Source organism: Leptodactylus fuscus, chromosome 1 (assembly GCF_031893055.1).
Source record: "Leptodactylus fuscus isolate aLepFus1 chromosome 1, aLepFus1.hap2, whole genome shotgun sequence".
Lineage (NCBI taxonomy): Eukaryota > Metazoa > Chordata > Amphibia > Anura > Leptodactylidae > Leptodactylus > Leptodactylus fuscus.
In genome coordinates, this window is record NC_134265.1 from 262,429,116 (window position 1) to 262,573,294 (window position 144,179).

A 144,179-nucleotide genomic window follows, 5' to 3' on the forward strand; every position below is an offset into this window, starting at 1 on the left:
CGATATTCGAACGAATACTACTCGCTCATCTCTAGTTCCATTGCTTATGTTGTCTTTACTTCTGACATGCTAGACATGTCTGAGCACTGTACCTTTAGCAATTTACCTTAAAGGAATTAACCCACAAAAACATATATAATAATTCTCACCACTAGGACACTCACCGATCACTAGAATAGTGGTCTGGCCACTCCATTATATAATGGAACAGTAGTCACGCATCTGGTCATGCAACAGAAGTCAGAACTGAAGACCCAGGGGTGCGGGAAAATCTCTTTTATACAAGAGTCTTTGTCAACTAATGTAACTACAAGGCATCAGGTCATAGCGTATGTATGTCTAGTGATGGCAAAGGGACACCACCTGCTGAATAGCCAATGGGCGCAACCAGCTTTTGCAGTGACATTTTGGAAAGACATCACACCACCTTTCCGGAAAGTACCAGACTGAGGTAGACCTGATGCTGGTTTCATTATAAAATCAGAGGAAACCCAGCAGACCCTATTATGGTCTATGTAACCGCTCTTTAAGCGGACATGGTTTTTGTTTTTTGGGTCCCATGTGGACCCGAAGAACGGAAACCAGAGTGCTATCGTAAACCTATTGAAAGATGCCTAACACACATGCAAAAACACATAAACAAGTCACTTTTGGGCAAGGACCTAAACTAGACTTCCAGTGAATATAGTATAACAAAATGGGTTTTATATGCTAGACAACCCACTTAGCTAAATGCCCTTTTACAATTGGCCAAACCCACTTATTTCAGTGCAACTAGCCAATTATGTTATGTGTTTGAGACCCTCTTGACTTTCCTGAAATATGATGGGGGGAGGGGTAAAGAGGATCAGGCATGTTGAATCTCATCACCTGATACTTCGTTCCCCTGGAAAACGGAATCTTATTCTCTCTATACTGAAAACCAAACTAAACATTTATCTGTATGAGGAAATTTGTAGGAAAAACTGTCTTGACAACTACTGAATATTGTTGCTACCTTAAAGGGGTTACATATCCTTAGATTGGTGAATAGCTGACAGCTGGCTCCCATACAGATCACCTATTCAGGATTACTTCCAACACACAGGCTATACAGGGCACAAAGCAGGAGCCGATAGATCCGTACACTGCACATAGGGGGTGTGACATAAGAGATAGAAGTGCTAATACAGCGAACCAGCCATTTTTATGAAAAAGGTTAGTATAATTATACAAATAAATAAAGCTGTATGAGACAGTCACCCACTGATACCCTTTTATGTGCATATCCAAAGTGCCTAGGCATAGAGATAAGGACATCATGTCCTGTGGGATAATGGAAGGGGAAAGGCATGAACAGATGTGAGTTAGTTTTAGGGATTGGAACTGCAGGAGTGTTAGATTAGGAAATGTGATAGGCCTGAAGAAATGTGTCTTTAGGATGTGCTTCAAGCTGTAGAAGTTGGGAGTTAATCTGATTGTCTGGAGTATTGCATTCCAGAGAAGAGGTGCAACTCTAGAGAAATCTTGGAGATGGGAGTGAAAGGTTCTGATAATATTTATGCAAGGAAAGGCCATAAAATTCCTGGAAACCCTTTAAACAGCAGAATGTAGACGTCTATAGCCATTTTGTCTGGTACAGTGCATCAGCGCTGGGATGTCAGGATTCTTGTACATGTAACGCAATAACATCTCATATTTATGTCATATTAGATGAAAGAAACAGGAATTTGTTTTCTCTTGAATCTCAGCAAAATATTCCTATATGCAGATTACAGACAGTCCTTATGTATTCACAATATTGGTAACACAAGAACAATAGGAACAATAATACTATCAGCTGTTTTTGTTCATAGGACTAGTTCACACGGGGCACGGTTAGGCGTATTTTGGTCCTGGTTTTGACGCGGGAAGCCACGTCAGAATAGGGCCAAAATGCGCCTGCCACGACTGACGTGGCTTCTGACAGTCGCAGCTTCCTGCTCCAGAGTATGCCAAAATGAATGGGCCTAGACCGGAGGGTGCTGCCGCGAGGTGGTCTGAACCAGCCGTGGAATCTGCCTGAAGGAAGGGCAGCTCACTTCTTTTTTCCATGAGTGGCAAAGTAAGCTAGCGGTCTACACAGACCTCTATTGTGAGGGGGCGGATTCTGACATGGATTCAGTGCCAAAATCCGCCCCCTCTTGCCCCGTGTGAACGATCCCTTAGACTACTTGGTGTACAGTACTGTAAGTTTATCAATCCTTCCATTCTATATAATGGTACTATAAGACTGATGATGGGTCATTCTATCTCTATTACAAAAATAATTTCAGAGAGAAGAGAGTTGTTCCAGGGATTGTGTAGCCTAGTCTTCATGAAATAAAACAAATGAGTTAGGATTTACTGCATTATGGCCGGTGTAATATTGCACAGCATTTTACATTGTCCATCAAGGGCACTATTATGGCAAAGCATGATGCATGAGGGATCTGCACTTAGTCTTGGGCTTTAATATTTCAACTATACAGACCGGTTTATTTCCGTGATTTAGAAAATTGCTGAATTTAATTCTTTGATTTCTTTTCTTGTGTGAAATCGTGATGTTAAATCAGAAGAGCCACAGCTAAAGTCAGCAGTATCATAAATTAAATACACAAAATCCATCCATTTCATAGTAAACATAGGCATGTAATAGGCTTCTTGTGCTCACTATATGAATGAAGTTTGTCCATCCAAGTATGTGACTTTTTTTTTTTTTAATAAAATGGCACTCCTACTTCTACGTTCATCAAAACTCAGATTACAATTAACATTAAGTGTCTGGTCCAAGGTTTTACACAATTTAACTTCTAAAGAAATCATTACTAATATTGTTATTATATTAAAGAATTGTTGGAAACACAATTACCTATTACAAGCTTTAAAACGAATAAAAGGTGGTGCTTTACTGCAGAGGGGATTTCTGACACGCTTTAGGTCTTCAGAGAACAAGGCTTCCAAGACTTAAGACACGTGCACATGATAGGGGTTTTGCCCTCCACCAGACTGCATGTGCCCCATGACCTTCCTGATCTCTAGGTCAATTCCTTACATTTGTAGCTGAATTACTGTTGTACTAAAGTTTTGTGGAGAAACTAGGAATGACTTGAAGGACTTTCATTGATCACAAAACCCGTCAACAATGAACATTACTCACTGTAAAATATACAACCCAGTACATACAACTATATAAAATACAATAATCTAAATATAATAATAGCTGAGGCTAAAGACTATGTTTAAGTCACACAGAACTAATACACAGATTCCACTAAATTATCACAGTTACTATGTGTCAGTGATATGATGTCTCTTTAAAATAAATTCATTATAAGGGTATTGTAAGCCGATGGCTGGTCAGGTAATGGGAGGGGTGTACATCTCACCCAGACTACTCAGGTGGGTGAATGCAAAACACAAAGCAAGATAGGAACAAGATATATGTATATCAAAAAATTCATGAGTTCCATTATTTGTTGCAAGCCCTATAGAAACATGTCCTTACCGAATAAACACAGATAGCAAACACAGAAAAGGTAAGTATGACATCTAATGTGTATATATCACAACAAAATAAATGCAATATACTGGTAAAAAATCTAAAAAAAAATAGGGGAGGATGAACCCGCCCTGAACTTGACAGGAAAGCAGGCTGTCAATCACAGGCAAGACAAAATTTAACTACTTCATTGACAGAGGCAGACAAAGGCAGAAGACGGGTGTGGTGCAAATTCAATTAAAGAACTAGAGCCGTGTTCACACAGTGCAACCAAAAACTCTAAGCAAGGAACTAAACTGCACACGCCTCCTGCATGCCGCATGCAAGCAGACGGTGGCGCAGTGTCCTGAACAGGCAGAGATGTTACACGAGCTTCAAGATTTCTTTGCTGCCTCCAAACGAGACCTGACAAAACACCTTCTTTCTGCAGCAAAGTTCCTCATTCCCCAAAAATGGCTGCAGACCACTGCGTCCTCCCACTCAGAGTGGGTAGCCAGAGTCAACCAAATTTGTAGGTTTGATTAGCTGTCGGGTTGGGCCTCAGGCAAGTGTAATAACTATCTCAAGATTTGGACTCTGTGGATACAATTTGCTAAACTTAAGTGATTCTACCGACCTTGCACAAGTCTCTCAGAGGGGTGTTCCATCTCCTTCCCTTCATACTGTACTGTATTCATAATGTACTCTGTTGATGTATCCTTTGTCTCTAGCGTTTCTCATCCCTTCCTTCCTTCCCCCCCTCCCCTCTCTTGTGTAATAAAACTGTACAAAACTTGTTGGCATGCTCTTGATGTCATCATCAAATGATGTCATCTGTTATTATGCTGCTATATTGTTAAATAAAGAATTGATTAAAAAAAACATGTGAAAAGAGTCTCCACCAAAACAAACATACCAAAACAGTGTTCTCCAATGATATTCAAAGGGACCATTTATCCAAAACAGTGTCAGCCTTTTGATCCTTATCGGGCTGGTATATGTTGGTATACCTGTTTTTTTTGGATTACCTAAGGCCTGACATGCAACAAATGTCTAGATACCTATACTATGCAAATATACGCCTACTGCTTTTTGTAGTTTAGGTCTTATTTCCCATTCATATATATTTTGAGCTATGCAGAAAATGTATCCTTAGGATAGGCCATCAATTTTAGATCTGGACATAGATTTCAATGGGACAGAACTGCAGTACCTACTACACTCGCAACTACAGTTTGTACAGCGATTGAACATTGCAGCTCTTGTTACTGGTGACCGGTGGGGTTTTGGGTGTCGGACCCCCGCAGATCTAATATGGATAACCTATTTTAAGGATAGACCAGCAATGTTAATAACCGAATAACCTCTTCAGGTTCAGTCAATATCCTGAGCATATTTAAAAACCTTGTTTTCACTGGATTATATTGAAAAAGATTGTGTTTTATTGGCCCAGACAGGCAAAAAAAAAAAGAAAAAAAAAATCTAAATTGAGTTAATAAAGGGAAGTAGAAAATTCTGCCACTTTTTGAAGTCTCTGAGAGATACTAAACATAATCCTTAATTAAGTTAAAGAAGCTTAAAGTAAGACGGCATCTTATCAGTATTAGCAGCTTAGAACACATGACCGCAAACGAAATATCGTTACTCACGCAGCAAATGGGACAAAACAAAAGCATAAGATACAATATATTTTTCAAGCACTAGAGTTTGTGGTGGTTACTGGTAAATCCCGATCCCAATCCTAACATTTACAGTTCTGGTAACTGTGAAGGGGTTAAGTCAAAACGGAAGCATGTACCCATGATGACTAAGGCGACGCTCACTAGAGAGTTCATTTGGGTGATTAGAAAAGGTTAAAGTTCCCCCATATGTAGGGGACAGACATATACCTTGTAATAGGTCATCCCAACCAAATGTTGCAAATTAACACTATTAGATACAACTGGAACGTGGGCGCATTCTGGATCAGGTGCTGGGAATTAAAATAAAGATATAGGGATAAAGGTTAATCCATAAAGAGAGAAGATCAGAGCTATGGGATTGGTCAGGAGGGCGCTGTCTTCCCCTCATTTCTTTCAGACAGCAGCATTTGGTCTTAAGTAAGAGTTCCCTCTCCACAAACCTCACAGATGAAGGTCTAAAGAAGGTATTAACTGGCCACTCAAAGGCTTTGTGATTATCCTTAAGGTCACACCACAATCTTTCTGCCTTTTGACCCACGAGGACATTATGTATGTCCAGGCAGCCCAAATGTACTAAAAGACAATAATGTAGTTTAGAGGTATTAACACATATGGCAAAGATAATCCCTGCTACATGGAAACGCAGGATGGACCAGACTTCTTTAAGTACATTAAGGCTGCTTGTACTGTTGATACTCAAACTATATCTATGTATATTGGATTTATTCCTTATTTCTTTCTTGGTAAAAGAAGAGAAGAGACAATGACCCAGAACCACTAGACATGATGCAGAACTGTCACTCCATTCACCAGTTCATTCATCTAGGAAGACTGTGGAGAAAACAACATTGTGCGGAATTTTTATTACAATATTATTTCTTATATTACATTTTTGGAGTAATAATACATTGTCAGTGTCATAAAGACACTGTTTATATCATGAGACACAAAGTCTGCTTAACTGGATAACATACATGTCGCTCAGTTTCACAAAAATAAAATCTATGTAATGTTTATGGTTTAGAGATATTTTACTAAAAACTGAATTCCCCAAAGTTGCAGAAAGATGTGTCCCCAAATCTGAAGTTACGCTTATACTCTGTGAATCTTCCTAAAGTCTCTGTTAGGTTGGAGTCCATATTCCATTATGTATCAATTCATGGGTTAATACTATATTGGTTGCCATTTAATTCATACTATATACTATTATATTATGTTAATGGGGAAATGCAAAACTTAAAGGGGTATTCCAGTTACGACAAGGTCCTCAGTATCCAAAGGATGGGGGGTAACTTGCTGATCAGTGATATATTAAGAGGATAGAGCCTCTTGGGAAGGCATGCTTTGTGTCAGTCTGGGGCTTTGTTAACCCCTTTCCTACCAAGGGCTTTTGACTCATTTCCTTCCAAACCCCATACCTTTTTTTTATTTTTCCATTCAGTCATTTTAGGAATTAATTTATGTGGGACAAATTGTACTTATTAATGATACCATTTAATATTTTGTGTGAAATACCGGGAGGCTGTAAAAAAATTCAGAATGGAGTGGATTCAGATCCTAGGTGTCTTGAATCTTTTTCAGTAACTCAATGCATTACAATGGTAATGTATGTCAAATTACCAGCACTTCTATTATAGGCTGCATAGTCTTCAATAGACTTCCAGCTGTCATGGCAACAAATCTCATGTGCCACTGGCAAAATAGTGCTGGGGTCTTAATACCCGCGATGAGTGCCTGTGTGGCTTTAGCATGGCATTTCTGCAGCCATAACTTTTCTGTTAAATGCCTGACTCCTCCACTGCCTCTCAGGTAGTCTTTTCCATATAGATTCCCTTGTCTCAAAGTGAGGACACGCAATACTTTCCCCAGTGTTATCAGCAGCACAGAAGTTTAAATGGAGCAGCAGTCAAAGGTGTTGTTCTGTTTAGTCGATCAGTCCCAGAGTCATTGTATGGAGTATCAGCATACATGCATGACCACCACACAGACACATGCGTGACCACCACACAGACACATGCGTGACCACCATTCAGACACATGCGTGACCACCACTCAGACACATGCGTGACCACCACACAGACACATGCGTGACCACCATTCAGACACATGCGTGACCACCACTCAGACACATGCGTGACCACCACACAGACACATGCATGACCACCACTCAGACACATGCGTGACCATCACACACACACGCGTGACCACCACTCAGACACATGCATGACCACCACTCAGACACATGCATGACCACCACTCAGACACATGCATGACCACCACTCAGACACATGCATGACCACCTCTCAGACACATGCATGACCACCACTTAGACACATGCGTGACCATACACTCAGACACATGTGTGACCACCAATCAAACACATGCGTGACCACCGCTCAGACACATGCGTGACCACCGCTCAGACACATGCGTGACCACCGCTCAGACACATGCGTGACCACCGCTCAGACACATGCGTGACCACCGCTCAGGCACATGTGTGACCACCACTCAGACACATGCGTGACCACCACTCAGGCACATGCGTGACCACCACTCAGACACATGCATGACCACCACTTAGACACAAGTGTCATCACCACTCAGACCTATGTTCTAGTGATCCCTGAATTCGGGCCCCTAGTGATCACACATTTATCATCTATTCTGTAGAGCCATTTTGTTCCTATGGCAGTTGGAAGCCTAGTGAAGGCTCCCAGGCTTGTCATTGGAATATAGTTATTGGGGCTGCAGTAGCTGAGTAGCGAATAAAGTCCCATAGAGAGCAATACCATATGAAGAAGCATTGCTGGTGACACTGTTGTGATTGTTTTCAAAAATTCAAGGTACACTTAAATAGGAACTATCACCAAGTAGAAAATGCTAAATAACTTACATCATTAGTTTTTTTCCATCCCCCTAAACAATAAGGTGTTTTTCATTTTAAACACAGCCTACCCATTAAAAAGATATGGCTCCTGAAAGAGTATATCAGAGCTAGTTCACTTATATCTTCCAAGGGACATATAATTTGAGTGGGTGGACGGTTCTAAAACGAAAAACACCAGATTGTTCAGCGGAACAGCAAGAATAAAAAGTATTTTATTTGGCATTTTCTATTTGGTGACAGGTCCTCTTTAAGCAGAATGTCTACCCCAGCTTTCTGCCGTGACATGCCATCCCATAAGGTATGGAGTACAGAACAGCGAACCTATGGAGGGCAGGATGAATGGGTAGCATTTGGAGGACCCTATGTTATAGCAAGCTAGCTTATGTGTCACTTACAGTACAATATAGAAAGTCTCTAGAAACTGGTCACCCTCTTTAACGGTCTTTCTTTGTGCACTCTCAGTCATCATCTTGAAAACATTCTGTTTTTTGTTTATTACAAAGAAACCTGACCAACCCATCAGACTGCAGTAGGGTTTTACTGCTCTTATTTCCAGAGGTGGATTTGGTTTATGTTATTGTATAGCCAATATCTACTGGATTCTCACTCACCAGTCAGTATCTGGATGTATTGTCTGTTGTCTCCTGGAGGCCAAAGCAGTGGTTGAGTAATAAATATTGCCTGTTACTTGCAATAACTTGTGTCTCTTTGAGGGGGCCAAAAAAGGGAGAAAATTTGTAGTGGCCAATAAAGGGAGCAGTCTACTGTGTAGAGGCCAAAAAAATGGGGGCAATATACTGTGAGGGAGCCAATAATGGGGATAATATACTGTGTGAGAGCTAAAAAAATGTTATACTGTGTGGAACAGTCGTGTAAAATATGGAGGGTTGCAGAATGCTACACTATTTTGTTCAGATTTTTTGACTGAAAATGGTGGTAGTTCTGATAAATGAAGGAGAGGGGGGGGGGGGGGGGTACATGGCCTAAAAATTTTGCACAGTCTATTTGGGCAACATGCAGCTCTTGTTCTTTTCTATTATGGCCACCATGAGGAAGGGTAACAGTATTGCTTTATCACCACAAGAGAATATCTCCACCAAAAGGAGGAGAGACGTATTTTGTTAGAATCCTGTGTATTTTGCTAATCTACCACCAGTGGCCGCTATTTTTCTCTCTCTGAAATACTGTTGCACTTCCACTCCTCACCACTGGAGGCTGCTGTGTTCATCCTAGGAATTGCCTTAACAAAGATGACTGATCTGTACCAATGTGAAGCTATCTGGTTTTCTGTTTGGCCTATTTATACCCATGAGGCAGTTCAGCCTTTGCTCGAGTATTGTGACTTGTTCCAGTCTTCTGCTCCTCAGAACTGTCTTTCCCAGGCTGAATCATCAGCAGTCTGTTAAAATTTCCATTCATTTCAATGGGATTTTATTTTGTGTCCGTTAATGTTTGTATGTGTCTTTTTACACCCAAGTACGTTTTTTTCCAGCGAACAAAAAAATCCTACATGCAGGACTTTTTGTCCGTTAGAAAAAAACAGACAGCAAGTGTCCGTTATTTTTTTAACATTGAAGTCTATGGGCAACGGACTTATAATGGACAGTCATATATTGCAAAGAACAAAGTAGTCAGCGGCTGTTTGTTTCTTTGCATCATTCCGTCTTCTGTACCCCGATGGTCAAGGTTTGACCTTTTTTTAAGAGGATGAAATAAAAACGAATGTTTTATGTATCCCGTGGCGGGTGAGTGCCCTGTTTTCTACATTTCACATTATAATGGACAGTAACTGATAGCCATCAGTTACTGTCCGTTTGAGTCCGTTATGATAGGTGTCCGTTTTTTTTTTTTGTTTTTTTTTAATGGACACCATCATAACGGAATCTATTGGTAGTGTGAACCTTAACTTACAGACAGGAGAGTGAGCCTTCTGTTTTTATTGTGGCTGCATAGGACCTGCACTATTGGTCTGCAATCTGCCTGTATTTCTTGGCTCTAGAGGGGCAGAAGCTTTTTCAATTGTTGAGATCGCACAATGTATTGAAGTTGAACATACATTGCTATTAGAACAAGTACTCCACATTTGCATGCCTTTTAGCCTAGTTCTGATCAGTAGTCTGAATAACATTCAAACACGCGGGGCAGAATTTATCATTCCACCTATGACAATTCCCTTGCATAAAAATAAAAAATAGTCACATTTTTTTGGACAAATAAAGTTGAAACTTTTTGCAACTTTATATAATTTTCTTTTAAAACAATAGGAGGGGCTTAGTGTCAGTGGTGGAGGCTCCAACAGTCTGACAGATTTACTAGAATTTATGCCAGAAAACAAGCAAATTAGGCCGGGTTCACACAATGTATTTTGGCACGTAATGTGGCACATAGACGCCGCGGGAGCTTTTGCGGGCGGTATACGCTCCCATTGTTTTCAATGGGAGCCAATACCATATACGCGGCACTATTTTGTGGCCGCCGCAAAATCACGGCCGCAAAATAGCGCCACGTATACGGTACTGGCTCCCATTGAAAACAATGGGAGCGTATACGGCCCGCAAAAGCTCCCGCGGCGTCTACGTGCCACATTACGTGCCAAAATACATTGTGTGAACCCGGCCTAATAGTGCAAATATTCAGCAGTTCATAGCTAGTATAGGTTTGATTTTCTGACATAGGCAGGGACAGGTAAGACTAATTTATTAAGAGGCCTGAAACTGAATTTGTCCTTGTACATCTTGGGCTAGGGCCAGTATATGACACACCAGTCTTAGTAAATTCCACCCATAGTGTTATGTTACAGCGCTATACCATTCATTTGCTAGCGCAGGACTTTACTGTACATACAAGTCCATAGCACAACTGAGGCTCTAGGAATTCGCTTGTGTTTTATAGGAGACAGCACTTGAGTGATTTAACTCCAAGCTTACCATGACAATGTTTACTCATAACCCGATTAAAGTTTATATGTGACAAGAGCGGAGTCTGGCCAGTAACCAAGGCTGTGCAATGTAAATTATTTCCATTCTCTTCCCCTGCCTCAGATGTAGGTAATCTGTTGATCATACCTTGGACTCACAGCTCTAAAGTAGGTTTAGATTTCTCTTCTTTCCGACGTGATATATGAGTTAGAGTTAAAATAACATAGAGGCAAATATTGATGTCTAATATTCCCAGCATCCATGTCATGCCTTCTCTACTACACTGAGGGACATGAAAGAACTCCCTAAAGATCCCGACATAAACAAGGGTTTAATCATCAAATAAAAATATCCACTCAATACGCAGTATGGAACGTCGGCACAGCATAACATTTGCTTTTGGCTATTAATAACACTAAATATGAGATTTCTATAAAAATAAATAATACTAATATTATATAATATAGACATTTCTTACAGAATACCAGTCATAACCTATCTACCTCAGCTATCCAGGGCCACTGACCTCTACCACATTTACAAAGAATTGAAATGAATGAGCTGTGTAGTTCTGTATATGTGATCCCAGCCACTTGGAAAAGGTGTATTATCTTGCTATCTTCAATATCCCCATTATTTACAGGGATCAAAGCTGTAGACAGCTAGTAACTAAATGTTTAACAAGGCTGCACACCTACTGAACTGTTATGTAAATAGGATTACTGCCTGTTGCTTGTAATGCCAACATGTTACACAGCACTATACACAAAACACAAATCAATCACGTAATATGACGTGGAGACACAAGCAAAGATTACATAATATGTTTTATGTGTAAGGCGCAGTTCACATCTGCATTTGGGAAGTCTATGGGGACCGCAAGTTTCCTTTAGGTAACCGCTTTTATAGGTTTCCATTCGGGGGGCCCCCAAGCAGACTCCCAGAACGGAAACCTGAATGAAGATGTGAACCGGGTCTAAGATGTGTATATGAGAGGAAGATCTTTGATTCAATAAAACATATTGACAAGAGATGTGATTTACTATGTAGTAAAATATAGTCCTTGATGCCATCGCAATCCACAGCACTTCTCCAGATAACATCACTGTCCCCAGTATAGCTTACAGTCTGACTTCCTTATCAGTATGTCTTCGAGGAAATCATGGTACCCAAAGGAAAACCATGTAAACATGCGGAGAACTTGCAACCTCCATACAGGTGTCATACTTGGTCAGATATGAATCCAGAACCACAGCGCTGTATGTCAACAGTACTAACCACTAAGCCACCATGTGCCCATTTTCAATAAGATTTCTGGATTACGTTAGGTTCACACTAGCGTTCTTCTTTCCGTTCTGTGCTTTCCGTCTTCTGCATGCCAGAAGACGGAAAGCACAGACCGGGTCCGGCCGTGAGCGGCGGTGAGCGTTTTATGCTCTCCGCCGCGAAACCGGATTTTTTAATCCGGACACAGAGTACTGCATGTCCGACTCTGTGTCCGGATTATAAAACCCGGTTTCGCGCCGGAGAGCATAAAACGCTCACCGCCGCTCACGGCCGGACATCTCTCTCACCCATTCAAATGAATGGGTGAGAAAGTCTCCTGCAGGCTTCCGTCTCCTGCCTCTAGGCAGGAAACGGAAACCTGGAGAACGGAGTTCACAACGCAGATGTGAACGAGCCCTTAAACAACTTATTTAGTTACTCAGTCATTTTAACTACTTTATTATTTTGTTAAAACTTCTGATATGGGCTAGTGAAGTTATGATAGGTGGGTTCCATATATTGAGACCTCGACTGATTCGGATTCATGATAGAAGCAGAATCACAGTGTATGGAGTCCGTAAACCACTATGCTAGGTATTCCGGGGAGAACTAAGCAGAACAAATCACAGCCAAGGAGACACAGCACTTAGCTGAGTGTTTCTCTCCCTTTTACTAGTTACCCTCCATTGAGCAAAACTTCAGTCACTGACATGTCAGGAAATTTAGAAAACAATATATGCTCTATAATAGCATAACATCTGTAATGTTCTCTTCTCACTCTCAAGGGACTCAAAGAGTAGAGAACGTTGAGGAACAGAGAGGTCAATGGCCATATAGATGCTCTGAACACTTTGGAAAAACATAAAAGTTATAAAACTTGTTGATCTCAGTCATTATTTTTATAATAGCCAGTTGCTTGTTCCCCAAGGCAATGGATCACCTTAATAGGGCTTGATAGGGGCTATAGTTTTACAAAAGCAAGAAAGCCATTGGTTTGGAGTCGGAAACCAAATCCGTGGCTCTCTTTTTGATATAGGATGAAGATACGAATGAAAAAACATTAACTATATATTTCCACCAATCCTAGGGGATATTACATTTATACACACAATATCCAAAGGGTATCGATTGGAGATTGGGTGTGTTGTATTTAGATTAATATTAATAGAAAATTGCATCATATATAAAAAATAGGTAATTAATTTCTTTGTGACGCAAGGGTTTATGTAATTGTAACAACTTATTGGGTTTTAACCTCATTGCAGTATTTTGTTTCAATGTACATGTATATTCGTTTACATGTGAATGGATTGGTATAAATATGTATAGGAAGGTAATGACATTGCATTAGGCCGCCTTACAATGCTGTGTGGGTTCTATCCTTGGGTGTGTATTTAATTACTATTGTTTCCAGCTTGTTTTTAAACTTTGGAATTGTGGGATATTTTTATTCTGTGTCCCAGAATGGAGGGTATTATAAATGGATGGATAGAGATCTTATCTGGAGCGCCAACCCAGCCTGTGTTTGTTTTGGTTTATACCATTCAAGAAACAAACTATAAGGTTCATACCCATATATGTGACAAATTTGGTGCATTTTAAACCTTAAAATGTCTATATTAAGATATTGTTTCTCCTAATTTACTAATGTAAGAAAAATCAAGTATATAGATGTGCTAACAATGCAGTAACAATAAAGTGTCCCTTTTGACAGTCCACAAAGTTGGGAGTTGTGAGTCACTTCATTTTATAGATCAGTATCTGCTATCAGCCAAGGAGAAATAGAAGAATGAGTGACTACTGTAAGACATCAAGTGGTAGGTAAGGAAGACAATCTATGACTATTGTTAAAAGATACAACAAAGCACTGAAGTGATGTAACATAAACTACTAAGTACAATAGCAGCCCGGATTCATGTCAGTCAATAGAGGGCAGTATTGTCAAAGGTTTATATACTGTATATATAGTGGACCAGACTGTTCTAGGATATTATATTTACACTTACAGTACATGACTATCCAGACACAATAAAAGAATAATCTTTCTTCATTTCATTGTTACTGTAAGATTAGTTATGGAGCAAATTTTTGGAGTTTTAAAATGAAATTTAAAAAATAAAACAAAAAAAGTCATCACTGGCAAAATGAAAAGGTTATAGCTCTCAGAATATGGAGACACAAAAACAAATTATTTTTTAAAAAAATGTTTTAGTACATAACGCTGTAATTGTACTAACCCATGGGAAATAGTTATTTATATCTTATGGTGAAAATTTATAATGTAGAAGGCATTGGTGAAGTGTTTTTTTTGTTTTTTTTAATTCCTCCCTAGAAAGGCCTAATAAAAGTTAAGCTACATGAATAAACTATATGTGCACTAAAATGGTGACAATGACACATACAACTGTTCCGTGTAGCGCGCATAACACATTGAAATCAATGGGTTAAAAAGCCTCCCATTGATTTCAATGTGTTACGCGCGCTAAACGGAAGCCATTGAAGTCAATGGGATTCTGTTTTGCAGCGTTGATTCTGACACGAGTTATCATGTCAGAATCAACACCGCGTTACATCGTGTGAATGCCCCCTAACAGCTAATAGAGCTAGGTCTAAGTAAAATAAAAAGATATTACTCTTGGAAGTTAATGACAACCCCCCCCCAAAAAAAACTTGTTTGTTAACGCAAAAACAGGCCCAGCTCTTCTGCTGACAATCAGCGACCAAAGGTTACCGCAGGTTAGCTCCCATGTAATGGAGCTTTCACACTTGTGTCGCTGTCCGCCCTTTGTGTATCCACCTAAATCCCTGGAAAAAACGCTTGCCGGTGGTCAGTTTAAAAACCCATTCATTTAAATGGATTTTTAAAGCAAACCACTGGTGTCCGTATGCAGCCTCTGCCGTAAAACCGTTTTTTTTTTTGTTTTTTGCACAGATACAAAGTTGGACATATGCAAAAAAACCATTTTCACTGCGGAGCGGCTGCATACAGACACCGGCGGTTTGTTTTAAAAACCCATTGAAATGAATGGGTTTTTAAACTGACCGCTAGCAAGCCATCCCCTATGCAGTTTTTCCGGGGATTTAGATAGAAACACAAAGGGTGGACAGCGGCGCAGGTGTGAATGCTGCATAAGTGTGAGATGAACTGCAGTACCTGCTCCATTTTCTGTGTATCAGCTACTCAGAACATTTGGGGGGGATGACTGACCCCCATCAATTTAATTATTGATGACCTATCAAGCAGGCACTGGCACATGCATAAGATAATTCAGCCACAATTAGATAATCATAGCTGGGTTTCTGACAGGTTCCAGACCATAGAAAGTTCCTGCCTTGATGGTCATATCCTTTGGCAACTAATAAAAACATAGACTGTCACCACTGACATGGTTAATTCCTTCCTGACATCCGCTGTACTATTACGGCAGATGATGGGTGTTTAAAGATGGCGGCCACCATAGCTGCCAGGTTTCTACTATTTTATACAGCAGACACCTAGCACCGATCGTGGGCATTAACCCCTCTGGCGCGTCGGTTAAGCCTGACCGAGGCACCATTTTACCAGCAGCGCATAGGTGCCCCAATTTTCCTGGTGATTGCCTTACTTTTATTTTTCCATGTTTTTTCTTCAACTTTTTCATGTTTTTTTTTAATAGTACAAAGTACAATTTTTTTTTTTTTATAATGGTTTATCTTCTCTATTACAGTCAATATTACATAGGTGACACTTATAGTTTTGTTACCAGGGGTGGGGCTAGAACCTGTGATGTTGGTGTAAGGACCGGAGTCAGGGTCAGGCAGTGCAAAGTGACACAGCTGGGAAAGCAACACTGTGCAACTAATGACAAAAGGGGTCATAGGCCCTGCAGCTATAACTATGCTGTAGATCTGAGATGAGGCAGACCAATGCACTTCCTAATTGAAGTGCGCCTGCCACGACTCCTATGCTACTGTCCAGGCGGCTAGGATAAGGGAAGAGGAGGCCCTGAAAGTGCTAGGGGCTGGAGTCACGGGGTCACACCTAAACAGAAAGCACAGTGTAACATGCAATGCAAAACAAAAGACAAAACAGCATGGAACAAGGGAGGACCACAAGTCCCAGCAAAAACACAGTAGAGAAAGCGAGGTCAGACGAGCAAGAGGTCAAGCCAGGAGATAAGAGTAAAGTACCGAATCAGAAGACAAGGAATAGTCAAAATACAAGCCAAGTATACAATAACCAAAACACAGACTGAAAGACTCTCAGACAGGAAAACTGACAGAGCAGGAGACCAGGAAAACACAAAGGGAATGGCTGGCAAGGATCCATGCCTGGGTGGAGTTTAAATAGCAGCAGAGAAAACCACCCACAACACCAGTGATGACTAATGGCATGGAGAACTGAGAGCAAGGAAAAGATTAACCCTTAATAACCTAAGCACAACCAATAGAACTCTTAATACGTCTCCCGGGGAGGCGGTGCGCAGCAAGGAGACCGCGGCGACTCCGTATCCTGACAGTACCCCCCTTTTGAGGAGGGGCCTCAAGAGGACCCCCTGGCTTAGTAGGGCAAGAATGATAAAACTTCTCCACCAATCTAGGAGCGTGAAGGTCTTTGGCTGCCACCCAAAGACGCTCCTCTGGTCCATACCCCTTCCAATGTATGAGGAACTGAAGGAATTCCGCACTCTGCGTGAATCAATGACCCGTTCCACCTCATGCTCTAGTTCCTCCTGAACGATCACTGGTTCGGGTGGGGAACGAGTAACCATCGCCGGAACATACTTTTTGAGTAAGGACTTATGAAAAACTGGGTGAATATGGAGGGACCTAGGAAGTGATAATTTGAATGACACAGGGTTGATTATTTCAGAGATGGGATATGGACCAATAAAACGAGGGGCAAATTTAGTAGATGGAACACAAAGTCAGAGATTCTTTGTGGATAACCAGACCTTGTCACGTACCACAAAGTCAGGTCCAGGGCGGTGCTTTCTGTTGGCGAAATTTACTTGACTAGCCTGGGCTTTTCTCAGCGATGCCAGGCTTTCAGCCCATACAGTACAGAGAGATTTAGCAACGTCCTCTACTGAGGAAAATGCAAATTCATTGCCTGTTCCTGAGGAGAATCTGGGGTGAAAACCATAGTTAATGTGAAAAGGAGACGACCGAGTCGAGGAGTTGACATGATTATTTAGTGCTCTGCGTGGTCTGGTCCTCCTGATCCATTGTAATCTCCCAGTGGATGTCCGCGCCACACGTAACCGCTGAGGCCAATCAGCAGCAGCGATCCAGGACGTCACAGCCGACAAGCAGTTTCACTTTGAGAAGACACTGGAGCAGCAGGACCGGAGCGCGCTGTGAGTACACCGGGGCATAAGGGACAGGGAAATATACTGTATAGGAAGCTCTAAGGGTGCATTCACATGGAGTAACGTGCCACGTGACCTGGCACGTATACGCCGTGTGAGATTTTGAGCGCCGTATACGCTCCCATTGATTTCAATGGGAGCCTGGATCGTATACGCTGCGTTATTTTGCGGCTGTGATTTTGTGGCCGCAAAATCAATGGGAGCGTATACGGCGCTCAAAATCTCACACGGCGTATACGTGCCAGGTCACGCGGCACGTTACTCCATGTGAATGCACCCTAATACTTCTACCTTATGTTCAATCCACTCCTGACTTTGGCTCATAAAACCACAAACAAAATCTGACATAAAAAAGCCACATTATTAATAGATGTTAACATCTAGAATTGGTGGAGGTGGTGAATGGTCCTCTGTATACTGCATGTCCACTAACAAGGTTGCCAACATTTATATAGCTCTGTCCTGAGTACCCTCTTCAAAACAACCACTTTTGGATAGAAACAGAAACTCCTCTATTCCCCTACAGCCACTCAGAATCACACAAAACAGTAAAGGATAATGTGGCCCATTTATTATTGGCCATTGGTACTTTTGTGGTATAAAAAAAAAAATCACAAAGAGGAGTGAATGGCCTGTTTTCGGCCTTTATGACATGACCAAACCATTTTTGCAATTTTTTTTCTTTTCACATATCTAGATCTATAGCTTTTTTTATTTTTCTGTCATAGTAATGTAATGAGGGTATGTTTTTTGCATTACAAGTGGTAGTGTTTAATGGTACTATCTTGGGGTAGACATATCTCATTGATTAACTTATTAACGCTTTCTGGGAAGGAATAGAAATTTTTTATTTTTGCTATTGCCTGTTTTGCGTAATTCACCATGCGGCTTAAATTACCTGATACATTTATTCACTGGGTTAAAACAATTAAATTGATACCAAATTTATATTTTTTTTTTCCTTTGAACATTTACAATTTTTGCTAAGTAAAAACCATTTTTGTATTATTTTTGTGTTGTAACTTTCCAAGACCCATAACTTAAATTATTCTTTAGTCAACAGAATTGTGTGTGGGCTTTATTTTTTTGGGAAGACCTGATATTTTTGTTGATATCAATTTGAGGAACATAACACTTTTTGCTAAGGGCCCATGTAGCGGGCCGCAGCAAAAAAGTGCTGTGGGAAAAACCACGACGGCAACGCTATGCGGTTTTTCCTGCAATACTTTTCACAGAAAGCCTGCAGAGGCTGCCTCTGCGGACTCTCTGCTTCAATTACGCCCATAGGGAAACCGCCAGCATTTCTGTAGGCATAATTGAGTTTCTGCAATTTCCAAAACCGCAACAGTTTTGGAAATCATGTGTCTGCTGCCTGTATTTTCCCTCAATGTGTGGATGGGATTTGATAGAGACTATTTACGTAACATAGGGGCCTGGCCTTTGACTGCTTTTTCTAGCAGAAACTATTAAGACCAGTGTAGAAATTGTCTTGATAAATTTTCCCCCTTGCAAAGTTGCTTCAATTACTTTAGATGCGCTAGTGTGATACAAAATGTATACATATCTTTCAAAGGGATACCCTTTTTTTCTGACTAACACGTCCTGGGTTTCAATCTTCTAGGCATGCACAGCCAGCTCTTGTGGCCGCTTACACAGTAAGCTGTGTAAGTGGCCATTTTCTTGTGGCTGTGGGCATGCGCAGTCGGCTCTGCCCGAGGCTCGATGGCAAAGCCGACTGCGCATACCAAGAAGATTGAGACTCAGGACGGAAGAAGATGCAGGGAGAGGGCATTCCAGAAGAAGATGGAGGCGGTGCTGGAGATTTCTCTTGCAGCATTGGGAACCGCCCCCAGTGCTGCGAGAGAACTCATTTGCATACTGAAGAAAACCGGGATTTCTACCGAACGGTGGTGTGGAGAAGACCTCTAAAGGTAGGAGAAGAATAGCCTTTCTTAAGGCTATTCCTATGTGTTAGTCAGAAAAAAAGGGTATCCAATGATAGAATCCCTTTAATTAGTGGGTTTACAAGTTCTATAACAGATACAAAAGTGAAGAAGTGCGAATGAGAAATAATTTCTGAAGCATATAAAACACTCACAAATGCTTTAACATAAATGTAAACTTTATTGTTTGTTACAATAGTGAACTTTAAGTTCTCCTCTTCTTTTTGTATAACCGTTCAGACAAAATGCATCATAACATTACGTCCTTAATTTATTTCCCCTAAATGAGACACTACCTCTCCTCTGCCATTTCTACTAGGAAACTGTTATTTAAAAAAAAAAAAAAAAAAAAAAGCAGCATGGATGGCAGCACCATTAAAGCTAAATAAAAAATATCAAATCAAATAAAAATCCCTTGTGTTGCACTTCTGGAAATGAAAGATGTGTTTGAAGTAGCTAGGAAATGTGCTTCTATATACCACAGGGTAGTACAATGACGACTGCATGTTTCCTACAGGTTTGCAGTTACAGTATAACATACTGTACTCTGATGCATGACTGCAGCCTCTAACCCTCCTTTTCTAATTTGCTAATATATTAAACTATCTAATACAATTAAGACTACATTAAAACATTTAACATCAAGTTACATTAAGTGCTTCCTTGAAATACTAGGAAATTGTACACATATTTGGCTTCTCTGGACTTCATAATAACAGACAGAACACTTTATGATCTGAAGAATATGGCTTTACAACAACATGAGCTCTCAGTTTCATACCCGGGTATACTGGTACCCTTTGCATGTTGGCCTGCTTTCAACGCACGTGGACATAGAAAAATACCAGAGACTGAAGGTAAGACAAGTCCCTTGGAATACGGTTTAAGATTGTTAAAAGGATTTGTTATTCCCCTTTGAGGGTTTAATTAAAAAAACATTAGCTTGTAGCAAAGATGTTGTGTGTGGTATTCTCTATGTGTACCAGAAGAGGGCACTTTAATCATTTCTGTACTGCTTCATAAGCAAATACAAAAGCACAGTGTTACCGAACTCACGCACACAGCCCTGCAGTAGTAATCTGACAGTTCAGACAAATAGAAAACACGACTGATTTCGGCTTTAGACATACCCATGTATAAACCAGGCTTTTACCACGTCACGCAGAGTGGAACGTTCGAATGACCTTTGTAAGCAGATTTTCTTTCCATCCCTCCTACCAGACATTTGTTATTTACTCCACAGGTAGTTCCACGGAGACGAATGAGGCTTTGATATGCGTACTCTTCATGCCAGCTGTCAATACATAGCAGCTGTACAAGTCCGATGTCAATATCGCCAGACGCAAGATCTAGCGGATATGTACAACAATTAAGAGTCTAGTATTAATACTGTAGCAACCATCTTGGGCAAGTGGTTTGTTTGCATATTAATAAGAACTGCAGCTGCACACGATACACAACATTGGGCAAGCATCCTAAGTGTTCAATTTAATGTTCAGATTTCTTTGAACTCGTCCACTTTATAACATTAAAACCAATATATTAATCCTTAACTGGAAAAACACAGTCTATTCTACATTACACAGCCTCTTGCTCACCCTCCCGTATCCTTGAAATAAATACCACGTCACGTGGATAACTAGTTTTGGGCAGTAGTAAAAACAGAGGTTATAATGGAAAACATAGTATTTCTCCCATATGACCTGTACAGACCAGTGAATTTTCCATGGTTCCTTGAAATACCTGTAGTGCAGGATGCACAGATCACCTTCATTTTTAAGACAATTATTAAATAGAATTTTAATAGATTATTTGTCTCTAGGATCTAAGTGCTCGAGATATGGTTTTCTTTGTGCCTTTAAATTATTTGCTTACGCCCAATTCTTTTTTGTTTGTGTTTTTTTTTTTCTTTAATTTTTGATGACCCTGAGGTATGACTTGGCATTAGGTTCCACGTTTAGTCAGCCTTGGCAGCTTTCCTGGTTTTGGTGATATATGCTTCAAAGAAGAAGTGACAGAAGAGCACAAAGTAGCTGAGGTACATGATGGAGGACCACACAATGTTTTGTACGTGGGATGGACACTGTCCTTGCTGCATCCATGAGAAGACCAGATAATTCACCACGCAGCCGATGAGCATTTGAGTAATCTGGGATAACGTGATCAGCATGGCAAATTTTCGTGATACCCTAAAGCCAGCTGCGCGCAAGGCGTAGTATGAATACATTACTGCATGCACTCCATAGTTCATGGTCATAAACCAACCTCCGCCAGCTACCATGTCCTTGTATGAGTACCATGAATAAAGTAATACTGTTATATGGTGATACCAATGAAGAAAAATGAGCTTCTGTTTTCTAAGGATAATGAAAATGGTATCTCCTGGAAAAAAACAGAAATGCGAGAGGTAGAATATTAGCATATAAACATTACAAGTGGATTTTAATATTTTCCAGACATGTATCAACCATAAATACTTGTAAAAAAAAGTTTCAAGAAGAAGAAATAAATTCAACGAAACATGAAATAACCAAAAATCATATTTTGGTAGCTTTTTGCATTAAAGTCCCATATTGTGCAAATGCAGCTTTTTTTGTTGCAGATGTTGCTGAAATTCTTCCAATATATTTCCCATTCCTTTTGTAACCACTCTTAACTTGGGATTTAAAAAAAATGCAAAATTTGCAGCAAAAAAAAAAGAAAAAAAAAGCAGTGTTTCCACAACGTGGGTCCTCAGCCTTAACCCCTTAACGACCGGCCCATAGGGAATCTACGTCGGCACTTGCAGGTCCTTCCTGACTGCCCTATAGGAAAACTACGTCGGGCAGTCAGGGAAGGATTCCCTGTAAGTGCCGACATAATTGGATGGGATTTTAGCTGTATTTAACAGCTAAGACCCCATTCCATAACCCCCCATCGGAGGGGTCTCCGATCGGGGGGTTTTAACCCCTTCAGTTCCGTGATCAAACATGATCACGGAACTGAAGCGGTTCCGTGACAGTGCCGGCGGTATCGGCACCCCCCGCGGCGAGATCGGAGGGTGCCGATATACAAAACATGCAGTCTGGGGTCTGGCCAGTGACCCCAGACTGCTAAAGACCCCCAATACCTGGTTGATCCTGCCCGGGGTCAGAGGAAGTCAGACGCAGGCAGCCCCTGCGTCTGACTTCCTCTAGACGCTGCAAGACACTGACAGCTGTGTCCTGCAGCGTCTAATAGAGAATTAGTGATGCTTTTATCAAAGCATCACTAATCCAAGTGTCCTAAAGGGACACATGAAAAAGTAAGAGAAAAAAAGTGAAAAATAAATAAAGTGTCTGATAAAAATGAATAAACTTATAAAGCCCCAAAATTCCCTTTTTTTCTATAGAAAATGAATTATATTAAAAAAAACCCCTAAAAGTTAATAAAAACAATGCATATTTGGTATCGTCGCGTCCATAACAATCTGAACAATAAAACTGCAACAATATTTAATGCATACGGTGATCGTCGGAAAAAAACCCCGGAAAAAACCCGCCGGAAGTAGTGATTTTTCGCCATCTCACCTTACAAAATATGCTATAAAAAGTGATCAAAAAGTCATAATCACCGCACAACAGTACCAATAAAAAGCGCACATTGTCCCGCAAAAAATAAGCCCTCAACCAACACTGTCAACCAAAAAATAAAAATGTTGCGCCTCTCAGAAGATGGTGATACAAAAAACATTGATTTATGTCCCTAAATGTGTTTTTATTCTACAGAATTAGTATCGCATTAAAAAATAACATAAATGAGGTATCGCTGTAACCGTACCGACCCGCAGAATAAAGGACACATGTTACTTATACTGTACGCTGCATGGCGAAAAATTTAAAAGGTAGAATGCAATGCCAGAATTGATTTTTCTTTAGAAAATCCAGCAAAAAAAGAGTTAATAAAATGTATTCAATAAGTTGTAGGCACCCAAAAATGGTGTCATTACAAAATGCATCTCATCCCGCAAACAACAAGCCCTTATATGGCCATGTCACCAGAAAAATAAAGAAAATATAGCATCTAGTAATGTGAAGACAAACAACCCCAAAATCGCCAAAATCATTAGAACACAACTGGCTGCGGCAGGAAGGGAATATATAAGCTGTGCGAGCGAATATCAGGGGACTCCCCAGATTTACAGCTTGTGAGGGAACAGACACCAGAAGTGACCCCCAAAGTGACCCCCAGTTTGACTCCCCCAATCATAGGAGCTACTGGGACATAGTAGGGAATTTGGTGTCCCCAATGTCCTCCGCACAGCTTATATATTCCCTCTTTGCCATCCGCTGTGCAGTCACGTCTGGGATACTAATACTCACTACACCCCCTGATAAATTCTTTGAGGGGTGCAGTTTTCAAAATGGGGTCACTCCTTTGGGGAATCCACTTTTCTGGTACCTTACAGGCTCTACAAACATGACATGGCGTCCAGATACCAAACATCTGAATCTGTGCTCCAAAAGCCGCATCGCGCTCCTTCCCTTCTGCGCCCTGCTGTGTACCCCAACTGCAGATTATGCCCCATGTATGACACATGTATGACACTGGTGTACCCAGGATAACGTACGTAATGTCATATGTGGGTATATACTGATATTAGGGCACAGCCGGACACAGAAGGGAAGAACGGTTATTGGGTTTTTGGAGCACAGACGGTTTGGTTTTTGGATGCCATGACACTTTTGCAGAGCTGAAGCGCCAGTAAAGTGGAATCCCCTGATATGAGACCTTATTTTGGAAACTACACCCCTGAAGGATTCATCCAGGGGTAGACAGCATTTTAACCCCCAAATGTTGCTATAACTTATTATCCATAAATGAATACGCGGCTGATTGTGAAAGGTGAAAATGACCATTTTTCCAGGAATCCGTCATTTCAGTGCATAATATGTTGTGCCCGCCTTGTATCAGAGATGAACGCTCTAAAAGCTGTTGTGCCTGGGATACCCGCTTAACAGTGTTTGGAGTGTCTCTGCTGACATAAGTCGGGCACAACATATCAGATACTGAAATGGCGAATCTCTGGAAAACTTCATTTTTAACTTCTCATTATCAGCCGCAATTTCATTTCTGGAAACCAAATAAATGCAACACTCAAGGGTTAAAAATTCTCGCTACACCACTTGATAAATCCCATCAGTGGGGTAGTGTCCAAAATGGCGTGACATGTCTGCGGATTCCACTTTATTGGCAATTCAGGGGCTTTGCAAAAGTGACGTCCAAAAACCAAACTGTGCGCCAAAAACCAAAATAGCGCTCCTTCCCTTCTGTGCCCGGCTGTACCCAAACAGCTGATTCTACCCACACATGGCATTAAGTCCGTTATCCAGGGTACACCAGTGTCATACATGTGGGCATACACCGCCATTTGGGTACACAGCAGGGCGCAGATGTGAAGGAGCGCTATGTGCTTTTGGAGTGCAGATTTAGATTGTTGGTGTTTGGACACCATGTCATATTTGCCGAGACCCTAAAATTTCCCCTACAAAATAGGGTCACTTCTTGGCGAATTCCAGTTTACTGTCACCTCCAGGGCTCTGAAAAAACAACATGGCGCCCCAAAAGTCCCTCTAACTCTGTATCCCAATAGCTAAAAAGCGCAGTGCTCCTTCCCTTCTGCTCCCTGCTGTGTGCCCAAGCAGCAGTTTACACCCACATATATAATTTTCTGCCCCTCGGGATGGCCCCTTAATAGTTTTAGGAGTGCAGGTCTCTGACAACACAAAGTGGGTGCAACGTATTGGGCACCGAGATGGCAGATTTCTTTAAAAATTTCAATTTTCATTCTGTACATTAATTTTTGGGAAGCATTTTTAGGCTCAAAATGATAATACCCCTTGATACATTCCTTGATGGGTGTAGTTTTTAAAATGGGGTCACATCTGAGGACTTTCCATTGTATTGGTACTTTAGGGGCTCTGCAGATACGACATGGCACCTGAAAACTATTCCAGCAATATCTGCCCTCCAAAAGCCAAATAGCGCTCTTCCCATTCTAAGCCCCACCATGTCCCCATACAGCAGATTATGGCCACATATGGGATATTGCCGTGTTCAGGAGAAATTGTGTAACAAACTGTGGGGGGCATTTTCTCTTTTAACCCCTTGTGAAAATGAAAACTTTGGGGATAAAGGGACATTTTAGTAATTTTTAACCTACACATCCCAAGGTTAGTAAAATCTGTGAAACGGCTATAGGGTCAAAATGCTCACTATACCCCTCAATGAATACCTTAAGGGGTCTAGTTTATAAAATGGGGTCATTTATGGGGGTTTTCAATTGTTTTGGTAACTCAAATCTTGTTTGAATGTGCAATGGGCCTGAAATATCTGCAAGCAAAATTTGTGTCTTGAAATCCAGTTGGTGCTCCCTTCTTTTTGGGCCCTGCCGTGCATCCGTACATAGGATTAAGGCCACAAAGTGTACATTTTTGAACACGGGAGAAATGGGGCCATCTATTTTGGGGTGTTTTTCTTAATTTTCATGCCTTGTGTGCAAAAAAACTGCCTTTAAAATGACTCTTTTGTGTAAAAAATATGAGAATTTTTTGTTTGATGCAAATTCTTTTAAAACCTATGGGGTCAAAATACTCACTATACCCCTCAATGAATACCTCAAGGGGTCTAGTTTATAAAATGGTGTCATTTATGGGGGTTTTCAATTATTTTGGTAACTCAAATCTTGTTTGAATGCGCAATGGGCCTGAAACATTTAGAAGCAAAAATTGTGTCTTGAAATCCAGTTGGTGCTCCCTTCTTTTTGGGCCCTACCGTGCGTCCGTACATAGGATTAAGGCCACAAAGTGTACATTTTTGAACACAGGAGAAATGGGGTCATCTATTTTGGGGTGTTTTTCTTCATTTTCATGTGTTATGTGCAAAAAAACTGCCTATAAAATGACACTTGTGTAAAAAATATGATTTTTTTTTTGTTTGACGCAAATTTTCTCAAAACTTATGGGGTCAAAGTACTCTCTATACCCCTCAATGAATACCCTAAGGGGTCTAGTTTATAAAATGGGGTCATTTATGGGGGTTTTCAATTGCTTTGGTAACTCAAATCTTGTTTGAATGTGCAATGGGCCTAAAATATCTGCAAGCAAAATTTGTGTTTTGAAATCCAATTGGCCCTCCTTACCTCTTAGGCCCTACTATATGTGCGTACATAGGACTAAGGCCACAAAATGGACATATTTTAACACGGGAGAAGTGGGGTGATATATTTTGGGGTGTGTTTCTTCTTTTTGATGTGTTGTGTGCAAAAAAACTGGCTTTAAAATGACATATATTTGAAGAAAATGAAAATGTCATTTTTTTCATCATTTATAATAATTCTTGCAAAACAATATTTATTTGATCAAAATACTCACTAAACCCCTCAAAGAATACCTGAAGGGGTCTAGTTTTCCAAATTGGGTCATTTAATGGGAGGTTCTGTCATTATTCCACCAATTCCTGTCTGCAAACAGAGCTTGGTACAGGAAAAAATGACAAACTCAAAATTTCCAAAATTTGCTTATAAACTTGATAAACTTGTAAATTGTCTAAGTTACTCAAATATGCTAAAATTATTTCAAATATGCTTGAAACACAAAAGGGACATTTGGAAGTATATAACTACTAACTTTTTTGCCCTGTATTATTGTGTATATGTGAGATATCGCAGCTAAAAATGGAAAACATTGAAAAATTTTCAAAATTTTCAGCATTTGCGAGTTTTTAAATAGATTTACGCAAGTTATATCAGTCTAATTTTACCTTCTCAGTAAAGTACAACATGTCACGAAAAAACAATATCAGAATCGCTTGGATGCGCTATACTGTTACAGAATTATTCACTGATAAAGTGACACAGGGCAAATTTCCAAAATTTGGCTTGGTCATTAAGGTCCAAAATAGGCTGGTCACTAAGGGGTTAAAAGGTTTTTTGGCCTCTAGTGCAAGTTTCATGCTGATCACTATCTGATACCCAGGCCCCGTACAGATCAGCTGCTCCAGCAGTGGACAGCAAGCGGGGATGCAACTCCTACTCAAATTGCTACTTGAATCCAAATTCAAGAAGACTGTTCTGAGGTCCAGGTGGCAGATCCCTACAGATCATATACTCTTGATATATTCTGTGGAATGAATTGTGAATAATGCACTAGGGGCCAAAAAACTCCTTTCAGGCCATTTCTGTGACCATTGTGGGTTTTTCTTTCATTAAATGAAGGGTACCTACAATTTTGTCCACGTGTGTATAATTGAAATGATGGTGTCCGAAACAGCACCGGTTTTGGAAGTTGTGGCGTGTCTGTCACGCGGTTTTTAACGTAAAGTTGGCATAAGATTAGCTAAAATCCCACCCACTTTGCTCTGCCTGTAAAAACTACGATTTTTTCTGTGGCGTTTATGGCTTGTGGGGCCCTGACCTAATTTTTTTCCCCCTCTAGACGGAGAACAGCTTTTCCCCATATTTGTTGTATGGGCCATTTATATAAATATTTACTGTATACAGGTTTATCATATCTCCTCTTAAAGTGGACCCTTCATCAGATTGGGCACAGGCAGTTCCATATACTGCTGGAAAGCCGACAGTGCGCTGAATTCAGCGCACTATCGGCTTTCCTGATCTGTGCCCTGGGTAAAGAGCTATCGGCCCCAGTACCGTAGCGCTTTATAGTCAGAAGGGCATTCCTGACAGTCAGTCACTCCTGATAATACTCGTCTATGGACGAACACTGTGAGCAGAGGGAGGGGGCGTTCCTCCCCGCTCACACTGTACAGTGCGATAGGCGCTGCTGTGGAGAAGGACGTTCCTGACTGACTGGCAGAAACGCCCTTCTGACTGTAAAGCCCTACGGTACCGGGACTCATAGTGCTTTACCCGGGGAACAGTACAGTGAATTCAGCGCACTGTCGGCTTTCCAGCAGTATATGGAACTGCCTGTGCCCAATCTGATGAAAGGTCCTCTTTAAACATCTCTTCTCAAAATTAAAGAAATTTACCTCCTTTATTCTCTCCTCATGTCTGAGGTCTTTCATGCCCCTTATCAGTTTTGTGGCCCTCCGTTGTACCTATTCCAACTCTAGTACATCCATTCTATGAACTGTTACGCAGAACTGAACTGCATATTCCAGAAGGCATGGCACCAATGACTTATAAAGTGGTTTTGTTGACGTCAGTTATTTGTTTTTATTACTTCATGAGGTTCCACCTGCAGTTTAGTTTGGACCAAACATGTCCAAATCTACACTGCTATTATATACCAGGGTCTTTTCAGACACCTGAGTATAATAAGTGGAGGATCAGTGTAACTCACATCTCCTGGGTTCTGGCACAACTTTCTCCACTGGTCTTCTGACCAATGTTCCTGACATCAGGCAGAAGCGACCAACATCAGCGAGTTATGTCAGGGCCCAGCAAAGGTGATTAATACAGTTTTTGTGTTATTTTTCAAATTTTGTTTGATCACCTCCCAGGAGCCTCCACTTATCATACTCCAGAGTCTGAAGAGACCCCAGAATATAGTAGTAATTTCACTTTGGACGTGATCGGTCCAAACAAAACCACTAGGCGAACCTCGCCGTAATAATATCACATCCCTACATACAATATCCTTCTGGCTTTAGAAGCAGCTGATTGACATTGCATGCTGTTGTTTAGTCTATGATCTACAAGTGCACCCAGGTCCTTCTCCACCAGTGACTCCTCCTCCTAGGGCATATGTTGCATTTGGACTATTTTTACCCAGTGATTGACAGCTATCTGTGTATGCGCTGAAGGGAAGATGTCAATCACTAGTAGAACACCCCCCTTGTCTTCTTTCAGCAGCGCTTTCAATGGATAAATCTGAATCTTTTCTCAAGAAACAATGTATCAATTTACTCAGTTTATCCTGCTCTGTATCATCCTTTAAGATTACACTGCATAAAATTTTAGGGTGACAAGTTCCCTTTAAATTCCCCACTCACTAGTTTTTAGACTTGAGCCCAAGGTATCCTACATAAACTATTTTTTTTTTGCCTGAAGCACAGACTGTTACCATCCACTGCAATGTATGGCAAACTTTCAGAGAATATAAAAGTGTGTAGGTATAATAAGCCAGACAACAGTCCAGACAACACTATTCTGTCACTACCCCTACGTAAAATAACACAAAGCTTTGCTATATGAAAAAAAAAACCACTTATTACATTACACCATGTATAGCTATGACATTGTTGTGTATGATCTGACCCAAGGTAGATAGACAGTCGAAGGTTTAAGCAGAGATTAAGTCATTTACAGCTTATAAAAGAACAGACTATGATTTGTCAGCATTATGCCGGACATAATACAACCTCTAAGTGTTCTTGTGACAGCCTATGGCAGTTGTCAGGCACTACACAGTTCAAAAGGCATACAACATTTGTTATATACTGGACCAAAGGGAAATGGATCTGCACAAGGTAGATTAGGAAAAGCATTGCATTACATTGAGCTTATTCACACTAACTGTAGTACTGACTTAAAGATCAGGAAGACTAATAGTCTGGTTACTGGAAGATGAGCAAGCTTTACAGGACATGCATGTGCTGCTTATTCCATTTCCAGTCTGTTAGAAAAGTAACTGTAAATGTATAGATTTTACTTGTAGTCAGAGGACGTCAGACCCGGTGAATGTTATTATGCAACAGATTAAGTATTCTATTACTACAATCTTATGTATTCCAAGTTACTGGCAATACATATCGTGTAAGCATTACTTTTAGCACTCCACAGACTTGGTTGGATGCTATAGAAACCTTGGGCTATCTGTGTTGCAATATACAGTCCTATGAAAAAGTTTGGGCACCCCTATTAATCTTAATCATTTTTAGTTCTAAATATTTTGGTGTTTATAACAGCCATTTCAGTTTGATATATCTAATAACTGATGGACACAGTAATATTTCAGGATTGAAATGAGGTTTATTGTACTAACAGAAAATGTGCAATATGCATTAAACCAAAATTTGACCGGTGCAAAAGTATGGGCACCTCAACAGAAAAGTGACATTAATATTTAGTAGATCCTCCTTTTGCAAAGATAACAGCCTCTAGTCGCTTCCTGTAGCTTTTAATCAGTTCCTGGATCCTGGATAAAGGTATTTTGGACAAACAATTCAAGTTCAGTTAAGTTAGATGGTCGCCGAGCATGGACAGCCCGCTTCAAATCATCCCACAGATGTTCAATGATATTCAGGTCTGGGGACTGGGATGGCCATTCCAGAACATTGCAATTGTTCCTCTGCATGAATGCCTGAGGATTTGGAGCGGTGTTTTGGATCATTGTCTTGCTGAAATATCCATCCCCGGTGTAACTTCAACTTCATCACTGATTCTTGAACATTATTCTCAAGAATCTGCTGATACTGAGTGGAATCCATGCGACTCTCAACTTTAACAAGATTCCCGATGCCGGCATTGGCCACACAGCCCCAAAGCATGATGGAACCTCCACCAAATTTTACAGTGGGTAGCATGTGTTTTTCTTGGAATGCTGTTTCTTTTTGGACGCCATGCATAACGCCTTTTTTTATAACCAAACAACTCAATTTTTGTTTCCAAAATGAAGCTGCCTTGTCCAAATGTGCTTTTTCATACCTCAGGCAACTCTATTTGTGGCGTACGTGCAGAAACGGCTTCTTTCTCATCACTCTCCCATACAGCTTCTCCTTGTGCAAAGTGCGCTGTATTGCTGACCGATGCACAGTGACACCATCTGCAGCAAGATGATGCTGCAGCTCTTTGGAGGTGGTCTGTGGATTGTCCTTGACTGTTCTCACTATTCTTCTTCTCTGCCTTTCTGATATTTTTCTTGGCCTGCCACTTCTGGGCTTAACAAGAACTGTCCCTGGGGTCTTCCATTTCCTTACTATGTTCCTCACAGTGGAAACTGACAGGTTAAATCTCTGAGACAACGTTTTGTATCCTTCCCCTGAACAACTATGTTGAACAATCTTTGTTTTCAGATCATTTGAGAGTGGGCTGTCCATGTTCGGCGACCATCAAACTTAACTGAACTTGAATTGTTTTGTAGAAAGAAATGGTCCAAAATACCTTCATCCAGGATCCAGGAACTGATTAAATGCTACAGGAAGCGACTAGAGGCTGTTATCTTTGCAAAAGGAGGATCTACTAAATATTAATGTCACTTTTCTGTTGAGGTGCCCATATTTTTGCACCGGTCAAATTTTGGTTTAATGCATATTGCACATTTTCTGTTAGTACAATAAACCTCATTTCAATCCTGAAATATTACTGTGTCCATCAGTTATTAGATATATCAAACTGAAATGGCTGTTGCAAACACCAAAATATTTAGAACTAAAAATGATTAAGATTAATTGGGGTGCCCAAACTTTTTCATAGGACTGTACATCAAAAGAAGACTTTTATCCCAGCATATGCTAGAAGTTGAAGAAACAACATTAGCCCCCAATCTAATGTATAGATCAGAAAAATATAGATATATTGTAATCTAATGTAGACAAACACTGTGCATATGCATAGCATACAGAAACTTAGAACTTTTGACAAAGACGACTTCCGCTCCTCTGAACTTGGCTAGCCATGAAATAAATAGATTTCTGTGATCCTTTTCATGTATATTAATGTGTGATCAGACAAAACTAGCCACACAAATGTCTGAAGTAAATCCCAAATGTTTATCTTGTGGCTATTTTTACTTGACTTCCATCATTGTCAGGAAAAAGAGCAATAAGTACTAGGGCAAAAAAATCTATGGTCACATGGGCAGAACGGTGTTGCACGTTGCACTATTTCAGAATTTTGGAAAAACCGTAAGATTTCAATGCAGAATAAAAGCATCAACTTCATTTTTTCCAAAAAGGAAACAAACAGAATAGAGGAACTAAAAATATTGTGTAGAACCTCCCCTTAGGAATTAGTGAAAATGAAAAGAATTAACATTTCTTACCCAACTCTGGAGCTTTACTGAGTACAAATGCGTAGGCCCAGAATTTGCTGACTGGTCCATAATAGAAACTCTGGTCACAAACTGATTGCTTAAGTCCTTTGGTCATCAAAATGTACAACATGTAAGCACCTGTCCGTACAGCACCAAATATACTGAAGAGGGAAAAAGAAAAAAAAATTACACCATTTGCATCAAAAGATATCCTACAAGACTTCCGGAATAAGAGCGCCATAGAATTCGACATCATACATGAAACTAGTCACTAGCATTAATTGTCACAAATATTTCAGTGGCTCCGACATTTGTGTACAATGTCTATATGAAAGACAGCGTTATATATTTTAAAGAAATTTAACAATAAAATACCGGCAAGTTAAATTGTAACACTCCATCCAAAATATGTTTTAGGTTCACACATTGCATTTGTTAGAAAAACACCTTGACAGTTTTTGAGTTCAAGCCACGTTTACGTCGTCCCTGAACCATCTAAAACGGTCATAAATAAAAGGGGGTGAAACAACTTTAAGACTCAGGGCCCGTTCACACGGAGTAAACGCGCGTGTATTTTGGCAAAATACACGTGTAAAAAATACATGTGTAAAAATAAGACTCCCATTGACTTCAATGACATTTTTTACACGTGTAAAAATACACGTCAAAATACACATCAAAATACATGTGTAAAATGTCATTGAAGTCAATGGGAGTCTTATTTTTGCACGTGTATGTTGCCAAAATACACAGGTGTTTACTCCGTGTGAATGGGCCCTAAGGCCCCACGTTGCAGAAATGCAGCTTTTTTTGTTGTAGATTCTGTTGCAATTTTTTGAGCCAAAGCCAAGAATGCAAGATATATAGAAAGTTATTATACTTCTCCCTTTTGCTCAATCCATTTCTGGATTTGGCTTGAAAAAATGCGACAAAATCTGCAACAACAAAAAAAAGCTGCGTTTCAAATAAATAAAAGTTCTAAATCACTCCTTTCCCTAGAATACATATAAAAGTAGAAAATTACATTAGGTATCGTTGTGTCCGAAAATGCCCGGTCTACTGAATCTAGGGTATCTACAGTGCTCCTATTCCGTCGGGAAGGGGTTAATAGGAGCACTGCAGATACCCTATATTCAGCATAGCATATCCTGCACCCAAAAACTCCGGCCATTTTAATTCTAGTAGCTGCTGCATCCCCTTCCCCGGCTTATACTAGAGTCAATAAGTTTTCCCAGTTTTTTTGTAGTACAACTTGGGGCCTCGGCTTATATTCAGGTCGGCTTATACTAAAGTGTATACGGCTAAGTTTCCTGCTTGCTTTTTGTACGTTTTTTTTGCAGTATTTCATTCTGGATTTCACTACAAGTGGCCTAAACCATACAATGGTTAATAAAATAACTCTGCATAATCTTTTCTTAGATCTCTATGTAGTGTTGTTCCTCTGTTATTGATTTAGTAAATTAAGAGGAAGTAAAGATTTAGAGGAAACCTATCAGAAAATTGCAAAAAGTAATAAAACATTTATGTACGGAGATATCCTAATTTCAAGTTATAGGCACAAACTCTGAGGCTGCACGTTCGGATGAATCACCATTCACATGCACCTACCCAACGTGACTTGAATCCACCAGGCCAAGCCTAGGCCAAGCCTAACAGAAATCAGGGAGGAGCATATTGTTATCCAAGCATGGAAATCGTACAACCTCAGACTTTGGGCCTACAGTGGCTTACAAAAGTATTCACACCGCTTTAACTTTTTCACATGTTGTAAACTTACAACCACAAATTTGAATGTATGTTACTGATATTTTAAGTGATAGACCAACACCAATTAGCAGATAATTGTGAAGTGGTATGAAAATGATACATGGTTTTCCAAATTTTAATCAAATAAAAATTGGAAAAGTGTGGCGTGCAAAAGTATTCAGCCCCCTGTACCTTGATACCCCTAAATAAATCCAGTTCAATCAATTGCCTTCAGATGTCAATTAATAGAGTCTAGCTGTGTGAAATTTAGTCTTAGGCCTAGCTCACATCTGTGTTCGGTAATCTGTTCGGGGAGTCCGCATGTGCACCCCCCAAACGGACTACCGAATGCATTGGCAAGCTGTGAGCACTGAAAGCACATGGACCCCATAGACTATAATGTGAAGGGAAAAGTACTTCATGTATGACTCGTGCTTAGACTGCACGGAAAGCACACAGACCCCATTCAGGTCTATGGAGTCCGTGTGCTTTCAGTGCTCACGGCTTGCCAATGCGTTCGGTATTTCATTCAGGTAGACTCCCAGAATGAATTACCGATGTGAACCAGGGGTCAGTATAAATACACGGGTTCTGTGAAGGTCTCAGTGGTTTGTTAGAGAACACTAGTGAACAAACAGCATCATGAAGACCAAGGAACGTGCCAGACAGGTCAGAAATGAAATTGTGGAGAAGTTTAAAACAAGGTAAGCTATAAACATCCCAAGCTTTGAGCATCCCAAGGAGTACTGTTCAATCCATCATCCAAAAGTGGAAAATGTATTCTACAACTGTAAACCTACCAAGACACGACTGTCAACCTAAAGTGACAAATCGAGCAAGGAAAGCACTGGTCAGAGTAGCAGCCAAGAGGCCCATGGTCACTCTGGAGGAGCTGCAGAATTCCATAGCTAGCTCAAGTAGGAGAATCCGTTCACAGGACTACTATAAGTTGTGTATTCCGCAAATCTGTACTTTAACCCCTTAAGGACGCAGGGTACTTTGGGCCTTAAGGCTCAGACCCTGTTTTTCAAATATGACTTCTTTTACTTTATGTGAGGATAGCTTCATAATGCATTTACCTATCCAGGTGATTCCAAGATTGTTTTTTCGTGACACATTGTAGTTTATGTTGGTGGTAAATTTTGGTCATTATACTTTGCGTTTGTTTGTTAAAAAACGGACAATGTACTGAAAATTTCATAAAATTATCAATTTTGAAAGTTTCTGTTATTCTCATGAAAACACAGACAATCATAACACACAAAATTCTTCCTAATTAACATTTCCCATATGTCTACTTTATATTGGCATTGTTTCTTCAATGTCTTTTTACTTTTCTAGGAAGTTAGAAGGCTTGTAACTTTAGTAGCAAATTGTCAGATTTTCAAGAAAATTTAAAGATTTTGTATTCTAGGGACCTATTTAGTTGTGAAGTGACTTTGAGGGGCCTATATAATAGAAAAGACCCATAAATGACCCCATTTTTGAAACGGTAGTCTTCAAACTATTCAAAATTGTATATAGGAACTTTATTAACCCTTTAGGTGTTCCACAGGAATTAATTCAAAATGAAGGTGAAATTTCCAAAAGTCACTTTTTTATGCACATTTTCCATTTCAAACCACATTTTTCCGTAACAATGAAGGGGTTAACAGCAAAACATACCATAATATTTATTTCTGTGATTCTGCAGTTTGTAGAAATATCCCATATGTGGCCCTACTGTGCAACGTGACACAATACGTGTCCTCAGAAATCAAAGAACACCTTTAGGGATTTCGGGTAGCAATTTCATTAGGATGGTTTTTAGATACCATGTTGCATTTACAGAGCCCTAGAAGTACCACAATAGTGGGAAACCTCCAAAAGTGACCCCATTTTGGAAACTGCACCCCTCAAAGAATTTATCAGGGGGTGTAGTGAGTATTAGTATCCCAGACGTGAATGCACAGCGGATGGTGAAGAGATAATATGTAAGCGGTGCGGAGGACATTGGGAGCACCAAATTCCCTACTATGTCAAAATAGCTCCTATGATTGGGGGGGTCACTTTGGGGGTCTCTTCTATTGTTTTTTCTCTTGTAAGCTGCAAAACTGGTCTGTACCCTGATATACGGTCGCACCGCTTATATATTCCCCTTCTGACGCATTTGGCGATTTTGGGTTTTTTTTGTCTTCACATTATTCAAGCTATATTTTTTTTATTTTGTGTTGATGTGGCCATATGAGTGCTTTTATTTTTCTAGGATATGATGCATTTTGTAATGACACCATTTTTGGGTGCCTATAGCTTATTGGCTATTTTTTATTAACTCTTTTTTTGCTGGATAAAAAGAAATCAATCAATTCTGGCATTGCATTTTACTTTTTAAATGTTTTTCCACATGGTGTACAGCATAAGTATCATGTGAACTTTATTCTGCGGGTCGGTACGGTTACGGCGATACCTCATTTATAGGTTTTTTTATGCATTAGTAATTTTGCCGAACAAAAACCCATTTGGGGACATAAATCAATGTTTTTTGCATCACCATCTTCTGAGATGCGTAACATTTTTATTTTTCGATTGACAGAGTTGGTTGAGGGCTTATTTTTTGCGAGACAACCTGTGCTTTTCATTGGTACTATTTTGGTGTACATACGACTTTTTGATCACTTTTTATAGCATATTTTTTAAGGTGAGATGGCAAAAAAAACATTATTTCCGGAGTTTTTTTTCCGTTTTTTTCCCGACATTTACCATATAGGTGAAATAATTTTAGTTTTATGGTACAGGTTGTTACGGACGCGGCGATACCAATATGCATTATTTTTATTATTTTTTAGGTGTTTTTTTTTAATAACTCATTTGCTATAGAAAAAGGGAATTTTGGGGCTTAATTAATTAATTAATTAATTTCACACACTTTATTTATTTATTTTTTACACTTTTTTCACATTTTTTATTTGTCCTATTAGTGTACTTGAACCAGCAATACTCTGATTGCTGGTCCAGTACTATAGCCTGCAATACACGTGTATTGCAGGCTATATAGGAAGTGTGTCTCTGCAGACGCAGAGACACACTTCTGGGCAGGACGGCACGACAGCAAGGATCCAGCAGGTAAGCAGGGGTCCTAGCAGCCCGGGGTCATTAACCAGACCCCGGGCTACATAAAATTCATCAGGGCACCCTCCGATCTCGCCGCGGGGGGTGCCGGGGGGGGGGGGGGTGATGTGACCGAAAACACTCCCGATCTCGCGGACATGCGTCCACGGCATCGGGAGGGTTAATACCGCCGATCGGAGCGGAGCTCCGACCGGCAATTCACTGGGGCAGCTCGTCCAGGCCCTCGGCTGTGTAATGCAGCCGAGTGCCGGGTGTAATGGCGCAGGCTCAGCTTCTGTGCCGGCACCATTACTGGTCAGTAATAGTACTGACCTGAGCGCGAACGTGCTACTTGCCAGGACGTACTATTACTGACCAGAGCGTTAAGGGGTTAAGGAAGAGTAGCAAGAAGAAAACCATTGTTGAAAGAAAGATATAAGAAGTGCAGTTTACAGTTTGCCACAAGCCATATAGAGGTCACAGTAAACATGTGGAGGAAGTTGCTCTGTTCAGATCAGACCAAAGTTGAACTTTTTGGCCTAAATGCAAACTGCTATATATCGTGGTAAAGTAACACTGCTCATCACCCTGAACACACCATCTCCACTGTGACACATGGTGGTGGCAGCATCAGTCTGGGGGGAGGCTTTTCTTCAGCAGGAACAGGGAAGTTGGTCAGAGTTGATGGGAAGATGGATGGAGCTAAATACAGGCCAATCCTGGAAGAAAACCTGTCGGAGGCCGCAAAAGACTTGAGACTGGGAAGGAGATTCACCTTCCAGCAAGACAATGACCCTAAACATACAGCCAGAGCTACAGTGGAATGGTTTAGATCAAAGAATATTCATGATAGAATGGCCCGGTCACAGTCCAGATCTAAATCGCATTGATCATCTGTGGCAAGACGTGAAAATTGCTGTTCACAGATGTTCTCCATCCAATCTGATTGAGCTATTTTACAAAGAAGAATGGTCGGAAATCTCAGTCTCTAGATTCACAAAGCTGGTAGAGATAATGTTATGTCAGTCCAGGTAGCTGCAACGGGGCTAAGGAATAGCAGTAGGAAATCTCGTCCTGCACTACTCCCACTAGCTATCCCGGTCCCTGCCTCACGGGTGTGGGTCGGCTGTTCTCAGGCTAAGCCTGACCCCGACAGCTCCTCTCTCACTGATACCGTAGGCCTAGAGGGAAGTGGGAGAAGGAATGCCCTATAAGATCTCTAGGGACTGGAGACTAGAAGGGGGTCACCCCTAACGAACAAGTGAAGCTGCTACTGACAGGGACTGACAAGGGTGTGCGCTGACTAACAACACAAGCAGCACACAGGAAAAATGTGGGAAAGGATTCCCCCAAACCAATATGGGAAGGAACCTTACACTAGGAAACAAACACAGGGAAACTGAGTAGAAATCAAAGGATAAGGCAATTCACTCACACAGTCAATTATACACAGAGGGAGGATTGGTGAACACAGAAGGGAAAACACACAAACCAACTAGTTCACCCAATCCTCCCAAAAACCAACCACGGAACTTCCTCTATCCCAGATCACCACCTACTCCTCCTGCTAAGGCCTAGCACTGTAAGGGAGCATTCACATGGCGTAACGTCCCGCGAGACTGGGCACGTGTACGCCGCGTGACCCTTTGCGTGCCGTACACGCTCCCATTCATTTCAATGGGAGCGGGGAGCGTATGCGCCGCGCTAGTTTGCGGCTGTGAATAAATGCATGGCCGCAAACTAGCGCGGCGCATACGCTCCCTGCTCCCATCGAAATGAATGGGAGCGTGTACGGCACGCAAAGGGTCACGCGGCGTACACGTGCCAAATCTCGCGGGACGTTACGCCGTGTGAATGCTCCCTAAAAGAGACACTCAGCACAGAACCATGGGAGGCATGGGTTTAAATACAGAGTAGAGACCACTCCTCCCAGGTGCAAATGGGAGGACAGACTAATCAACCAGGAGATAAAGCTGCCTACCAGCAGTGCGCACGTGCAAGTCAGAAGGTGTGCACCAATACCCACGACAGGACAACCCCGCAGCGCCAGGATGCCACCCCAGACACTGCGCAGCCAAAAACTCCCCAGGTAAGAAAAATAGAAAGCAATGAACCTAAATACTCCTAACAGATAAACCCCAAAAGACTTGTAGCTGTAACTGCAGAGTAAGGCCGGGTTCACATCTACGTCCCCGCCTCCATTCTGCAGGTTTCCGTTTCCTGCACAGACACAGAGTCGCATATGCAGAAGACAGAAACATCATAACGGAGACCAGACGTTGGTGTGAACCCAGTGTAAGGTGGCTCTACAAAGTATTGGTAAAGGGGATGAAAACTTCTGAATGTTACACTTAACAGATTTTTATTTGATTAAAATTGTGAAAACTACGGTATGTATCACAATTATTTGTTATCGCCGTGGTTTACAGTGTTGTCTATCACTTAAAATATCAATGAAATACCTTTAAGTTTCTGATTGTAAGGTGACAAAAGTTCAAGGGGTATGAATATTTTTGCCAGGCACTGTATAGCTTCAATATAGATGGTTTCTAATTTAGATTTAATTGGAATAGATTCAATTTAGATTCCCCTGGTATAGTGGATGTCTATACTATATTTACAGTACAGTACAATTGTCAAAAAATGTGTCTATAACATAGGCTATCCTACAAGAAGGCATTGGTAAATGTAAGCATACTGTCATTTCTTGTAGGATAGGAGGTAGGAATAAGAGCTACAGCCCAACTACTTAAAGAGCTCAGCAGATGTCTGGTGGGAAAACAAGAAGGAGACTCTCAGGTTGGTTTTAGTGACTGAGAACTCACACGGTGAATATATTTTCTTAGAAAGTCACTTTGATTCAAGCTTCATGACTACTACATGGTGCAATACAAGCTTCCACACAAAAGACACATGCTAAAACTCCTTTCTAAGCAATGGACCAATATCTTAAAATATTAAACGTGCCCAACATGTTTTGCTTTGGAGAGGAGTTGGTACTTTGGGCTGCATTCAGCACACTTCACAATAGTGTTAGGTAGATAACTCAGTTAGCCAGGTTTCAGGGTACATGATCTGGGCACAGATCTAAAGATGATGGTTGGTTTAGACTGAATCTGCGTCTGTTAATGTTAATGTCACTCTATGTGTTAACAATAGAGACTTCCGGAGCATATTAAGATGTCATAAATTCTTGTCTGTGTGCATGTGTACAATGTCTGCTGACTGATAGCACAGTTATGTTGCATGGATGAGGAGAGCAGAGATTTTATTGCCTACATGCAGTGTAATGCAATGGCTTGCATTAAGGCTAGGGCTCCACGCCGTGGTTTACAGTCACCATAAGGTGGATGGGATTCTAGCAAAAAAAAATATATATATATGCGCAGTGGACATGCTGCAATGTCCAAAACTGTAGCGGTTTTGGAAATATCAGCATGTCAATTATTCATACGGAAACGCCGGCGGATTTCCTACAAGTATAATTGAAGCAGAAAGTTTGCAGAGAGAAACCATTGCAAACTTTCAGTGAAAAGTGCTGGAGGAAAAACCGTGATGCATTGCTGCTGCTACAGCCATTATAAGCTTCTATGTATTATTGTGCAGGTCATGCTAAGCCTTGGCTGTTTACATTTACAGCAGTGCTTTCTGGTTTTTACGAAAGGATGGATAATCTATTTGAGCAAATCTTATTATCAAGAAGTCAATCTCTGGCAGTTAAATAATGATGACTTATCTGTATGATAGGTCATCAATATCTAATCGGTGGACCCTTACAGATCAGCTGATGTAAGAAAGAGCAGTTAGTTAGTTAATTTGTTACGTGCCCTGTTTGCAGCTCGCTCAGTCCCATTTAAAAGATAAGCACAGTCCCTATGCAATATACGCTACTGTACTTGGTACTCAGTGGAGAAGTCGCATAACTCACTTGAATGCTGTGGTCTCTTGAAACAGCAGATTAGTGGGGATCCTGGGCCAGACCCCCACTGATCTGATATGGATTGCTAATATGTCAATATTATAATCCCAGAAACCCTCCCTAATATTCAGAAAACTGAGAAAATAATAGTTTATGTAAATGTCATACCTAAAAACTGCAAGGCTGAGGGACCACACTACTAGAGGTTTCCTTAGCTCAAACTTCTCTCGTTGTTTCATTAGGTGCCGACCACCAAATATAAAGGCAGCATACAATGCTGAAAATAGAAAGGACTTCTTCCTGAAACAGAAAATAAACATAAAATGCATTATATTTAACTTGTCACATCTTTGAGAATTAAGAAATACAATTAATATTAATACACTTTTCCAAATAGTAAGAAGCAAATGTCCATGATAAGCCCTAGCTGGGGATCACAATAGCCAGCCTGATGGACATTGCTTAAACCAATATTAGTGGCAATCTTAAACCACGAACCAGATCAGATAATAAAGAGTCTCTTATTCTTGTCATTGCCTGGAGATGACTCTGTCAAACACAGATGATTCCCCTCCACCATCTCAGTGACATAAATTTGACACTGAGCTCTAAGTGCAAGCTCCAGGTGTCGTAGATCTGTAGCACATTATGCATAAGGGCTAAATAGTTGTACTGGAGTAGAAAACCAATAGTACTTTCTTTCAGAAAAACAGTGCCACTCTTTGAGCATGGGCTGCGTCTACAATTTCTGCTCAACTCCATTCAGATGGATGACCAGCAGTTGAAAATGCAGCCCATGCAGATGGGTGATCACGTCTAGATAAAGGAGAATGGCCGAAATGACTTGCATCAAAATTAGGAATATCTACATTTTTGGTGCAAAATATTGTAAGTGTGCAGCAACTATAAAAGAAAGGAGAGAACAGTAAAATGTATTGCAAATTGCAACCAATGTATTTCCTTGAGATATTTTTGTTGCACCATAAAGCAACACTCCAGTTCACCATAAACCTTTTCCAATAAATCCATACTGCATAGACAAAATAACTGGTGCCCTTCTCTTTTAAAGGGGTTACAAGGGAAAAACAAAACAAAACAAAAAACAGCTTATAAGATGGATAATACTCAATTACTAATCTATAGGTACCCTGTTTTCCCCAGCTTTGCAGAGTACAACAGGGGCTACAAAATATTTCCCTCGGCCTCTCCTGATGCTCCAAATCTGCACTACTCTATGTTCATAGAATGCACTGGTAAGTTTTTTTTTTTTTTTATATCTTTGCCTAACCCATTTACAGTAATCTTTCTGGTATGACTTTTCCACACTGCTTCAGTACTCCAAGACTCCCCTTACTCTTGACTCTTCCATACAAAAGAAGGAGAGAGTGTCTGAGAAATAAAATACAGCGTACATAGGCTAGTTTGGAAACTGGTGCCCATTTTACAGAAAAGAAGTGGGGACCTTTGGTTATTCTCATACACTTGATTCCACAGGAGGGCACTAGGGTATTTTAACTATGCATTAAGTAAAGACTGCAAACTGAAATAAGATCAATCATATTAGGACTTACATTATTCCATACAATAAAGATCATATTACATACTAGCATCAATATTGGAAACATTTCCTTCACAGAACATTAATTATCTAGATTAATGAATTTAAGAAAATTGAATTCTAAGAATATTAAATTTATTGTTATTTGGTTGAGTGAAAAGTGCTTGTACGGAAGGCTGGATGACATAATTTATAATTTAATACAGTAGGTCAACATGGCTAGATAACATGGATCATAGAAGAATGTGAGGACAACACAAAAACTAAAGCATAAACTAGCAGATAGATTCTTGGAGAATACGCTGGACAAAGAAAACTCTGAGATACAGTATAAGTCATTGGAAGGAAGCCGAAATGACCCACATGTCAAGATGTGAAGTTTAAGCCTCTTTACTAAATATTCGCAGTGTCAGTTTCTTGGCAGTTTTCCTTATGCAGTCGATTAGACACTTGGCAATAGGAGGAAGCCAAGTACACTGCCAATAATGGTGTTTGTTGAACTGATAACAGCTGTGCTCTCGGTTCATTAATAAAAGTGGTAATGGAGCTACCAAGCCACACAACATAATGCAAGATGCTAAAATCCTGCAAATACCAGGGCTAAAGCTTCCTAGGACAACCTGAAATATCATTAATCGCAGATCAATAATCAATACAAAACTAATACTTTACTCCCCTGTAGTGATCCATTCTACCTAATGGTTGTACGTGTCTTTGCAGCACATTATCCCCATTAAAAAAGTGAACTGCGTGAACTTTCATTGAGAAAGTTTTGACCATAGCCCAATTGAGGCTGAGTTCACATGGAGTTTTTTTGTCAGGATTTTGAGGCGGAATCAACCTCAAAATCCTCATCCAAAATAACACCTCACCATACAGTCCTATGTAATCCGCTTGTAATTGTTTTCTGCTAGCGGAAAAAAGAATCATCATGTCCATTCTTCAGGCGGATTCTGCCTGAAAAAATCAATGCAAGTCAATGGGAGGCGGAAAATCCGCCTTGTGTTTTTTGGATGCGTTTTTGACGGAATTGACAAAAACCGCCTCCAAAAACTGCGAGGCGTTTTTAAGAAGATAATGGCTGGCCATATTCAAAAAACGCCTCATAAAATGTGACAAAAAACGCCACACATTTTACTGAGCGGATTTTTCCTGACCAAAAAACTTTGTGTGAACTCATCCTGACTCCACCTCATGGGCCAACTCCAACTCCTCACTCATGGCGTAGTCAGACATAAGCTGCAATGTTCCTTTTGTTACAAAAAAGCAAGTGGCTGAATTCTTGTGAAAGTAATGAAGCAAACAATATACGACTTCGACTTCACAGCCCTGGTAATTTTTTTCCTGCCAATATTGCTCATACGCCCTGTTGACTTGCACACTGACGCTAGCTTCACATTAGCATTCGTCTCTCTGTTGTTTGGGTCCATAGAGCCAGTCCACTAAAAATGGGGTTACTAAAACCAGCAGAAAGAATAGTCCCCTGTGCAGATTTTAGACGGCGCATAGTACACTCTTACGCCTGGTTCACATCTGCGTTGGAGTCTTCGTATGAGACTCTTCCCGCCCCAGATGCTGTCTTAAATCTGCACAGAGGATTTTTGTCTCTGCCGGACTTTTCTCTCAATAGTTTCCCCACCATAAAAAGTCCAAAATTATAAATACGAATCATTCTTCTCCACATACAGTCCATAACAGATATCCATAGCATACTCCTCTAATTATAAAATACGCAATATTCTCTTGTTCACATAACAACTGAAACAATAAATTGGATTGGTTGGGTGAGAAGATGGTAAATCTGAGGAATCTGATAAGGTGTTTAAGCATTTTTATCAAAGTTAGTTTTCAAAAACAGGAAAACTGCCAAAAGAAAAACCGCAGCATTTGGATAATCTATCTCATTTACATCCTGATCTGAGCAATGGAATTGATTCAAGAACCACAGACTAGGAATTAACATTAGAAAAACCATTATCTCTCTGATGTGTTCCTAGAAAACGAACATTTGTTTCTATTAAAGGCTTTATTAGACATCTAACAAATATAATACATAAACCTATCAGGAATAAATATACAAAACACCAATTTTATCCAAAATTATGAAAAAGTTTATTCCTGAAGTAGTTATTTTTTAAAATATTTTAAAAACAAGAAAACAAGATGCAGGGTCACCGTGCTTCCCATGCAACAACATCCAATTATATTTCAATGGTTGGATATTAATATATGTCAGAGCACATACACATATAAATCGTATATTCCCCACACATATATGACTAAGGTCTGCGTTTGTAAACCGTTTAGGGGAGTCTACACGGGGACCCCTCCAAACGGAATAATAAACGCATTTGCAAGCGATGTGCATTGAAAGCACACAGATCCCATAGACTATAACGGGGTCCGTGTGCTTGCCGCGAGATCTCCACAGAGAACACGTGGACAGGAAAGTACTTCACAATCTACTTTCATGTCCGCATGTTCCGTGTGGAGATCTCGCAGCAAGCACACGGACCCCATTATCGTTTATGGGGTCTGTTTTTTTTTTACTACACACTGTTTGCAAAGGCGTTCGGTACTCTGTTCGGGCCCCCGAACAGAATACCAACACAGATGTGAAGGAAACCTTACACATATATGTGTGGGCAATCCAAATCGATTGCCAAAGGCAAATGTGAACCAAGGGTCCCAAACATATTGGAGTCAGGACCAATATTATTACGCCAATCAATTCAAACATATATTAGACGGCCAATTCAATAGGTGTTAACAAGTATAGCACCATAGAGAGTCACATAATATCCATGGTCCAGCACCCAAAGTCATTTCAATAACAGACAAATAACACAGGGAATACAAATAAATTCCTACCCCCACACATATACCATCAAACTTACATATAGAAGCACTGTGACTACACCTGCAGCCCCTACGCGCATTTTGCCCCGTTCATTAGGGGGCTGCATCCGCCTCTTGTTTTTAAAATAATTTAAAAAATGACTTCTTCATCAATAAACTTTTTCAGAATTTTGGATAAAATTGGTGGTTTGTATATTTATTTATGAATACGGCTGTGCCTGATAGGATTATATATGTTTGGTAGGATAGGGATGGTTTGTTAAATGCATGCCTTAGCTATTAGATTTGTAGGGTTAATAAACTCATATATAATACAGGCTACCTTCCACTTGTAGGAAGCAGATTTTTTTAAAAAACAAACTAATAAATTGCTCCTTTGTTTCTCTGGGATCCAGTAGCTCATGCAGTCATGTGACCACGGGATCAGAAATGAAGCCACATCATGGCGGCTCACACATCAATTGGGAAGGAGGGATGGTAATAACCTGACTGTAGTAACAGCCAGCTCCCAGTTTTTGCAGCTGTTTAACATTGAAAGGATGTATATGAAGGGTTAGGCCTAGTTCACACGTGAAAACCGCCTGGCTTATTTTGGTCTGGAAAAAAACGCTTCCTAATTAGGAAGCGGTTTTTGGACTTTGACGCGGTTTTTGGAGCGTTTTCTGAAGCGTTTTTTGGTCTATGGAATTGTGTTTTACAGTGGCAACTTTGACACATGCTTACGTGTCTGAATGAGTGGAGCGTAAACTCCGTGTGAAAGCTCCCTAAGGGCTAGTTCACACGCAATGAGGTAGATTTTAACAGCGGATTTCGCTTCAAAATCTGCCTCCATACAATGGTGGTCTATGGAGACTGCTAGCTTTCGTTTTTCTGCTAGCAGTTTTTTGCTGCTAGCAGAAAAAAGAAGCGACATGACCTTTCTTCAAGCGGATTCCACCTGAGGAAAGCAATAGAAGTGAATGGGAGGCGAAAAACGACTAGCGTTTTTTTGCAAAAACCACGACCGAAAACGCCTAGCGTTTTTTTACAGTCCATTCACTTTAGGGGAGGGGAAAACTGCCTGGCATTTTCTGAAGCAGTTTTTACCATAAACTGCTCCATTAAAAAAATGCTTCCTAATTAAGAATTAGGTTTTTTCGGGACAAAATAAGCCAGGCGGTTTTTACGTGTGAACTTGCCCTAAGGTTCTCCAGCATTCTGTCACATTGTTAGGGTGCATTCACACTGAGTAAACGCTAGCTTATTTTGTAGAGTAAAATTACACTTGTAAATTTTGCTATCCCATTGACTTCAATGACATTTTACAGGCGTATTTTTTACAGGCGTATTTTTACACTTGTAAAAAAATATCATTGAAGTCAATGGGATAGCAAAATTTACAAGTGTAATTTTACTCTACAAAATAAGCTAGTGTTTACTCAGTCTGAATGCACCCTTATAGTAGAAGTGTGGTGACTGCTCAGAAACTGAGCGGTCACCATGCAAAGCAGCTGTCAGTTGTTACATACAGATGATACCCCTGCTCTAGCACCTGCAGCAAGAGCAGAGCTTCGATTGCGGATGTTAACCTCTTGGCAGTGGTGTAATGATCATGGTTGCAGGGAGTGCGACCCCATCTGGACCACTGGGGTATGTGGCCCGCAGCCATCTGGAGATGACCTGGACCACTATGATAGCTGTCAGGGAAAGCCTGGTTCCCCAATCGCTATACATACTGTTATTGGAAAGGGACCTGGGCATATTGCCAGGCCCCTTTCCAATAGATGCTAGCCCAGGGAAGGTGACTGAAAATAATAATACTCACCTCTCCTGGGTCCGCAGTTTGGAACACCGTAAAAGGGATTTTCCTGCCACAAAGTTAGTATCACATAAGGTGACATGTCTGATTTGAAAAATGGAGCTGTGTCACGAAGCCTAAACCTGGCTACTGCAGGAACTTATTAAATAAATGTCTGACAGAAACTCTGATACCCATGTACAATTCTTTTCTGTAATTTCCTGTAGTGTACTGAGCTTGAGGGCACAAGGTAGAAAACCAGATATGCTGGTATGCAAATTTATTAGAGTTCTATTTGTAAAGTAAGAGTGGTTCATCTAAGGTAATCCATAAGAGTCAGACATATTTCCACTGCACCCTTGTAAAAGGAAACAAACATTGTAATCTAGGTAAAAGCTCCGAGCCAACTCCAGGTGCATGTGAGCCCTTGGGCTGCAAAGTCAAAGTGGGCCCGTCTGTAACACATTCTTGTATAGGCAAGTGTAGAACATGTACAGTATAAAGGGAATGTCACAGCAACGCTGAATTCACCAACAGCGAAACTCTTATTTGGCAGCCACAAGAGATGCTCTGGTGAACCTGGCTCTTACATACATGTATATGGCTACTAAGTAATACTATATTCTCTCTAGGGGGAAATTCTGGCCAGAAGTGGCTTCTCTTGGTGTTAGTCCACAAGATTTTGTCTCATGACAAGTTTTCTTTTCTGTAGAATTGTTAACTATTCTATTACACAAATTTAGGCAGGAGTTGTAACATATCGCATTATGCTATAATGCAGGGGTAGGCAACCTTCTTTGCTCAGCGTGCCGATTTAAATTAAAAAGTCAAAGATGAGGTTCTCGGAGTGCCGTGCAATAATTGTAAGGCTGATGACCCCTATATTAAACTCATATAGTGCAAACCACAGCATAGTGGTGCTGTCATACTGTGCTCCAAGCCACATGCGCTTATCACTATTTACCTTGATACACCTGTACCCATAAGAAGCAATGGAAGTACATGTGTAACTGACAAATAGTGGTAAATGTATGTGACTGGTAGCAGAGTGAGATAACACTATGTACCTGGATGCTGCATCCAGTCCCTGGCCGCCGGTACTCTTACTTTTTTGTAAGTGAAAAGCAGATTAATTTCAGCCATATATAATTCCTGGCGAAGTGGCAACAGAAAAACCACAGCCAGGAATTAATGGGTGTCACACTTACACCAAAGTGACAGCACTGACACCCGAGGACTGGATTTGGCTATAGCTGTATCTGGGTACACAGTGTATCACAACCTGAAAAGAAACACCGTAAGGGTCCATTCACACGTAGTAAACACGCGCTCATTTTGGCAAAATACACGTGTAAAAAATACACGTGTAAAAATAAGACTCCCATTGACTTCATTGTCCTCAATGTGCCTGCTGTCCCCAGGCCCTGTGCTGGCAACTATACTAGTAGATTGAAGGACCTGAGACATGACGTCATCAAAGGTCCTTTAATCTACTAACACAGACTCAGTGTCTTTTGTGGGCGCAGCTACCCAGATTGTACAGGTCAGTGTACAATGGGGGGAATGGGTTATAGGCTGTGAGGAAGAGGGGTACATGGGTGTGCAAGCTGTGTGTGAGAAAGTCTGCACCACCATTCCTTCCTTTCTCACATACAGACTGCACACCTATGTACCCCTCCTACTCATATTCTGCACCCCCCATTCTGTCCTATGTGAGTAAGAGGGGTACATGGGCATGCAGGCTGTGTGTGAGAAAGAAGGGGGAATGGGGGTGCAGGCTGTGGGTGAGCAAGAGTGTGGTGGAATGGGGGTTCCCCCCTCCAGATCACCTTCTTGCTCGCACACAGCTTGCACCCCCACTTCCCCTCTTGCTTATACACACCCTGCACCCCACGTCACCCTCTTATTCACAAACTGCCAGCACGTCCAAGTACTCCTCTTGTTAAAAGTTTGCCACGGGGCCCCGCCATTCCTAGTTACGCCACTGGCCTGACATTACTGGAAATAGTAACCCCAGCAGGTACCTGTGTTTATTTGATTTTACTGTATGGAGCTTCCTCTCCTCTTCTTCTTTGCAGGATGCCGACGGCAGGATCAGGGTCCAGGCAGGAACTCGTGCTGCACAGTGTGAGCTCAGCCTCCTGGGCATTCTTCTCTCTCTCTAGTAAGAGAGGAGGGAGTGTTCTGTATCATTATTATAGCAGAGCACTAAAGGACGCTCCCTCTTCTGTTAATATATGTAGGTCCTGTGCTAGCTACTGTGCCAGCAAGATATGACATTCTTGGCACAATCACACATTCAGTTTCTAGAAGGTTTTTTTAGCCACCAAGAAGAATATAAATCTTATTCTTTATAGTTCCTGTTCTTTTTGAAGCCTGTCCTGGCTATGCCTTCAAAAAAAAAGAAAAGAAAAAGAAAACTGATACAAAATGGCAGGTGCAACTAGGGCTGGGCGATGAATTGAAAAACAATTGAAACCAAAGATCAACCAGGATAAGCAATGTGATTTTTGTTCACGTAGATTATTTTGGTTCTGTTATTATTATACTTGTGAGGTTCCACGTGACGACCTGAAAGAAACTGCTATTATTATACACTGGGGCTCACAATATAATAAGCAGAGGCTCCAGGGAGGTGAGCAAACATAAAAAAAAGTTACTCACCTCTCTTGGGCTCCACAAGGCCTAATCACCATTAATCAAGGTATAATTCCCAATTAATTACAATTTTGAATTAAGTCATAATTGTCCAGCCCTAGGTGCAACTGCAAACTTCTAAGAGCTCAATTCTTTCTTTTAGCGAAGGGTGGGCCTACTCGGTACATGAGAGAATAGATGGGGTCCATTATTTTTATTAAAAAACGGCTGTATTTGAGTTACTTAACTCTGCTGTTCCAGAGTACCTTGCCTCCTCCCCCCTTGCCATACTGTATTGTACTCCCACTGTGCTGTTCTGCCTTCCCACCTGCCCTCCTGTTTCCCAACCCAGATATTCCTGTTTCTGATTGAACTTTACAACTTGAAAACATTAATAAAACATTTAATGGAAAAAAAAAAACTGCAAACAGATGCAAATCTGTTAGAATCCATCACACATAAAAAGCGGACAGAGATGCACAGGCTCTATAACTGATGCAAAGCTGATTGATTATCTTTTAGAAAACAGCTATAAAAAAGTATCAGTTGGACGGACTTAAATAGTTATGTGAATGGATCCCAAGTTTGTCAATTGTCAGCAATGTCTTTTCCACACAACTATGGAGGGGAAAAAAAACAACCCCCAAGACAAAAACTACAAAACATCTGGTTTACCAAAATATGAGATTAAGGAATAGAATATTTATATATAGATGTAGCTACTCCCAATGCAGAATGGGGATATTTCCCCAAGAGGAGAATCTCATCTTTTATAAAACATACAGTTTTGCATTTTAATGTGCCTGAGATAAGTGCATTAAGTGACCCCCTCCCTTCCAGCCTCAGAGTCTATGTATTACAACTGTACATCTTTGTATACACAGTCAGAATTATAGTTATGACTTGATGGTGTCTTTTTTCCCCTTTATTAACTATGTATGACGTTGTTATGTCTTCTGTTAAGTAATATAACAGGCTAGAGAGGAGGTGACACTCAATTCAGCATCTGTCAACTGGTTCGTTTTGATCACAGAAGCTTTTGGGAACATCCCTAATCTTATCAAAACAGGACCAATCTAGGATATATTCATACTACCATGATGTAGGACTGGATATCGTATTTTGTGTACTATAAGACCCACTTTTTTCCCCCAAAATTTGAGGGGAAGATGGAGGTGCATATTATAGTCCAAATGCCTGGTGTTGGGGGGAAAAGGGGAGGAGCGGGGTTGCAGCATCGTCCCACTCCAGCCGCCGCCGGCTTCCTGCAGCGGCAGGAGTGGGACAATGTGCGGGCCCTGAGCTTGAAGAAGAGGGTGGTCTTAGTGGTGTGAACCCATCCCAACATCAGCCATGCTATTATGGTGAATGCTGGGTCTGTAAAGATTATGGCGGCCACTCTACTGCAGAGTGGCCGCCATAGCTATCGGGTCTCTGCTGTAATGTACAGCAGAGACCTGGAGCTAATGTCCACAATCAGAGTCCACTCTGTTCGCGGGAATTACTACTTCAAAGCCCCCTCCCTAAAGTTAACCACTTCCGGACCGCCCATAGATTATAAATGTCCGGGAAGTGGTTGCCTAGTTCTGACAGGACGTATCGGTATGTCCAATCAGAACACAGCAGCTGCACGGAGATCGTGTAGCTGCTGAAGCTGTAAGCCGGCTGTAACTTCAGCCGGAGCACCCAGAGAGAAGACAGGGAAGGTTTATTCCCTTCCCTGCCTTCTCGATCGCTGTGTATAGAGCGCTGTATACACAGCTATGAGTGCCGCCATGATGCGGCCACCCTCTGACCCGGCGGTCACGTTTTCTGCCGGGATCAGTGTCTTACAAGAGCTGCTGGGTCCTACAGGACCCAGATCAGCTCTGTAAGCTGTATAAACAATGTGCAGGAGGCTGTATTCCTCCTGCAACTGAGGCTAAATGTACCAGCCTCAGTTAAAGGGGAAATCAGCCTCCCTAACAAAAAAAAGTGATCAGATGTCCCCAAAGGTCTCTTATGTCCTTATGGGGACACCATCTGAAAAAAAAATAAAAATAAAATATAATAAAAAAGTTTAAAAATTTAAATAAAATAATTAAAATAAATAAATAAAATAATATGCCAATAAAATGCCATTATTAAAGGTTATAGCCCCACCCCCGACAACACCATACAAAATAAAAATTACCGTAACGGAGAGGAAAAACTATTTTATAAAGTTTTTCAGTAGCACTTTGTGTTATTAAATAAAAAAAATAAAGTGAAAACCAGACACAATTTCCCTCCTATTATGTTTATATTTTCCCGGATATAAAAAAATTAAAAAACACTCGAAAATAAAAACAACATAAAAATAAAGCCCTATGTGTCCCCTAAAAAAGACATAAAAATTAGTGGAATGATACATACGAGAAAAATGTTACAGCCCTAAAAACCGCACATACAAAAAAAACCTAAAATGTGTCTGGTCCTGGACCACAAATTGGTCCAGTACTGAAGTGGTTAAAGAACAGCCCTTGCAGCCGGTTCCCACCATCCCCATAATTTTCAAGTTGCAGGCCAGCTCCCGCACAGCTAGAACGTGGGAGCCGTCCTGTTCCTGTGACAGCCGAGAGCTCTATGACCAGCCTCAATAGTAATGTACAGAATCTCCCAGCTGTACTGTACAGTCTATGGGACTTCCAATCAAATGACTGCAGGTTCAAGCCCCATACGGGGGCAAATAACATACTAAAAAAAAATGTTTTAAGAAATCTAAAAAAAAAAAAAAAAAAAAAGTTCAAAATCACCCCCTTTCCTTAGAATATATAAAAAAGTAGAATACTACTGTAAAACACATACATATTAGGTATCCCTGCGTCTGAAAATGCCCAGTCTACAAACTTTTTTTTTTTCACTGTTTCGCTCCTGATTTGAATAAAAAGTGATCTAAGCAAGAGACATTCCCCAGAATGGCAAAACTAAAAAGTACACCTGACCCCGTATAAAAGGATTCCCTATGCATCCCCGTACACCTGCAGGGTCACCTGTCAATGTGTCCTAGCAGCTGTTGCAAAACTACAACTCCCATATATTAAATATTTTACCATTTTTGCTTCAAATTGTTTTCCCTATTTTCCTCCTCTAAAACCTAGGTGCGTCTTATAGTCTGAAAATATGTTAATTAAGACCTAAATCAAAATAACGATTAATTGAATGTTTTACTTTAATTATAATTAATAAACAAGTTTAGGACACTCCCATTTGTAAATTCCACACCCCCTATTCATATACTACTGCCAAAAGTAACCAATCCTTTATGAGGACAAATCATTGATTATATTGATGGACATCCCCTTTGTAGTTCAGCCAATGTAGGATGTTACAACTGATGATTAGTATTGTGTGTGATACTCCATTTCTGGGTGGATAAATCAGGTTGCAGTTCAGAAGGTTATACATATGGAAGCCTGCTCATCCAGTTTGTTATCTAGAAATGTTGGGTGTGCACATTAGCATAACTTCACAACTTTACACTGAGTCTTTAGCACATTGGTATTAAGAGGACAAAGTTTCCCAACCTTGTTAACTGAACGCTCAAACATGACCTGAGAATATTAATGTGGCAGGCTGCTGACATTTCTATCAGGCAATCTAGATATTATTACATCTTGGTACTTGGTTTCTCATCCAGTATTACATAATAATTCATGAATATTTCATCTTTTGTATTAGCGTTGCATGCTCCTACGCCTTCTTTATAGCACGGTACAGATCTGAAGTGATTTTCAATTCAGTGATATGATTTTTTGATGGGAGTCTCCCATGCTCAGCTCCATCTGCTTACACAGCACTTTATGTCAGGAATATTTTTCACACTCATCGGTGGGAGATGGGGGACTTGGAGTTTATCCACTGCATTGGTTACTTTATTCCTTACCATAATTGTTCATCTCCTGACTTACTAATACACTATTAGATGACTGTTCTTCAGCAGTACATTTAGATTGGCCTTTCTGCCTATTGCTTGTAAAAAGGATCTTTCAGCAGCTTCTGCATCCATCAAATAGGTGCTGCTGTTCGGTTCTGACCCGGTAGGAACTTTTCTTCTCTAGCCCCCACTGTTCCTGAGCAATCAGTGCCAACAGTTTGGTGTCTCATACACTAACTAGGCTCTATATTGTCAAGTGGTTGGTCTTAAGCAGGAACAGGCAAGATGGCAATATTTAGAACTCCCGGACACTGTTCAATCAGAGACAGGCTGTCAAGGCATAGAATCACGCCGCCTTGTCTGCTCTGGCTGAAGATCACATCACTGTGTATGGGTGAAAATTTAATGGGCTTCAGTGCTTTAGCCCCTTTTGGATCCCTGATCTGTGGAGGTAGTTTAGGTAATCTGTGGACCCCATGCACCCACATTGATTGCCCACCCTAATGATAAACCAGCAGTGTATACTACCCATGCTTGATTTAAAATATAACTCAGATATGTGAATACCATCATGATTTGAGGTCATTCCTATGATACTTATACATAACTGCTCTGGCCTACAATAGGCTTCTTGAATCACAAATCCTGTATCACACTCATCCTGTATCACAAATGCCTATAATCCTACTGTACTGATGCAGAAGAAAGAAACTCATTAAGCAGATGCCAACTGATGCATATTAGAGGGGAAAAAAATCTTCCCAACTGCTAATATGAAGAATAAATCCCTGTATCAAAATCCTAACTCTATAGATTGGTACCCATAGCTTGTAATATTATATTTATATAAAAGGCATCCAGGCATTGACCACTTACAACACTGTGTGTCAGACATCTCCCTAATCTCATTGCTCTTGCAGTAAATTCATTTTCACCGGGGGCCACTTCAGCCTCACGGGGTACCTTCAAGGGCCAAGCTTATTTTAGACATGTATAAAAGTAACTTCTCTTTAACAGTTAAGCGAACTATTAAGGAGTAGTTACATTTCTACATTACTACTGTTACAATCAACCCTTCGAGGGCAACCAGGAAGAACATATTGTTAAAACCTAATACATTGGCATATTACATACTATCCTCATCCATTGAGCATTTTCTGAATATAACAAAAATTAAGCAAAATACAAGAAACAATTCAATTGTATAAAAAATTACGTTTTATGCTTACATATTTTTCAAGGGAAAGGGAATGGGGCAGCAGCTCCAGGTGTCACCGGTACAGCGTACAAATCTGTTTTCAGTGTGCGCTCCATAGGAGCTGAAACTACACTCCCATTCACTTAAATAGGAGCAGGGCTACTTCCAGCGGCCACATCAACTGATCACTGTGGGGTTCAGTTTAGGGACTGTCACCTGACCTTTCTGATACTGATAACTTTTTCTATGGAGAGGTCATCAATATCAAATATCTTCAGAACTAAACAACTCCTTTAAAAGTGAGCTGCATAAGATCAAGATCACACAAATACAGCATACTACACTTAGTATTGACCACTTTTGAAACTGCAGCCTGGCCTAGAAGGATCCTGATGTGGAGGACATAGCTGCAGAACGACCTGTTGCTGCTTCCTGCAGAATCAGTTAACACGTAGAGCACAGGCAGGGAACAGGGAGCGGAGTTTCGGCGTGCTGTGCGTCACGTGCCGACACTCTGCTCTAATTAGCTGCAGGGACCTTTCCCTGCTCAACCTCAGTCAGCCAGTAACAAGTGAGGCTGAGCAGGGTAAGTAAGCGCTGTGAAAGTCGGTGATGTGCGCTGCTCAACACTACAAATCTTGGACTGGTTCCTCACTCAGTTAATATGTAACAGTAACTACCGTAGAGGTAGCGGAGGCGGCTACCACAGGGCCCGGGCCATTAGGGGGCCTGGTGACAGCCGCTACCGCTGCGTTTTGGTTTTTTTTTTAATAGGCCGTTACGGGCCCTATTTACTTGCTGATCCTAGCAGGGCCGGGATCGGCAAGTGACACCGCGGGCCCCACAAATACTATCATTATACTCGGGGGTCTGCAAAGATAATGATCGGTGGACCGGGAGAGGTAAGGGAACGTAAAAAATACTGTTACTTACCTCTCCACGATCCTGCCAGGCCTCCTTCATACTTGTTTGACGTCACATGAACCTGGCCTGCTTCCCGGGTCATGTGATGTCCGACGTCATTAAAGAAGGACGAGAGCGGAGGCCGACAGCATAGGAGCCGGGGGACAGGTAAGCAACTGGTTTTTTTAAATGTTTTTATTCCCCTGGGTCTCCGATTATTATACTCTGGGGTCTGAAAAGACCCCAGAGTATAATAATTGTTTATGGGTGTCCACAGTGGGACATAATACTGTGTGCAGGGGCCACTATGGGGCATAATACTGTGTGGAGGGACACTATGGGGGATAATACTGTGTGCAGGGCTTACTAAGGGACATAATAGAGTGCAGAGGAGGGGGTCAGTCGAGGTCTTCGGCGTCAGTGTCGGTTGGGACCCCATGTCAAAAGTTCGCCACGGGGCCCCGCCATTCCTAGTTACGCCACTGTATGTATTCCTAAGCCAGAAGTAGCCAAGTGAGCAACGAGTCTAGGATGTGTAGCACTGAGTAGCTGATGTAGCTGTAAATCTTATGATCTACTGTTAGTGGGCCCTCACCTTCTCACTGGGCCCAGGCTGTCACCCCATCCGCTCCCCCCGCTAGCTACGCCTCTGGCAGCAGCCAATGAGCGCAAAATCTCAGTGACTGCTGCTTAGGGCTCGTTCACATCTGCGTTGTGAACTCCGTAGTTCAGGTTTCCGTTTCCTGCCTAAAACAGAGGCAGGAGACAGAAACCTGCAGGAGTCTCTCTCACCCATTCATTTGAATGGGTGAGAGAGATGTCCGGCCGTGAGCGGCGGTGAGTGTTTTAGGCTCTCCGCCGCGAAACCGGGTTTTATAATCCGGACACAGAGTCGGACATGCAGTACTCTGTGTCCGGATAAAAAAAATCCGGTTTCGCGGTGGAGAGCCTAAAACGCTCACCGCCGCTCACGGCCGGACCCGGTCTGAGCTTTCCGACTTCTGGCATGCAGAAGACGGAAAGCTCAGAACGGACAGATGAACGCAGGTGTGAACCTAGCGTTAGTTACCTTTTTCTGAGCAGCAGCCATTTCGGCTTGGCTCAAAAACAAGTGCCGGGCCAGATAACACAAGGAGGCAGGCCGGATTCGGCCCATGGGCCTTGTATTTGATACCCATGGTCTAGAGCAGACCTGGGCAAAGTCCGGCCCCTGGGCCATATCCGGCCCTCTGACTGATTCAGACCGGCCCGCACAGCTTGACTAGGGAGGCGTGTCTAGGGGGCGTGTCTTAGTGCCGGCAGGACAGTGCAGGAAGATGGAGACGTGGTGTGTGTCATAAGGTACTGGGGAATGTAACATGCAGGGGGGATTGTGTCTGTCTATATGTGTCTGTCTGTCTATATGTGTCTGTCTGTCTGTCTATATGTGTCTGTGTCTATCTGTGTGTGCGTCTCAGTAACCTAGGGGCAGAGATGGAAGGGGAATGTTATACTAGGTCAGAGATGGCAGATGGAGGGGGGGGACATGAAACTGGGGGAGAGATGGAGGGAGGACATGAAATGGGGCAAATGAAGGGAGATATGAAACTGAGGGAGACATGGAGGGGGAACATGAAACTGGGGGTAGATGAAGAGGGCACGTAGACTGGGGGGACATTAAAATGGGGACAACTGGCGGGGGCATTAAACCATGGAGGTAGGTGGAGGGGGACCTGTCTGCCTCTAGTTGCCCCCAGTTTAATGTCACCCTCCAGCTACCCCTACGGTTTTAATGTCTGCTTCCAGCTTCCTGATTTTAATGCCCCTCTCTAGTTGCGCTCAGTTTCATGTCCCGCTCCAGCTGCCAATTTATTACCCCCCTCCAACTACCCCCACTGTTTAATATCCCCCTCCAGCTGTCCCAGCTTCATGTCTCCTCTAGTTTCCACCAGTTTATCCTGGGGCATCAGGAGAGGGACTTAATACTGTGGGGCAGTTGGAAGGGAACATTATAATGTGGGGGCATATAGTGTACGGGTGACTGTAGGAGGATTATACTGTGTGGGGGCACATGGAAAGATGATTGGGAATGGGCGGAGTCAATGTAGAAGTGGGTGGAGCTAAATTTGCCATGGCGTGGCCCTCTAGCATATTTTCAATTCCTTATGCGGCCCCATGGGAAAATTAATTGCCCACCCCTGGTCTAGAGGGTGCCCCATTGTGACTGTTAAAGGCCTAGCTGTACAGAGATCATAACACAGACAAATTCATATATTTGTAGATTGTAATTCTGACACTCCTGAAACAATTTTTTGCCCACATTGAATACTGATAAGTTTGATAACTTGGATTAGTATTGCAACCCGTAGACTCGGTAAGTGGCTCTCCTCTTTACCCACGCATACATTAATTCATGTATTTCCTTCTCACACTGGCCCAACATTGCACACAATATTCCATAGGACTAGTCATTTGATAGTGTCAATCATCAATTTAATACACAAATGTTTCTAAAGATCATATTCAACTACACACATACATTGTACCATAATTACTGAAAGTCTATTTATCGTAAAAGTTTCAATTTATCATAGTCTCCAATAAATATTAACGTTAAAACATTAAAATCAGTTACAATGTACTGATCGAAGATATAATGCCAAGACGATGCACTGTAACTTCACCAGCAATTCTCAATGAGCATCTCCAACAGATATCCTTTCCAGTCATTAATAATAGATTTCAAGGGAGAACACTTCCTAAAACATTTAGTTCCAGTAAAATCCGATAAAGCTACAGCAGCAGCGGCTTTGCTCACGGACAAAGTTAACATGGCATTAACAAGCACAACTGTTGTCAGACTTTCTGTAAGGGATAGAATTTTACATATTATGTATGCTTAGTTTTAGGTGTAACTTTAATATGCAATAACCTTGCTTATCATCAAACAAAAATATATAGTTTTAGTCCACCAAATACAGTTACAAAATATTACTAATACTGAATAAATGTTTCCAAGATGTGATCTTAGGGGTCAAAATAAATGGGTTTCTGGCTCCAAATCGAGATTTTATACTGATGATCTAAACACAGGTTAGGTCAACAGCATGTGATATGTGGGGTCCGATATCCGCACAAGTCAGCAGTTGTAGCAACATCTGGGTGCTGGATGCTGCTAGTGGATGGGGAGTTTGCACAGTATTGCTGCTATTCAAGTAAAAGGAGCACTGCTGCAGTACCCTAGAACCACCACTATGCAGTTGACAGGGCTCCCCATTCACTAGCAGCTTCCAGCACCCAAAGGCTGCTGCAACAGTTCATCTGTACAGAGTCCAACAGATCACATACTGATGACCAATCTTGTGGTCATCAGTATGTGATGATCACAAGACCACAATCTGAAGACACCACAGAGTATAATAATTTACCGCAATGCATGCCGTGGCAGCCACTTTAGTCTGTGATGAATCCCAAATGTTTCGGTTTAATTAAAAACTGAACAATTTGGAATATTTAAGCTGAATTCGGTTTATTGCCCATCTCTAGTCATTAGCATGAAAACTCTATTTGGGATTGGAAAACCCGTTTAAAAAGGTTTCATAAGAAAAGGAAAGGGGAACAACATAGATTAAGCTGAAGGAGAGTTATATGGAAACAGTCAAGAACTCTATGTGATAGAGGTAAAGCCTCAGGCATTACTCGCAAATAACTCTATGGACCAGTCTTGGACATAAACAGTTACCCTATGGAGTAACAGTGAACTTGGAGCCAACAGGACAGATTTATCAGGAGTTTGTGCTCTTTTTAATTGCTAGGTGCACATTTATTTTTATTTTTGCTGTAAATGGGACATGGGGGGTGCAACTAGGCCAGGACCTGCAATTCACACCCGCTATGTGCTGACATAGAATTCATTCAAGGTGTGCGGATGACCAAAGGCCGCACTTAAATTTATAATGAGCATTTTCCCCAAGCATTGTGTACCTATTCCACAACTCTCTCTCTCTCTCTCTCTCTCTATATATATATTTTAAATATACCCTGTTTCCCCGAAAATAAGTCATCCTCTGAAAGTAAGACATAGCAGCGGTTTTGTTAAATTGCCTAATATAAGGCACCCCCAAAAGTAAGACATCCCCCAATAATAATAATCTTTCTGCGCAAAGATTTTACGAAGAAAAACATTGCAAACTGCTGAACACTGTGTGTTATGTTCCGTGTGCACAGGTATGCCGGCTGCTGATGCCGCTGCGATACGTTGTATCTACTGTTCCTGCTGCTGTAGGATGAGCTGGGAGATGCCCACTGTGCATAGTGTACATTAAGCATCATATGTTGCGGGGTCCGCTCTCCGAGTTCATCCCACAGCAGCAGGAACAGTGGATACAATGTACGGTATCACAGCAGCGACAGCAGCTGCCTTTCCTGTGCACACGGAGCACCGCACACAGCGTTCAGCCAGCTGCAATGTTTTTCCTCATACAGTCTTTGTGCAGCTTGCACATCTCAATGTAGCACAGTGGTGGCAGCAGCACACAAAAATAAAGTAAGACATCCTCTGAAAATAAGACATAGCATATCTTTAGGATCAAAATTTAATATAAGACACTGTCTTATTTTTGGGGAAACAGGGTATCTAGTGTTGGCCAAAAGTATTGGCACCCCTGCAATTCTGTCAGATAATACTCAGTTTCTTCCAGAAAATGATTGCAAGCACAAACTCTTTGGTATTAATATCTTCATTTATTTTGCTTGCAATGAAAAAACACAAAAGAGAATAAAAAAAAAAAAAGTCAAATCTTTGATCATTTTACACAAAACTCCAAAAATGGGTCGGGCAAAAGTATTGGCACCCTCAGCCTAATACTTGGTAGCACGACCTTTAGACAAAATAACTGCGAACAACCGCTTCCGGTAACCATCAATGAGTTTCTTACAATGCTCTGCTGGAATTTTAGACCATTCTTCTTTGGCAAACTGCTCCAGGTCCCTGAGATTTGAAGGAGGCCTTCACCAAACTGCCATTGAGATCTCTCCACAGGTGTTCTATGGGATTCAGGTCTGGACTCATTGCTGGCCACTTTAGAAGTCTCCAGTGCTTTCTCTCAAACCATTTTTCTAGTGCTTTTTGAAGTGTGTTTTGGGTCATTGTCCTGCTGGAAGACCCATGACCTCTGAGCAGTGGCGTAACTAGGAATGGCAGGGCCCCGTGGCGAACTTTTGACATGGGGCCCCCCCTCCCCAAACCGATGCCGAAGACCTCGACTGACCCCCTCCTCCGCACTCTATTATGTCCCTTAGTAAGCCCTGCACACAGTATTATCCCCAATAGTGTCCCCTGCACACACAGTATTAACCCCTATAGTGTCCCCTGCACACACAGTATTAACCCCTATAGTGTCCAATGCACACACAGTATTAACCCCTATAGTGTCCAATGCACACACAGTATTAACCCCTATAGTGTCCAATGCACACAGTATTATCCCCCATAGTGTCCCCTGCACACACAGTATTTACCCCTATAGTGTCCCCTGCACACACAGTATTATTAACCCCTATAGTGTCCAATGCACACACAGTATTATTAACCCCTATAGTGTCCCCTGCACACACAGTATTAACCCCTATAGTGTCCCCTGCACACACAGTATTAACCCCTATAGTGTCCAATGCACACACAGTATTAACCCCTATAGTGTCCAATGCACACACAGTATTAACCCCTATAGTGTCCAATGCACACAGTATTATCCCCCATAGTGTCCCCTGCACACACAGTATTTACCCCTATAGTGTCCCCTGCACACACAGTATTATTAACCCCTATAGTGTCCAATGCACACACAGTATTATTAACCCCTATAGTGTCCCCTGCACACACAGTATTATTAACCCCTATAGTGTCCAATGCACACACAGTATTATTAACCCCTATAGTGTCCAATGCACACAGTATTATTAACCCCTATAGTGTCCAATGCACACAGTATTATTAACCCCTATAGTGTCCAATGCACACAGTATTAACCCCTATAGTGTCCCCTGCACACACAGTATTATTAACCCCTATAGTGCCCCTGCACACACAGTATTATTAACCCCTATAGTGCCCCTGCACACACAGTATTAACCCCTATAGTGTCCAATGCACACACAGTATTATTAACCCCTATAGTGTCCCCTGCACACACAGTATTATTAACCCCTATAGTGTCCAATGCACACACAGTATTATTAACCCCTATAGTGTCCAATGCACACACAGTATTATTAACCCCTATAGTGTCCAATGCACACACAGTATTATTAACCCCTATAGTGTCCAATGCACACACAGTATTATTAACCCCTATAGTGTCCCCTGCACACACAGTATTATTAACCCCTATAGTGCCCCTGCACACACAGTATTATTAACCCCTATAGTGCCCCTGCACACACAGTATTATCCCCCATAGTGTCCCCATATGTCCCACTGTGGACACCTATAAACATTTATTATACTCTGGGGTCTGAAAAGACCCCAGAGTATAATAATCGGAGACCCGGGGGATTAAAACCATTAAAAGAACAGAGACAGTTGCTTACCTGTTCCTGTCGGCTGTCCTGTCCACTCTTGTCCAGCTTTAATTACGTCAGACGTCACATGACCCGGGAAGCTGGCCTGGGTCATGTGACGTCAGACACGAATGACGGAGGCCTGGCAGGATCGCGGAGAGGTAAGTAACACTGTTTTTTATGTTACCTTACCCCTCCCGGTGCGCCGATCATTATACTCGGGGGTCTGCAAAGACCCCCGAGTATAATGATAGCCTCTGTGGGCCCCGCGGTGTCACTTGCCGATCCCGGCCCAGCCAGGATCGGCAAATGAATGGGGCCCGTAACGGACTTTTAAAAAAAAAACAAAAAAAAAAAACCGCAGCGGTAGCGGCTGTCACCGGGCCCCCTAATGGCCCGGGCCCTGTGGCAGCTGCTACTGCTGCTACCACGGTAGTTACGCCCCTGCCTCTGAGGGAGACCCAGCTTTCTCACACTGGGCCCTACATTATGCTGCAAAATTTGTTGGTAATCTTCAGACTTCATAATGCCATGCACACGGTCAAGCAGTCCAGTGCCAGAGGCAGCAAAGCAACCCCAAAACATCAGGGAACCTCCACCATGTTTGACTGTAGGGACCGTATTCTTTTCTTTGAAGGCCTCTTTTTTTTCCCTGTAAACTCTATGTTGATGCCTTTTCCCAAAAAGCTCTACATTTTTCTCATCTGACCAGAGAACATTTTTCCAAAACGTTTTTGGCTTTCTCAGGTAAGTTTTGGCAAACTCCAGCCTGGCTTTTTTTACGTCTCTGGGTAAGGGAGCGTTCACACTACCGTCGGTGTCCGACATGCAGTGTCCGCTCCTAGTGTCCGCTCCAAATCTGGCACGGACATTAGGAGCGGACACTAGCTGTGTCCGTGACACCTGTCATTCATTTCAATGGGCATCGGGTGCGTTCTTTTGCACTCCGTGCCCGTCCTTTCCTGTCCGCAAGAGAAGATGTCCGACTTCTCAAGCGGACAGAAGAACCCTGCATGCAGGGTTTTTCTGTCCGCTTGAGAAGTCGGACATCTTCACTTGCGGACAGGAAAGGACGGGCACGGAGTGCAAAAGAACGCACCCGATGCCCATTCAAGTGAATGACAGGTGTCACGGACACAGCTAGTGTCCGCTCCTAGTGTCCGTGACAGATTTTGAGCGGACACTAGGAGCGGACACTGCATGCCGGACACCGACGGTAGTGTGAACGCCCCCTAAGAAGTGGGGTCTTCCTGGGTATCCTACCATACGGTCCTTTTTCATTCAGAAGCCGACGTATAGTACGGGTTGACACTGATGTACCCTCGGACTGTAGGGCAGCTTGAACTTGTTTGGATGTTAGTTGAGGTTCTTCATCCACCATCCGCACAATCTTGCATTGAAATCTCTCGTCAATTTTTCTTTTCCGTCCACATCTAGGGAGGTTAGCCACAGTGCCATAGGCTTTAAACTTCCTGATGACACTGCGCACGGTAGACACATGAACATTCAGGTCTTTGGAGATGGGCTTGAGATTGCTCATGCTTCCTCACAATTTTGCTTATCAAGTCCTCAGGCAGTTCTTTGGTCTTCTTTCTTTTCTCCATGCTCAATGTGGTACACACAAGGACACAGGACAGAGGTTGAGTCAACTTTAATCCATTTCAACTGGATGCAAGTGGGATTTAGTTATTGCCACCACCCGTTAGGTGCCTCAGGTAAGTAACAGGTGCTGTTAATTACACAAATTAGAGAAGCATCACATGATTTTTCAAACAGTGCCAATACTTTTGTCCACCCCCTTTTTTATGTTTGGTGCGGAATTATATCCAATTTGGCTTTTTGACAATTCTTTTTGTGGTTTTCCATTGAAGACAAATTAAATGAAGATAATAATACCAAAGAATTTGTGCATGCAATCATTTTCTGGAAGAAAATGAGTATTATCTGACAGAATTGCAGGGGTGCCAATACTTTTGGCCAACACTGTATATATATATATATATATATATATATATATATATATATATATATCCTTGTTTAGCTATTTTTTTCTATCTGAATCCTTCTCCTCATGAAGGTCATGTGCATTACCTCTCATTTAAAGGGGTTTTTCATGCAGAATTTTTTTTTTTTTTAGAAAGATCTGTTAGTGCTAGTAATGGGTTAAAAACTACACCCATATACCTTTCTCAGTGCTTGGAGTGATTTCTGGGTGTCTCTGGCAGCTGCTGGAATCCTCTGTGTTAGCTTATTTCGTGTTAGCTTCCTGGTGTGCAGCTTCTACACTAGTTCCCTATCACTCAGCTCCCCTCATCTCTCTCTCCCCCTTCCTATCTCCCTAGCCTAGCGATCCCATGCATTAATAGCCCCTCACACCATCCACCGTCTCCCTAGCCTAGCGATCCCACCCATTAATAGCCCCTCACACCATCCTCCATCTCCATAGCCTAACGATCCCACCATTAATAGCCCCTCACACCCTCCACCGTCTCCCTAGCCTAGAGATACTGCGTATTAGTAGTGTCTCTCCCCGTCTCCCTAGCTAACCTATTCCGCCCACTACTAGCATATAAGAAGAGGGGAGGAGCCGTTCCCAGACACAGGAATGCTTGGTAAGTATTGATGGGGATGTGGGTTGGGGAGTAATGGTGACGATTCCTTTCAGAAGCAGTGAAACGGAACATCACCGGATTATCACATGACCACTCCAGGGATATGGGTAATTATAGAGCCGCCCTAACTACATACTCATAGTGTCTTTGGTTGTTTTGGAGACTATAGAGAGAAGGATAATTACACTGCTCCACAACAGGTAGCTATAGTACGCATCTTTACTGCCATTGTGATACTGTGCTGATAGATCATGGGATTGATAGCAGAGCAAAGAAAATATTAAAGCAAAGATGGAGTCTGATCAGGAGCTGGATTGTAACAATATAAGTGAAGTACCCATGAAAGCAGCCTAGATAGACGTAACAAAATTTCAATTTATAGACCAGCGATAGCCAACCAATAATGAAATTGCCGCATGCCTCATTTTAACTACATCAGTATCTTTAGTATTTACATTGTCCTGCTCCTGTGATGAAACTATGTACAGCAGATCTGACCAGACCTTTTATCATATACCAGTTAGAAGGGTTGTTTAGAATTACTGTTTGTCTCAAAACCATTGCATTTTCCTAAACTACTCAAACCAGGCCACTGCCAGATCTCAATCTAATTTAGAATGAACATTATTTTTTATAAACAAGATTACAACTGCAACACTATCCTGTTCGTCATAATTGTCTGTCCATAACAGTGTATTCTAGGCAATGTTTACCAATTATCTTACAAAAATGGGGGAAAAAAGGTGGTATGAATAGAAGCTTGCTCTATACAAATGTTAATAAAAAGTTACATTACAAGTGTATCATTTTATAGTCAGTCTAGTCTGTAAACACAAAAAATAACATTTCGGCCATGAACGGCAAATTAGTCTTGTCAGTGTAAATGTCAAGATGCAGCAGAAGTAATAGGATTCCTCAATAAGTGTGATGCATACAATGTATTCCCGAGTAGGCAAAATAGTAGGCAGAATGAATGTATTACACAGGCAATGCTTAGAGTAAGGGCCTGTTCAAACGGAGTACGCGCGTGTATTTTGGCAAAATACATGTGTACAAATAAGCCTCCCATTGACTTCAATGACATTTTATACGTGTATTTTGACGTGTTTTTTTACACGTGTAAAAAAAAATGTCATTGAAGTCAATGGGAGTCTTATTTTTACACGTGTATTTTGCCAAAATACACGCACGTTTACTCTGTGTGAATGGGCCCTAACTTTGTTTCAGGCAGCATACTGATGTTATCCATGTGTCGTCCATGCCGATCAATCATGGCCCAGCTAAAGCTGCATTTACTTTGGGAAGATACAACTGGTTGAGCTTCATTTAATACATGGATAGTCTGGATTAAAATAAACAATAATCTATATTATCTAACTATATCAGTTGGGTACGACTGTGTGATAATACGCATTTTTTTTAAATCACAGTTAGGCTGGGGCCCCACGTGGCGTAAATGCTGCAAAAACACAGCAAATCCAACTCACACATTGGAGAAAAATACAGGCAGTGGAAACGCTAGCAGTTTCACCATAGGTATAATTGAAGCAGAAAGTCCGCAGAGTAAAACTCTGCGAACCTTCTGAGAATAGTGTTGCGGGAAAAACTGCCCGCTATGTAGGGGCTTAGCCTTAATAATTTTAGTTGGTGTAGAAAGCATATGAAATAGCAGATCTAGGGTCTTAACCCTTTGCTATCACATGGAGTTCCCCCAACATGGCTGTTTTGTTTACTTGTATAGTGGCATCATACTCCGCAGCACTTTACAGACATTATCAAGGGAGTGGGTTACCAAGCTGAGAATGCTAAATGCCACATATCATTTGATCGTTACTGTGCCCCTGATCAATTTGGTGTTTTTTGTTTTTTTTTAATCCATCCATGATACAAAAGATATGGCTCCTGGAAGTTTATATGTAAACTATCTGATTCTCTAAGAGAGTGGTAACCTTGTGTTTCAACACCCACTTGGAGAATCAGGCTTCGTTTACATATAACCTTCAGGGGCCCGTTCCTCTTGAAAGTGTGGATGCATTGTTCAGGGGCAAAGCAATAACAAATGATTTATGGCATTTAGCATCTTGTACATTTAAAAAGAAGTGTGAAAGATGGAAATTGTATCCACCTACATTTACAAACAATGCCCGATAATGTATTTCTAAGTTTCATTAAAGGATGCAATTATAATGCAGTATTGTAAGGCACATAAATAAAGCCTCAGATCAAGAAAAAATGTCATGTGGGGTCATCAAAATATTAAAAGTTAGAAAATAAAAGGAGCAGATCAGCAGCACTGTGTGAAGCAGCAATTTTCTTGTTCTTTTTTTCAGCAGCACTGCAGTTTTTAAATTGCTCGGGCCCTGACATCCTCTAACAGCATGTCCATTCTTCTAGCGGCTCATATCCTCAGCACAGCGGCATATAACAAGAACACCTATTCATCATACCTGGGCTTCAATAACAGCGCTGTCCATAGGGACTAATTAGAGAACCAAAAGGGGAGTCAAATCAGAAAAGTTTTCACTTGCAGAGTTTTAAAGGGCACGGTTACCAAGAAAATAATACATCAGATATTAATTTATATGCATGTTCATGGTAGGATATGTCCCATGTCAAATACTACATCACCAAGGACAAAATGTATGCAGTATTAACCCCTGCCTCACACAGCATTTTCACATTATTGGAGTGGAGAAAATAATCCCGATTCAAACTCCGATTCCCCTGGCTACAGCATTCACAGTATGGGATAAATGTATTTATATTTAGGGAGTCCAGGCTGTTTGTGACAGGAGGATGCCAAATGAGTTTTTTTTTGTTTTCTTTTTTTTTTTTTAGCTTCCCCTCAGGAGACTTTAATTGATCACCTTTAGTTTGCTTGTACCATAGTCTGCAGTACTACTGTGTTGAAGTCTATGGTAAAATCCCTGTATAACTATTGAAACCTGCTACAGGCAGATGTAAAATAGTTATATTGCTATGGCGGGGGCCTGGGAACCTTCAGAAGGCTCCTGTCATATCTTTGGAACATCTTGCTGTGTGAGAGTCATTCATAGGGGGAAAAAGTGAAACTAACAGAACCTCTTAGGTGCTCAGTGAAACAGCAGAGACCCCTCGGCTACGATACCCGCTCAGCACCTGAGCAGACAGCATATTTAAAGTCCTGCAATCCAACGTACGCAGGTGTTGGGTTAAAGAGGTTGTCCGGGATAAATTGATATCTAAGCTAAACAATCCCCCCACTGCCTACCTTCTAAATTACTTAGTGTACCAAAAATCTATATTGCCCCAGGCACATTTTCTGATGACATTTCCCCTTCAGGAAAAGTAACGTCACCTATATTAAACTCCCCTCCATCATACTTACCTGTCTTCTGGTCCGGCAGGAACTTCTAGGCACAAGACATCACTTCTTCGGGGTGGCCAGCACCTCCTCTTTATGATGCCTGCTGTTCGCTCACTACCCAGATATAGTGACGTCTGTACCAGATAGTCTGGACCGGAAGATAGGTAAGTATAATGGGGTGGGGAAAGTTGAGTTAGTTAGGAAAGGCTAGTAGTGGGTGGGCTAGCCAGGGAAACAGGGAGGTGGTGTGAGTGAGAAAGGAAGGGGAGGGGGGGAATAAGAGAGAGAAAGAGGTGGTGTGAGTCAGCCCAAGATATCATGGTAGTTGTAGGAAAACACAGAACAGGAACCCACAGAGAAACCCAAAAATCACTCAAATCACTGCTAAAGGTATTTAGGTGCACTTATTTGCCTCGAAAACCCCTTTAAAGTAACTGAAAAAATATATATTTAATTAGACGAGTCTTCTTAAAAACACCTTTTAGGCAAATTGATCATCCAGCCCTAAAACCAAAACCAAACTTAATAACTGTAAATACTGGATAACATTGTTTCTAATATAACTGCGGGTAAAAATGTATCTGAAATACTGCATCTGATACATGGCATTAATCTGCAACAAAAACTCTGTTTGCCTCTTAAACTGTAGGTATATGAAGATACAGTATGGGCCCACAGCATTACAGCTCTGTACAACCCTGTATACAAGTTAGTTTTTGTGATAGGTTAGGACGATCTTTTTCAGTGCAATCTTTTATATCAGTTTTAATAAACAGTACCAATGTGTGACCTTTAGGCAGAGTGTTGCTGTAGTTAGCATTACTTTTACCAAATAACATTATGTGCCCTTCTGCTCTAGAAATGACAAAAATAAATGCTGACTTTTCCATCTTTTGAAAAGTACATCATGCTCCAATAATGTCAGAGGCAGCCTCTGGGTCACCTACTGGTAGGAACAGAAATCTTAGCACTGTAATGAGACAATTCTTGTGGCTGTATATTCAGCAAGCAGTACAGAAAAAGCTTAAACAAACCCGTTGGAGAATACAATGCTCCTACATTCCAGTTCCTGCAAGCACAGCACAAGTTCTTCTTCTGCTATTTTAATTATTGTTTTGTTATTGTTGCCATATTCTTTTCAAGAGGGATTGTTATACTCAATATTTGTATCCCCTTAAATACCTGGGTCCATATAGTATAGGATGGTACAATCAAAGGGGGAATTTATCAAGTCAACTGTGCATTTTTTATTTTCCTGTAATCTGCGCCCTCTGAACCATATTCAAGTATTCACATTTTCTGTATTCATTAAAGGAATTAAGCTTTTATAGACCACTGTCTGTGCATTTGTGTTATTTAAAGAGTGTGTCACCAGAACCAAGCATATCAACCCAGTCTAGCTGATACATAGATAAGGATTACCTGAATCTTAGGATCCATTCACACGGAGTAAACGCGCGCTCATATTGGTAAAAATAAGACTCCCAATGACTTTAATAACATTTTACACGTGTATTTTGACGTTTTTTGATGTGTACTGTGACATGTTTTTTTACACGTGTAAAAAAATTTAATTGAAGTCAATGGGAGTCTTATTTTTACACGTGTATTTTGCCAAAATGAGCGTGCGTATACTCCGTGTGAATGAACCCTTTTGTTTTCCCCTTGTGAATTGGTGCCAACCTTGCCGTTTTTGTCAATATGTAAATGAGTTCTTTGGAGCAAGGAGTGTTTTGCTTTTGCTCCAAAGATGTAAGTCGAAACTACCTCATTGTTCCAAAGAGCTTCTTTTTTTTTTTTTTTTTTTTACAGTCCCTGCAAAGTGGGTGGTATCCGATCTACACATTGCAGAAAAATACATGCAGCGGAAACGCTGTGGCTTCTAAAACTGTCGCAGTTTTGAAAATCACCACCTTTCAATTATAATTAAGGAAATTGTTTCCCAGTTATTTTGCAAAATTTCCATATTGACAAAAACAGCAATATATCAGCAATGGAGGTACTGATTCACTAGTGGACAACACCAGACCCCCTTTAAATAGAGTTTTAGAGTTTCTAAAAAGGCAGCCCATTCATTTAACGAATAGGGACCTCCAAAGCACGGCCGCAAAACCGGACAGGAATAGGACCTGTTCTGAGTTTTGTAACCTGTACTGTCAGCCCGCACATGGGACCGTGTTATTCACGGTCATGTGCAAAGCCCCACAGAATTGAATGGGTTAGTGTGCTATCCAGGAAAAACCCGGACAGTACACTGACCTAGAACACGGTCATGTGCAAGGGGCTTTAGTCTGTGCCCGTTAACACTGACTGAACTGTAAAAAATACGAAGGACACTTTCCTCAGTCATGTTTGTATTCTCTTGAAGAAAAAGTCCTGCAGGCAGACGGAGATACTCCATCTGTATCTGTTGTTTAATGTCCGTTGTGCTCATCCTATGACTAATGAGAACAATGGACATTAAAATAATGGTATTATAACCCAATCTAAGAAATGTCAAAAAAGGGAGGAGGAGATCTCTGGAAGGACAACCAATTTGCACAAAATGTATCATTCACCTAATAAACGTTGCACAATTTCAGACATGGTTAAAAAGCTGCACATCATTAATCATTAGATAACATTTTGTGCAGTTGATAAATTCACCCTAGAAAGTTATTTCTATACATTTCTAGAGTAAATAGGACGATTAGACATGGACCCACAGGAACATGCAGCAAAAGTACACTTTTATTTACAGGTCTACTTTCATGCCTCTATCCCTTGACACTCAAGCCAGCTAACCCCCTCCTTCCCTTCCTTGTTCAGTGATAGTAGTCCTCTGTTCAGTGTCACACAAGCCTTAGCTATACCATGCTCCACAAAGTCTAATTCCCGCTTCTATCTCTATGGTACCAATGATTGTTAGACCGTTATTATTTTAAACTTCAAAGAAAGAGAATCGTATGCACCAAATATTTGTAGCATAGTATATTAATGCACTTCTGCATATGACATAACTATTACAAAGGTTCCCAAAACTTTATTTAGATATTCCTTCCGACAACGACTAGACCAGAGTAATACGAGACACGATCAACCCTGCCAAGCTGTATTCATGTTGTCGTACATTGCTTGAAAATGAAAATGTCCAATCAATAATGTAAACGAGCGTCTTGATGAACAAATTTGTCATGTTCACTCCAAGTACTGCGTACATCCGCGGAAACCTGAGCTACATCTCAACCACAGTACTTTATGTATCCAGTTTGGACAGCAATGGCTGTGGAACAGAAAGCAATATTTATATGGCACTACATACAGGATATATATATATATATATATATATATATATATATATATATACACACACTCACCGGCCACTTTATTAGGTACACCATGCTAGTAACGGGTTGGACCCCCTTTTGCCTTCAGAACTGCCTCAATTCTTCGTGGCATACATTCAACAAGGTGCTGGAAGCATTCCTCAGAGATTTTGGTCCATATTGACATGATGGCATCACACAGTTGCCGCAGATTTGTCGGCTGCACATCCATGATGCGAATCTCCCGTTCCACCACATCCCAAAGATGCTCTATTGGATTGAGATCTGGTGACTGTGGAGGCCATTGGAGTACAGTGAACTCATTGTCATGTTCAAGAAACCAGTCTGAGATGATTCCAGCTTTATGACATGGCGCATTATCCTGCTGAAAGTAGCCATCAGATGATGGGTACATTGTGGTCATAAAGGGATGGACATGGTCAGCAACAATACTCAGGTAGGCTTTGGCGTTGCAACGATGCTCAATTGGTACCAAGGGGCCCAAAGAGTGCCAAGAAAATATTCCCCACACCATGACACCACCACCAGCAGCCTGAACCATTGATACAAGGCAGGATGGATCCATGCTTTCATGTTGTTGACGCCAAATTCTGACCCTACCATCCGAATGTCGCAGCAGAAATCGAGACTCATCAGACCAGGCAACGTTTTTCCAATCTTCAATTGTCCAATTTCGATGAGCTTGTGCAAATTGTAGCCTCAGTTTCCTGTTCTTAGCTGAAAGGAGTGGCACCCGGTGTGGTCTTCTGCTGCTGTAGCCCATCTGCCTCAAAGTTCAATGTACTGTGCGTTCAGAGATGCTCTTCTGGCTACCTTGGTTGTAACGGGTGGCTATTTGAGTCACTGTTGCCTTTCTATCAGCTCGAACCAGTCTGGCCATTCTCCTCTGACCTCTGGCATCAACAACGCATTTCCGCCCACAGAACTGCCGCTCACTGGATGTTTTTTCTTTTTCGGCCCATTCTCTGTAAACCCTAGAGATGGTTGTGCGTGAAAATCCCAGTAGATCAGCAGTTTCTGAAATACTCAGACCAGCCCTTCTGGCACCAACAACCATGCCATGTTCAAAGGCACTCAAATCACCTTTCTTCCCCATACTGATGCTCGGTTTGAACTGCAGGAGATTGTCTTGACCATGTCTACATGCCTAAATGCACTGAGTTGCCGCCATGTGATTGGCTGATTAGAAATTAAGTGTTAACGAGCAGTTGGACAGGTGTACCTAATAAAGTGGCCAGTGAGTGTATATAAATATATATATAATATATATATATTTAAAAAACAAACAAACAACAATCCGGTCTGTCAGCAACTTATATGGATGGAAAATGTCATTTTATTGGAAAAAGCATTACACCACGTATCGGTCCACACAAGTGCTATACATATATATATATATATATATATATATATATATATATATATATATATATATACATATATATATATATATATATATATATATATGAGATATGAATTGATGGATTGCTAAATGTCTTTGGAAGCATGTATGTTGGGCTGTATGTATGGAAGGCATAGTGTAAGTTCTTTACTATAGATCTACTTCTTGCAGATAGAGACAATAAGTGTAGGGGCAACACTCAGTAATAAGTTAAAAAACATCCTTTATTTCTTAAATCACATAAAATAAAATCACAGAGTAGAGATGTCGGCATGAACTGAAACACCAGCCAACTGTTTGTGCGGTATCCCTACACTGCAATGATGTTTTACCATTTCATTCAATGTTAACAACAAATTTCCCTCAGGGTCGTGTGAATAAGTCATTAAAATTGTATGTAAAAAAAACACTATAGGTTTTGCACATAGATGTAGCACAAAGTCCAGTCACATCAACAAAAATAATCAGAAAATCAGATAAGGTGTAAAAAGGGAACCAACAATGATAGAGCTGGACATTGCGGTCTACATAGACCTTCCTTAGTGTATCTCTAGCATGGCTGAGTATGGAAAGACAAGCCTATGCCTGGAGCACCAAGCACAAAGAGAGATACACAAAAAGACAACTTTTTGATCTGTGAAAGTTGTGGGTTCTACACCCATCTAAAGAACAGGGCTCACCAAACCCCTGTCCATGTAGGTCTTCCTATCTCTATTCAAGTCTATTGGAGTTTCTAAAAAAACCTTGCAAGCAGCCCCAGCTATTTTCAGACTTCCGACAAACATAAGGGTAAGTTCACACGATGTAACGTTGAGCGTGATCTGGCACGTGTACACGTGCCGGCAGATGACACGCTCAAAATGCTCCCATTCATTTCAATGGGAGTTAGGAGCGTATATGCCGCGTTATTTTGCGTCCGTGGTCCTGCGGGTCCTGCATCAATCCTATAGAAATGCCATAAATATACCTTGTGCGAATACCCCTTTTGGAGGGCTGTGCCGATTAATTGTGACACTTTTTTCCTTTTTTACATCAATGTTTTATCACAGTTCAGCTACAGCGGGTTGTAGGCATTCTGTCTCATATGTCAACCTATACAATGTAGAAAATGTGCGACAATTTTCATATGTAACATTTTCTTGCAGATTTTGGTGCCAACATTCAGACTCGTACAACTGTATAATTATCAATATGAATATTACATTAGCCTTATGCTTAAAGGTCATGAGATCATATTTTATACTTCATTCGTGATCAGAAACCTCTCTGAAAGGACGTGGTAAATATCAACATAAGAAGGTGTTTTTATTCTATTTCTCACAAAAAAAAATAAAGGTTTAGAAAAGAGAACAGATGGTAATGATACTGGCAATAGCTGGTGATTAACACCATGTTAGAATTGTGCTGATGTGGATAAAGCCGTCCACGGCTGGCAAGATTCCACTGCAGGCCAGATATTACAATATGTAGCATCTACACACTTGATTAATTATTCTCGTTTACTGCTAAATTTGGAAAAATGCAGGACCAGAAGTACAGGGTCAAACTTCAGCATACCAAAGTGGCACTTAAAGAAGGGGCATCACAAATGATGTTGTACTAAAAGAACATTTGTATCCTAGAAGAAACCTTAGGGTATGTTCACCCACTGGAAACCTTTTCCGCTGTGTGAATTCTCCGCGCGGCTAGACGCGATGGAATGCTGATGCATTGTGCTACTGATTAGGCCCGAACGGATGAAGTGAGTAGCTGTCTCAACCACGGAATCCGCGGGAAGAAAGGGCATGTCGCATCTTTTTCCCGCTAGCTGAAAAAAAATCGCAAAGCAGGGAAAAAAAGCAAGCGGCTCCCATGCAAATGAATGGGTGCTTTTTTTGCAGGCGGATTTTGAAGCGGATTCCGCGGCAAAATCAGTCTGCAAAAAACTCTATGTGAATTAGTCCTTATTGTGAAGAGCATTTTACCCGAATGAAAAGTCGCCAGTAAATGTAACAATGTCCATTGTCTCAATCTGTCACGCTTCGAAAACTCTACACCATTGTTTCAAAACATTTTTATGCAACGTACCCCCTAGTGAGAAAACATCCCAACTGAGTACCCCCAAGGTAGTGATCACTTATAAATATTAACAAAATTAAGGCTTTGTTTGTAGCCTCTGTCAAGTTACGTAAAGGCCCCCTCGGTGCCCCCATTTGTAGTACAATGACCCCTAGTGCCTACATGTGTAATATATTAGCCCCTATGATGTGTAATATAATGGCCCTTACAGTGTTCTACATGTAATATAATGATCTCCACATATAATATAATGCTTACACTCAGTGATATTTAAGGAGCAAGTGATAAGCTGCATTCATTACTTACCACTCTGCTAAATGTTTCCTCTGAACATCCATGGGTGCCATGCTTCCTTTACAAGAGCAATATGCGCTTCCACCCCCTGGGGAGCGAGTAGTAAGCTATATACAGCAGGCCCTTGAGCAGAGAAGTACTGAAGGCAGATCACCACTCATTTACCAGGGCATCTGTAGCTGCAAAAAGCTGTATCTCCATTAGTACTGATGAAAGTGCTCATTGTGCTCTTAAAGGAAGGATGGCGTCCATGGGTGTAAGGGCAGTGGATCTCACCTCAGTGCATAGCCCCAATTAACCAATTAATAGCACTAACAGACCATTTTTAAAACATATTTTTTTCAGCCCAAAAAAACCCTTTAATTACTAATGATCTATCCGTAGGACAGGTCATTAAAGGGGTTGCTCTATTTTTATTTTTTTTTTAATTTTAGGCCCAAGGACAGATATGTTTTTTTTCAACTTCCCTGCCCCAATTATAAAAAATAAAAAATATCCCGACAAGCCCTTTAATATCTGGTAGGTGGGATCTTCCACTGATCAGCGGTTGGCAGGACTATATCGGTCATTTACAGAATGGGTTTGGCCTCCTATAACCTACATGAAGAGGAAACGTTATATAACATCATAGTGTATGCATATTGGCCATGTAATTATAGCTGCGTGGATGACACAGGCGGTATAGCTGTAATACAATTAGTTCATGTCTGCTCTATGCAGCATGTACTGTATGTTCTGCACATGCCAAATCATTTGCTGTTACAGCTAGAATTACCAGCCTACTTATTCAATGACTGCTAAACTTACAGGCAAGAACACCCTCCTGATTATAGGAATAAGACTCCTTAGATGCAACTGCTGGATGGAGACTGCATTGCTTGTGTGCTTCTGGTTTGGATTAGTTACGGTGACAGCAGATGGCTACGCTTTACAGCATACATTATGTTAGGTCATACATGCATTTAATCCCCATTATACTTTTTCTCTACGCTGTTCAACAATGTGGGGGATTCAATCCTAAAGTATCCTATCCCCCAAGATAGAAAAAGGTAAATATAATACTTGTCCTTTCCTGTCACTTGTGTCTGTTTTTGGGAAAGTGTGTCTCTACCTATATTGCTGCTTTTATTCAAAGTTGTTACCCAGGAATAACTGACTTGTATGTTTGCTCATTATCTTATTCTACTGATCAGTGGTACACACAAATGGATATCCAAGGGATATGCCATCAATGTCTGGATTACAACAGTCCTTTCATCCATTTCATTGAGTTGTGCCAGATATCGCACATCAATCCCATTCAGGTAAACAAGACAAAGCTCGTGATGGTGCTACTAAAAGTAAAGAGCTGTGCCTGGTAAGCATGGCAGTCACTGGACTACTGAGGCACCTTCAAATAGCTGACTGGCTTGGGTGGCCACTGACCTAACAATGATGACTTACCCTAAGAATAGGCCATGAATTGTAATATCTCCTTTAAGACTTTAATCTAGAAACCAACACTGTAAAGTTTTAATTAGCAAGAATCACATTCTTCACCACTTAGAAAACAGCACTGGAAAGATAACAAGGTGTTATTTCACACAAGTTCAGTAGTGACGGAAAAGTGTTATGCACGGTGAGAAATTAATAGCTGGGACAAAGAACTGTCAAGAATATATCCAGAGAAAAAGGGGACAAGAATATTTCATGATTAGGAGAACAACAACTTACTTAAATAAAACCTGAATGCAATAAATATAAGCACAACACCAGCAATATCACACAGTTGTAAATATTAAGAAAAATAATATAAATCTTTATTGAGATTCATAAACTACATAGATATACAGATTAAACATGAGAGCAACACTTGAATAAAAAATAACCCGAGTGGATATAATTCTGTACATATCAAACAAACTGAGCTATATGCTGCAGCTGCAAAAAAAAAAAAAAAAATCCCAAAATGTACTTTTTTTGTTGCAGGTTTTTGTAACAATTTTTCAAGCCAAAGCCAGGAATGGATTAAACAGAACGTACAAGTATAAGAACTTCCGATATACGGTATTTCCCATTCCTTTTGTAACCCTTCTTGGCTTTGGCTCAAAAAACGCAACAAAATCTGGAACAAAAAAACCTGTGTTTCCTCAACGTGGGGCCTTAGCCTGAGGCTAAGTTCACAGGGAGTTTGATCAGGGTTTTGGCATTGTCAAAGCCAGACTGGAAAACGCGTGAGGAGTTTCCTGAGGCGATTTTTGCCATTTGAAGCGTTTCCTGAAGGCGTTTTACGAGGAGTTTCCTGATCCGTTTCTTCTTGGGATGTGGTCATCAATTTATATTTTAAAAAACCAAAATATTTGCCAAAAACGCTTCAGGTTCCGCTTCAGGTTTCTAACCAAAAACCATGAGCAGGAAAAACCAGCTCACATTGACTTGCATTGAAACCATGAGTCGGAAAACGCTCAGGCTTCAAAAAAGAATGAACATCTCGCTTCTTTTTTGCCACTAGCAGAAAAAACGCTAACGGAAAAGACTCAGAAGCGTATTGTATACTTTGAATGGTAAGGTGTTTTTTGGTTCAGGGTTTGGAGGCGGATTTCTGCAAAAACCCTGACCAAAAAACCCTAAAGGGGTTTTCCAGGCAAAAATTATTTTCTCTTTTTTAAAAAAATCAAGTCTGTTAGTTCTATTAATGGGTTAATAAGTGCACACAAATACTTTAGCAATGTTTTGAGTGATTTCTGGGAGCGCCTGTCATCCTCTGCATTTGTTTACATGGGTAGCTTCCTAGTATTTTGTCCTACAACCACCATGATGCATTGCTCTTCACTCAGAGATGATTCACTTTACCTCCCCCTCTCACTCCCTCCCTGTTTCCCTAGCTACCCCGCCCACTACTAGCCTTTGCTAACTCAGCCCACCCCCCTTCACCCCATCATGATTACCTGTCTTCCTGTCCGGATCTTCTGGGCATGGGAGAGACGGCTCCTCCTCCTCTTTACATGTGCCGGCACTCTGGCTCTATTGCACAGGCATGAGAGCCCAGCAGAAGTCAAGAAGAGAAGGAGCTGGCGCCCCAGAAGAGAGTAAAGGTCACGTTCCAAACTTCAATGGGAAACCTGAAAATGTGCCTGGGGCAGTAACATGAGCACCCCGGCGATTTGGGTAAATATACATTTTTTGTAAATTAAGTTAGAAATTGGGTGGGGGAAAGGTGTTTATCTTAGTGTAGAAGTATCATTTCATCCTAAGCAGCCCCTTTAATAAAGACTATTGTATCACCTAACCCATCAAAGAATAGAAATTCCAAACATACATAAGGAAAATCAAATAGGAAAATGTAGAAAGACAAAAGATGGAACTAAATTGGTATACCGACCACTAAGGAGGGCGCACTGCAACGCACGTTTCACCAATGGGTTCCTCTGTGAAGCTATGGTAAAGTTCTCCTGTTTATAGGGTCACATGACAGATTACACACTTGTGCTTACTACCAATCCAGTGTGGTAAATCACCACTCAAATCGATATTATATTATGACTCAAATTCCTCCTCCTAAAAACTCCTCACCATAGGACTGTATGGTGAGGCGCGTTTTGGAGGAGGAATTTGAGTCAGTTTCCTGACCAAAAAACTCTGTGTGAACGCAGTCTAACATTTTCACTCCATTAGATGGCATGAAGGGTCTTTTTAAGGCTAAGGCCACAGATTGCAAAAAAGCTGTGTTTTTTGAGTTGTTGTTGCATATTTTCCTGTGTGTTTTGTGAGCCAAATCCAAGAGTGACTTTAAAAGGAATGGGAAATATAAAGAAAGCACTTATACTTCTCCCTCCTGACAAACCCACTCCTGGCTTTGGCTCAAAAATCGTACAAAAAAAATAAAATAAAAAATACAGCTTCTCTGCAATGTGTCGCCTCATCTTAAAGCGTTTCCTGGGTATTTGATATTGATGCCCTAACATCAGTGTTGTTCCTCAGATGTGTGCCTGTCCATCTTCTTCTTTAGTGCTGCCTCACATATTTCAGACAGGCAAAGGTGGCACCTAACAACTTATCACAGAACAGTTTTCATATAGTGCTCTCAAAAAATATAGCGTCGCTGTGATTAGTTGATTTAGACAATGTTAGTTTTCCTTTAAAGAGGATCGTTCATGTCCTCATCGATGTGTGGTATTATATACCCTAAAAAACCATCAGTGGGCTCGTTGCTGGAGGTATCGGTGCCGTTAATTTCAGCACGGATATCTCCCCACTGTCAGAAGGGCGTTCCTCATAGCTCAGCATCATCACTGGTCTATAATGAATGCCCCCCGACAGTACTAGGCTATGTTAGAGTACACATCAGAGGAGACGTTCCTTACAGCCCAGCGATGACATAACGCTATAAGGCCAACCCTTCTGACAGTGGGGAGATATCGGTGATGAAATTAATGGCACCGATAACTCCAGCAGCAGGGCACATACGGGAAAAGCCAACAATGCAGTGAATTCAGAGCAGTCAACTTTCTAGCAGTATATGAAACTGAATATTTATGAGGACATGGAAGGTCATTAATAATTCCCATAAATCTCCCTCTAAGGCTGCTTCTACATGGCATTGTTTGGTCAGTGATTTTGTTTAGTGATTATAAACCAAAATTAGGAGTGGAGATGACACAGAGATCAGGTATAATAGACATATTTGTACCTATTCTGTGTTTTTAACCCACTCTTAGGGGGCATTCACACTGCCCCCCTGAAACTGGACAGGGGACGGCTTGCCAGAGGTCAGCTTTAAAACCCATTCATTCTAATGGGTATTTAAAGGTCACTGCTGGAGTCCGCATGCAGCTTCTCTGTCTGGAAACCGTTTTTTTTCCACGGACACAAAGTCGTACATGCAAAAGAGGCGGAGAGGTTGCATATGGACACCAGCGGTCCCCTGTCCAGTTTCCCCGAGGTTTAGAACGGAAACCCTGGGGAAGACAGCAGCAGTAGTATGAACACTCCCGAAATTTTGCTTCACAATCACTGAACAAAATCACTGACCGTATGAAAATAGCCTAAGGTCTCATGCACATGACTGTGTGCCATTTCAGTGTGCTGTTTTGGTTTTTCCTGGATAGCGAACTGACCCATTTATTTCAATGGAGCTAAGCACACTACTATGTTTTCCATGGGTCCATGTGCGGGCCGTGAGTCCATGCCGCAAAGAACATATCCTATTTTGCTCAGTGTTTTTGGCATCATGTAGCCAATAGAAGCCTATTGGACAAAGAAAACAATGTATTTGTGGAACAGTTACCCACAGGGTTGTTATTTTTAGTTAATACGGATGACACACTGATGCAATACTGACCATTTTTGTTACAAACAGCACTGATGCTGAAGAAACTGAACAGTCATATTTTGTGGGCTGGAAAATACACGTGGCCATGTGCATGTTGTGTGCGTGTCATGAGGTTGTGACTGACTGACAGAGGACGTGTGCTGCCTGTACCGCCATAGCCCCATTCTTTGGGGTCAGTTTTGCTCCAAGGACTATGAAAATAGAAGGATGTGTATACAGAGCCATAGACAAGAATGGGTGCTAGTGCGCATAAGGCCTTATTCTGAGGAGACTCAACACACTGCAGTATTTATTGGGCATCCTGAGTTGAGTTGCTCCAGGTTGCAGAATAGTCATGAAGAATATTTTGAGGTTGCAGAGACCACACGTAGGATAAGTTTATGGTGACAGTTCTCTAGCTATACTTTGAGCGTACATAGGTCACCAGTGTGGTGCATGGCACCAGGGCAGCGCCTATACTTCCCATACTACACGGCGGGCACAACGAGCTCTTCATTCAGCAGCTCCTAGCTAGTGTGTGAGATTACTCAGCAGCCCCGCCCCGTGACGTCATCAGACACGGTGTCTATTCCAGCGGTCAGCACAGAGCAGCCGCCTTCCAATTGGCGCGCTGTGTGTCAGCAGACATCACAAGATAACGCTGATTGGTCGCTCAGTCAGAGCGGCTGCAGCTGTCATTCAGCGCTCTACTATGCCGCATGAGGTGAAAACTCCCATTCAAATTCCTACATTCGCTCTACGCGGGCAACAATGCGCTTTTCTGCATTCCTCTAAGTACTGGACAGCCGAAAGAATGACAAGCACAAACCCTGTCAGCAGTCTGTAATGTGGCATATTGGTGTCATGTGGTGGCACAGCCCGAAGAGTTAGAGGCACTTGTCTGAAAGATAGTGCCCCCCCCTCCCAAACACCCACCACACTGCTCCTCAAAAACACTGCCAGCCACATAGACTAGAACCCTCTCATCAACAGTGCTGCCCTCACCCCAGGGTGGTCATGAAGGGCACTAGCAGCCCATATTATCCCCACAAGTGGTCAATGCTTTGTCAGTCTGAAGTTGGTTATGCTCTAGGTACTTGCAACGAGACATCCTTTCCTGAATAGGAACTACTATGCGGATGGTGCAGCGGTTACAGACTGCCATTTCCACATAGGAATCAATAGTCGAGATGCTCCCTGACCTGCGCAGACGCCTGAACAAAGATATCAGCCAAGGGAATGGACCAGAAGGCCCAGCCGGTGATGTTACCAGCGTCTGCCCACCCACTCCCTTCCATATAAGAGTAGGGCTACGTGGCAACTTTGGCCATACAGCATAACGTGTGATCACATGGCGGCATGTAACATTAGTTATGAAAGATCCAAACCTGTTGTCGTTTTGTTGGTAGGTCACATGAGACTGCCCACAAAGACCTCAATGCAAGTTGACCATTACACACATGCGACATGGCTGCAAATCTAAAATTTCAAGGTCACCATATAGCACCAGTCCAATCCATGGGTTGTAATTTATCAATTATTTCTCTGAAAAATAAAAGATGCCGCTTTAACCCTTAAGTACTATCATGGAGTCTATCAAACACAGATTATGATAGACACTATGATTGTACTTAAGGGTTAAGTTCATTAACATCTGCAGTGGCGGCTTTATTGGGAGTCCAATAAAAAAAGCCCAACAAAATATTCTCAACAATGGCTCTTTAGTGGCAGATTATTCAGTACAAACTCCCACTGAGATGTATGTGAAGCAGTTTTACAAAAATAGCTTAAACAAATGGTAGAAGTTTAGGGAAACAATTGTTTTTAAAAAAATAACATTGCGGAAAAGCTTTTTATGTTGCAGATTTTGCTACTTTTTTTGAACCAAACCCACAAGTGACTTCAAAAGGAATGGGAAATATATAGGAAGCTCTAATATTACTATCTTCTGCAGAATCCACTCCTGGATTTGGTTTAAAAAAAAAAAAAAGAAAGAAAACCACAGTAAAATCTGCAAAACTAAGGGCCCATTCACATGGGTAAACGTAAAAATAAGTCTGCCATTGACTTCAATGACATTTTTTTTACACGTGTAAAAATACACGTCAAAATACATGTCAAAATACACGTGTAAAATGTCATTGAAGTCAATGGGAGTCTTATTTTTACACGTGTATTTTGCCAAAATACACACGCGTTTACTCCGTGCGAAAGGGCCCTAAAAGCTGCGTTTCTGCAACATGGGGCCTTACCTTGGTTCACATCTGCGTTGATAATCCGTTCGTGGAGTCCACATGGGGACCCACCAAATGGATTACCGAACACATTTGCAAGCGGTGTGCAGTAAAAGCACACGGACCCCATAGACTATAATGTTTGCTGTGCGCTGCCTGCACGAATCATGCGGACATGAAAGTAGATCATGATCTACTTTTCTGTCCACATGTTCCGTGCGAGCAGCATGCAGAGAGCACACGGGCCCCATTATAGTCTATGGGGTCCGTGTGCTTTCACTGCATAGCGCTTGCAAATGCGTTTGGTATGCCGTTCGGGGGTCCACATGCGGACTCCCCCGAACGGATTACCAACACAGATGTGAACGAGGCCTTAGCCTGATAGGGCTGCAGCTTTGAATGAGCAATGTGATCCCTTTATTCTCTGGATGAGGGTCCCACAGGTCAGAAACCAAACGATCAAAAAATAATGGCATGTCCCATTATAATATAATTGCAGAAAATGATGATGATGATATTTATGGCATAGATTCTACACGTCTAATTTCTGACATATTTGTAGAACCTAATTAGTTTAGCACCAGGCACATCATCCAGTAAAGCAAGTAGTGAGGAGAATATTCTTAGTAATTAGTAGACACTGTTTACCAAGGAACATAATCAATGCCCAGATGAATTTTATCCCCAGATGAATATACCAGTAAAAGGCTGCAAATTAATTTAGGGCAAGCAACACAATTCTGTATTTTAATTAGAGTAAAATTATTACTAGTATTTAAAAGTATTTTAAAAAAAAATAGTTTTAAACTTAGCCTACGTTCAAGTTGCTGCTGAATGTCCATTGTTCTGATTTGTCAGAAAATAAAATAAAAAAGTTTTGCGTATTTAACAGATACAAACAGAATACATTCTTGTCTATGGTGCTGTATTAAAGAGCTATATATATCATTTGTAGGAGGAAACTTAAAACAAATGTGTATATAATCTTACAGCAGTAAGGGAGCCTTCACACGGAGTATACACTCCGCTCATTCTGAACGTAAAACTCGTTCAGAGTGAGCGTCGTAAAAACCATATACCATTGACTTCTATGGGTGCCGGCATACGCGCGTATCACATTGAAAGCAATAGGTAAAAAAGCCTCCCATTGATTTCAATGGGGAGCGTATACTCCGTGTGAGGGCTCCCTAACAAACATTTACTTTTGTGACCAAAATGTCTCAGAGCACATCTTGGAAACTGTTGGTGTTGTGTGGAGATTGGTTGAGCAAGGATACCAGAGGTTGCTCATTATTCGGTCAATCTATACAGGAAGCTGATGAACGTTTCAGTTAAGCTGAGGATCCACACTGCAGAAACACAGCTTTTTTTGTTGCAGATTTTGTTGCGTTTTTTGAGACAAAGCCAGGAGTGGATTGAGCAGAATGGAGAAGTATAAGAACTTCTTATTTATTTGCCATTCCTTTTGTAGACACTCTTGGCTTTGGCAACCAGAATACTTAGAAGAAACCACAAACTCCATGCCACGGTCAGATCTGAAACCAACAATGCTAAGCACTGGGACTGGGACTGACTAGTTATAAAGTTAGGTTCACATCTGTGCCTGTAGTCCGATTGGGGATTCTGTTCTCCATTCCGCTCTAAAAATGCGGAGAGAAAAGTCCTGAAAGCACGACTTTTCTCTCCACATTTTTTTGAGTGGTAATCGGGGTAATGGGGTCCACGGGTAACCGTTTTTTAAAGAGGATTAGGTTTCCATTTGTGGGGTCCCCAAACAGACCCTACGAATGGAAATCCAAATGCAGGTGTGAACCTAGCTTAAGTATGCCCTGTCTAGGAAAACTGATACTACTGACTAATTGGATACTACTGACAAATCTTTTGCACAAGAAAGGGCCCTGCATCAAAGATGTTACACATTTTCAACAAACTATGCTAGAAAACTGGAAAATATTGGATACTAAATTACTCCAGTATATGGGGCAAAGCAAAATGGTGCAAACTGGAAGGTAAGTTGCTGTCACTTGCTCATTATTACTAGTCATCAGGCAGTCAACAATACACAGGCAGATATATCACTACCCTTATGACTCTTGTAGAGTAAAAAAGTTGCAAACCTGGGGTGGTAAATGCCAGTCTTGATAAATCCTCCCACTGTTCTGTAATAAACTTAAGACTACCATGATCGATTTGTTCACTAAATATTTGCTCATTCAATTACCAGATTTCCACTTTGAGTCTTTTGGGTACAATATACCAAAAGATTTCATTAGAAAGTGAAACTGGTATCATAAAGCTGGCCATACACATTAGATTCTTGTTGGCCAAAGTGGCAGATTCATCCATGTTCCCTGATGAACAGCCAGAAATCTGACACAAAGATGTCAGATGAACGTTTTTGCTCACAGCCGTCTAACAGCAGACTTTAATCTACCAAAAACGATTTGGTCATGCTGGAAATTTTCAGATGGTAAGTAACAGTGTTTGGCATGAGTGACAGCTTTTGGCCAATCACTAGCCAACTTGTGCACATTCACTGCACTTGTTTAACAAACTGCCATCCCCCCCAATCAAGTAGATTAGTCCTTAATTTATATCATGCTAGTTTCACACTAGCGTTAGCTGTCCGTTGTTCTGGTCCATCGGAGGAACAAATGGTCAATAAAATGGCGGTTACATATGGAGCCCGAAAGACTGACTAAAATGGGGTCAGTTGGGTGTCTGATGTTTTTAATCTGAATCGATGTGCTAAAAAAACAGGTTCAACTCAAATGTGTAGTACGCAGTTTAGCAAATTGATACAAGATGTGTACAATGTAGCTGGCACTTGTCATCAGCTTAAAGGGATTTGTCACCAGGGTTCTCTATATCAAACCAGGTACAGTGCATTGTAAGAAATGGGGACTTCCTGGCTGGAGACATGGGAAGCTTTAACACGCCCCATTGCACTTGAGTTTCATTTCCATATTTCTAACAACAACGTTTTCAAGGAAATGGTACATCTATTGGACTACCTAAAGGTTTGATGGTGTTCAACATAACGTCTGCTGTTATTGGTCTGATGATGAGGTTCCTGGTAACAGACTCACTTTAAGGTATCTGGTAAAAGACCTGTCATGTGATCATTAGTCATTAGATTTAAGCATTTGTCACATTCCCAGGAGTTCCCAGCAAACAGATCATTTTGTTGGTGAAATTGGCATAATCGGAGATGCCCCTATTGGAGACATCATACAGGGGTCCAAGGCAGGGGATCCCTTCTATGATGGGTTGTCTATATGAGATAATTCTGCATGCTGCAGATACAGCATCCATCCTGGGAAGTCTGTCACAGCTATGGCAGTCATTGTATCATTCACGCTTTTAGATCATTCTGATGACAAGTATAGCAGTCTACCAGACCCTATTTTTTTATGGATCTAGCAAAGCTGTCATGTCTATTGAAATTGAAAGCTAACATGCTAGTGTGAAATCTAAGAGCAACTTTCCATGGCAGAATTTTTGCCACAAAAAATCCACCTTCCATTCATTCTAATAGGAGGCAGGCACTGCTTTTTCTACTAGTTTAACAAAATGAGTTAGTGGAAGACAGGGGTGTCCTGCCCAACCTTCAGGAGAATTCCACCCAAACTTCCTATTGATGTTAATGGCTGTAAAGGTAAGTTCACACGCTGGATATCCGCTTCAGAATCCTCATCATTTTGCACCCTCCCAACTCTCCATGGCAGAATCCCAAAGTAGAGCATTGTGGAATAAAAATGCCTCATGGATGCGCCCTACTGTAACACATGAAGGAGAAATGTATTAACCTATTTACGCCACTTTTCTGTAAATATGGCACATTTTTTAGCGAACAGCTTTTTCTTGAGCTAAAGATGCACCACATTGTTCTTCTACACTCTGCTTGCCAGAATAGGGTGAGAACGCCTCAACGACAAACTTACAGTTCTCTGGAATTCTACATGAAATCTATGCCAGCTCCTGACAGGTGTAGACTTCTAGCACATGGGAGAGCCAAAGCTTTTAATAATTTAGGTACCTCTCATGCCAGCCAGGGACATCACCCCCAATGGGTCTATAGACCCAAGATAGAAAGACTGACCCTGTGTGCTGACGCTTCACACAGCCAACCAACATTCAGAACCTCGGCCCACTTCCCGCCTATGCTTCTCTTATCTATAAGACATTTTTGCATCTTCAGCATTTAAAAAAATCTCAGAAATGAATTCACTTTTTGATAAGGGGTTCTTGCCTACCATTCATTGCCACATGTCTGCTTGCTAACTTTTTGCCAGCAGAGAGAAAAGTCCTCAATGCAGGACGTCTCGCCTCCGATTTTCTGGGTTTTCTGTGGCGAAGTCTAGATGCGAACCTAGCCATAGAGTCATGACTGCATACCTACATTAAGGAGACTGTACCATACAATTAAGGCATGAGATGGGAGATAAAAAGGGGCAATTTTTGGACCTCAGTCGTATTTGTGCCTGACGTGCCACTTTTCTAAAAAGCAGAAAGTACCATTTGCAATGTACCATTTGTTGTGCCAAAGAACTGGTGGCAAACACCACTAGCCCCTGGTTAGTTTAGACTTTAACATCAGGCGCATGAACCAACCAAGAAGTGTAAGAGCTTAATTCATTTTGCTGCATCTCATTCCAATAAGACTGGCTGACTAAATGACCAGTCGTAACAAAAATAAAAAATTGGTCCCATTGTGTCTTACATCATGTAGATTTTTTCCATGCGATTTTAGTGACTAAAGTGGCACAGGCTACAACTACATGTATATGCCTAGAATCTACTGTACAAATGTGAGCATCTTATTCTTCCATCCAAGAGCCATTAGATGAGCAGTAACACGTGCTACATATGTCTCTGAGCACAGCAACAGCAAGAGGAAGGACAGGTCAATGACTACACCGAGCATCCCACAGCCCGCCAATGAGCCAACAACCAGCTGTATACATGCACAGAAAATGATACCATGTATAGAAATAGGCGATAACCAGCATTTATAGAGCTGAATGGGTGCAGCACCAACATATTCCACATGACTGTACACAGAATGCAGTCCCCTCAGTCCCTGTCCCCAGGAGGCTGACAATCTATCACACTCTACAGGAAATTAACCCCTGCAGTACACAATAGAGGCATCCATCTAGTAACACACAGGGCTACAAGGGATGGTGCTGCGGCCGTTCAGGGGTTAATGGCCATTAGCTTATTACAGCTTAGGCCCTCTTACCCAGTATAAAGCCCTGCTGTGTATCCAACAGGCAATAGCTGCATCCATATAAGACCATTCATTGTATAGGCAGCAGGGCCCTGGCACATCAGCATGCACCCTGCACCCCAGAAAGGCCTGCTCCCATCAGTAGCCCTGGTCCAGGCAGCACAGACCGGGCATGTGATAAGTGTGCAGCAGGCAGGCAGGGACACAATCGCATCTCACTCCTACCTCTATGGACGTGCGTGGGAGATGCCCAGCACCAGGAGACACAGCCATACATCAGAAGGTACCTACCAGTTCTCCTGCATCCACTGGATCGCTTCATTCTCGTTAAACTGCTTCTCGAATTCATATTCCTGCAAAGTCAACACTGACATGTTCATTGCTGGCTGATACCTGGGAGGAGAGTGAGCCTGAGCCTTCCTGAGAGTCTCTTATAGACACACACCTCCTCCTCCCAATCCCCTTCTTTAGGTGTCTGTGTGCCTCTAACTGTACCCTTGATTTAGCATTGCTCTCTCCTCGCCCTATCCTCCTCCCGGGTCACAGGCTCTCCTCCTCCTTTCTTCTGCATCCACCCTGGCAGCACTGCAGCGCTGCGGTCCTAAAGCCGCCTCTTAGCTACACTGGAGCACCTGACACCCACACATCTCTGAGCACAGTGCTCACCAGCACCTCGACTTGTAGGTCTAATACAGAAGAACCCATTTATTTCACCCAAAGAAATACAAATAAACTAGTGCTTGTACTGAAAAAGACAAAGCAATAATACCCTTATCATTTTTATTATTACTGTTAATTTTATCCCTTATTTGCCACAAAGCAATTTTTGACATTAAAGATTTGCTATTCTAGAAGAAAGAAAATAGAACCGCACTCCAAAGGGGTTATGCGTCTTAATAATTTAATATTATTATAAATACAACATTTCTGGTTATTACCCTTCATCAGGCTGGAAAAGACACCAAAAGATCAATAAATATAGAGAATACAAATATATAGGGAATAGCAGTGAGCAGATTAAGCTATTCTCTAGTCTCACTTTAGGCCCCTATTTCTCTTTATATTCTTAATTTTCCAATGCGATCCAGCATGGAAAGCATTGGCAGTCTGTATGTGATGACGTCATCAATCATGTTGCATAATGACATCATCTCCCCTTTTTTAACACAGTTAGCGTTCATACAGAGCTCATTCAGCCTTTACTCCCAAAAGAGACACCATCTAAAAGGTAAACTTCTCCTCTGATCTGTGCTATGTTATTTATTATGGAACTTCTCTAATTTTGACCACCACCTCCATCTTACTTATCAGTTAAGAACTTCTCCCCTCTTTCTCCACTACGTCATGCCTAATAGCAATCCTCCTTTTTCTACATCCCTCTTGCCTATGCTACTATGGGACTTTCCCCATGTCCATATCCTCAGTACTACCCCTTTTATCTGTATCCCCAATACCACTTCATTAACCTCTATAAGCTAGTATTATATACCTGCATGTTAACGTCCCCTTAACACTCTGCTCAGTAGTGCGTCACTGCGTGAATGTTGTTCACGCTCAGCTCAGTACTATTACTGAGCGGTAATGACGTTACTCCTGGCACCCGGCTGTGTTACACAGCCAAGAGCCGGGACAAGTTTCCCCACTAGGTCCATTCACACGGAGTAACGTGCTGCGTGATGTGGCACGTATACGGCATGTGATACTTTGAGCGCCGCAAAATCACGGCCGCAAAATAACGCAGCATATACCAGGCTCCCATTGAAATCAATGGGAGCTTTTATGGCGCTCAAAGTATCACACGCCGTATACATGCCACAACACGCGGCACGTTACTCCGTGTGAATGGACCCTAACCTTCAGTTGGAGCTCTGCTCCGATCGGTGGTTTTAACCCCTTAGATGCAGCGAACAAACATGTACGCCGCATCTAAGGCTGCGTTCACACAGAGTTTTTTGGTCATAACCATATACAGTCCTATGGTAAGGCGTTTTTTGTAGGAGGAATTTGAGTCATTTTCCTGACCAAAAAACTCAGTGTGAACTCAGCCTAAGGGGTTGTGCGATATTCTTGACTCCCTGGGCACCCCTCGTGGCGAGATGGGGGGGTGCCCTGATGCATTTTATGTATCTGGGGTCTGGCCAGTGACCCCGGGCTGCTAAGACGCCCGAGTACCTGGTTGATCCTGCCGTGATGCAGGAAGTGAGTCTATGTGTCTGCATAGACTCACTTCCTCCTATAGACTAGTACTAGTACTGGACCAGCAATCAGAGTATTGCTGTTCCAGATGTTCTAATAGGAAAAATGAAAAATGTTAAAAAAAATTATAAAGTGTGTGAAATAAATAAATAAATCCTCAAAATTCCCTTTTCCTATATCAAATGATATACAGTATATAGTCAATAAGTTGTAGGCACCCAAAAATGGTGTCATTACAAAATGCATCTCATCCTGCAAAAATACAAACCCTTATATGGCCACATTAACACAAAAATAAAAAAGTATAGCTTGAATAATGTGAAGACAAAAAACCTCCAAAATCGCCAAATCATTAGAACTCAACTGGCTGCGGCAGGACAGGAATATATAAGCGGTGCGAGCATATATCAGGGTACAGACCAGTTTTACAGTTTACAAGAGAAAATACAATAGAAGAGACCCCCAGACTGACACCTCCCCCCCCAATAATAGAAGCTACTGGGGAAATAGTAGGCAGTAGGTTTGGTGTTTGCAATGTACTCCGCACAGCTTACATATTCACTCTTCACCATCCGCTGTGCATTCACGCCCGGGATACTAATGCTCACTACACTCCCTAATAAATTCTTTGAGAGGTGCAGTTTTTAAAATGGGGTCACTCTCTAGGGGAATCCACTTTTATGGCATCTTGAAGACTCTGTAAACATGACATGGTGTCCAGATACCAAACGTCTAAGTCTGCGTTCCAAAAGCCACAGTGCTCCTTCCCTTCTGCACCCTGCTGTGTACCCAAACTGCAGTTTATGCCACATGTATGACACTGGTGTATCCAGGATAATGTACTTAACAATGTCCTTTGTGGGTATAAACTAATGATTGGGCACAGCTGGGAACAGAAGGGAAGGAGCGCTATTTTGGTTTTTGGAACACAGTTTGGTTTTAGGACAGCATGCCACTTTTGCAGAGCTGCTGAATTGCCTATAAAGTGGCATCCACAGGCATGTGACCCCATGTTGGACACTACACCCATGAAGCGATTTATCAAGTGGAATAGCGAGCATTTTTAACCCTTGAGTGTTGCATTAATTTAATTTCCAGAAATTAATGTGCAGCTGATAAATAAAAAGTGAAAATTGCAAATTTTCCAGAGATATGCCATTTCAGTGCCCAATATGTTGTGCCCAGCCTGCGCCAGCAAGGAGCAGATATGAAGGAGCACATATTTGGAGCGTAGGTTGTTGGTTTTCGGACGCCATGTCAGGCTTGCAGACACCACGTTACATCAAGTGAATGCCCCCTTAAAGGTATGAAAAAATCGTGGGTTGTGTAGGAGCAGCAGGAGGTGCAGGGGCTACATAGGGATAGTATGGGCTAGTTTCTTCCCCATGAGCAGGGTGTACAGCGGTGTCAGTCCCAGCGATATTCAGAAAATGCTGGAGCTCTCACATACCACATCCACTCACATCCAGGTCCAGGCCATGCCATAATTGTACATCATTTTAAATGGTACCACTAAGAAGTATAACATTCAGTCCCACAAAAAATAAGTCCTCATGCAGCTGTATGAAAAACAGTTGGTGGTAAGTAAAAATTGAAAAATGAAAGGTCTGTTTAGAGAGAGGGTTATATATGATTCTGGAGATGGGAATATCCCTTTAAGGCCAAAACATGGGGGACAGTTCTTTGCAAACATGTGCTGTACTATTATGATGGACAAATGGGTATTTAATCCCTTCAGGACAAGCCAATTTTTGTTTCTACATATTTGTTATTCCCTCCCCGCATTCAAAGAGCCATAATTCTTTCATTTTTCAGTTCACAGGGTTACATGATAACTTAGTGTGCAAAACAAATTGCACTTTGTGATGGCACCATTCAATATCTTGTGCAATGTAGTGGGAAGCTGGAAACAAACACATTTGCTCCATTTTCTTATGGGTTTCATTTTTACAGCATTCACTGTTACGCTAGGTTCACACCTGCGTTCGGGTCTCCATTCTGTGCTTTCCGTCTTCTGCATGCAAGAAGACGGAATGCACAGACCGGGTCCAGCCGTGAGCGGTGGTGAGCGTTTTATGCTCTCTGCCGCGAAACCGGTTTTTTTAATCCGGACACAGAGTACTGCATGTCCGACTTTGTGTCCAGATTAAAAAAAACAATTTTGCGGCGGAGAGCATAAAATGCTCACCGCCGCTCATGGCCGGACAGCTTTCTCACCCATTCAAATGAATGGGTGAGAAAGAGTCCTGCAGGTTTCCGTCTCCTGCACCTGTTTTGTGCAGGAAACGGAAACCTGCAGAACGGACACCGGGCGCAGATGTGAACGAGCCCTTACCTGTATTCTGTGAGTCAGTACAATCACGGAGATACCAAATTACCAAATACCAAATTTTTTTTTTTTTTTTTTTTGGGGGGGGGGGGGGGGTTTAGTAGGTAAAATGCAAAAAATATCCATATAAATTTGTTTTCTCAGAAATCATATTCCGTAGTATGGAATAATAAATTGTACCATTACGAAGCACAATTTACAGTCCTATGAAAAAGTTTGGGCACCCCTATTAATCTTAATCATTTTTGGTTCTAAATATTTTGGTGTTTACAGCAGCCATTTCAGTTTGATATATCTAATAACTGATGGACACAGTAATATTTCAGGATTGAAATGAGGTTCATTGTACTAACAGAAAATGTGCAATATGCATTAAATCAAAATTTGACCGGTGGAAAAGTATGGGCACCTCAACAGAAAAGTGACATTAATATTTAGTAGATCCTCCTTTTGCCTCTAGTCGCTTCCTGTAGCTTTTAATCAGTTCCTGGATCCTGGATGAAGGTATTTTGGACCATTCCTCTTTACAATTCAAGTTCAGTTAATTTTGATGGTCGCCAAGCATGGACAGCCCGCTTTAAATCATCCCACAGATGTTCAATGATATTCAGGTCTGGGGACTGGGATGGCCATTCCAGAACATTGTAATTGTTCCTCTGCATGAATGCCTGAGTCGATTTGGAGCGGTGTTTTGGATCATTGTCTTGCTGAAATATCCATCCCCGGCGTAACTTCAACTTCGTCACTGATTCTTGAACATTATTCTCAAGAATCTGCTGATACTGAGTGGAATCCATGCAACCCTCAAGTTTAACAAGATTCCCGATGCTGGCATTGGCCACACAGCCCCAAAGCATGATGGAACCTCCACCAAATTGTACAGTGGATAGCAAGTGTTTTTCTTGGAATGCTGTTTTTTTTGGACGCCATGCATAACGCCTTTTTGTATGACCAAACAACTCAATCTTTGTTTCATCAGTCCACAGGACCTTCTTCAAAAATGTAGCTGGCTTGACCAAATGTGCTTTTGCATACCTCAGGCGACTCTGTTTGTGGCGTGCTTGCAGAAATGGCTTCTTTCTCATCACTCTCCCATACAGTTTCTCCTTGTGCAAAGTGCGCTGTATTGTTGACCGATGCACAGTGACATTATCTGCAGCAAGATGATGCTGCAGCTTTTTGGAGGTGGTCTGTGGATTGTCCTTGACTGTTCTCACCATTCTTCTTCTCTGCCTTTCTGATATTTTTCTTGGCCTGCCACTTCTGGGCTTAACAAGAATTGTCCCTGTGGTCTTCCATTTCCTTACTATGTTCCTCACAGTGGAAACTGACAGGTTAAATCTCTGAGACAACTTTTTGTATCTTTCCCCTGAACAACTATGTTGAACAATCTTTGTTTTCAGATCATTTGAGAGCGGGCTGTCCATGCTCGGCGACCATCAAACTTAATTGAACTTGAATTGTTTTGTAAAGAGGAATGGTCCAAAATACCTTCAGCATCCAGGAACTGATTAAAAGCTACAGGAAGCGACTAGAGGCTGTTATCTTTGCAAAAGGAGGATCTATTAAATATTAATGTCACTTTTCTGTTGAGGTGCCCATACTTTTGCACTGGTCAAATTTTGATTTAATGCATATTGCGCATTTTCTGTTAGTACAATAAACCTCATTTCAATCCTGAAATATTACTGTGTCCATCAGTTATTAGATATATCAAACTGAAATGGCTGTTGCAAACACCAAAATATTTAGAACTAATAATGATTAAGATTAATAGGGGTGCCCAAACTTTTTCATAGGACTGTATCCTACAAAAAAATTAAGCATTCATATGCCTGTTAACAAAAAATAAAAAAAGTTATGGCTTTTGGAAGGGCGGGAACAAAAAATGAGAATCCTTGTATGGTACAGTGGGGCAAAAAAGTATTTAGTCAGTCACCAATAGTGCAAGTTCCACCACTTAAAAAGATGAGAGGCGTCTGTAATTTACATCATAGGTAGACCTCAACTATGAGAGACAAAATGAGAAAACAAATCCAGAAAATCACATTGTCTGATTTTGTAAGAATTTATTTGCAAATTATGGTGGAAAATAAGTATTTGGTCAGTAACAAAATTTCATCTCAATACTTTGTTATATATCCTTTGTTGGCAATGACAGAGGTCAAACGTTTTCTGTAAGTCTTCACAAGGTTGGCACACACTGTTGTTGGTATGTTGGCCCATTCCTCCCTGCAGATCTCCTCTAGAGCAGTGATGTTTTCGGGGCTGTCACTTGGCAACACGGACTTTCAACTCCCTCCAAAGGTTTTCTATAGGGTTGAGATCTGGAGACTGGCTAGGCCACTCCAGGACCTTGAAATGCTTCTTACAAAGCTATTCCTTCGTAGCCCTGGTGGTGTGCTTTGGATCATTGTCATGTTGAAACACCCAGCCACGTTTCATCTTCAATGCCCTTGCTGATGGAAGGAGGTTTGCACTCAAAATCTCACGATATATGGCCCCATTTATTCTTTCATGTACCCGGATCAGTCGTCCTGGCCCCTTTGCAGAGAAACAGCCCCAAAGCATGATGTTTCCACCCCCATGCTTTACAGTAGGTATGGTGTTTGATGGATGCAACTCAGTATTCTTTTTCCTCCAAACACGAAAAGTTGTGTTTCTACCAAACAGTTCCAGTTTGGTTTCATCAGACCATAGGACATTCTCCCAATACTCTTCTGGATCATCCAAATGCTCTCTAGCAAACTTCAGATGGGCCCGGACATGTACTGGCTTAAGCAGTGGGACACGTCTGGCACTGCAGGATCTGAGTCCCTGGCGGCGTAGTGTGTTACTGATGGTAGGCTTTGTTACATTGGTCCCAGCTCTCTGCAGTTCATTCACTAGGTCCCCCCGCGTGGTTCTGGGATTTTTGCTCACCGTTCTTGTGATCATTTTGACCCCACGGGGTGAGATTTTGCGTGGAGCCCCAGATCGAGGGAGATTATCAGTGGTCTTCTATGTCTTCCATTTTCTAATTATTGCTCCCACAGTTGATTTCTTCAATCCAAGCTGGTTGCCTATTGCAGATTCAGTCTTCCCAGCCTGGTGCAGGGCTACAATTTTGTTTCTGGTGTCCTTTGACAGATCTTTGGTCTTCACCATAGTGGAGTTTGGAGTCTGACTGTTTGAGGGTGTGCACAGGTGTCTTTTTATACTGATAACAAGTTTAAACAGGTGCCATTACTACAGGTAATGAGTGGAGGAAAGAGGAGACTCTTAAAGAAGAAGTTACAGGTCTGTGAGAGCCAGAAATCTTGATTGTTTGTAGGTGACCAAATACTTATTTTCCACCATAATTTGCAAATAAATTCTTACAAAATCAGACAATGTGATTTTCTGGATTTGTTTTCTCATTTTGTCTCTCATAGTTGAGGTCTACCTATGATGTAAATTACAGACGCCTCTCATCTTTTTAAGTGGTGGAACTTGCACTATTGGTGACTGACTAAATACTTTTTTGCCCCACTGTATGTTCAGATAGAGAGAGAATATAATATATAACTCCTATATGGTGGTAATATTTGGTTGTCTATAATCATTATAGTCTATAGTAATAATCAATTGCTAATATATTGTATTACATTATGTTATAGCTTTTACTTTATTACTGACATTTTTCATATATGGCCTTGTTACTATCTTCCTTTCAAGAATATTCACTTTTAATCTATTTACTTAGAAACTACCAAGTCCAGAAACCATGGGTTAAGGCATAATTTGGAAATATTGGTCAAAATATTAAGATCAGCACTGTCTTGTGATAGTGTCTGTGGAGCAAATTTAAGAAATTGCAGGAACTCGCTGACAACAGAGGGCAGTAAAGCTGTTGCAATCTCACACAGCGCTGAGAGATAGATCCTAGGCACACAAACACTTTCAGCCACAAAGCCTGATGAACTTGTGTTGAATTTGGGGCCCAAGTTATCACCACAGAAACCTAGATAAGAAATAAATGCTTGATAAACTGAAGTCAAACCAGAACCCACAATAAAGTTACAAGGCAGATCAAAACCAGGACGATGAATCAGGAGACTGAATGTGTCCAAGCCATAAATCAGTCCAAGAGGTAACTACAGAGCGAAAATCAAAAGACAAACAGATATCCAGGAACAAATCAAATGTCAATATAGAGCAATCCAGCAAAATCAATCAGGATATGGAAGCCTCACTAAGCGCAATCAAATAGCAGACACCTGCATGAAGAGGCAGAGGGTTTAAATATCCCTCCTGCTAATTGGATCAACATAGGGGAGGCCTGAAGACTGCAGTAGCTTCACAGGTTGGCACAGTAACCTTAAAGCAACAGCAACTACACTCAGATTCCTGACACAGTGCCTTGGAGGGAGACAAATCTGATGTTTAGACCACATTATGTTTTTTAGCGTTAACTAAATGTCACATGTATTGTTATGCTAATTTTACTGTTAGAGTGATTGTCATCATAAGGACGTTCTGATTGCTGAAACCTTAATTGGCTTAAGAAACCATGGTTTAGGACATGAAACAAGGGGTCCTCCTAGGAGACGTTTTTATGTTTCTTTCTGTAAGTCTATTTTTGCTGTCACCTCACTTCTAAGTAACTTTTAATCTTAACTTTTATTCACTAGCGAGACAGTTTTCTATAAAAGTTTTCTATAACACTTATGTGGGGGGCACATGAGCCCTAAGCACTGCATTACTGTAAGGGAATTGCAATAGGAGCAGCAATTCCCCAGTAGCTGCTGGAAACCCTGGGAAGGGGCACAAGAGACAGTGAAGCCCCCCACTGTCCCTTCATGCTTGCCTAGTCCTATCCTATGTAATAGGCGGCAACTTGGAGACGATCCCTTCCTATGTACGTGAAACACAAAATGCAGACAAGAAAAACAACAACAAAGGGAGGTCAGCTAGCCAGGGTACGGTAACAGTCGAGCAATGCAGTGTCAAAATAGATATCCAAAAGGGTAGTCAATAGGGAAAGCCAGAGGTCAAGAATCAGAATACAAGAATAAACAGCAAGAGAAAAAGCCTGCAAGCACGAGGCAATAGCAACGACCAATGTGAATGCGAACCAAGAATAAATAGGGAGGAAGAGCCTGCCCTGAACCTGATAGGAAGGCAGGCTGTCAATCACAGGGCAAAACAAAACTTAACTCTTAGAGGAGCAGAGGGAAATGAAGGTGTAGGAGATGGGTGTGGTGGAAAATCAATTAACAAGGTGAAGGAATAGGACAGTGTTCAGACAATGTAACCAAAAACTCTAAGCAAGTTATCAAACTGCACACGCCGCCTGCGCCGCAGCATGCGAGCAGAGGGTGGCGCAGAGACCAGAACAGGCAGAAATGTTACAATTACCCATGGAGGTGAAGCCAATAGGAAATAAAAGTTTAGTTTTTCCATTAAATGGAATATAGGAGCACAAATGTGTTGCAGTCAGAATGTAGGCTTATAGTTTGAAAACTGACCTGCACCTCCCAAATATCTGATAGCTTTAACTCTAGTCCTAGTCAGGTAAAATTTGATTCATGCTACAATTTGTTAGTCCGTTTTCCATATTCATTAGAAAAACTCCTGATTCATATGGTAATTGATCCATAGGCCCCCATTTACCCAGGAGAGGCTAAAAGAACTTCCTTATAGGGGTATCAAGTATCAGTTTTCTGCCACATGGAATAGTTTACTAGGGTGCAAGCAATTGCATACAGTTTTTAAATCAGTTCAATGCATATACTAAGTATTTTCCCTGTGTATATGTTAAACTCATGTAAAAACCATAATGTATAAGAAGCAAAAGTTTTGTATTCAGTTTTTGTATTCAATTGTCAAGCAATTAAAATATGGGTGGGTTCACAGCTGTGCCCGTGCACACTTTAAGCTATCCTGTTGGGTTTCTGTCTTCTGCCCTGAGAAACTGGACAGGGGACTCCTATCTCTGGTCCTGGAGTCTACTATGAACCACGGGTGTGATGTAAGTGATGTCACTACATTGCAACTCCTACTCCCCGAACACTGAGAGTAAAGAAAGCGGCTGGATGATGAAGCAAGGAGTGGACGGCTCCCCATTTCATCACTGGATTCAACTCATCGGTGTCCTCTGGACGCCGGTGAGTTCAGGTAGCTCAGACCCACTGCCCTGAACAGCGGGACAGCAAATGTAAGATTGTTCTGCTGTCCAAAGGGAGCCCTGCTACCATAGGTCCTGATGTAAGTGCACTGTTGGTCCTATGGCTAAAGCAGCCCTGGCAGTATGTATAGCGGTTGGGGAACCAGGCTTTCCCTGACCACTATCATGATGTTCCGGGGCCCCAGCTATTGGGTAATAATGATAGGTAAACATTTGAATTTCAAACTTATTAGCATTTAGAACATTACAACAATAGAACTTTACAAAACAGGGGACGGAAACCTGGCAGTCAGTTTTCAAACTCATTCAAGTGAATGGGTTTGAAAAGTGAGCGCCCATGAGCGTTTTGTACCTGTCCGCAGCTAAACCGTTTTTTTTTTAACCAAACACAAAGTCCTGCGTATCCGACTTTGTGTCCGGATAAAAAAAACATAAATCGGATGGAATAGCATGCCACTGCAAGATGCTGTGGTAGCCATGCTGGTTCAGTATGCTTTCAATTTTGAATAAATCCCCAACAGTGTCACCAGCAAAGCACCCCCACACCATCACACCTCCTCCTCCATGCTTCACGGTGGGAACCAGGCATGTAGAGTCCATCTGTTCACCTTTTCTGCATCGCACAAAGACACGGTGGTTGGAACCAAAGATCTCAAATTTGGACTCATCAGATCAAAGCACAGATTTCCACTGGTCTAATGTCCATTCCTTGTGTTCTTTAGCCCAAACAAGTCTCTTTTGCTTGTTGCCTGTCCTTAGCAGTGGTTTCCTAGCAGCTATTTTACCATGAAGACCTGTTGCACAAAGTCTCCTCTTAACAGTTGTTGTAGAGATGTGTCTGCTGCTAGAACTCTGTGTGGCATTGACCTGGTCTCTAATCTGAGCTGCTGTTAACCTGCGATTTCTGAGGCTGGTAACTCGGATGAACTTATCCTCCGCAGCAGAGGTGACTCTTGGTCTTCCTTTCCTGGGGCGGTCCTCAGGTGAGCCAGTTTCTTTGTAGCGCTTGATGGTTTTTACAACTGCACTTGGGGACACTTTCAAAGTTTCCCAATTTTTTGGACTGACTGACCTTCAATTCTTAAAGTAATGATGGCCACTCGTTTTTCTTTACTTAGCTACTTTTTTCTTGCCATAATACAAATTCTAACAGTGTATTCAGTAGGACTATCAGCTGTGTATCCACCTAACTTCTGCACCACACAACTGATGGTCCCAACCCCATTTATAAGGCAAGAAATCCCACTTATTAAACCTGACAGGGCACATCTGTGAAGTGAAAACCATTTCCGGTGACTACCTCTTGAAGCTCATCAAGAGAATGGTAAGAATGTGCAAAGCAGTAACCAAAGCAAAAGGAGGCTACTTTGAAGAACCTAGAATATAAGACAGATTTTCCGTTGTTTCACTCTTTTTTGTTAAGTATATAATTCCACATGTGTTAATTCATAGTTTTGATGCCTTTCAGTGTGAATTTACGATTTTCATAGTCATGAAAATACAAATATATATATATATATATATATATATATATATATATATATATATATATATATGTATATAGTGAGGGAAACTGTTGGGGAAACCGAGGGAGGAGGGGGACATTATAAGGGGCATATTATATGGGGCCACTAGGATCCATTATACTGTGTGAAAGCCACTGAGTAGTATTATATTATGTGGGGGCCGTTGAGGGAGCATTATAATTTGTGCAGATCAGATATTTCTATGTGGTGATGATGGGGGGGGGGCATTTATGAAATCTTTGCACGGGGCCCACCAAAGTGTTATAACGGCTCTGCAAACTGCTAATGGAAAGAGGCCTGGCAAATTCTTTCCTTTCCGTTGTCTGAACTGGTTGTATCTACTTGTATTACAATCTACTCCAGTAGGTCTCCCTCAGCAAAAAAATGAGGTTTTTTTGCTGCACTGTGCATGAGTTACTCCCAAAGGGGCCCACTGGGGCTCTTCGCCCAAAGGCCTACAGAAACCTGGAGCCAGCCTTGGATGCGTCCTTTAATAAACCAAAATAAATTATTAAATTCCCAATCTGTACTTGACGATGCATTTTACTCTCAGGCAATTTTTACATAATCCAGAGAAAAGTATAGAATTAATGGTCAAAAGAATATTGCTCACTGTGCTTACAGACGGCAGCATACAGAGATCTGCAGTTGCAGCTTGAATAGAGTGACGTCCTGGTACCAAGCCCACGTGTGTGCTGAGGTTACTACTTCTGCTCTGCAGCTGCAAGGCGATGTCACTGACTGTCACACTAATCAGGTTACTGCTGATTTTGCAGCAAAGGCACATAGGAAACAGCTGTTAAATTACCAGGCTTTTCTCTGCTCAGCTCCCAATTGTAAGTGCAAACATTGATAGCATTTATTATGAGTGCCATTTCCACCAGCAGTCTTAATAATTTCTTTCATTGATGCAGTTCGAGGGTTCCTTTGCGTCCGAACTGAAATCTATAACTGCGAGGGTCTGGGGTAGATTTCTGTTATAACTGATGCCAGTCTTCTCGCCCACTGGAACTAAAACAACTACCTGGCACATCTCTGCCATGTTCAAACTGTTACTTTTATGGTGTAGATAGTATAATAAATTCCCCCATTGTCTAGTGTTCCTATACCCATAAGATGTACTTTACTCATATTATCACCCAGTAATCTAGCAACCAGCAGGCAGCAAAACTATTGGAGCATTTTTCATTAGACTTTTTAACTCTCTTTGTAGTGAGCAAACAGCATGCAGTTATTGATTGAAAAGGCACTGTGTTGACACACCTATACTCTACTGCTCATAATACCCCCTAAAAAACAATATTAAAAGTTAAAGGGGTTGTTGTAGGGATGAATGTCAATGATTTCAACATTTATTTTCCAAAAGTTTTGTTTTTTAGCAAAACAAAAACCTTTGCAATTCAGGCAAACTAAAACGGCAACCGTGACATGTAATACACACATAAAATACAGAGGAGAAGGAGCATCACATGGTCTGTCCGCACATACTGACCACCGACAAGATAAAGATCCCCAATTCTAACAAGGACTACAAGATCCCAGGTACCTTCACCTGCAGCACACCTAATGCGGTGTATTTAATTATATGTACCAAGTGTCCCACTGGGGGTCTGTATGTAGTAGAGACAGGTCAGGCACTTAGGATGAGGATGAACTCGCACCGTCACACATTTACAGAGCAGAGAATGGACCTTACTGTGCCAAAACACTTCTGCAATCAGAATCATAATATCATCAATGACATGAAGATCCTGGTTTTAAGAGGAAATGTCAAAAGCAAACAAGACAGAAGAATATGGGAGTATAAGCTAATGACAACCTTTGACACACTCCAACGGGTTTAAATCACACGGTTTTATGTCGTTTTACAACTAAACACCACGTCACTGACCAAGGGAATCCTAAAACTCAGAGAGCCTTCTTGTGAAACGACATTTTGTATGAACTTATGTGTCTATTTGCTTGTACTGCTTTACATCAATTGTGCATCAAACACTGTATTCCAGTATAAACGTGCTTGCCTTCAGATATTGTGTTATACCAGCCTGATGAAGGAACCTTTTAGCAGTTCCGAAAGCTCTCAATATGTCATCATATTTTTGTTAGCCATTAAAATGGTATCAAACTACTGGGGACTCTCAATCTTTAATCACTGGCTAATACGGTACAAAGATAAATTTTTCTTATACACATGGTCTGTGTGAGCTAGGCTAGCTTCTGGTATCATCTGGCAGCCTCTCAGCCAATCACGAGTGGTAAGTGGAGAGGTTACAGTGCTGATGTCACTTAAACAACATAATGCTCTAGGCAGTAAAGAGAAGAATCATTGTGTGATATTGAAAGCTAGGGTACAGGTGTATTAAAAGAAGCGAGATGCTTATTCCTTAAGGCGGATTTGCCTAGCGACATCCGCCTGAAGACACTCCCTCTCGACTAGGCCCATTCATTTGGGCCTAATCCGGAGTGGAGTGCACTGCATCGACATCCAGTCGCAGCGACTAGAGATGAGCGAATACTGTTCGGATCAGCCGTTCCGAACAACACGCTCGCATAGAAATGAATGGACGTAGCCGGCACGTGGGGGGTTAAGCGGCCGGCCGCCGTCAAAGCGGAAGTACCAGGTACATCCATTCATTTCTATGGTGCGTGCTGTTCGGATCGGCTGATCCGAACAGTACTCGCTCATCTCTATCAGCGACCCATATTTTGGACTCCGGCAGCCTCCGGTTTTGGTCTAAAAAACCCTGTGTGAACTTACCCTTAGGGTAAGTTTAAACTGAGTTTTTTGGTCAGGATTTTGAGGCCATATCCGCCTCAAAATCCTGATCAAAATGACGGCTTCCATTGATTTCAGTCAGTTATTTTTTCCTAGAGCCGGTTTGTTCCTGGTACTGGAAAAAGAGGCGAGATGCTCATTCTTCAGACCATTCGCCTCACAATTCGGCCTGAAAACACTCCCTTCTCCCGACTAGGCCCATTCATTGGGCCTTATCCGGAGCGGAGTATGTGACTGTCGTGGCTACCAGTTTTTTGGTCCGGAACCTGAGGCGGCCTCCACCTCAGATTGCGGACCAAAAAACTCCATGTGAACTTACCCTTAGGAGGAGGACTAGCAAAGCACAATTTAGTTAGATATAATTAATTTTAGACAGATCTTTGGAAAAATCATAAGAGTAGGGGAAGGAGAATTTCCTCACTGTATGATGTGTAAATGCAGTTCTTGCAGTGTAACGCATAAAATGAATAGGTCTCCCTTTTATTGATAATAATCTCAAGTCTTTTTTTCAAAACACAGCGTTGCCATTTTGCCATTACTCATTACTAGTACTGTATCTGGCTGTACTGTGATCTGTCACTGTTACATAGTGTCTTTCTTTCATTGCTTGTACTGACAAAGTCAATCCTTTTAGTGATAAATCTTTTTTGTTCAGGGTATTTTTTGGCAATAATGTTTTTTTTTGTTAACCAGTAAAATGGCATTATCAAGGAAATAAAAAAAGAATAAGCTGCAGTGTGTTGTAGAATGCATATAGAATCAGCAAAGAGAACCCAGTCTTAATAAATAAATATAGTAATATATAAATATAAGTTTTAATTCAAAACTGTAAACTAGATGTGTAGAGTCCAAAAATAATACTAAATATTAAAAATAGCACTGTCTTACCATACAGTGGGTCTAAGTGTGATCACAGGTTCAACATGTAGAGAAAAGAACATATTACCCAATATTTATCCCTAGCCCCAATCTGATACTCCTGATTCCTTAACCCCTTCCTGCAGCAGGCATTTTTTTTATTTTCGTTTTTTGTTTTTGACCCCCTTCCAAACCCAACATCTATTTTATTTTTCCTCTCTCAGAGCCATATGAGGTATTAATGTTTGCGGGACAAATTTTTCTTCATGATGCTACCATTAATTATTCTGTGTAATGTACTGGGAGGTTGGAAAAAAATTCAGAAGGGGTGGATTTGAAGAAAAAGTGCATTTGGCAACTTTCTTACGGGCTTCGTTTTTACGGCGTTCACTCTGCAGCCAAAATGACATGTCACCTGTATTCTATGTTTTGGTACAATTCCGGAGATACCAAATTTATATGGTTTCATTTCCATTTAAATCTCTTCACAAAAATCCAAAACTGTGGCAAAAAAGTTTTTTTCTAAAACTCGCCATATTCTGACACCCGTAACTTTTTTATACTTCTGTGTACAGGGATGCATAGGGCATCTTTTATTGTGGGACCAGGTGTAAATTTTAATTATACCATTTTGCTTTGATCACTTTTTATACAAATTTTTATCACAGGTAAAATGTGAAAAAACGACAGTTTGGCACTTTTGAATTTTTTTTCCCACTATGGTGGGTAAATATTTTTTTATATATGTAGGCCTTGCATTTTTACACACAAGGATACCTAATGTGTATGTGTTTCACACTATTTAAGTACTTTTATATGTGTTCTAGGGAAAGGGGGGAGATTTGAACTTTTTTAAAATATTTTTTCACTTTTTAAATTTATTTTTATGCATTTATTAGACCCCTAGGGGTCTTGAACCCCAAGGAATCTGATCAATAATACAATGCATTAAAAGCTAAAGCATTGCAATTCTTTGCAAAAAATAAAAGCAGTTCTATTGCAGGCTACATAGAGTAGCCTGCAATAGAATCCATTGAATGACAGTCCTGGGAACTTTCACAAGGCACCCGGCTGTCATGACAACAGGATCCCAGCCCCAGAGCTTGTGCCGCCAGGAAAATGGTACCTTGGTCTGCTTTGACCAAGGTGCCAGAGTGGTTAATGCCCGCGATCAGTGCGGGCACTGATCACAGACATTAGCACCGGCTGTCTGCTGTATAAAACAGCAGACACCCAGCAGCTATGGTGGCCACTGAGCTTTTGAGCGGACGCCATCTTTAAACACCCGGCATCCGCCTTAATAGCATGGCACATATCGGGAAAGCGTTAAGGACCAGACCACATTTTTCATAACTGACTTGTCATTTCATATGGCAACAACTGTGAGAAACTTTGACTTACACAGGTGATTGTTAAACAGTTTTTTTGTGACACATTGTACTTCATATTAATGGTAAGCATTGATCAATATTTTTGGATTTATTTATTAGAAAATAGAAAAAAAAAATCTTAATTTTCTAAATGTGAAATGCTCTGCTTTTCCAACAGATAGTCATACCACCCAAATACATTAATAAATATTGTCTTCCATATGATGATATTGGTATCATCTTTTAATGGTCCTTTACTTTATTTTGGTGGTTAGAAGGCTTACAAGTGTAACAACAATTTTCAAGAAAATTTCCAAACTAATTTTTAAGGGACCACTTTGGTTCTGAAGGGGATTATAAAAGCCTATATGTTAGAAACCCCCCATAAATTGCCCCATTTTTAAAGCTGCACCACTCAAATAATTCAAAACAGCATTTGGGAATAGTGTTGAGCGAATAGTAGATTCAAATACTTCGCTCCCATAGGAATGCGTGTTAGCGGTCGGCATCACCGGCTGGCGCTTTACCCCCTTGGTGTTCGGCCACTTAGAGGCCGCGGAGGTATTTGAAACTATTCGTCGAATACTATTCGCTCATCTCTATTTGGGAAGTTTGTTAACCCTTTTAAGCATCTCACGGGAATTAAAACAATATGAAGGTGAATTTCTTTTTTAATGATACATTCATTTAGCCATAAAATTAACACATTCACAAAGTGTTAAAGGAGAAACTCTCACAGTTTGTTATGCAATTTCTCCCGAGCAGAGAAATACTCAGCATATGAGTGTAAGCTGATGTTTGAACACACGGCAGCGCACGGAAGGTCAAAAGCACCACTGGGTGCTTGAAAAGCAGATTTTGCTGAAATAGTTTTCAGGTGCCATGTCTCACTTGCAGAGCTCGTAGCGTACCAAAACAATGAAACCCCCAAGAGTGACCCCTAATTTGGAAACACCCTGTAAGAATTTATCAAGGGGTATAGTGAGCATTTTGACTCTACAGCCATTTCACAAGTTTTATTACCATTGGGACAGTAAAAAAAAAAATTACTTTTTTCCAAATAACCTTCCATTTAGCCTCATATTTTTCATTTCACAAATTGTTAAAAAAGAAAAAACAATAGCACACAGCTTGTTAGCTTGTTATACAATTTTTCCTGAACATGGCAATACCCCATATGTGGTTCTAAATTGCAGTATGGGTACAAGGCAGTGCTTATAATGGAAAGAATGCTATTTAGCTTTTGGAGGGCAGATTTTGCTGGAATAGTTTTTGGGTGCCATGTCATATTTGCAGAGCCCCTAAAGTACAAGTACAATGGCAACTCTCCCAAAATGACCCCATTTTAGAAACTACACCACTCAATGAATTTCTCAAGGGGTATTGTTACTTTGAGCCCAAGAATACTTCCCAAAAATGAATGTTGTTAAATATCAGTACCTGGCTCGATACTGTTAAATATCTTGTATTTGCCGGTGAGACTTGTGTCCACTGTTAAATATCCTTGAAATTGTGGGATAGACTTGTGTCACGTGTTGTAGGCCTTATCCACAATAGGAAGAAATCAGCTTGTTATAAATCAGTGTAGAGGTTTATTAATATCTTGAAGGAAAACACAGGAACAGGGAAAATGTCCAAATAACACGAATATCAGTCAATTGTCAATAGCTTACATCTTCAGAGAAGTTAAATCATCTGGATATCTTGTAGTTACAGCTTGGTTCATGCTTGTCATCTGGTTTGGTCATCTGGAATATTCACGACATCTTGTCCAGGATGACAGAGAGGGATGGCAGACAGACCTGCCATAGATTCCCCATGGATTCCCCTCATGGATGACCCTCATGGATGACGACCCCGACGTGTGTGTCTGTCACTCATTTATGTTCATGAGAGTGGGTGCTACCTTCCATGTTACAGCTATGTAAGGAGATTTCTACTATGGTGTACTCTAACCGCACCCATGTACCCAGAATATAGCAGATATGATGTCAGTAGAGTGTTAACCCCATGTCTGCTAGAGAATATTGTAAATATATAATATTTAACAAATGTACAAAGTGAAAATTGAAATTTAAAAAAAAATATGCAATTTTAGTGCCCAATACTTTGTGTCATCAGAAACATGTACTCCTAAAACTATTAAGTGGTCTATCCAAAAGCACATAGCACTCCTTCACATATGCGCCTTGCTGTTTGCCCAAACGGCAGTTTCTGCCCACAAGTGTCACACTGTTGTACCCAGAATACCATAATTAACAATACCGTAAGTGGTATAAACTGCTGTTTGAGCACAGCTGGGCACAGAAGGTAAAGAACGCTGTTTTGGTTTTTGGAGCACATTTTGGTTATTGGATTTCATGACACTTTTTCAGAGCTTCTGAATTGCCAGTTAAGCGGAATCTGCACTCATTTGACCCCATTTTGGAAGGGATTTATCAAGTGTTGTAGTGAGCATTTTTTAACCTTTGAGAATTGCATTAATTTAATTTCCAGAAATAAATGTGCAGCGGATAGTGAAAAATGCAATTTTTCCAGAGATACGCCATTTCAGTGCCTGATATGCACTGAGGTGCCCAGCTTGTGTCAGCAGAGACACACTCCAAAAACTGTTTAGCAGTTATACTGGGCACAAGAGCCTTCCTCTCTGATACAAAGTGGGCTCAACATATTATGCACAGAAATAACATATTCCTGGAAAAATTGCCATTTTCACCTTTCATCATCATCGTATTCATTTCTAGAATGAATGAATAAATGAACGCAACACTTGGGGGTTAAAAATAAATAAATTCCTTCAGGGGAGTAGTATCCAAAATGGGGTCACATGTCAGGGGATTCCATTTTACTAGCATTTCATGGCTCTGCAAAAGTGTCATGAAGTCCAAAATCCTAACTGTCTAAAACTGCACTTCAAAACCACAAGGTTCCAGTCTGTGTCTTCCGGTTGTGCCAAAATAGCAGTTTATACCCACATATGACATTGAGTACGTTATCCTGGGTACAACAGTGACATACACGTGGGCATAAACTGCAGTTTGTACACAGCAGGGTACAGAAGGGGAGAAGCTTTTGTGGGGAAGAGTTAGATGTTTGGTATCTGGGTGCCATGTCATATTTCTAGAGCCTCTATGGTACCAGTAAAGTGGAATCCCCTAGGGAGTGACCCCATTTTGAAAACTGCACCTCTCAAAGAATTTATCAAGGGGTGTATTGAGAATTAGTATCCTAGATATAAATGCACAGCTGATGGTGAAATTAAATATATAAGTGGTGCAAAGTACATTTGAGTCATCAAATTCCCTACTATTTCCCTAGTAGCTCCTATGATTGGGGGAGGAAGTCATTCTGGAGATCACTTATGATTTCTTTTCCCCTTCTCTAAATCTGGGGACTGACTTTTTATATGCTTCCAAAACTGCACAAACCTGGGAACCCAGGAAGACCTATCATTTCATGTGTTGGGACTCTCACCGAACAGATTTCTGGATGGGTGGAGGGCATCCTCAAACCTTTAGTGAAGGATACAGCCAGCTACCTTCAGGATACTACAGACCTATTAAATAAACTATCCACTATAGGTCCTCTCCCAGGTGGAACCATCCTGGCCACCATGGATGTAGAATCTTTGTACTCCAACATCCCACACCAGGAAAGTATAAACGCCTGCCAGTTTTATATGGAAAAGCAAGGTATGAATGCTGAAGCTGTGGTGAAACTCACAAAATTCATCCTCACCCACAATTACTTTTCTTTTGGTGACTGCATCTATCTACAGCAGACTGGCACTGCAATGGGGAGCAAAATGGCGCCACAGTATGCTAATCTCTTCATGGCCAAGCTTGAGAGTGACTTCAAATCCACCTGCACCACCAGGTCTCTGGCCTACTACCGTTTCATTGACGATATCCTGATCATTTGGAATGGGTCTGAACAACAGCTGAAAACGTTCCATGAACAATTCAACCAGTTCCATCCCACCATCAACCTGATGCTCAATCACTCCTTCTCTGAAATAAACTTCCTAGACACAGTCATCAAGATACAGGACAACAAAATTGAGACATCACTATATCGGAAGCCGATTGACCGCCCTACCTACCTAAGATGGGATAGCTTTCATCCAAAACACATAAAGAATTCCATTGTCTACAGCCAAGCCATCAGATTCCATCGCATATGTTCAGACCCTGTGGACAGAGACAAGCACATTGGAGGCATCAAAAACACATTCTTGAGGCAGGGTTACCATCCAAGAACAGTTAAAAACCAAATTAACAGGGCCATGAGAATACCAAGATCGGAGTTATTAAAATACAATACCAAACAGGAGAACACTCGGGTGCCCCTGGTTGTCACATATAACCCCCACCTGGAGATGCTGAGAGGAATCACTCGCAAATTACATCAACTACTGCAAAAAGACAACCATCTAAAATCCATATTTCCAGTTCACCCTCTCCTGTGCTACAGACAGCCACCAAACCTCAGGAATATGATTATTAGCAGCTCACTGTCACCTCCAACTAACAAAGGAACATTTCCATGTGGACAGAAGAGGTGCAAAACCTGCACTCACATACTGACTATGGATAAAATAAATATCCCGAACTCTGATCGACACTACAAGATCCCAGGTAACTTTACCTGCAGCACACCTAATGTAGTGTATTTGTTATTGTGTACTAAGTGTCCTGGGGGCCTGTATGTAGGTGAGACAGGACAGTCACTTAGGATGAGGATGAACTCACACAGACATACGATTAGAGAACAGAGACTGGACCTCCCTGTGCAAAAACACTTCTGCAATGAAAATCATAATATGACCAAAATTATGAAAATTCTGGTACTGAGAGGGAATTTTAGAAACAAAAAGGATCGCCGCATATGGGAGATTAAGCTCATGATGATCTTCAACACTCTCCAAAAGGGGTTAAATCAGGCACAGGATTTTATGACGTTTTATAACCACTAGACACCAGTCACTGATCAAAAGAAGCCATAAACCCAGAGAACATTCCTGTGAACTGATATATGTGTTTTTAAACTGTTTATTTACATGTTCTGTTTTCCATCTATTTTGCATCCAACACTCCATTCCTCTGTATATATATATATGCCTACCTTCAGAAATTGTGTTATACCATCCTGATGAAGAGACCTCTATAGAGTCTCGAAAGCTCGATATGTCATCAAAAAAATTTTTAAGTTAGCCATTAAAAAAGGTATCAACTACTGAGGACTTCTCTCAAAAAATTTCTTTCATTTCATATCCACTGGCTAACATGGTACAAAGACATTTTTTCTATAACAATGACATTGTAATAGATGTCAAGAAAATAACTACATAACATTTGCAATAACTTTATTAGGCTAGGTTCAAATCTGTGCTCCGTGGGTATCCCAAACGGAAACATAATCCACATAAAAAAGTGGTTACCTCATAGACTGTAATGGGGTTTGTGTGGTTTCCGCTTGGTTTTCACACGAAAAATGCGGAAAGGAAAGTGCTGCTTGCTGCGTTTTTCTCTTTGCATTTTTCATGCGGAGAGGGGAACGGATTTCCCGAACGCAGATGTGAATCAAGCTTTATTTAAATGGTTGCCATCTATAGTCATCATTGTGCCGGTAATTACAACTTCAACCATGAAAGGTTCTTATCACCATAAGAAATATGACAACATTAATATGATTACAGTCAAATTCTAACTACTGTGCAATAACAATGTTGTCATCATGACATGACAAAGGTACTATAAAAATAGGATAGCATATCATTCAAAAACAATGTGACATATAATCATCACCAAAACAACAATATCATCGTGGATTAAAATAGGAACTGGTAGTGGTGAACCTAGCCTCTCTGCTGCTTGAGGCGGACGACCAAAAGACACCCCCCATCCATCTTTTGATCATCCACCTCAAGCAGTGGGGCAAGGGGAGGGGGGGGTGCTAGTGGTAACATTACAGTGAATGTTAAAGTAATATTTTGTACAGTAAGACTTACAGGAGACGTCTTTCCACATTTCTCATCTCTTCCCTTTGGACCGTCATGACCACTTCTTCCAGCGGTGACTTGACTCTGTAAAGTTTGCAACACAGACATCTTTGACTCCTCACTTCTTCACGGCCCCAACCCCTATATATATATTTATTAATTATGTCCCACAGCGGCCCCTGCAGCCTATATTATGCCCCACAGTGACACAATAGACTGTGGAGCATAATAAAGGTTGCAGGGGAGCTGCTGTGGGGATTAATAGAGGTTACAGGGTCCATAGTGGCCCACCCATGAACTATTATTATACTCAGGATTCTTTTCAGACCCCCGAGTTTAATAATCAGAGACCCAGGGGAAGTGAGGGAACATAATAAACAGTTTTATTCACCTCTCCGGGATCCGATGTTAATCCTAGCAGGCTTCGGGCCTGTATGGTAATGTCCCATTAGAAGGGCGTCCACTTTCTGCTGGATAAAGATGTGTAAGAGGATGCACAGGACCTCATATGCTATCAGCTGGACTATTATGTCACTTACTCGGGTAAGCACTAGGGATGTCTAAATAAGGGCTCGTTCACATCTGCGTCCGGTCTCCGTTCATGCAGGTTTCTGTTTCCTGCATAAAACAGAGCAGGAGACGGAAAGCTGCAGGACTCTTTCAAACCCATTCATTTGAATGGGTTTGAAAGATGTCCGGCTGTGAGCGTCAGTGAGCATTTTATGCTCTCTGCCGCGAAACCGTTTTTTTAAAAACTAGAGATGAGCGAACACTAAAATGTTCGAGGTTCGAAATTCGATTCGAACAGCCGCTCAATGTTCGTGTGTTCGAACGGGTTTCGAACCCCATTATAGTCTATGGGGAACAGATACTCGTTAAGGGGGAAACCCAAATCCGTGTCTGGAGGGTCACCAAGTCCACTATGACACCCCAGGAAATGATGCCAACACCTCTGGAATGACACTGGGACAGCAGGGGAAGCATGTCTGGGGGCATCTAACACACCAAAGACCCTCTATTACCCCAACATCACAGCCTAACAACTACACACTTTACACACTCAATACCACCTCTCTGACAGTAGGAAAACACCTTGAAACATGTATATTTGGCACTTGCAGTGAGGAGAGCTTGTCACCAGCAGTGAATTTGGCCCTTGTAGTAAGTTGAGGTTGGCACCAACATTTGTTTTGAAAATCAGGGTGGATTGAGCCTCTAACCAGCAGAGTTTGGGCAAATTCATGGTGGAGGGAGCCTCTAAAAACCCCAGTTTGGACCAATTCATGGTGGAGGGAGCCTCTAAAAACCCCAGTTTGGACCAATTCATGGTGGAGGGAGCCTCTAAAAACCCCAGTTTGGACCAATTCATGATGGAGGGAGCCTCTAAACAGCCCAGTTTGGGCAAATTCATGGTGGAGGGAGCCTCTAAAAACCCCCAGTTTGGACCAATTCATGGTGGAGGGAGCCTCTAAAAACCCCAGTTTGGACCAATTCATGGTGGAGGGAGCCTCTAAACAGCCCAGTTTGGGCAAATTCATGGTGGAGGGAGCCTCTAAACAGCCCAGTTTGGGCAAATTCATGGTGGAGGGAGCCTCTAACCAGCCCAGTTTGGACCAATTCATGGTGGAGGGAGCCTCTAAAAACCCCAGTTTGGACCAATTCATGGTGGAGGGAGCCTCTAAACAGCCCAGTTTGGACCAATTCATGGTGGAGGGAGCCTCTAAAAACCCCAGTTTGGACCAATTCATGGTGGAGGGAGCCTCTAAACAGCCCAGTTTGGACCAATTCATGGTGGAGGGAGCCTCTAACCAGCAGAGTTGGTGGAAATCAGGGTGGAGGGAGCCTCTAACCAGCAGAGTTGTGGGAAAGCAGGGTGGAGGGAGCCTCTAACCAGCAGAGTTGGTGGAAATCAGGGTGGAGGGAGCCTCTAACCAGCAGAGTTGTGGGAAAGCAGGGTGGAGGGAGCCTCTAACCAGCAGAGTTGTGGGAAAGCAGGGTGGAGGGAGCCTCTAACCAGCAGAGTTGTGGGAAAGCAGGGTGGAGGGAGCCTCTAACCAGCAGAGTTGGTGGAAATCAGGGTGGAGGGAGCCTCTAACCAGCAGAGTTGGGGGAAATCAGGGTGGAGGGAGCCTAGTATTAGCAGAATTGTGCAACGCTTATGGTGGATGAGTATGAGGATGCGGAGGAATTGGAGAGGTTGAGTACAGACATGGAGTTTCATGTTGGGGTGCTTTACACAGGTGGGCACAAAAATGAAGGCTCTATCCAGTGGTGGTTCATTTTTATCAAAGTGAGCCGGTCGGCACTCTCAGCTGACAGACGGGTGCGCTTGTCAGTGATGATGCCACCGGCTGCACTGAACACCCTCTCAGATAGGACGCTGGCGGCAGGACAGGACAGCACCTCCAAGGCATATAGGGCAAGTTCAAGCCACAGGTCCAACTTCGACACCCAATACGTGTAGGGCGCAGAGGGGTCGGAGAGGACAGGGCTGTGGTCGGAAAGGTATTCCCGCAACATGCGCCTATACTTCTCACGCCTGGTGACACTAGGACCCTCCGTGGCGGCACTTTGGCGAGGGGGTGCCATCAAGGTGTCCCAGACCTTAGACAGTGTGCCCCTCGTTTGTGTGGACCGGTGAGAACTTTGTTGCCTACTGGAGGAACTGCCCTCCCTGCCGCCAACGTCACATGCTGGAAACATCTCCATCATATTCTGCACCAATTGCCTGTGGCAAGCATTGATGCGATTGGCCCTCCCCTCTACCGGAATAAAAGACGAGATGTTGTTTTTATACCGGGGGTCAAGGATAGCAAAGATCCAGTACTGGTTGTCCTCCATGATTTTGACAATACGCTTGTTGGTTGTAAAGCACCCCAACATGAACTCAGCCATGTCTGCCACAGTGTTAGTTGGCATGACTCCTCTGGCCCCACCGGAAAGTTCAATCTCCATTTCCTCCTCATCCTCCATGTCTACCCATCCGCGCTGCAACAATGGGACGATTCGAAGTTGCCCGGAAGCCTCCTGTATCACCATAACATCATCGGACAACTCTTCTTCCTCCTCCTCCTCCTCCTCCTCCTCCTCCTCCATTAAACGCAGTGAAGCGGACAGATGTGTGGACCTACTCTCCAGCTGTGACGGATCGGATGCTATCCCTAACTCCTCTGTGTGATCTGAGTTATCCCTGATGTCAATCAGGGATTCTCTCAGAACACACAAGAGCGGGATTGTAAGGCTCACAATCGCATCCTCAGAGCTCACCCTCCTTGTGGACTCCTCAAAGACCCGTAGGATGTCACAAAGGTCTCTCATCCATGGCCACTCATGGATGTGAAACTGAGGCAGCTGACTTTGTGGCACCCTAGGGTTTTGTAGCTGGTATTCCATCAAAGGTCTCTGCTGCTCAACCACTCTATTCAACATCTGAAACGTTGAGTTCCAGCGTGTGGGGACGTCGCACAAAAGCCGGTGTTGTGGCACATGCAGGCGTTGCTGGAGAGATTTTAAGCTAGCAGCGGCTACTGTCGACTTGCGAAAGTGGGCGCACATGCGCCGCACTTTCACCAGTAGCTCTGGAACATTGGGGTAGCTCTTTAGGAAACGTTGCACCACTAGGTTGAAGACGTGGGCCAGGCATGGAACATGTTGGAGTCCGGCAAGCTCCAGAGCTGCTACCAGGTTCCGGCCGTTATCACAAACGACCATGCCTGGGCCCAGGTGCAGCGGCTCAAACCATATTGCCGTCTCATCGAGGAGGGCATCCCTCACCTCGGAGGCAGTGTGCTGTCTGTCCCCCAAGCTGATCAGCTTCAGCACAGCCTGCTGACGTCTACCAACGCCAGTGCTGCAACGTTTCCAACTCGTAGCTGGGGTCAATCTAACAGCGGAGGAGGAGGCGGTGGCGGAGGAGGAGGCGGTGGCGGAGGAGGAGGCGGTAGAGGAGGAGGAGGAGGGGGGTGTTCTTCTCGTGTCCCTGCCAGGAATGTTAGGCGGGGAGACGAGGTACACCGGGCCAGTTTGGGAAGTAGTCCCAGCCTCAACTACATTCACCCAGTGTGCCGTCAGTGAAATGTAGCGTCCCTGTCCGCATGCACTTGTCCACGCGTCGGTGGTCAAGTGGACCTTTGTGCAAAGCGCGGAACTAAGGGCCCGCCTGATGTGGAGTGACACGTGCTGGTGCAAGGCGGGGATGGCACACCGGGAGAAGTAGTGACGGCTAGGGACGGCATAGCGAGGTGCCGCAGTTGCCATCAGGTCCAGGAAGGCGGGAGTTTCAACAAGCCGGAACGCCAACATCTCCTGGGCCAGCAGTTTAGCGATGTTGGCGTTCAAGGCTTGCGCGTGTGGGTGGTTAGCAGTGTATTTCTGCCGCCGCTCCAATGTCTGAGAGATGGTGGGTTGTTGTAAAGAAGCGCCTGATGGTGCCTTTGATGGTGCAGGAGAAGGAGATAAGACAGGAACAGGGGAGGATGAGGGAGAAGTCAACAAAGTGGCGGAGGCAGATGAAGTGGTGTCCTGGCTCGTCCTCTGGAGTGCATCGCCAGCACAGTCAGCAGTGGCAGTGGCAGAGGCAGAGGCAGTGGCAGAGGCAGTGGCAGTGGCGTGAACGGCAGGCGGCCTTTGTCCTGCCGTTGCTGCCTGCCACTGATTCCAGTGCTTGGATTCCAAATGACGGCGCATTGAAGTGGTGGACAGGTTGCTCTTCTCAGAGCCCCTAATCAATTTCGAGAGGCAAATTGTGCAGACAACACTATATCTGTCCTCGGCGCATTCCTTGAAAAAACTCCACACCTTCGAGAAACGTGCCCTCGAGGTGGGAGTTTTTCGGGGCTGGGTACGAACTGGAACATCTTGGGAGATTACGGGTGTGGCCTGGCTTCGCCTAAGCTGCTGACCTCTGCCTCTGCCTCTAGCTACCCTTTTTGGTGCTGCACCTGCCTCAACATCCACACTACTTTCCTCGCTTGACATCCCCCCTGTCCAGGTCGGGTCAGTGTCCTCATCATCCACCACTTCCTCTTCCAACTCCTGTCTCATCTCCTCCTCCTGCACAATGCGCTGGTCAACTGGATGCCCTGACGGCAACTGCGTCACATCATCGTCGATGAGGGTGGGTTGCTGGTCATCCACCACCAAATCGAACGGAGATGGAGGAGACTCTAGTGTTTGAGCATCTGGACACAGATGCTCCTCTGTTAGGTTCGTGGAATCGTGACGTGGAGAGGCAGGTTGAGGGACAATGAAAGGAGCGGAGAACAGCTCTGGGGAGCAGGGACAGTTGGGGTTATTGTTCTGTGAAGCTTGGGAATTTTGGGAGGAAGGAGGACAAGACTGTTGGGTAATAGGAGGAGAGGAGGCAGAGTCTGACTGGCTGCTGGACAATGTGCTGTAAGCGTTCTCTGACAGCCATTGCAAGACCTGTTCCTGGTTCTCGGGCCTACTAAGGTTTGTACCCTGTAGTTTAGTTAATGTGGCAAGCAACCCTGGCACTGTGGAGTGGCGCAATGCTTGCTGTCCCACAGGAGTAGGCACGGGACGCCCTGTGGCTTCACTGCTACCTTGCTCCCCAGAACCATTCCCCCGACCTCGCCCACGGCCTCGTCCACGTCCCTTTCCGGGAGCCTTGCGCATTTTGAATTCCCAGTTAGAAATTGGCACTATATACCAGTAGCAAAAATTGTGGGTGCACGTAACCCCAATATATTCTTTGAATTCCCAGTCAGACAATGGCACTATATACCAGTAGCAAGAAATGAGGGTATTTATAACCCCAATATATTCTTTGAATTCCCAGTCAGACAATGGCACTATATACCAGTAGCAAGAAATGAGGGTATTTATAACCCCAATATATTCTTTGAATTACCAGTCAGAAACTGGCACTATATGGCAGTAGCAAGAAATGAGGGTATTTATAACCCCAATATATTCTTTGAATTCCCAGTCAGACAATGGCACTATATACCAGTAGCAAGAAATGAGGGTATTTGTAACCCCAATATATTCTTTGAATTCCAAGTCAGACAATGGCACTATATACCAGTAGCAAGAAATGAGGGTATTTGTAACCCCAATATATTCTTTGAATTCCCAGTCAGAAACTGGCACTATATGGCAGTAGCAAGAAATGAGAGTATTTGTAACCCCAATATATTCTTTGAATTACCAGTCAGAAACTGGCACTATATGGCAGTAGCAAGAAATGAGGGTATTTATAACCCCAATATATTCTTTGAATTCCCAGTCAGACAATGGCACTATATACCAGTAGCAAGAAATGAGGGTATTTGTAACCCCAATATATTCTTTGAATTCCCAGTCAGACAATGGCACTATATACCAGTAGCAAAAATTGTGGGTGCACGTAACCCCAATATATTCTTTGAATTACCAGTCAGAAACTGGCACTATATGGCAGTAGCAAGAAATGAGGGTATTTGTAACCCCAATATATTCTTTGAATTCCCAGTCAGACAATGGCACTATATACCAGTAGCAAGAAATGAGGGTATTTGTAACCCCAATATATTCTTTGAATTCCCAGTCAGACAATGGCACTATATACCAGTAGCAAGAAATGAGGGTATTTGTAACCCCAATATATTCTTTGAATTCCCAGTCAGACAATGGAACTATATACCAGTAGCAAGAAATGAGGGTATTTGTAACCCCAATATATTCTTTGAATTCCCAGTCAGACAATGGCACTATATACCAGTAGCAAAAATTGTGGGTGCACGTAACCCCAATATATTCTTTGAATTCCCAGTCAGACAATGGCACTATATACCAGTAGCAAGAAATGAGGGTATTTGTAACCCCAATATATTCTTTGAATTCCCAGTCAGAAACTGGCACTATATGGCAGTAGCAAGAAATGAGGGTATTTGTAACCCCAATATATTCTTTGAATTCCCAGTCAGACAATGGCACTATATACCAGTAGCAAAAATTGTGGGTGCACGTAACCCCAATATATTCTTTGAATTCCCAGTCAGACAATGGCACTATATACCAGTAGCAAGAAATGAGGGTATTTGTAACCCCAATATATTCTTTGAATTCAAAGTCAGAAACTGGCACTATATACCAGTAGCAAGAAATGAGGGTATTTGTAACCCCAATATATTCTTTGAATTCCCAGTCAGACAATGGCACTATATACCAGTAGCAAGAAATGAGGGTATTTGTAACCCCAATATATTCTTTGAATTCCCAGTCAGAAACTGGCACTATATGGCAGTAGCAAGAAATGAGGGTATTTGTAACCCCAATATATTCTTTGAATTACCAGTCAGAAACTGGCACTATATGGCAGTAGCAAGAAATGAGGGTATTTATAACCCCAATATATTCTTTGAATTCCCAGTCAGACAATGGCACTATATACCAGTAGCAAGAAATGAGGGTATTTGTAACCCCAATATATTCTTTGAATTCCCAGTCAGACAATGGCACTATATACCAGTAGCAAAAATTGTGGGTGCACGTAACCCCAATATATTCTTTGAATTACCAGTCAGAAACTGGCACTATATGGCAGTAGCAAGAAATGAGGGTATTTGTAACCCTTAATATATTCTTTGAATTCCCAGTCAGACAATGGCACTATATACCAGTAGCAAGAAATGAGGGTATTTGTAACCCCAATATATTCTTTGAATTCCCAGTCAGACAATGGCACTATATACCAGTAGCAAGAAATGAGGGTATTTGTAACCCCAATATATTCTTTGAATTACCAGTCAGACAATGGCACTATATACCAGTAGCAAGAAATGAGGGTATTTGTAACCCCAATATATTCTTTGAATTCCCAGTCAGACAATGGCACTATATACCAGTAGCAAGAAATGAGGGTATTTATAACCCCAATATATTCTTTGAATTCCCAGTCAGACAATGGCACTATATACCAGTAGCAAGAAATGAGGGTATTTATAACCCCAATATATTCTTTGAATTCCCAGTCAGACAATGGCACTATATACCAGTAGCAAGAAATGAGGGTATTTGTAACCCCAATATATTCTTTGAATTACCAGTCAGAAACTGGCACTATATGGCAGTAGCAAGAAATGAGGGTATTTGTAACCCCAATATATTCTTTGAATTCCCAGTCAGACAATGGCACTATATACCAGTAGCAAAAATTGTGGGTGCACGTAACCCCAATATATTCTTTGAATTACCAGTCAGAACCTGGCACTATATGGCAGTAGCAAGAAATGAGGGTATTTGTAACCCCAATATATTCTTTGAATTCCCAGTCAGACAATGGCACTATATACCAGTAGCAAGAAATGAGGGTATTTGTAACCCCAATATATTCTTTGAATTCCCAGTCAGACAATGGCACTATATACCAGTAGCAAGAAATGAGGGTATTTATAACCCCAATATATTCTTTGAATTGCCAGTCAGACAATGGCACTATATACCAGTAGGAAGAAATGAGGGTATTTGTAACCCCAATATATTCTTTGAATTCCCAGTCAGACAATGGCACTATATACCAGTAGCAAAAATTGTGGGTGCACGTAACCCCAATATATTCTTTGAATTACCAGTCAGAAACTGGCACTATATACCAGTAGCAAGAAATGAGGGTATTTGTAACCCCAATATATTCTTTGAATTCCCAGTCAGACAATGGCACTATATACCAGTAGCAAAAATTGTGGGTGCACGTAACCCCAATATATTCTTTGAATTACCAGTCAGAAACTGGCACTATATGGCAGTAGCAAGAAATGAGGGTATTTATAACCCCAATATATTCTTTGAATTCCCAGTCAGACAATGGCACTATATACCAGTAGCAAGAAATGAGGGTATTTGTAACCCCAATATATTCTTTGAATTCCCAGTCAGACAATGGCACTATATACCAGTAGCAAGAAATGAGGGTATTTGTAACCCCAATATATTCTTTGAATTCCCAGTCAGACAATGGCACTATATACCAGTAGCAAAAATTTGTGGGTGCACGTAACCCCAATATATTCTTTGAATTCCCAGTCAGACAATGGCATTATATACCAGTAGCAAGAAATGAGGGTATTTGTAACCCCAATATATTCTTTGAATTCAAAGTCAGAAACTGGCACTATATACCAGTAGCAAGAAATGAGGGTATTTGTAACCCCAATATATTCTTTGAATTCCCAGTCAGACAATGGCACTATATACCAGTAGAAAGAAATGAGGGTATTTGTAACCCCAATATATTCTTTGAATTCCCAGTCAGAAACTGGCACTATATACCAGTAGCAAGAAATGAGGGTATTTGTAACCCCAATATATTCTTTGAATTACCAGTCAGAAACTGGCACTATATGGCAGTAGCAAGAAATGAGGGTATTTATAACCCCAATATATTCTTTGAATTCCCAGTCAGACAATGGCACTATATACCAGTAGCAAGAAATGAGGGTATTTGTAACCCCAATATATTCTTTGAATTCCCAGTCAGACAATGGCACTATATACCAGTAGCAAAAATTGTGGGTGCACGTAACCCCAATATATTCTTTGAATTACCAGTCAGAAACTGGCACTATATGGCAGTAGCAAGAAATGAGGGTATTTGTAACCCCAATATATTCTTTGAATTCCCAGTCAGACAATGGCACTATATACCAGTAGCAAGAAATGAGGGTATTTGTAACCCCAATATATTCTTTGAATTCCCAGTCAGACAATGGCACTATATACCAGTAGCAAGAAATGAGGGTATTTGTAACCCCAATATATTCTTTGAATTACCAGTCAGACAATGGCACTATATACCAGTAGCAAGAAATGAGGGTATTTGTAACCCCAATATATTCTTTGAATTCCCAGTCAGACAATGGCACTATATACCAGTAGCAAGAAATGAGGGTATTTGTAACCCCAATATATTCTTTGAATTACCAGTCAGACAATGGCACTATATACCAGTAGCAAGAAATGAGGGTATTTGTAACCCCAATATATTCTTTGAATTCCCAGTCAGACAATGGCACTATATACCAGTAGCAAGAAATGAGGGTATTTGTAACCCCAATATATTCTTTGAATTCCCAGTCAGACAATGGCACTATATACCAGTAGCAAAAATTGTGGGTGCACGTAACCCCAATATATTCTTTGAATTACCAGTCAGAAACTGGCACTATATGGCAGTAGCAAGAAATGAGGGTATTTGTAACCCCAATATATTCTTTGAATTACCAGTCAGAAACTGGCACTATATGGCAGTAGCAAGAAATGAGGGTATTTATAACCCCAATATATTCTTTGAATTCCCAGTCAGACAATGGCACTATATACCAGTAGCAAGAAATGAGGGTATTTGTAACCCCAATATATTCTTTGAATTCCCAGTCAGACAATGGCACTATATACCAGTAGCAAGAAATGAGGGTATTTGTAACCCCAATATATTCTTTGAATTCCCAGTCAGAAACTGGCACTATATGGCAGTAGCAAGAAATGAGGGTATTTGTAACCCCAATATATTCTTTGAATTACCAGTCAGAAACTGGCACTATATGGCAGTAGCAAGAAATGAGGGTATTTATAACCCCAATATATTCTTTGAATTCCCAGTCAGACAATGGCACTATATACCAGTAGCAAGAAATGAGGGTATTTGTAACCCCAATATATTCTTTGAATTCCCAGTCAGACAATGGCACTATATACCAGTAGCAAGAAATGAGGGTATTTGTAACCCCAATATATTCTTTGAATTCCCAGTCAGAAACTGGCACTATATGGCAGTAGCAAGAAATGAGGGTATTTGTAACCCCAATATATTCTTTGAATTACCAGTCAGAAACTGGCACTATATGGCAGTAGCAAGAAATGAGGGTATTTATAACCCCAATATATTCTTTGAATTCCCAGTCAGACAATGGCACTATATACCAGTAGCAAGAAATGAGGGTATTTGTAACCCCAATATATTCTTTGAATTCCCAGTCAGACAATGGCACTATATACCAGTAGCAAAAATTGTGGGTGCACGTAACCCCAATATATTCTTTGAATTACCAGTCAGAAACTGGCACTATATGGCAGTAGCAAGAAATGAGGGTATTTGTAACCCCAATATATTCTTTGAATTCCCAGTCAGAAACTGGCACTATATGGCAGTAGCAAGAAATGAGGGTATTTGTAACCCCAATATATTCTTTGAATTACCAGTCAGAAACTGGCACTATATGGCAGTAGCAAGAAATGAGGGTATTTGTAACCCCAATATATTCTTTGAATTACCAGTCAGAAACTGGCACTATATGGCAGTAGCAAGAAATGAGGGTATTTGTAACCCCAATATATTCTTTGAATTCCCAGTCAGACAATGGCACTATATACCAGTAGCAAAAATTGTGGGTGCACGTAACCCCAATATATTCTTTGAATTCCCAGTCAGACAATGGCACTATATACCAGTAGCAAGAAATGAGGGTATTTGTAACCCCAATATATTCTTTGAATTCAAAGTCAGAAACTGGCACTATATACCAGTAGCAAGAAATGAGGGTATTTGTAACCCCAATATATTCTTTGAATTCCCAGTCAGACAATGGCACTATATACCAGTAGCAAGAAATGAGGGTATTTGTAACCCCAATATATTCTTTGAATTCCCAGTCAGACAATGGCACTATATACCAGTAGCAAGAAATGAGGGTATTTATTACCCCAATATATTCTTTGAATTACCAGTCAGAAACTGGTACTATATGGCAGTAGCAAGAAATGAGGGTATTTATAACCCCAATATATTCTTTGAATTCCCAGTCAGACAATGGCACTATATACCAGTAGCAAGAAATGAGGGTATTTGTAACCCCAATATATTCTTTGAATTCCCAGTCAGACAATGGCACTATATACCAGTAGCAAGAAATGAGGGTATTTGTAACCCCAATATATTCTTTGAATTCCCAGTCAGACAATGGCACTATATACCAGTAGCAAAAATTGTGGGTGCACGTAACCCCAATATATTCTTTGAATTACCAGTCAGAAACTGGCACTATATGGCAGTAGCAAGAAATGAGGGTATTTATAACCCCAATATATTCTTTGAATTCCCAGTCAGACAATGGCACTATATACCAGTAGCAAGAAATGAGGGTATTTGTAACCCCAATATATTCTTTGAATTCCCAGTCAGACAATGGCACTATATACCAGTAGCAAGAAATGAGGGTATTTGTAACCCCAATATATTCTTTGAATTCCCAGTCAGAGAATGGCACTATATACCAGTAGCAAAAATTGTGGGTGCACGTAACCCCAATATATTCTTTGAATTACCAGTCAGAAACTGGCACTATATGGCAGTAGCAAGAAATGAGGGTATTTGTAACCCCAATATATTCTTTGAATTCCCAGTCAGACAATGGCACTATATACCAGTAGCAAGAAATGAGGGTATTTGTAACCCCAATATATTCTTTGAATTCCCAGTCAGACAATGGCACTATATACCAGTAGCAAGAAATGAGGGTATTTATAACCCCAATATATTCTTTGAATTACCAGTCAGAAACTGGCACTATATGGCAGTAGCAAGAAATGAGGGTATTTGTAACCCCAATATATTCTTTGAATTCCCAGTCAGACAATGGCACTATATACCAGTAGCAAGAAATGAGGGTATTTGTAACCCCAATATATTCTTTGAATTCCCAGTCAGACAATGGCACTATATACCAGTAGCAAGAAATGAGGGTATTTATAACCCCAATATATTCTTTGAATTCCCAGTCAGACAATGGCACTATATACTAGTAGCAAGAAATGAGGGTATTTATAACCCCAATATATTCTTTGAATTACCAGTCAGAAACTGGCACTATATGGCAGTAGCAAGAAATGAGGGTATTTGTAACCCCAATATATTCTTTGAATTCCCAGTCAGACAATGGCACTATATACCAGTAGCAAAAATTGTGGGTGCACGTAACCCCAATATATTCTTTGAATTACCAGTCAGAACCTGGCACTATATGGCAGTAGCAAGAAATGAGGGTATTTGTAACCCCAATATATTCTTTGAATTCCCAGTCAGACAATGGCACTATATACCAGTAGCAAGAAATGAGGGTATTTGTAACCCCAATATATTCTTTGAATTCCCAGTCAGACAATGGCACTATATACCAGTAGCAAGAAATGAGGGTATTTATAACCCCAATATATTCTTTGAATTGCCAGTCAGACAATGGCACTATATACCAGTAGGAAGAAATGAGGGTATTTGTAACCCCAATATATTCTTTGAATTCCCAGTCAGACAATGGCACTATATACCAGTAGCAAAAATTGTGGGTGCACGTAACCCCAATATATTCTTTGAATTACCAGTCAGAAACTGGCACTATATACCAGTAGCAAGAAATGAGGGTATTTGTAACCCCAATATATTCTTTGAATTCCCAGTCAGACAATGGCACTATATACCAGTAGCAAAAATTGTGGGTGCACGTAACCCCAATATATTCTTTGAATTACCAGTCAGAAACTGGCACTATATGGCAGTAGCAAGAAATGAGGGTATTTATAACCCCAATATATTCTTTGAATTCCCAGTCAGACAATGGCACTATATACCAGTAGCAAGAAATGAGGGTATTTGTAACCCCAATATATTCTTTGAATTCCCAGTCAGACAATGGCACTATATACCAGTAGCAAGAAATGAGGGTATTTGTAACCCCAATATATTCTTTGAATTCCCAGTCAGACAATGGCACTATATACCAGTAGCAAAAATTGTGGGTGCACGTAACCCCAATATATTCTTTGAATTCCCAGTCAGACAATGGCATTATATACCAGTAGCAAGAAATGAGGGTATTTGTAACCCCAATATATTCTTTGAATTCAAAGTCAGAAACTGGCACTATATACCAGTAGCAAGAAATGAGGGTATTTGTAACCCCAATATATTCTTTGAATTCCCAGTCAGACAATGGCACTATATACCAGTAGAAAGAAATGAGGGTATTTGTAACCCCAATATATTCTTTGAATTCCCAGTCAGAAACTGGCACTATATACCAGTAGCAAGAAATGAGGGTATTTGTAACCCCAATATATTCTTTGAATTACCAGTCAGAAACTGGCACTATATGGCAGTAGCAAGAAATGAGGGTATTTATAACCCCAATATATTCTTTGAATTCCCAGTCAGACAATGGCACTATATACCAGTAGCAAGAAATGAGGGTATTTGTAACCCCAATATATTCTTTGAATTCCCAGTCAGACAATGGCACTATATACCAGTAGCAAAAATTGTGGGTGCACGTAACCCCAATATATTCTTTGAATTACCAGTCAGAAACTGGCACTATATGGCAGTAGCAAGAAATGAGGGTATTTGTAACCCCAATATATTCTTTGAATTCCCAGTCAGACAATGGCACTATATACCAGTAGCAAGAAATGAGGGTATTTGTAACCCCAATATATTCTTTGAATTTCCAGTCAGACAATGGCACTATATACCAGTAGCAAGAAATGAGGGTATTTGTAACCCCAATATATTCTTTGAATTACCAGTCAGACAATGGCACTATATACCAGTAGCAAGAAATGAGGGTATTTGTAACCCCAATATATTCTTTGAATTCCCAGTCAGACAATGGCACTATATACCAGTAGCAAGAAATGAGGGTATTTGTAACCCCAATATATTCTTTGAATTACCAGTCAGACAATGGCACTATATACCAGTAGCAAGAAATGAGGGTATTTGTAACCCCAATATATTCTTTGAATTCCCAGTCAGACAATGGCACTATATACCAGTAGCAAGAAATGAGGGTATTTGTAACCCCAATATATTCTTTGAATTCCCAGTCAGACAATGGCACTATATACCAGTAGCAAAAATTGTGGGTGCACGTAACCCCAATATATTCTTTGAATTACCAGTCAGAAACTGGCACTATATGGCAGTAGCAAGAAATGAGGGTATTTGTAACCCCAATATATTCTTTGAATTACCAGTCAGAAACTGGCACTATATGGCAGTAGCAAGAAATGAGGGTATTTATAACCCCAATATATTCTTTGAATTCCCAGTCAGACAATGGCACTATATACCAGTAGCAAGAAATGAGGGTATTTGTAACCCCAATATATTCTTTGAATTCCCAGTCAGACAATGGCACTATATACCAGTAGCAAGAAATGAGGGTATTTGTAACCCCAATATATTCTTTGAATTCCCAGTCAGAAACTGGCACTATATGGCAGTAGCAAGAAATGAGGGTATTTGTAACCCCAATATATTCTTTGAATTACCAGTCAGAAACTGGCACTATATGGCAGTAGCAAGAAATGAGGGTATTTATAACCCCAATATATTCTTTGAATTCCCAGTCAGACAATGGCACTATATACCAGTAGCAAGAAATGAGGGTATTTGTAACCCCAATATATTCTTTGAATTCCCAGTCAGACAATGGCACTATATACCAGTAGCAAGAAATGAGGGTATTTGTAACCCCAATATATTCTTTGAATTCCCAGTCAGAAACTGGCACTATATGGCAGTAGCAAGAAATGAGGGTATTTGTAACCCCAATATATTCTTTGAATTACCAGTCAGAAACTGGCACTATATGGCAGTAGCAAGAAATGAGGGTATTTATAACCCCAATATATTCTTTGAATTCCCAGTCAGACAATGGCACTATATACCAGTAGCAAGAAATGAGGGTATTTGTAACCCCAATATATTCTTTGAATTCCCAGTCAGACAATGGCACTATATACCAGTAGCAAAAATTGTGGGTGCACGTAACCCCAATATATTCTTTGAATTACCAGTCAGAAACTGGCACTATATGGCAGTAGCAAGAAATGAGGGTATTTGTAACCCCAATATATTCTTTGAATTCCCAGTCAGAAACTGGCACTATATGGCAGTAGCAAGAAATGAGGGTATTTGTAACCCCAATATATTCTTTGAATTACCAGTCAGAAACTGGCACTATATGGCAGTAGCAAGAAATGAGGGTATTTGTAACCCCAATATATTCTTTGAATTACCAGTCAGAAACTGGCACTATATGGCAGTAGCAAGAAATGAGGGTATTTGTAACCCCAATATATTCTTTGAATTCCCAGTCAGACAATGGCACTATATACCAGTAGCAAAAATTGTGGGTGCACGTAACCCCAATATATTCTTTGAATTCCCAGTCAGACAATGGCACTATATACCAGTAGCAAGAAATGAGGGTATTTGTAACCCCAATATATTCTTTGAATTCAAAGTCAGAAACTGGCACTATATACCAGTAGCAAGAAATGAGGGTATTTGTAACCCCAATATATTCTTTGAATTCCCAGTCAGACAATGGCACTATATACCAGTAGCAAGAAATGAGGGTATTTGTAACCCCAATATATTCTTTGAATTCCCAGTCAGACAATGGCACTATATACCAGTAGCAAGAAATGAGGGTATTTATTACCCCAATATATTCTTTGAATTACCAGTCAGAAACTGGTACTATATGGCAGTAGCAAGAAATGAGGGTATTTATAACCCCAATATATTCTTTGAATTCCCAGTCAGACAATGGCACTATATACCAGTAGCAAGAAATGAGGGTATTTGTAACCCCAATATATTCTTTGAATTCCCAGTCAGACAATGGCACTATATACCAGTAGCAAGAAATGAGGGTATTTGTAACCCCAATATATTCTTTGAATTCCCAGTCAGACAATGGCACTATATACCAGTAGCAAAAATTGTGGGTGCACGTAACCCCAATATATTCTTTGAATTACCAGTCAGAAACTGGCACTATATGGCAGTAGCAAGAAATGAGGGTATTTATAACCCCAATATATTCTTTGAATTCCCAGTCAGACAATGGCACTATATACCAGTAGCAAGAAATGAGGGTATTTGTAACCCCAATATATTCTTTGAATTCCCAGTCAGACAATGGCACTATATACCAGTAGCAAGAAATGAGGGTATTTGTAACCCCAATATATTCTTTGAATTCCCAGTCAGAGAATGGCACTATATACCAGTAGCAAAAATTGTGGGTGCACGTAACCCCAATATATTCTTTGAATTACCAGTCAGAAACTGGCACTATATGGCAGTAGCAAGAAATGAGGGTATTTGTAACCCCAATATATTCTTTGAATTCCCAGTCAGACAATGGCACTATATACCAGTAGCAAGAAATGAGGGTATTTGTAACCCCAATATATTCTTTGAATTCCCAGTCAGACAATGGCACTATATACCAGTAGCAAGAAATGAGGGTATTTATAACCCCAATATATTCTTTGAATTACCAGTCAGAAACTGGCACTATATGGCAGTAGCAAGAAATGAGGGTATTTGTAACCCCAATATATTCTTTGAATTCCCAGTCAGACAATGGCACTATATACCAGTAGCAAGAAATGAGGGTATTTGTAACCCCAATATATTCTTTGAATTCCCAGTCAGACAATGGCACTATATACCAGTAGCAAGAAATGAGGGTATTTATAACCCCAATATATTCTTTGAATTCCCAGTCAGACAATGGCACTATATACTAGTAGCAAGAAATGAGGGTATTTATAACCCCAATATATTCTTTGAATTACCAGTCAGAAACTGGCACTATATGGCAGTAGCAAGAAATGAGGGTATTTGTAACCCCAATATATTCTTTGAATTCCCAGTCAGACAATGGCACTATATACCAGTAGCAAGAAATGAGGGTATTTATAACCCCAATATATTCTTTGAATTCCCAGTCAGACAATGGCACTATATACCAGTAGCAAAAATTGTGGGTGCACGTAACCCCAATATATTCTTTGAATTCCCAGTCAGACAATGGCACTATATGGCAGTAGCAAAAATAGTAGGTGTATATAGCCCCAATTCTATTGCTAGGGGACTTGCAGGGTATTTCTGGGGTGAAGGTGGGGGGGCACACCGTTGGAACGGGTATCGGGGGTATATATTGGGTATACGGGAATACACTGACAGTGTATTCCATTCAGGATCCTGGGAAAGCTGGGTTGCGGTGATTGAGCCCGTCAGTGCCACGTTACACTGACAAGCTTCTCCTTGGAATTTAGCTCTTACAAGAGCTGTTGGTTGTCTTCTCCTTCCTATCCTAGCCTGTCCCTGCCTACCCAGAATCTAAGCCCTAGCTAGCTGGACGGAAACCTCCATCCCCGGTGAATTGCAAGCTCAGAATGACGCGAAGCTGGGCGTCGCTGTTATTTTAAATTAGAGGTCACATGTTTTCGGCAGCCAATGGGTTTTGCCTACTTTTTTCTACGTCACCGGTGTCGTAGTTCCTGTCCCACCTACCCTGCGCTGTTATTGGAGCAAAAAAGGCGCCAGGGAAGGTGGGAGGGGAATCGAGTAATGGCGCACTTTACCACGCGGTGTTCGATTCGATTCGAACATGCCGAACAGCCTAATATCCGATCGAACATGAGTTCGATAGAACACTGTTCGCTCATCTCTATTAAAAACCGGACATGCAGTATTCTGTGTCCAATTTTTAAAAAAAACGGTTTCGCTGCGGAGCGCATAAAACGTTCACCAACGCACATGGCCGGACCCGGTCTGACAGCTTTCCGTCTTCTGCATGCAGAAGATGGAAAGCTGAGAACGGACTCCAGGCGCTAGTGTGAACCTAGCTTCACAAGAATGACTGCAGCATAATACTTCACTTAGCTTTATATACCGTAGCTATATAGCCACCTATATCAAATCTCCTCTATGCTTGAATTCAAGCATAAATAAAATTGTCAGACTTGGGTTATACACCATTTTAGGGCACATTGTGGCATTCAAGAGTAACAAGAGTAACAACATCTTAGCACATGTGGGGTGCAGAGCCTACAATTCTGTGCTGACCCTGGAAGAGTCTGCTCGGGTCTTTGGGTCTGTCTGGAGAGCTGAACTTCTGGTGAGACTTGATTGATGTTTGTTTTGCCTTTTTTCCTAAAGTTATGGCTGTATTTTATTTTGCTTACGCTAGGTTCACACTAGCATTCGGGTCTTCGTTCTGTGGTTTCCGTTTTCTGCATGCAGAAGATGGAAACCTGTCAGATCAGGTCTGGCCGTGAGCGGTGGTGAGCGTTTTATGCTCTCTGCCGCGAAACCGTTTTTTTTTTTAAATTGGACACAGAGTACTGCATGTCCGACTCTATGTCTGGTTTCTAAAAACCGGTTTCGCGGCGGATAGCATAAAACGCTCACCGCCGCTCACGGCCAGACATCTTTCAAACCCATTCAAATGATTATACTATTTATTGGCTGAGAAAAAAACCTTAAATAACAGATATTTTTTAGATTAACGCAGGCTGCAATACTGTATATATCAGCAACAACAAAAAAAATACTGTAATACTGTGTAATACTGTGTGTGTGTGTGTGTGTGTGTGTGTGTGTGTGTGTATATCCTATTAATATTATAAATGTGAAAGTTTGTGAGTTTGTGGGTTTGTGTGTTTGTGTGTTTGGATGTTTGGATGTTCGGATGTTTGTTCCTCAATCACAGCCAAACGGCTGAATGGATTTTGTTGAAATTTCACACACACCAACATATTGCCCAGGAAGGAAGAATAGGCTACTTTAAATGTGGGTCACTAACCCCAAATCGCCACCGCGACCCTCCAAAGTTCTCTCCTGCTCTGCTGCAGGAGCTGGCATTCTGCCAGAGCCCAGGTCTTTCCACGCACCTCCTATTGGTGCATGGCAGGGTGTGGGTGGGCTAGGGAGCCAGCGCTGCAGCACCATACGTTGCCGGCAAAGTGTGGATGGGCCAATTGACCGGGAAGACCGTAGTCAACATGGCGGCAGCCCACATGCTCCAGCCGCCGCTGCCATCCCAGGCCGCCTACACACTCCCAGCATGCCGGCCGGCTACACAGGACCGGCAGATGTTGCGGACTACACACCATACACAAGGTGAGTCCAGCGGGGTGGGGGGTGGCCGGCGTCCGTAACGATCATCTTCATTAACCCTAACGCCGCCTCAGTCACACGCCTGATGTCCTCTGCCGGTGCGTGGGCACTGCTCCTTCTCCGCTATATTCCTTCTCCGCGTCGGCACCCGGACCAAGCTCCGGCCAGCCGGAAGCCTTGCACAGGGTCCCCGTCCTGTCGGTCTTTTGCTCCTACTGCAGCCTAGACTACGTAACCTGCAATAGAAGCGCTGGTATAGCATAGCATAACACCGGCGCTTCTACTGCAGGCTACGTGCCATAGGCTGCAGAAGTAGCGAAAGACCGACAGCCCGGGGACCCTGCGCACGGCTCCCGGCTGCCATAGGAACATGATGCCGGCCCCGGAGCTTGGACCGGGTGCTGACGCGGAGAAGGAATATAGCGGGGAAGGTGCAGCGCAGCGCCCACGCACCGGCAGAGGACATCAGGACAGGTCAGCTTGCTCCGGGTGCCGGCATGGAACACGAACATAGCAGCGTGGCAGAGGAAATGCCGTCTTAGTCAGCTGTGCTGCGAGAACAGGGATCGCCGGCTTGCTTAAGGGGGAGAGGGGTGGTGGGGCATGGGTGATCGGTAGGGGCCGGGGGTGGGGTGGGGGGTTGCTGGTTTGGGGGAGGTGCTGGTGGTAGGGGTTAGAGAGGGGGCTGGGGGGGTCGGGTTTCACACCAGAGGGCAGAAGGCAAGAAGGGGGGGTAACCAAGGTCACGGGTTGGTGGTGCTGGGGGGAAGAGGTAGGAGGTGACTGTAACTCTAAAGGGGGAAAGGGGGCCGGGGACGCGGGTGGGGGGTAAGGGGAGAGCCGAAGGTGCGGGTGGAGGGAAAGGGGAGTGCCAGAGGTGCAGCAGCGGGGCCGTGGGGTCCTGGCCCACGATGCTGTGGGAGGTGACCACGCTGGATGCAAGGAAAGGGCCATGGGGGGCCACGGGCCGCGCTGCAGGTGGATCGCGCAAGGGTGAGGGGACAGCGGACGAAGTCGCGGGCTATAGCTAATATATATATATATATATATATATATATATATATATATATACTGTATATATATATGTATATATATATATATATATATATTAAGTTGACATTGAAATATAATTCTGCTACAGTTGACTTTCTGGATGTTGTTGTATTCAGGGTGTGGTAAGGTGTATTGTAAAGTGGTGGACGGGGTGTATATCTTACCTGGTTTCGTCAGCCAGGCAAGGCAGTGGAAATCCAGAAGGATATACAGTCCTATGAAAAAGTTTGGGCACCCCTATTAATCTTAATCATTTTTAGTTCTAAATATCTTGGTGTTTGCAACAGCCATTTCAGTTTGATATATCTAATAACTGATGGACACAGTAATATTTCAGGATTGAAATGAGGTTTATTGTACTAACAGAAAATGCGCAATATGCATTAAATCAAAATTTGACCAGTGCAAAAGTATGGGCACCTCAACAGAAAAGTGACATTAATATTTAGTAGATCCTGCTTTTGCAAAGATAACAGCCTCTAGTCGCTTCCTGTAGCTTTTATTCAGTTCCTGGATGAAGGTATTTTGGACCATTCCTCTTTACAAAACAATTCAAGTTCAGTTAAGTTTGATGGTCGCCGAGCATGGACAGTCCGCTCTCAAATGATCTAAAAACAAAGATTGGTCAACATAGTTGTTCAGGGGAAGGATACAAAAAGTTGTTTCAGAGATTTAACCTGCCAGTTTCCACTGTGAGGAACATAGTAAGGAAATGGAAGACCACAGGGACAGTTCTTGTTAAGCCCAGAAGTGGCAGGCCAAGAAAAATATCAGAAAGAAGAAGAATGGTGAGAACAGTCAAGGACAATCCACAAACCACCTCCAAAGAGCTGCAGCATCATCTTGCTGCAGATGGTGTTACTGTGCATCGGTCAACAATATAGCGCACTTTGCATAAGGAGAAGCTGTATGGGAGAGTGATGAGAATGAAGCCGTTTCTGCAAGTACACCACAAACAGAGTTGCCTGAGGTATGCAAAAGCACATTTGGACAAGCCGGCTTCATTTTGGAAGAAGGTCCTGTGGACTGATGAAACAAAGATTGAGTTGTTTGGTCATACAAAAAGGCATTACGCATGGTGTCCAAAAAAACAGCATTCCAAGAAAAACACTTGCTACCCACTGTAAAATTTGGTGGAGGTTCCATCATGTTTTGGGGCTGTGTGACCAATGCCGGCACCGGGAATCTTGTTAAAGTTGAGGGTCGCATGGATTCCACTCAGTATCAGCAGATTCTTGAGAATAATGTTCAAGAATCAGTGACGAAGTTGAAGTTACGCCGGGGATGGATATTTCAGCAAGACAATGATCCAAAACACCGCTCCAAATCGACTCAGGCATTCATGCAGAGGAACAATTACAATGTTCTGGAATGGCCATCCCAGTCCCCAGACCTGAATATCATTGAACATCTGTGGGATGATTTGAAGCGGGCTGTCCATGCTCGGCGACCATCAAACTTAACTGAACTTGAATTGTTTTGTAAAGAGGAATGGTCCAAAATACCTTCATCCAGGATCTAGGAACTGATTAAAAGCTACAGGAAGCGACTAGAGGATGTTATCTTTGCAAAAGCAAGATCTACTGGATATTAATGTCACTTTTCTGTTGAGGTGCCCATACTTTTGCACCAGTCAAATTTTGGTTTAATGCATATTGCACATTTTCTGTTAGTACAATAAACCTCATTTCAATCCTGAAATATTACTGTGTCCATCAGTTATTAGATATATCAAACTGAAATGGCTGTTGCAAACACCAAAATATTTAGAACTAAAAATGATTAAGATTATTAGGGGTGCCCAAACTTTTTCATAGGACTGTATATTGCTTTAGCAGAACATAGTCTACTAGAGCTCTTTATTTAATGCCTGGTTCACACTAGTGCTTGTATTCCGTCCGCAAGGAGTCCACATGGAGACCCCCCCCCCCCCCGATCGGAATGCAATCGCAATTTCAAGCGATGTGCTTGCAAAGCATATGGAGGCCATAGACTATAATGGGCTCCGTGTGCTTGCCGCGCACTGCCCGTATGAATGAATTGTGCATCATTATAGTCTATAGGTTCCGTGTGCTTAACTGCACAGCGCTTGCATTAGCACAGGTGCCGCTAATTATAGTCACAGCACAATAATCAGACATCTGCCTGGTAATCTGCTGTGCACCTGTGTGCTCATCACATGACCATGGACCATAAATCACATGACCACGGTCAGACTTTTATCCACTAGAAGTATCAGAATGAATGACAGCAAGCCGAAATCTAGAAAACTGTGAGGAATTGATACAGGAAGTATATTGGAAAATGGTATATCTTTTTATTGTACAAAACATTTTTCTCGTAATATTGGTCTGAAAGTGGCCAACCCCTTTAAGGTCGGTTTTCTATTTTATTTTGTGCCAGGTATTAGGCCTGTACTAGGTTAGTGAGGTAACCTGCTGTTCAATTAGACCTGGACAGGCTTACCCCATGTTCACATCTGTGTATGGTAATCCGTTCGGGGAGTCCACATTGGCAAGTGGTATGTGCAGTGAAAGCACATAGACTATAATGGGGTTCGTGTGCTCTCCGCGCGGTGTCCGCTCGGAACCTTTGGACAGAAAAGTACTTTGTGATCTACTTTCATATCTGTATGATTTGTGCAGGCAGTAGGCAGAGAGCACACAGACCCCATTTTAGTCTATGGGGTCCGTGTGCTTTCACTGCACACCGCTTGCCAATACGTTTGGTATTCCATACGGGGGTGGGGGGTCCCCATGCAGACTTCCTGAACAGGTTACCAAACGCAGATGAGAACGAGCAATTAGGCTTTTGTTTTGTTTGTATGCTGCTTGGTGCTGAAGCACCTGAATAAAGCACTCTTGGAGTTTGAAACCCCCTAAAAGAGTGAACTCTGTCATTGCAATAATAAAAAAACCCCGCTTCATTTCCACAACATGGGGCCTTAGCCTAAAATGCAGCTTGTCCTCATGAGGTGTCATATAAACATCAACAAAATTACACTTTGATTATCTGAAATTCAACATAAAATGGGTTAAGAAATTGTCTACATGTTTTCAACCATCAGCATCAACATCAGTTTGCTTCAGGAATATACAGTCCTATGAAAAAGTTTGGGCACCCCTATTAATCTTAATCATTTTTGGTTCTAAATATTTTGGTGTCTGCAACAGCCATTTCAGTTTGATATATCTATGGACACAGTAATATTTCAGGATTGAAATGAGGTTTATTGTACTAACAGAAAATGTGCAATATGCATTAAACCAAAATTTGACTGGTGCAAAAGTATGGGCACCTCAACAGAAAAGTGACATTAATATTTAGTAGATCCTCCTTTTGCAAAGATAACAGCCTCTAGTCGCTTCCTGTAGCTTTTCATCAGTTCCTGGATCCTGGATGAAGGTATTTTGGACCATTCCTCTTTACAAAACAATTCAAGTTCAGTTAAGTTTGATGGTCACTGAGCATGGACAGCCCGCTCTCAAATGATCTGAAAACAAAGATTGTTCAACATAGTTGTTCAGGGGAAGGATACAAAAAGTTGTCTCAGAGATTTAACCTGTCAGTTTCCACTGTGAGGAACATAGTAAGGAAATGGAAGACCACAGGGACGGTTCGGTTCTTGTTAAGCCCAGAAGTGGCAGGCCAAGAAAAATATCAGAAAGGCAGAGAAGAAGAATGGTGAGAACAGTCAAGGACAATCCACAGACCACCTCCAAAGAGCTGCAGCATCATCTTGCTGCAGATGGTGTCACAGTGCATCGGTCAACAATTCAGCGCACTTTGCACAAGGAGAAGCTGTATGGGAGAATAATGAGAAAGAAGCCGTTTCTGTAAGCACGCCACAAACAGAGTCTCCTGAGGTATGCAAAAGCACATTTGGACAAGCCAGCTTGATTTTGGAAGAAGGTCCTGTGGACTGATGAAACAAAGATTGAGTTGTTTGGTCATACAAAAAGGCGTTATGCATGGCGTTAAAAAAAAAACCAGCATTCCAAGAAAAACACTTGCTACCTACTGTAAAATTTGGTGGAGGTTCCATCATGCTTTGGGGCTGTGTGGCCAATGCCGGCACCGGGAATCTTGTTAAAGTTGAGAGTCGCATGGATTCCACTCAGTATCAGCAGATTCTTGAGAATAATGTTCAAGAATCAGTGATGAAGTTGAAGTTACGCCGGGGATGGATATTTCAGCAAGACAATGATCCAAAACACCGCTCCAAATCGACTCAGGCATTCATGCAGAGGAACAATTACAATGTTCTGGAATGGCCATCCCAGTCCCCAGACCTGAATATCATTGAACATCTGTGGGATGATTTGAAGCGGGCTGTCCATGCTTGGTGACCATCAAACTTAACTGAACTTGAATTGTTTTGTAAAGAGGAATGGTCCAAAATACCTTCATCCAGGATCCAGGAACTGATGAAAAGCTACAGGAAGCGACTAGAGGCTGTTATCTTTGCAAAAGGAGGATCTACTAAATATTAATGTCACTTTTCTGTTGAGGTGCCCATACTTTTGCACCAGTCAAATTTTGGTTTAATGCATATTGCACATTTTCTGTTAGTACAATAAACCTCATTTCAATCCTGAAATATTACTGTGTCCATCAGTTATTAGATATATCAAACTGAAATGGCTGCTGCAAACACCAAAATATTTAGAACTAAAAATGATTAAGATTAATAGGGGTGCCCAAACTTTTTCATAGGACTGTAGCACATAAAAAAATCTAATGAATCCTTATCTCCAATAATGTATAGTATATTTTAGCTGCTTTGACAGTGTTTTGCAAGCACATTTAGATTTAACTTTAACAAACTACAATACTTGTGCTTGTGTCTTCTCAAAGTGATGACTCTCTGGTTTCTACAAATGGCATCAGACCGTAATGTGCTTTAATCAATTGATATCCATTTATAGCTCATTGTACATTGCTGGTCTGCGAGTGCACCTGACAAAGGGACAGTTGGTTCCTGAAATATTATGCGTAGCTAAGTGTTTTTGCTGCTACTATTAATAACATTGTACTGTCTGTGCTACATGTGCACCATGTTCAAGACATCAGACTTATCCCAGAAGACCATTTTTTATTGTTGACACAAAAAATGTAAGCAATCATTGCTACCTATAGGTAGTTACTAGTTACAAAGATACCCTTCTGCTCACAGACAGCTCACGATGCTGCTTATTTTAAGCTTTGGTATTGTTCATGTGTAGAGATGAGCGTGTAGTATTCGATCGAGTAGGTATTCAATCGAATACTACGGTATTCAAAATACTCGTACTCGATCGAACACTACTAGCTGTTCGAAGTTAGGATTCGATGCAGAACCAGCGTTGATTGGCAGAATGCTATACATTGCCAATCAACTCTGGTTCTTCTCTTACCTTTAGAAGTCTTCTCCCTGCGCAGCGTCCCCGCGTCCTCTTCCAGCTCTGAATTCACTCTGCTTAGGCATCGGACCTGGGCAGAGCCGACTGCGCATGTCCACGCATGCGCAGTTGGCTCTGCCTAGGCCCGATGCCTAGCAGAGTGAGTTCAAGGACGGAAGAGGACGCGGGGATGCTGCGCAAGGAGAAGAATCCAGCCCGACCCTCACTCATGGACTTGGTAAGTAGAATTTGATCGAATGTTGCCTATCCCTGAAACGAGCACTTCCCCCCCATAGACTATAATGGAGTTCGAAACCCGTTCAAACAGTCGAACAGTGTGCGGCTGTTCGAATCGGATTTCGAACCTCGAACATTTTAGTGTTCACTCATCTCTATTCATGTGCTGTTCAGTCGCCATATGATTTGTAGGGTCCTTGCTCTGCTGCCACATATAGCTTAGTGGGGCAGCTCTGCAGTACCTAAACCCATTAGTACACTTACTGGGAGTCACACTGTCCAGGGCAGGGGATTTGCGGGGGTTTCGGTTGACGGATCCTTGCAGATCTAATATTGATGACCTATCCTAAGTATAGGCCATAAGTATTAGAAACTGGATAATCCATTTGTTTGTATATTTTTTTTTCAACATTTATAAAAGTGAGGGGTATATATTAATAAAGAAAAGGGAAACAGGGATACATAAGTCATAAACAACACTAAATCTGTAAACAAAGGAACTCATGAAGATATCATCATGTAAGAGAACAAAAGAACTGTAAGTGCCACAGCCCCAACATCTTTTTTTTTTTTTTTTTTTTTATATCTCCAATTCAAAGGAAAATTCTACTTTTTGGAGAGACCCTCTAGCTGTTGGTGGTGCTCTCCCTTTATAAGTAGCAATCCACAAGTAGTACTCTTAACGATAGAAACATGGACAGTCACCAACTTCCTTCATAAAAATATCCTTTATTTCATGGTCCAGATAAAAAGTAGCATCAAGAAGGAAGATAGTAAGGCAACGGCCGTTTCACGCTATACAGTGCTTCTCCTGGCCTCTGTCATACATATCCAAAGTAGCTACTAGCCTTCTTTAAACAGTGCCTCCCCACCTGCATCTGTCCAGTGAGGAGGGCAGCCACGATGCCAAATTCAGCGTCTGACCCCCATCGTAAGAGGGCAAGTAGTTACTTATGGTATATATCAGGGGTAGGCAACCTTCGGCACTCCAACTGTTGCAAAACTACAACTCCCAGCATGTATACTTGCTCTGCTGTACTTGGAAGTACCATGGAAATGAATGGAGCATGTTGGGAGTTGTAGTTTCACAGCAGCTTGAGCACCGAAGGTTGTCTACCCCTTGTATACGAGGGGTTACCCAAAAGTTTCCAGTTGTTTTTGAAGCATGTATTTATTTTTTTGTACAAAATTCCTTCAATCTCATTCAACGTACTCTCCTTTAGCGGCAATACACTTGTCAAATCTCGTCTGCCATTGTTCAAAACATTTTTTAAACTCGTCTACTTTGATGTGTGCAAGCGCCTCCGTTGTTTTCCTCTTCACCTCCTCCACGTCAGCGAAACGCTTCCCCTTGAGGTTCCTCTTCATTCGTGGAAATAAAAAAAAAGTCACTGGGAGCCATATCAGGTGAATAGGGTGGGTGGGGCAAGACAGCCATGCTGTTTCTTGCCATGAACGTGGTCACCGAGATGGCGGTGTGGGCTGGGGTATTGTCGTGGTGGAAAAACCAATCACCAGACTGCCACATTTTGGGCCTTTTTCGCCGCACACTGTTGCGCAACCTCTTGAGAACCCCCAAGTAGAAAACCTGGTTGACGGTCTGACCTGTTGGAACAAATTCTGAGTGTACAATCCCTTTTGCATTGAAAAAACAAATGACCATTGTCTTCACATTGGACTTCACTTGACGAGCCTTTTTGGCGCGGTGCGAGGATGGTGTCTTCTAGTGGCTTTATTGTTGTTTGGTTTCCGGGTCGTAAGCATAGCACCAAGACTCACTCCCGTAATAATTTTAGAAAAAAATTCTGGGTCGGTTTTGGCATGTTCTTTCATGGCACGGCATGTTTCGATGCGACACTCTTTCTGTTGATCAGTCAAGAGCCGCGACACAAACTTTGCAGCGACCTGTGACATACCCAAATCCTCCGATAAAATGCGCTGAATCGAGCTCCAACTCACTCCAGACAACTCTTCGAGGTCCTCAGTGGTTTGTCGTCAATCTTCACGCACAAGCTTGTTGATTTTTTGGACCCTTTCTTCCGTTCGAAAAGTTGACAGACGTCCAGAACGCGGTGGATCATCAACATTTTAACTTGGGTGAACCACGAGTAAACTTGAGCATGACACATAGCATCAACCTTGTAAGCGGTCTTCAAAATTTGAACGGTTTATACTATACTTTCACATTTATAATATTAGTAGGAGATGTTTGTGAGTTTGGATGTTTTTGTTTTTTTTATTAAATGTAGATTGTGAGCCCCACATGGAGCTCACAATGTACATTTTTCCCTATCAGTATGTCTTTTTTGGAATATGGGATGGAAATCCATGCAAACACGGGGAGAACATACAAACTCCTTGCAGATGGTTTTATGCCCTTGGTGGGATTTGAACACCAGGACTCCAGCGCTGCAAGGCTGCAGTGCTAACCACTGAGCCACCGTGTGGCCCCCTGTGAGTTTGGATGTTTGTTCCTCAATCATGCAAAATGGGCTGAACGGTTTTGCATGAAATTTTCCACATACATAGATAGGAACTCCGATTAAAACATAGGCTTCTTTTTATCCCGGTAAATGACATCACTACATGACCGCAGTGAAGGAATTTAGGTTCACACTACACTAAAGGACCTGTGATGACGTCATCACAGGTCCTTGAACCATTCTCAGATAGGATCATGCTAGGCAGTGGGCGGAGCTACATGCTATTTTGTGGGCGGAGCTATATAGGATGAAGCTGGACATTGTGAAAGCTGAAGAAAATGGAGTCTCATAGAAGATCAGGAGACTACAGAACATGCAGGCTGTGTGAGGGCAAGAGGACTATATCGGGTGTAGAGTTTCAGTGAGTACTACAGGGAATGTATTGTTCTGCCTCTGATGGGGGAGGGGGGGAGAACTTTGGCACATTTCAGCAACATCCATTCAGCCCTTTGTAACACAGAAGCTGCTCACACAGTCGCATAACAAAACCCCTGTATTCACAATTGCCCGATGTAGCAGAGTTTAGGCAGCGCTGTAGCAGAGCTGAGACGCGGGAGTCAACACCAACCCGCAGATGAAGTCGCAGGCAGATGCTAATATATATATACATATATATATATATATATATATATATATATATATATTTAGAGTTGTTACTCTGAGCACCAGGTGTATGTAGTTTGTATTGGTTCGTGGCAAACACAGTATTGTGGTAATATTTAGTAATTGTTCTATGATATTTGTGGTACAGAATCCAAGAACATGTTGGGCAACACATATTACACCACTGAAAACAAGGACTCAGCTGTACTCTAGATAGCAATGCCTCGTGCAAATATCGCTTTGTTTATAAATCATGTTCCTGATAGAAGCTATTTTTATGCCTTTTTGTCTATACAGACCAATTACAAGGATTGGAAAGAAGCTCTGCCACTCCATTCATTTTAACGGGTTCATTGGATGGGGATAAGTCGCTGTAGTGGGCAGAATGAGCTGTAATGTAATGAGCCTGAGGGAAAATGTTTTAACTGGAAAATAGAATCTTCTCAATTACAAATAGACCTTGTTAGATGTTGTTTTCCATAATCATATTTCAGCATTTGCTTTCCTGTTGACTGAAGTACAGCAGAGGGAGCTCCAAGTCCTGGCAGAAATGTTTCTTTGCATGACATTCTTTCTATAAAAGTCTTGCATATTATATTGCTGACATTTGTGTAACATTTTGTAGAAACCCTATGGTCTACTCTTTGAACCTGTTAGTGGGTAGAGGGTTGAATGGGTATAGATGTGGTGAAAGGTACGGTGTGGTGTGGAGAGGATTACCACATTTATACATATCTGGTACTATTAAGACAACTAATAACTCAAAGCAAATAAAGCTGTTCTTATTCTTAATTTCTTTTTATAAACACGTGATAACTGCAGGTTGTGACACAGCTTTACTACGGCCAAGCTGTTAAAAGGGTTTTGCAGGATTTAGATAATGATGAACTATCCTTAGGTATTGATAGGATATTCTTGGATGGGTTGGTCAGCAGCTGTGACTGAATGGGAGGTGAGCTACAGTAATCCGACATGGCCACACTGCAGATGAAGCTGTTTACTTCCATCTCTGTAATCTGTGTAGTTCTGTTAGCTACTACTGCTGATAATAGCTGATCCTTGGGGGTGCTGGATGTTGGACACCCACTGATTCTATGTCTATCCTAAGGGTAGGGCCCCAGTATTTAAAGTCTTGAAACTCCCTTTGAATTTGAATTCATTATTTTAAACATAGAAGTTGCAGACATTTTCAAGTTTCCAGATAAAAGTTGGATTTGTACTGAGATGAGGTTAAGAGTAAAGAGACTTGGTAAGATTCAACAATACAATTTATATCTCAAAAACATTTTTACTTAAAGAGGACCTTTCACCATCTGGGGCACAAGCGGTGTAATACACCGCTAGAAAGCCGACAGTGTGCTGAATTCAGAGCACTATCGACTTTCCCGTTCTGTGCCCCTGGTGAAGAGCTATCAGTGCCATTACCGTAGCTCTTCAGTGTCAGAAGGGCGTTTCTGATAGTCAGTCAGGAATGCCCTTCCTAACAGTAGTGTCTATTGCATTGTACTGTGAGAGGGGACGTTCCTTACCACCCAGCCATGACGCTGAATGGTGAGGAACGCTCAGCCAATAGTACTCGTCTATGGACGAGTAAAATCAGGAGGGGAGGAGGCATTTCTCACGGCTCTCACAGTACAGCACAATAGGCGCTACTGTGAGGAAGGGCATTCCTGACTGACTGAATTCAAGGCACTGTCAGCTTTCTAGCGGTGTATTACACCGCATGTGCCCCAGGTGGTGAAAGGTCCTCTTTAAGCAAATTTGTGACCCTGCATTTAAAGGGGTTTGCAGCCCCAAATGGATTTTTCTTACTGATGAGCTATTCAGAGGATAGGTTATGAATATGTCATCAGTGGCGGTTCAGGGAACTCTAGTAACGTGGGATCACTCACAATGCCATGCGTGCAGCAGTCAGTCAGCCCTCTGATGTCATAGTCCTATATAAACTCTCCGCCATTTTAGGTGCAGTCATTTCACATCACACTTAGTGCAGGAAGAGATGTCAGCAGGCGCTAGGGACCAGGGTTGGACTGGGGTGTCTAGGGCCCACTAGTGGAATTGTTTCTAGGGGCCCACCTCCAGGACCCTGCAGATCAGCGGCGGTACCAAGACATGACGACTAAAGGTAATAACATGTCGGGAGCCATGCTGCTCACCCACTATACCATGCGCACTACCTAAATGTACTTCTACACCTTGTATGGCAAGTGAACAGCATGGCTCCTATAAATGCTACTATTACCTGTAGCTGCTCGGTCCTGGAAAAGGCTGATCTGTAGAGGTCCTGGCTGTTGTATCATTGCAGATGTAATATTGATGGCTTATCCTAAGGACAGACAATCAATATTAGAAAAATGAATAAATCCTTTAGGGCTATTTCACACGGAGATACATGAACTCCGCGTGTGAACATTACGTCGTGGCATTCTGCTACGGATTAGGCCCAAATGAATGGGCTGGAGCCTCACGCCATGGATGCTGAGACTGACTCAGCCGCGGAATCCGCGGCAAGATAGGGCAGCTCGCTTCTTTTTTCCGCTACTAGCTAGCGGAAAAAGAAGCAAACGGCTCCCATTAAAGTCATTGGGAGCAATTTTTGGCAGCGGATTTTGAGGCAGATTCTCATGGTCTCATTCCAGAAATGAGACCATGAGACGGAACAGACACAGGCGGGGGACAACGGGGTGCTGGAGACAGGTGAGTATACTTTTTTTTTTTGTTTGTTTTTTTATTTTTACACCTTACTGGTGGCCACCATAGTGACTACTCCAGTTTATAGACAACCTCTTTTAAGGGGATGTCTGGGCCAAATTTTTTATGGCCACTTCACTGGTCTCCCCCA

At 41.7% G+C, this 144,179-nt stretch overlaps 1 protein-coding gene across 1 annotated transcript; it reads right to left on the bottom strand.

Moving 5' to 3' along the window:
- Nucleotides 1–19,689: 19,689 nt before the first annotated feature.
- ELOVL6 (ELOVL fatty acid elongase 6) lies at nt 19,690–88,973 on the bottom strand. Its single transcript, XM_075286786.1, has 4 exons — nt 88,690–88,973; nt 41,405–41,536; nt 32,494–32,645; nt 19,690–21,910 (listed from the first exon to the last, which is right to left on the bottom strand). The coding sequence occupies exons 1-4, from the start codon at nt 88,776–88,778 to the stop codon at nt 21,486–21,488; spliced, it is 798 nt and encodes a 265-aa protein (XP_075142887.1). The 5' UTR covers nt 88,779–88,973; the 3' UTR covers nt 19,690–21,485.
- Between the last annotated feature and the right edge of the window lie 55,206 nt (nt 88,974–144,179).

What these genes read in the sequence shown, in the direction of transcription:
- ELOVL6 (XM_075286786.1), bottom strand. Translation starts at nt 88,778, where the DNA reads ATGAACATGTCAGTGTTGACTTTGCAGGAATATGAATTCGAGAAGCAG. An exon ending in CAGTGGATGCAGGAGAACTG is followed by an intron (nt 41,537 to 88,689) that starts GTAGGTACCTTC and finishes TTTCTGTTTCAG; the next exon opens with GAAGAAGTCCTTTCTATTTT. An exon ending in CAGTAAAGCTCCAGAGTTGG is followed by an intron (nt 21,911 to 32,493) that starts GTAAGAAATGTT and finishes GTTTTTTTCCAG; the next exon opens with GAGATACCATTTTCATTATC.